Source organism: Tursiops truncatus, chromosome 13, assembly GCF_011762595.2.
Source record: "Tursiops truncatus isolate mTurTru1 chromosome 13, mTurTru1.mat.Y, whole genome shotgun sequence".
Classification (NCBI taxonomy): domain Eukaryota; kingdom Metazoa; phylum Chordata; class Mammalia; order Artiodactyla; family Delphinidae; genus Tursiops; species Tursiops truncatus.
In genome coordinates this window covers 65336590-65438167 of record NC_047046.1, presented here as the reverse complement: position 1 = coordinate 65438167, position 101578 = coordinate 65336590, and the positions used below count along the sequence as shown (strand labels likewise).

The window sequence follows — 101578 nt, the reverse complement described above, 5'->3', positions numbered from 1 at the left end:
GAAGGCATAAATCAATTACTGAAAAATAGCAGCTATCGGCTGGAATGACTGAGAGCAGAGTGTGTGGATTTGGGACCACAGGACAATGGGAATCACAATGTTATTTATAGTTTTCAGATCTTGAACAAATCTCCAACCTTTCCCATTTGCCTTTCTCACTGGTAAGATATGTGTGTGTGACAAGGACTGGTACAAGGAATTATAAGTCCCTTCTTAAGAAAGTCCTGAATAACAGGGTTTATTCCATTGAATGTCTCTGGTTTAAGTGATATTGTCAAATATTCGGTAGAGGCTTGGAGTTGTCAACAGTCCCCTTAACAGGAGTAGCCAATTTAATTTTTTCAATATCTGAAGAAGAAGATGACCATAATTCTTTAGGCACTGGCAATAACAGGTCATTCATTTCTTCTTGGTCTGTTTGAACCACTGATTTTTATAACCATCTATTTTTCAGTAACTAGATTTTGCTCAGCATTAAAATTTCTAAACCTAGAAGCATTTCACCTTTTTGTGAAAAGGCAATATGAGCATTGCTGGCTTCTGAAAGGTCTCTTCCTATCAGATGAATTGGGGCACATTTTACTAGGAGAAACACAAGTTTCCCTGTGATAGTTCCTAACTGAAAGGTTAGCGACTCTGATTTTAAAATTTGCAAAGGTAAATTAGAAACCCCTACGATTTGAATTGACCTTATACTCCAAGGGAGAGGGCAATGAATAAGGGTAGGGTAAAGACCAGAGATTGTAGCCCCAGTATCTACAATGGCCTTTGAAGTTTCCCCTCTGATTGTTGTCTCAATTTCCCCTAAGGTATTGGTGAAGAGCTGGGGGAAGTACCCTCTCATAATTGTCAAGCACTTCTATTTCTTTTTGTTTTGCCATGTTCCAAATTCCATTTAAATGTCTGGCACTCTCATTTGAAGAGACCATGGCTTTTGCACTAAAAACAAGTGCGGGCATTTCGTTTTGGGCCAGGGTTAGAAGAAAAGTGTTTTAATAGGGCCTCTAAGTTGCTGTAGTTGTACATTCATGACTTTAGTGACTCTTTCTTCTTCTTTGGAAGGTTTTAGAGAGATTCTCTGTAATAGTGACAAGCATGTTAGAATGTATTATGGCCCATTCCAATTCATGTCTTTTTTTTTTTTTTTTTTTTTTTTGCGGTATGTGGACCTCTCACTGTTGTGGCCTCTCCCGTTGCAGAGCACAGGCTCCGGACGCACAGGCTCAACGGCCATGGCTCACGGGCCCAGCCGCTCCGCGGCATGTGGGATCTTCCCGGACCGGGGCACGAACCCGTGTCCCCTGCATCGGCAGGCGGACTCTCAACCACTGTGCCACCAGGGAAGCCCAGTGTCTATGTAATTTTATAGCCGGCATTTTCCAATTTTGCACGCAAGTAAACTAATTTTGTTAAGTCGAATGTTCCCCGTTTTGGCTATTTAAGAGTTAAGTTAGAGCCTCCCATTTTACCAAGTTCTTGCAAGTATCAGCTCTATACATACTGTACATGAAGCCAGCCGAAGTTCCAGTGGGTGGCTATCCATCTGGGAACTGGTAGGCTTTAGAAGCACGATTTCCCATTTTCCTTTTGTTTAATTTGTATTATGAGGTCACAATTTCTAAGGGCGCTGCAGGGTCAGAAGTGTGCTGCTTGTGAGCTTAGCTCCTCAAGGTGTCACCCTTGAGTCGGTTCAGATCTTCTGTGTCTCCGTTTCTCCTGTAAGCTGTCTAAAGCCACCATGGGGGCTTGGAGCACCGTAAATTACCTAAAGTGTTAAAAGGGCGTTTCCTATGGGACTGCTACTCATTATAAGGATTAATCCTCAGACACTTCCTCTAGGTTCTCAGTCACCAGAGAAGGCCTGGTGGCTGGAAGGAGCAAATGTCCGTTTTCTTCAGAGATGAATAGGTTCAGTCTCTTGTTCTGCTATCAAACAGTTTGTTCAAACCATTTATACACAATCTTTCCAACTTGAGCCAAATTTAAAAAGGCCAGCCAACCCAGTTCACTCCAGAGTTCCTTCTTGGCTTTCCCCTTCTAGGAACCTCCATCTAGCCCATTGCCTAGGAAATTCCCCCTCTGTCCCTTTTACCTGGAAATGTACCGGTACCCTTTTAAGACTATAAATCCTAAAATTTTAACAGATTGGATAAAATTCAGGATCATCATGCAAAGCAATGAGGTCCAGATATCAGGAGAACTCACCAAAGCAACTGAGGAATACCAAAAAGCCGGTGGGGCTCAAAGGGCCAGTGCTGGTACTGAGCACTGGTTTAGAGTAGACTCCAGGTGTCCTCTGGTGGGTGTCTCTGATATCCTGCTAACTACGCCAAGCAAATATCAACAAAAAAGTAATCAATATCGATCTAAAGTAGAAATAGAGAATTTTATTTGAGCCAACCTGAGGATTATAACCCAGGAGACAGTCTTTCAGAAAACACTGAGGATTGTTCCACCTGTTAGAAGTCGAAGGCACAATTATATAATTTTAAGACAAAGGATCATACATTAAAATGACACACTGACGCTTTATATAAGGTTCACCAAAGATACATAGAGCAGATCTACACATACAAGGCAAGCAGTCACCATGACCCCTAACAGGATTAGGAAAGGAAAAATTAATCTTCTCTGTAGGTGCACTGCTGGTGTCAGAAGAAGGAAAAAATGATCTTTGCAATTGAGCAGACGTTCTTGCCTTTGAGGAACGCTAGTTAATGTATAATACAGATGCACATTGCCCATTAGGGAGGGCCCAACATGGACAGGGAGTATGCTACACTTAAATTTTCTTGTCCTACCTCAAAACATAAATTTTATTCCATCACCTGTTATTCAGGAATTTCTTTTAAAAAGGCCTATAGTTCCCTGTACTAGTCCTTGTAACATGTCTATCCTGCCAGTAAGAAAGCTGAATGGAAAAGACTGGAAATTTGTCCAAGATCTGAGAGCAATAAATAATATTGTAATTCCTCGACATCTTTTGGTCCCAAATCCACACACCTTACTCTCAGTCATTCCAACTAAAAGCTGTTATTTTTCAGTGATAGACTTATGCAGTGTCTTCTTTAGCATCCCAGTAGAGAAGGACAATCATACCTTTTTGCCTTCACATGGGAAAATCATCAATACACCTGGATAGCCATGCCACAGGGCTATAGTGAGAACCCCACTTACTTTTCTCAAATACTTAAAGCTGATTTAGCTGATGTAGACATTCCTGATGGTTCTACTTTAATTCAACATATAGATGATTTGATTTTATGTTCTAAAATTGAACTGGATTCTCAAAAAGATACCATCCATCTGTTACATCAACTAGCTTCTAAGGGACACAAGTTGCCTAAAGATAAACTCCAATTTTGCTTACCTATTGTAAAACATTTGGGCTACTTAATATCTCAAGAAGGACTATTGATTGACACCAAAAGAATTAAAGGGGGCTTCCCTGGTGGCGCAGTGGTTGAGAGTCCGCCTGCCGATGCAGGGGACACGGGTTCGTGTCCCCAGTCCGAGAAGATCCCACATGCCGCGGAGCGGCTAGACCCGTGAGCCATGGCCACTGAGCCTGCATGTCCGGAGCCTGTGCTATGCAAAGGGAGAGGCCACAACAGTAAGAGGCCCACGTACCACAAAAAATAATTAAATAAATAAAAAATAATAAATAAATAAATATATATGCATAAATTTATTTATTTTTAGCTGCATTGGGTCTTCGTTGCTGCACATGGGCTTCCCCTAGCTGCGGCAAGCGGGGGCTACTCTTCGTTGCGGTGTATGGGCTTCTCATTGTGGTGGCTTCTCTTGTTGCAGAGCATGGCTCTAGGCACACGGGCTTCAGTAGTTGTGGCATGTAGGCTCAGTAGTTGTGGCTCGCAGGCTCTAAAGCTCAGGCTCAGTAGTTGTGGTGCATGGGCTTAGTTGCTCCACAGCATGTGGGATCTTCCTGGACCAGAGCTCGAACCAGTATCCCTTGCATCAGCAGGCAGATTCCTAACTACTGCACCACGAGGAAGGTCCCTAACAAATGTCTTGAAGAGAAAAAGACAAGTTGTACCAGCAACTCCCTTATGTCAAATACCATATAGATGGCTCTTGGAAAGCCTGCAAGAGCAGTGACCATGTTTAATACCATGTTAGCAAAATTTCCAATTGATGAGGCTATCAATGAGAGCTCGCTTGGAAGGATCACTTGCACTCTCTCAGGTTCTGTCTTCATATGTGGTATTGGAATTGACCCACCTTCCCAAGAATGGACACATAAATATCTTAATAGCTGGCAGATAGAAAGTTTATGCTTATTGGGATGTTATGTTACCCCATTGTCTATATAAAAGAGACAAATGGACCTCCTTTCTCTCTCCATTACAGAATCAAGAGATCCATGTTATTAGGATACCAAGATACCTGGTAGCAAAGTCTTTTGAGAATCTTGATTCCTAGTGCAAGAGTACATGTAAAGAGAGATATGGTCAGAAATCTATCAGCCACCATTGGTCAAATCATTGGTCAAATACCTGGAGTGACTGCAAAATGCAGCACAACAGACATCCCTCAATTCCTTACCCCAAGTAGTATTGGATAATTAGAATCACCTTTGATTTTCTACTGGCTAGTCAAGGAGTTGTTTGTGCTATTGCTCACACTACTTGTTGAACTTATATCAATACCTCTGCAGAAGTAGAAATGCTCCTGGATAAAATTTCCAAAAGGCAAAATTGTTGTAAGACTGAAAAAAAAAAAACCCTTAAAAAACCTGTTTTGGTCACTCCCTACAGGACTAGGTAATTTTTAATTTTTTTCCCTCTGTTTTACAGATGATTATTATTTTCATTGTATGTATGATTATTCTTTTCACAGCTATCAAGTTACTCATGGCATGTATCATTGCTCACTTAAATTCTATTGCTAAAAGTACATGTACAATGTTTGTGCACAAGTCAATATGATTGATAACATGTATAGCCTATAAAATGTTTCCCTGTTAGCATATATCTCTGTGCTGTTCACTACATTCAATTAACTAATTTCTCCTTTAGTTTGCTTAATTCTGAAGTTTTTATGATGAGGAAATCAGCGTTGCCAAACCAAATGGATCTTGACATTTTAACTGCTTGGCAAGGAAGAATGTGTGCTATAATCCAGACTGAATGTTGTGTTTTCATGCCAGATCTGTCCTCTAGTATAACTCATCTAATGAATCACATTAAAAATTAAATCTCTGCATTAGGGAATCCCCTTCCTAGTCTAGGTTACATCTTGGGTAAATGGTTCAGCTCTGGGGGTTCATGGTTTAAATCTCTGCTTATGACTTTATTATTGTTGTTGGCTATATTGATTGTGTTCTGTATCATTTATAGAGTAATAATCTATTGTGCTTTTTGCTGCATATACAAACCTGCAAGTAAAATAATGATGTCTATAAGACTTGAAACCATTGATCATACGTATAGCTCTATATAAAATACTGGACAGGCACAATGCACGTAGGAGGAAGATTGGACAATAATTGGCACGAGTTCTATTGAACAGCATGAGGTTAGCTATGAGTCCTTGTCTGGTACTTTACTGACACATAAACCCCTGAAAGATAGAAGAAACTGGCCTATTGGGACCTGGTATTGCAGGACCGGATAGATCCAGGGCAGGTAAGACACCACCCTGGTGTCGAGGGACCAAGCATTTCATAACCTAATACTTTCTATCGAAAGATTAATGATCAAAAGTGGGAAACGATGGAATAAAATTTATGTTTTGAGGCAGGACAAGAAAATTTAAGAGTAACATACTCCCTGCCTATATTGGTCCCTCCCTAATGGGCAATGTGCATCTGCATTATATATTAACCAGACCTCCTGAAAGGCAAGAATGTCTGCTCAACCATAAAGATCATTTTTTCCTTCTTCTCATGCCAGAAATGTAACTCCTTAGAAGATTAATCTTTCTTTTCCTAATCCTGTAAGGGGTCATGATGACTTACCAATCTGGGAGCATTTGCAGCTGCACTCTGTGCTGCTAAAAGGAGTACAGGGGCATTTAGCGGGGCCAAAGCTAAAGACAGAATCTGAATACTAAGTGAGAAACACATCCACATAATAGGAACTGGTGTTTTCCCTCCCCCTGGGGTTCTCGTGACCGTCATTCCTCATGGACCATTAACCATCTGTGTCAGCAAACAGACAAACAAACAAACAAACAAACTAAATGACATTCTTTCACTTTTCATATAAGAGGAAGGCAAGGGTAAAAGTTGAACAGGGAACTCATCTGGCTTGGGCACACTCCTTGTGAGTAGGCTAAAGCTCAGTCACACGGAAAGGGGAGGGGATAAGACTGCAGGCCTAAGATGGAGCTGAGAAAAATGGAGTCTGTGTGGTTCAGCCACACATTTCACCCCCAACATCTATATGGCCCACACAATCTTATCTGCCATTCTTCCTTGAATACCCTAGGGCCAGATATTGGGAGGTAACCTGCATGCCTAACCCACAACAGCAATATACACAACAGCAAGCACCAAGAATCCCTGCTAGACAAGGAAGGATGCCTAACAGGGCCATACCCCATATGCCAGGTAAGGAGGTCAACCAACGGATGAAGTCGTCTGCAAAATAAATATTCCCTACATGGTTAATAGCCTTTTTCATACGAGACGATAAATCAGTGATGTTAGATTCATAAGAGGGGCTGTAAGTGCAGCATTGTTGTTGAATTAGGACATGTTTCCCCTTGTGCCTCTGTCAACATGTCCAGAGTCGTATGGTTTTGTAAAACTACTTTCCTCATTTGTGCAGTTTCCTGATTTAGTAGAAAAATGCTTTATCTAGAATTATTTAATACAGAAGCAGTGAACTTGGCTAGGGCTTGTATTTCTAATTCAGCATGAATGCCTACATATTGAGGGAGAAAGATAGAGACCAGCCATTCACAACAGGAGAGACTATGGTTCCACCTAGTTTTGAGAGCCAGCAAGTTTGAGAGTGTCTGGCAATGAGGAATAGATCTTTCTTGACAAAGAGGGAAAAGCAAGGGTATAGTGGCCAGTCCACCCATATGGGAGATAAGGCCAAAGATTGGTGCCACGTATCCAGATGCACCTTTGGGTGATAAGAAAGCCCCTGCCTTGAGAATCTTATTTTCTTGACCTGTCCATTCAGTTTGTAAAACCAGGTGGACAAAAGAACAAGAGGTTGGTGGTAGCCACTCGATATGTTTATGTCTGGCGAACCAGGTGTGATTTTGTCCCTCTTTACAAAAAGGAGCAGTATGTCCCAGTTGACCGTGTATAGCACATAACCTCCCAAGATCATCTCAGACATGATAGGCAGTGTCAAGTTTAGAGGAGTTGGGTTCAAGAACAAGCCAAGGAGAAAATACTTTTTACTATCATTACAGTCAAAGGGGGAAATGTGAGCCATGGTGACATCTAGTGCCCCCAACAGGAGTTTACCTGCCATGCCCACCCATTGTCCCCATGCCATGAGGTTGAAAGGCAGAATGACCCATGCATTCCTTCAGTGTTAGACACTGGCAGCAATCTGTACACGCAACAGTCAGAGCAGTTATGGACTTCAGCATAGGTGGTGGCCCAGGACAGAAACACATTGTTGGAGGTAGGTGGCATGAATCCCAGAAGGAAAAGGCTAAGAATGATAAGCATTTGAAAGGTGCCAAGAAAGGCAAATGCTCATTCAGAAACAACACCATAGAAGTTTGGTCTCCATGTACCAGGATCACCCCAGGCTTTGGCACTTTTCCCAGAGGACAATACCAGACATTTTTTCCCTTTATGTCAGAAGTGGGCAGGGAGATATTACATGTGGGACTTCTGGTAGAGCCCATAAGAGGAGCCCTACTTCAGTCCCCCATCTAATTTCAAGGAGAAGATCACCTTGTTTATGGGTGGGCCTTCTCTTAGAAAGGTTGGGGAAATACTATACCAGGGGCTACCCCTTTCCACAAAGATATAAGGATGCCAAGCCACCTGGGAGGGGGATACCATTTAAGTCTCCAAGGTGGGAGGTCCTGTGACACTCTTAGGACAATATCCGTATCCTGCTAGATGGGTCGCAGTCCTCCTTCCAAGACTTGTATTTTTAAGGCCCTAGCTGATAGAGCAGGTGCAGTCAGTGTCTCATAAATAGGTGTTTAGCCTGCTGTGGGTTGCAGTGTTTAATAGCTGGGTGGCCTCTAACAGTCGTGAAGACCATCCTCTTAAAGACCTGTCCAGAGAAGTCTTCTTCAATGTCTCTTTCAGTAACCCATTAACTCTTTCTACCCACCTTGCTGCTGCTGGGTTATAAAGCAGATGGAAGGTTCATAAAATCTCACAGGCTTCTGCCTATTCTTGTACATCATGTCCAGTGAAATGGGTCCTTTGGTTGCTATCTATGTGAGTGGGGTCTCTTATACACTTTCCAACTTGGTCAAACCCCTTGATCTGTCCATTCAGTTTGTAAAACCAGGTGGACAAAGAACAAGAGGATGGTGGTAGCCACACCATATGTTTATGTCTGGCCAACCAGGTATGATTTTTGTCCCTCTTTACAAAAAGGAGCAGTATGTCCCAGTTGATTATGTTTAGCACAAAACCATCCCAGATTTGCTCCTTTACTAGCAAAGGATTGCATCAGGCCAGAGGTGGTAATGTGTGTTTGTGTCTCTCTGATAAGGGTAGTAGGTCGATATAGTGCACTTTCCATCCGGTCACTGGGTCAGAGGCTCATTCACTGTGACCAGGGGTATGTCTCAGAGGTTATTGCTGCAGGTTTCAGTGGGGGCAGTCCCAATCCCATTTTTGTCCCTTTTTAACTAGAGAGTATAGAGGTTGTATTATTAGTGCCAGATGAGGTATGAACAGATGCCAATAACCTAGTAAGCCCCCCCTCCAAAGATTGTAATTCCTTGACCAACTGTGGAGTGGGCAAGGCTCGGATTTTATCAATAACTTCAGCCAGCATAACTTTTGTCTTACCCAACCAGACAATTCTGAAGAACTTTACTGATTGCTCAGGTCCCTGGATCTTGTCAGCGTTTATTTCCCATCCTTGGTTTTGGTTTGTGTAAATGTGTCTGTAAAGGGGCAGCAGCTTAGGAGAGGAGAGATAAGTCATCACAGGTTAACATAATGTCATCAGTATAAGATAATTCCGACTCAGAGTGGGGCTTTTGCCAGATTTCCAGGTCCTGAGAGACCATACCATGACAAATGGTGGGACTATGTAAACAACCCTGAGGCAAGACCTGAAAGGTCCATTGCCTCCTGTCCCAGGTGAAGGCAAATTGATCTTGAGGGCTAGCATCCAAAGGAATTCTGAAAAACGCATTAGACAGGTCAAGCATACAATAAAACATTTTCATCACAGGGATATTCTAAAATAGTAGCATTATTGGGAACTGCCATATGGATGGGAGGGACCACCTTATTTAATTGGCTATCATCAACAGTCATCCTCCAAGTCCTGTTGGGCTTCTTTAGCAGCCACACTGGGCTATTATAATTGCTATGGGAGTGTCTGATAACTCTCACCCTTTCTAGTTCTTTAACAGTAGCAGTAATCTCTTCATAGCCCCTAGGCAGCCTATACTGTTTGACATTAACAATACAGTGGGGTGTGGGTAAACGGACATGCATGGCCTACCAACATTGGTGTCACCATTCTGGTGTGAAGGCGACACTCTCCAGTGGTGGTGGTCAAATCTAGGTCTTGTAAAACATCAACACCTAGGATATATTCTGGTACCAGGGAAATGTATACGTGGAACAGCCAGGTTGGCAAACAGACAATTTGGAAATATAATCTGATTTGTCTTATTTGAATAGTTTGACCCCCATGTTTGTCTGTAGCCCATATTTCTCCCTGAAATTTAGAGGGTTTGCCATACAGCAATGTACACTCAGCTCTAGTATTTACCAATGCTAAGACTGTTTGTTTATGTGGGACCAATAAACTGTCAATTCTACATGAAGCCTCCAGTCACTCCCACACTGCATGCACTACAGGGAAACGTTGGCCCTACACCTAGTTCCTCAGTGAGAGGACAATCCACCCCTGGCATTCTACTTTTAGCGGGGGACACTGGGATGCATTGCCACATGTTTATTGTCAGTAGAAAGAGGAGTAATTTGTTTGTCTTCTGCTAGGGACTTCTACAAAGATGACAGGACTGAATTAGGTTTTCTGTTCTTTGGTTTTGCTGTTGTTGTCAATGTTTTATCACTGTTTTCCTTTGGAGTCCCTGCTAACATTAAATCCTGCCAAAGTTGTTTATGTGATACCTGGGTTGGTCCTTTCCCTGCTTATTCTCCACCCTTTGTTTGTTTCTCTTTTATCTCTTTATTTTTGTCTACTTTTCTATTTCCTCCATGGAGGACTCTTTCTGTTTCACTGAGATCTGCTATAATGGCAGCTACCAGAGCTATCACTTTACTGAATATAGGTGCCAGAACTGATACTAAGGTGTCATACCAAACTCCAGGAGCAGACAGTAAGATGCAGCCCTTCATACCTGAGATAAATTATTCTTCATCTGGCCCCATAAAGTTGTCTGGATATATAGCATGTCTCATTCCCAGTTCTCTAATGATGTCTTGTAGTTCTTCCATGGAGTTCCAGTGTAATGGAGGAGATGGGACATCTCCTTTGTTAGGCCAGGGCAGCTTTACCCCAGCCCTAATCCAAGTAACCAAGTTAGCCACCATCCTCAGTTCCCTCCCATTCCAGCAGCATATAACCTTTGTCTCAGGGCTGGCTGTGCTGTCACCAAATCTAGTTTAGACATCTCCAGGCCATTTAGCACGATACTATCTGTTCCTCTGTCCCACAGGCAGAGTAACCATGCAGTTACTCCTTTCCTGGTCTTTTGTTTGAACCTGGCTGTCAACTCAATTACTTCTGCAGAAGAATACTCCCTCATAGTTATCTTTTGGCTAGTTGGTATCACTTCTTGTTCATCTTTGGGCTCACGGGTTGCCTGAGTCTTTGTTTGAATGAGGGGGCAAGCCTTTAGGTCATCTTCCCCTTCAACAACTATATTTCCCTTCTCAGAGAAATCATTACACCATAGATCCCATCGTTTGGGATACCAATTTTCCTGTGAGATAATGGTCCTCACCCTGTTGGATGGTGCCACCCTTGCATTTTTGCCACTTTGCATACCATGACCTCTAGGTGTTCCTCTTGTTGTTGTACCTTTTTGGCTAGTAGGTCTGAATTAGAGAAACAAACACTCTTAGATCCTTTTCTAGTGCCAGGGCCTCTTTAGTTTTCCCCTAGTTCCTGCCTGAGTCGGAGTTCTTTTTCTGCACTCAGTCACAGGGCCCAAAGCAGCAGCCACACTACTGCGGCTATAACATGTTCAATTTCCTACCTTAGCTTCTCTTTACCTACTGCTTTGGTTAGAATCTCCAGTAACCCTTATAGCGTTTTGGGGGTGTCCCTGTACTCACACACTAGTCTGAAGCATTCCAAAAACTTGGCTAAGTCTACCCACATGGAAGAGGCTGGCCATCCTGGGATTTCCCCCACTGACAACAGGCTGTCTCCCAACATGGTCCCCTTACCCATGCCTATTTCATTTTTGGTCTCCTGGCTGGCTCGCCAATTCTTTGAAGACAGGGTTATTGAATAAATCCCCTGAACTGAGAAGAAACTTTGAGACTGAAAAACAAAGCAGGCAACTCCATAAAGTACAATTATGAAGTTTATTGTGGGTAGGTTACATACAGGTAGGATCGGGCAGATTTCAATCCGGAATCATTCACAGCTGCACTATACACCTCCAAATGTGGTACAGGATTATATAAAGGGGCCAAAGCTAAGGATAGAATCTGACTACTGTTACCAAGCCAGATTCATTTCCCTGTATGCAGCAAGCCAAACGCTGAGATGCCAAGCTTTGTAGTAGAGAAAAGCTTTACTCACAAGGCAGCCAAACAAGGAGATGAATCTCAAATCCACCTCCCAAAGATAGGTTTTAGGAATATTTATGGGATAAAGAGACAGGATGGTCTGAGGCATGGGGAAAAGTGATTGGAAATAAGAAAAGCGAGGTAATCAGTGATCTGTGCAAGTGTAGTCAAGCTTCATGGTTCTTCATAGGACACATGTTCAAAAACTGGCAGTGTTAGCATGTTCTGAGGGTGGAGTTTTGGGCCTTCTGATGTTAAAAGGTCATCATGCAGGTCCAGTTAGATTGTCAGTAGTCTCAACCGGTCTGAATCGGGCAAGAACTAGCTCCAAGTTCCTGAAAAACAACTTAAGCAACCATTACTACAGTGACCCATATGTCAGGGATGTTATATATAAGGAAGCTAGTGGGAGTTTAGTTTAAAATCAACTAAAAGCAAACTAAAAGCAAGTGAGGCAGGTTAAATTTGGTGGGCCTACTCAGGTTAGCCCTCCATTTCACTACTAAGGGAGAAGCACGTCCATGCCAACGGGAACCAGGGTTTTTTCTCTTCCCAGGGGTCTCAGGACTATTATTCCTCACAAATCATTAACCATCTGCGTCAGCAAAAGGCATTCTTCGAATTTTCATATCAGATGAAGGCAAGGGTAAAAGCTGATAGAGAACTTCTCTGGCGCTCGTGCATTCCTTCTGAGTAGGCTAAAGCTCCTTCACAGAGAAAGGGGAGGAGGGTAGGACTGTGGGCCTATGATGGAACTGAAAAAATGGAGTCAGTGTGGTTCAGCCATACAGCACCTTTGGCTAACTTAATGTAAAGTGTCAGTGCCAGGCTTCCCTGGTGGCGCAGTGGTTGAGAGTCTGCCTGCCGATGCAGGGGACATGGGTTTGTGCCCCGGTCCGGGAAGATCCCACATGCCGCGGAGTGGCTGGGCCCGTGAGCCATGGCCGCTGAGCCTGTGCATCTGGAGCCTGTGCTCCGCAATGGGAGAAGCCACAATAGTGAAAGGCCCGCGTATCACCAAAAAAAAAAAAAAAAAAAAAAGTCAGTGCCATTTTGATGTTTGATCCTTTGTCTCAAAGATGTACATAACTGTGCCTTCCATTTCTAACAGATGGAACAGTCCTCAGAGTTTTCCAAAACACTGTCTTTCAGATTATAATCCTCAAGTTGGCTCAAATAAAATTTTCTATTTCTTCTTTAGATCGACTATTGATTAATTTTTCCTTGACAGGAGGAACGGTAGAGCACAGGCGCGACCAAGGTAACAGGCGCGAGAGGAGTGTTCTGGCACGACCCCAGCCTTCTCCGCTCCTCCCTCCCAGTTACTCCTTGTGGAGATCGCCAACCAAACAGAGACCAGGAACCCCAATCCCCCTCCTCCCCTTAGGTTGGGACTGGAGAGCGCAGGCGAGAACGAGATGGACGGAGGGGCGCGAAGCGAGGTGCGCAGGCGCTGCAAGTCTCCGATGAGGCGCCGGCCTGAGTGGGACGTCGGCGCGCAAGCGCAGCAGGTCCCTTTAAAAGGGGCACGCTCCTCCACCGGACTCAGCACGCAGGCGTGGAGTCTTCCCTGCTAAGGGTTCGCGCAGGCGGGGTATTAGCGCGCAGGCGTCCCGCCAGGGGGCGGAGCCCGAGAGTTGGGCGGCGGATATCCGGTTCCTGGAGCAACGAACGGCGGCGGCTGCGGCGGCGACGGCGACGGCGACGGCGACAGCTACAGCTTCTGAGGAAGCGGTTGCGGAGGAGGAAGAAGAGGAGCTGGGCAAGGCGAGAGCCACAGGCGGGACCCTCGCCATGGGTCAGCGGACCTAGAGCGGTGGAAGGTACCGGCCGGGAGCCGAGCTGGTGAGACAGTCGTGGGGGTGGAAATGGAGACCGCTCAGGCGGAGAATGGGGAAGAATTGAGGCTCAGAACGCTGACGGAGAGCAGTGAAGGGCCCTCAGGCCGATGAGTGGGAGGAATGGCGGCGTCGGAATATTGAAGGGGAGTAATGGGGGAATTTAGGGGAAGGACGGGGAGGAATGGGCTCAGAAGACTGACAGGTGGAAGTGTCGGGGTCTTGGACGAGGACGGAGAGGAATAGGGGAGGATCCGAACGCTGAGGGCAGATATCGGGGCCTCTCAGGTTAAGGAGAGAGAAATGGGGGTCCAGAACGCTCAAGGGGAGAAATGAGGGGCTCTCAGGCTGATGACGGGGAGAAATGCGTTGGAATGCTGAAAGGGAGGCACGGGGGTCTCATATGGAGGACGATGAAAAATAGGGGGTCAGAGCGCTGACAGTTAGGGATGGCATGATCCTGGCCCAAGAGGAGAGGAATGGGGTGGGGGGGGGTTCAAACGCGGAAGGGATGTCTAAAGCTGATGGGAGGATGAGGACGCTGAAGGGAACTTTTTAGCTGCAGAAGAGGGGAATAGGGAGGTTTGGGGGCTTGGGAAGAAATTGTGGCTTAGAGCACCGACAGAGGGAAAATAAGGTGGGCGAGGTTGTCAACGATATGGAGGAGCTGGGGGCTCTGTGGCAGAGGACACAGAGGAAGTCGAGGCAATAATACTGAGGTAGCAGGATAAGAGGACAGCAGACAGGGAAGGAATGGAAGAGTTAAAAGACTGAAAGAGAGAGATTAGTGACTCCTGGGTCAAGGAAGGGAATGAATGGGAGGTTAGGATACTGAGGGAGAGTTTGGGACCTGGGTCTGGGGACGAGTCGTATGGGGGCCTCTTGCGCTGAGGATGGGAGGACTGAGGTCTCTCAAGCTGAGACTGGGGGGGGAATTGGGGATTAGGACGCTGAGAGTGAGGAATGCATTGAGGATGGAGACCCTTAGGTTGAGGATGGGGCTACCCGGTCAAGAAGTGGGGGGAATGACAAGCTCCTGGGCCCAGGACAGGGAAGAATGGAGTGGGGATGGGGGTTTTTCTCTTCCTTACATTGGCCAGTTGCTTGTGGCAGGTCCTAGATCTTAAACAAGCATTAATAGATCCGTGGGTTTGTGCGGCCTGGGGCACAACATGTTCCTCCCTAGAGCCTCAGTTTCTCCCACTGCCCCCTCCATGTTGCAGGCCGCTGCTCCTTCTTGTGGCCCCATGGCTGAGGACTGGCTGGACTGCCCGGCCCTGGGCCCTGGCTGGAAGCGCCGTGAGGTCTTTCGCAAGTCAGGTGCCACCTGTGGACGCTCAGACACCTATTACCAGAGGTACTGGGTGGGTTGTGGACAGAGTCAGGGGTTAGGGCTGAGCCTGGTTAGGCAGGGTGAAATCAGGGGATGGGGTTAAATTATGCATATACAGTTGGTCCTTACTATTTGCAGATTCCATATTTGCAAATTTGCTTACTAAAATTTGTTTGTACCCCCAAAGTCATACTCACTGTGCTTTCATGGTCATTTGTGGATATGCACAGAGCAGTGAAAAATAAGTCACCTGATGCATGTGTTCCCAGCCGAGGTTGCACGAGGCTTTCTTATTTTAGCTCTTGTACTGTAAACAAGTATCCTTTTTGAGGTCTATTTAGTGTTCTGTTTTTTGCATTTTTGTACTTTTTAATGGTGATTTTGCTGTTTGTAGTTGCCCCCAAGTGTAGTGTTGAAGTGCTGTCCAGTGTTCTAAGTGCAAGAAGTCGGGGATGTGCAATATGCAGAAAATACATATTAAATAAGTTTTGTTCAGGCATGAGTTGCAGTGCTGTTGGCTGTGAGTTCAATGTTAATAAATCAAAAAGGCAGTATATCTAGAAAAAGAAGAGGAAATTTGCCAATTAGTACATGAGGCTGCTCCAGAAAGTGCTAAAGTAACATCTATAGTATCTGATGAAGCTAAGGAAAAGGTGTTAAAGTGGCTGAATTCGCGGAACCATGAGATGATGATTAAAGTGTAGTGGACAGCGTTGTGAGGCTGAAAGCAAAGGACATTGACAGTCATGTTACCCAGGGTTATGAAAATGTTAAGCCTGTCTCAACTAGTGCTGGCTGGCTCACACGTTTCAGAAGGTGATACATCGTGAAATGTGTTAAATTTGCAAGTGAGGCAGGTTCTGCAGATAAGAGACTGTGGAAGAATTTAAAAAACACCTGATAAGTGTTATACAGGAAAAGGGTTATGTAGAAGAGTAGGTTTTCAGTGCTGATGAGACTGGCTTGTTTTACATCGACAAAGGAACCTATATAACACAGATGGCTTCCAAAGCTCCTGGCTTTAAATCATTCAAAGACCATGCAGTTAATTATTTGTAAGAGGACTGTATTAAGCAGGGTGTCTTTAAACAGAAACACACGTAAAACAAGGTTACATACTGATCAGCTGACAAAATGTGACCAGAGGCTTACAGGAACCTAACCTGTAGTTCCATTAGGAGCAGTGGTTCTGTACTCACTAATTCAGTGTTCAAGGTGACTTTATAGAACAGATTACTGTGAATAATGAGAATTGACTGTAAATACATGAAAATACATTTTTATAAACCAGTTACATTTAAGGATTTAAGGTCTTTTAGAATATGTTAGTGATACGGTTATTAAATTTCTTAAACTTTTTTTGTATGTAAGTTGTTGTTTCCTTGGAGGAATATAGTAAAATTGTACCTACAATTACACTTATTTATATGTTTATAAATAAACATATGGTGTTTTTTAAATGTTCATATGTTTATTTATATTAGTTGTACGTTTATCCACATATTTACAATTTTTATAAAACTTTCAAAATTTATAAATGTAAGTGCAATGATCAAGAACTGAAAAGGCCAGAGATTTTACCCTAATTAAGGCAAGATAGCAAGTGAATGTGTCGTGGTTCTGTGGATGCTAGTAGGAGATATGAGGCTTCTGGTTCAGAGATGAAAGACAGTTTATTACTCACAGCATTAGCAGTATCCAGTATGTCATCGTTATTGTGCCAGTTCACCAAATGCCAGTTCCCACAGGGTGACATGAAGAGAGTAATTAATTAGCACCTACACACGCACTGGGTTGTGTTGTAGGAGAGGAACCTTGAGCTTAAGGAATCCAGTCTTTTATAATGTTAGGACAGTAAGGATGCCTTCCCTTTGCTCTGGAAGGACACCCTATCTCTTATCTTCCAAGGCTGATGCTGTACACATATCCTTGAAAAGATAGTTCATAACAAAGGATAGTCAATGCTGCTCTTGAAAGACATGTAGAAATGTGAGAGACCTGTGGAATATTGTCTCCCAACATCAGTTACTTATACTTTGTTTTGTATGTAGTTGCATTTATTTGTTTACATATGTATTTGTATGTATATCTATATGTACACTTACTTATATGTGTACAGTTGACCCTTGAACAATGTAGGGATTAGGGGTGCCAATCCCCTGTGCAGTCGAAAATCCACATATAACTTTTGATTCCTTAAAAAGTTAACTACTGGGGACTTCCCTGGTGGTCCAGTGGTTAAGACTGTGCACTTCCACTGCAGGGGCATGGGTTCAATCCCTGGTGGGGGAACTAAGATCCTGAGTGCCATGTGGCGCGGCAAAAAAAAAAACACAAAAAAATTAACTACTAATAGCCTACTGTTGACTGGAAGCCTTACCGATAACATAAATAGTTAACACGTATTTTGTATGTTGTATATATTATATACTGTATTCTTACAGTAAAATAAGCTAGAGAAGAGATTAAGAAAATCATAAGGGAGTTCCCTGGTGGCCTAGTGGTTAGGATTCTGGGCTTCCACTGCTGTGGCCCGGGTTCAATCCCTGGTCGGGGAACTGAGATCCTGCAAGCCGTGTGGTGCAGCCAAAAAAAAAGAAAATCATAAGGAAGAAAAAGTTCATTTACAGTACTGTACTGTATTTATCAATACCATAAGTTTACATCATCTGTTTACAAGATGAATTGCTTGTATGTCAGTACCTACATCAATATTGTCTTATATGATACAAAACATTGTAGATATTATACATATTACTAATACCAGACATCAAAAATGAAAAGATAATTGAAAAATTTATGTTTATTTACAGGTATAACAATTCATGCATTGATAACTAAGAAGGAGCAATATGATTGCTTTATGATAGGGTACTATAATTGATACGATTGCTTCATGGATTGCTTCATGGTAGCCTCACCTGTACACTAATGAATGAATTGTAAAATTTTTATGGCATACAGTATTATAATCATATTCATAATACAGTATTGGGAACATTGTTACATTTTTAAAAACGACTTACCTGTGACGATAGGCAGTTTCCCTGATTGCCAGAGAGAGAGGCATACCATATGGTAATGTAATTCTTTGAAAGCAAAGTTATAAAACAGTAAGAAAACTAACATGTTAAGTTTATATTAAATATCTCTCACCTTATGCCTGTGTAAGTATAGGCAATCCACTTCAAGTCTCGCACAGATGAATACTTGGGTGATGAAACGTCTCATACAGTTCTTGCCGTACAGTTGTTAGGTTTTCACACAAAGATACCCACGCACAAACATGATAGGTAAGTATTAACTGTACAGCCTGATGATTATTTACTGTTCGTTAAGTGGAAGTGGATCATCATAAAGGTCTTCATCTTTGTTGTCTTCACGTTGATTAGGCTGAGGAGGAAGAGAAAGAGGAGGGGTTTGGTCTTGCTGAGGAGGGCGGCAGAGGCAGAAGGAGAGGAGGTGGAAGGGAAGGCAGGAGGGCCAGAACACTCGGTGTAACTTTACAGAAGTACATGGTAATTTCTGTTTGACCTTTTTGCTTTTTCACTTTTCCAAAAATGTTTCTACACAGTACCAATCTTTCTTCCACTGTTTGCTTTAGTTTGTGTCCATATCATAGAATGGTCCGTGTTGTAAAATAAGTCAAAGTATTCTTGAATATCGGAACCCTTCTGCTAGATTGTCTAATGTCAGTTTTTTTCTGGCACTCCTTTTTCTTCGTCTTCTTCCTCATCATCTGGCACTGGTTCGGCAGCGTTCATCTCCATCAAGTTGTCTTGTGTTAATTCCTCTGGTGTGGTGTCTGATAGCTCTTGAATCCAAGATCCATGTCTTGAAACCCTTCATCCCCTCCCCCCTTTTTGCCGTATCCACAATCTCTTTCATGATATCCTTGATTGACTTGGTCGTAAATTCTGGGAATTCATGCACAACATCTGGACACAGTTTTCTCCAGCAGCAGTTATTGTTTTGGGCTTGGTGACTTTCACAGCCTTTTCTATAACGATGGCGTCTTCAGTGGTGTAATTTTTCCAGACTTTCATGATGTTCTGTCTATGAAGGCTCTCTTCCATAGTGTTGACAGTCTTTTCTGTAGAGTACTGTGTGTAATGAGCCTTAAAGGTCCTTATGACCCCCTGATCTAGAGGCTGAATTAGAGACATTGTGTTTGGGGGCAGGTGGACCACTTCGACACCTTTGGTGTTGAATTCATGGGGTTCTGGGTGGGCAGGGGTGTGGTCCAATATCAAAAGAACTTTAAAGGCTGTCCCTTACTGGCAGGGTACTTCCTGACTTCAGGGACAGAGCATCAATGGAACCAATAAAAAAAAGGGTTGTCGCTGTCCAGGTCTTCTTGTACAACCAAAAGACTGGCAGCTGGGGTCTGTCTTTTCCCTTCAGGGCTCTAGGGTTAGCAACTTTATAGATAAGGGCAGTACTGATCATAAACCTGACTGCATTTGCACAAAGCAGTAGGGTTAGCCTGTCCCTTCCAGCTTTAAATCGTGTTGCTCACTTCTCTTTCTTACTAATATATATCGTTTCTGGCATTTTTTTTTTCAGAATAGGGCACTTTGATCTGCATTAAAAACTTGTTCAGGCAGGTATCCTTTCTCCTCAATGATTTTCTTAATGGCGTCTGGGAACTTGTCTGCTGCCCCTTGGTTGGCAGAACCTGCTTCTCCTGTTATCTTGACACGTTCAAAGCCAAACCTCTTTCTACAATTATCAGACCATCCTTTGCTGGCATTAGATTCTCTGGCTTTAGAGACTTCACCTTCCTTTTGCTTTAAGCTGTCATTACAGTGACTTCATTTTTTCTTGAATTATATTGGAATTTATAGGTATGCCTTTCTTATAGCAATCCTGCATCCACATAAGAGCTGCATTTTCAGTGCGAGATAAAAAGGTGTTTTGCAAAAAATACAAGGTTTTCGAGCTGCTGGTGTAGCTGCAGCGATAGATTCATGAATTTCCTTTTTTTTTTTTTTTTTTACAATAGTCCTTACAACTGGATTCATTAATCTTGAATTGGAGGGCACCCACCTGCAGATCTCAGTCTATGGTACATGTCAAGCAATTCTGCTTTTTCTTGTAATGTCATGACTTTTTTCTGCTTCTTGGGAGCACTTCCAGCATCGCTAGTTACACTTTGTTATGGGTCCCATGATGTTATTCAGGGTTTACGGTATTGCGCTAAACGCGATGAAAATGACATGAGAACCACTGCAAGGGGTCACTTTCTACTGTGATGTGCAGTTTACTGGAGAAACAGTCTGCTCACTCGGAGATGATTAGCCTTCCATGGCATTTTAAGCAGATACTCACAACACTTGAGCTCACTGCGGTAGCAACAGGAGGTGGCTGTTAGATGATTATAGTAGTACAATATGTACTATTGTTAATTTTATGCAGTTATGGTATAATACTGCATCTTTATGTTTGTTTACATTTCTCTTGACTGCGAATGGTACCACATACAGTCTTTAAGTGTGTGATAAATAAGTTTTGATGTTTAAACTTTTATAATAGATTTATGTATATTTTACGGTGGTGAAAGATGAAATAGACTAGTACTACATATATTTTATGCATTCATGACACACCTAACTTTTTCTTAATTTTTTCAATATTTCTAGGCTACGTGGTTCATTGAGTTTTTTTAAATAGTCACAAATCTCCAAAAAATTTTCCAGTATATTTCTTGAAAAAAATCTATGCATAAGTGGACCTGCACAGTTTAAACCTGTGTTGTTCAAGGGCCAGCTATATTTAAAACATTTGTTTGTGTCTTATATAAGTTTTCTTTGTCTATGTATTTAGTATGTAATGCTAACACAGTTACATTATTCAATGTATTTGTGCTCCTATTTGTGTTTATTTTCACTTACATAGAATACCACTAGTAGTACACATTATAAATACATGCACATCTGTTTACATTTATATTACTTATTACTGTTTGTATACTTGCTGGTATTTATACACCTTTTATCTTCCTGCTGTTCAGGATTATTTGGGGTAGTTACTTGGTCGGGGCTCGTAGGCTGATCCCAGGCTGCCTCCTGTATCCCACCAGCTCTGCAGGCCTATTCACCAGCCCAGTGGGAGGGTTGTCGGGGTGGAGTGGCAGTGGTTCCACCTAGGTACCAACCCGTCCTGGCCCACCCCCAGCCCCACAGGAGACAGGATCCGAAGCAAAGTTGAGCTGACCCGATACCTGGGCCCTGCGTGCGATCTCACCCTCTTTGACTTCAAACAAGGCATCCTGTGCTATCCAGCCCCTAAGGTACTGTACAGTGTGGGATACCCAGGCAGGAGTGGCTGAGCCACCTAACACCCACCCGCTGACTTACATCTTCCTGCTCTTGCTCTTATCTCCAGGCCCATTCCTTGGCCGTCCCCAGCAGGAAGCGGAAGAAGCCTTCGAAGCCAGCCAAGGCTCAGAAACGTCAGGTTGGACCTTCGAAGAGCGAAGTCAGGAAGGAGGCCCCAAGGGATGAGACCAAGGCTGATGCTGGCACAGTCCCAGCCTCACTTCCTGCGCCTGGGTGAGTGTCAGCCTCAAGTGAGCCAGGTCCACGAGGGCTGTGGTTGGGGGTGCACTCGGCCCCACGCCCATGTTTCCCGTCCCAGGTGCTGTGAGAACTGTGGAATCAGCTTTTCAGGGGATGGAACCCGACGGCAGCGACTCAAGACTCTGTGCAAGGACTGCCGAGGTGAGTGGCCCCTGGGGCACTGGGAGGTAGAGCCGGAGCAGGCTTGGCGTCAGGCTAGGACACAGGTGTCTGGCTGGAGATTGAATGGTAGATGTCAGGATGGAGACAGTCATGAGGTCAGGTATCTGATGCTCCCTTTACATTTCTCTTCTACTCTCTTCCTCCCTGCAGCACAGAGAATTGCTTTCAACCGGGAGCAGAGGATGTTTAAGGTAAGCACGACCTGCTTCCTCCTCACAAGTGTGCGGTGGGAGCAGGATGTGATAGGGGCTGGTGAGAGTTCGAAGGAACAGTGATGGATCCATAGGGTGTCAGAGTCATTTTGTAGGGAGCTAGCTACAGTCAGCTGACAGTAATGGGAGTTAATCAGTAGACACAGTGACGAGGTTCACAGGGGAACAGTAGACATCGTTATGGCCTCAATGATGGTGGCTAATCAGTAGTCATCAGACAGTGAGTGATGAGACAAATGGGGGACGAGCAGACATGATGATGGGGGCCAGTGTGGGGTCAGTAGACACACGAGGGGCAGTGCTCCTGGAGCCACTTTGCCTGGACCTGTGACCTTGCCCCGCCCATTCCTGGCAGCGTGTGGGCTGCGGGGAGTGTGCGGCCTGCCAGGTAACAGAAGACTGTGGGGCCTGCTCCACCTGCCTTCTGCAGTTGCCCCATGATGTGGCCTCGGGGCTGTTCTGCAAGTGTGAGCGAAGACGGTGCCTCCGGATTGTGGAAAGGGTGAGTCGGGCAGGTGGGGTGGGCCCGAGGCTCACCTGCACTCCTGACCCTCATAGCCCTGGCCCCATGCGTCACACCTCCGGCCCCCCACAGAGCCGAGGGTGTGGAGTGTGCCGGGGCTGTCAGACCCGAGAGGACTGTGGCCGTTGTCGAGTCTGCCTTCGCCCTCCCCGCCCTGGTCTCAGGCGCCAGTGGAGGTGCGTCCAGCGGCGTTGCCTGCGGGTGAGTCAGGCTGGAGGGGCCGGTGCTGGTGGGCCGCGGCAGAGCTCACTGTACTGTTACAGCTGCCGCTGCTTCCTCCCAACCTGGCCTTGCCCACCTCATGTCTTCTTTTCTCCTCCGTCCCGTGCTCACCTCCTCGGCCCCGCCTGCCCCTGTCTGCCAGCACCTTGCACACCGCCTCCGCCGCCACCATCAGCGATGTCAACGACGCCCTCCCCTAGCTGTGGCTCCCCCTGCTGTGAGTGCCCCGGCCCACCCTCTGCCTGCCTGTCCCACATGCATGCTTTCTGCACACCTCTGGGGAAGCAGGTGGTCCTGTGTCTACCTGGTACCACCAAGCCTAAACTGTCCTTCTGGCTTTCTCTCAGGGTAAACACGGCCGCCGCAGGGGAGGCTGCGACTCCAAGGTGGCTCCCCGGCGGCGCCCTCCCCGAACCCAGCCACTGCCTGCACTTCCGCCCTCGCAGCCTCCAGAGTCTCCAGAGCTGGTGAGGCCCTGGTGGGCAGGGGGAAGGCACAACCGTAACCTCACCCACTACCTGCCCTGACCCCACCCCATTTGCCTCTGCAGCACCCCAGAGCCCTGGCCCCCTCGCCACCTGCTGAATTCATCTATTACTGTGTAGACGAGGACGAGCTAGTGAGTGGCCTCACCCTACCTGGACAAGCCTAGACTCTCCCAGGGCACTTGGTTAACCCCAAAGAAGCAGATGCTGCCATGGGCCTAATAAGGGAATAGTAAGGCACAGTGATGGGTGCTAGTGTGGGATGAGCAGACAGTGGGGTAGGCACTAATATGGGATCAACAGGTGAATTGACAGTACCTAATGTCGGATGAACCAGCACTCTAGTGGGACTAATAGAGGAACATGGTGACTGAAGTTCACGCAGGTTGAGCAGATGTTGCAGGTGCAGTGATGGGAGCTAAAAGAGTGTCAGCAAAATCCTGCTGGAGATGGGGGTCAAAGACATTGTCTTGGTAGCTAGTGGGGGACTAGCAGACAGAACGATGATACCGTGCTGGAGCAGCCACAGTCCTCGTGGTATCAAGGGCGATCCGGTACAGTGATACTGCCTGGTGCTCGACTAGCAGACACTGAGGTGTGACTAGTGGGGAGTCAGGCTAAGACCAGTGTCCAGCCAGTTCCCTCCAGTGGGGCTAGTGGAGGAGTAACAGGAGCAGCATTGTAACTGTCCTAGTGACAGCGTCCCCCGTCCCTCTGCTCCCCAGCAGCCTTACACGAACCGTCGGCAGAACCGCAAGTGTGGGGCCTGTGCGGCCTGCCTGCGGCGGATGGACTGTGGCCACTGCGACTTCTGCTGTGATAAGCCCAAATTCGGGGGCAGCAACCAGAAGCGCCAGAAGTGTCGTTGGCGCCAGTGCCTGCAGTTTGCTATGGTGGGTGCAGTAGGATGGGTCAGGTGGGTGGGGCGATCAGTGCCAGGCCCCCCGGTGCCTGAGAGGGATGGGCCGGCCTGGTAGGTGGGTGGGGACCGGCCAGATGGGTCCTGCAGCTTCGGAGCGGTGGGTGGGGCAAGGGGTTCCGCCAGCAATTAGCTGACGTTGTGCTGAGATAAATGAAGAATCTGGGTGGCACTGGCATTGCCAACAGGAGACTAGCAGGCTCGGTGACGAGGGGCTCATACCTGAGGAGACTCTGTGCTGGGATTAACGGGGGCGGGGGAAGCGGAGTCACAGGCACATTGATCGGGGCAGGGTAGTGTGGTTGGCCATCGTACCCAGCGGCCATAACACCCCATCTCTCCTCACAGAAGCGGCTGCTGCCAAGTGTCTGGGCAGGTTCCGAGGATGGCGCCGGGCCACCCGCACCTTACCCGCGTCGAAAGAGGCCTGGCTCTGCTCGAAGGCCCCGTCTGGGTCAGACCCCGAAGCCTCCCTTGGCCACGCCCATGGCCCAGCCAGACCGTGCCCAGACTCCAGTGAAGCAGGAAGCAGGCAGTGGCTTTGTGCTGCCCCCGCCTGGCACCGACCTCGTGTTCTTACGGGAGGGTGCAAGCAGTCCCGTGCAGGTGCCTGGCCCAGCTCCAGCCTCCACAGCGGCTCTGTTACAGGTGAGGGTCCCACCTTATCCTGCCCTTCCCGACCCCACCCAGCCTCGTGTGGGGAAGCTGGGACCAAGTCTGCTGCCATCCTCCTTCACGCAGGAGGCCCAGTGCCCTGGCCTGAGTTGGGTCGTGGCCTTACCCCAGGTGAAGCAAGAGAAGGCGGATGCCCAGGAAGACTGGACACCGGGCACAGCCATCCTGACTTCTCCTGTATTGCTGCCTGGCTGCCCCAGCAAGGTGGGGGTCAGTGATGGGTGGTCTGTGAGCAGAGTGATGGTGAGCCATGATGGTGGTTCTTTGAGCAAAGTAATAGTGTGCTGATGACAGCCTCTCACAGAATCATCCCGCCTGTCTGACAGATGCCCCACCCTCCCCAGGCAACTAGTTTTGCCTGCTTTGCTGCCCAGCTAACAGAAGAATGGAAATCTGTGAGGAATGGGAAAGGTTTGTAGGCAGAGAGATGGTTTTTCTGTGCTCAAGTGTGACAGAAGTGGGATTGTCAGCACAGTGACATGTTGGCTGATAGAGACACTTTCCTCAGGCCAGCCCTACCCTTCTGACAACTGCCCGTTTTCCACCTCCCCCAGGCAGTAGACCCAGGCCTGCCACCTGTGAAGCAAGAGCCACCTGACCCTGAGGAGGACAAGGAGGAGGAGAACAAGGATGACCCCACCGCTGACTTGGCCCCAGAGGAGGAGGCAGGAGGGGCTGGCACGCCCGTGGTCAGTGCTGGGGGACACCTCACTCTCCTGACCCTGCTTTAGCCCCACCAGCCATGTTGACCCTGGTGTTAATTCTTCCCCAGATCACGGAGATTTTCAGCCTGGGTGGAACCCGCCTCCGGGACACAGCAGTCTGGTTGCCAAGGTGTGCCCTCCACAGGGAGGGGTGGGGATGGGATTGGGTGGGGTGCCTGTCAGATGTGGGCCCTGAGTCTTAAAAGTACACTCAGCGTTTTGGCATGGTGTTGTGGGAGGTAAAGGCCCCACACCACTGCTCTTGTCACAGTCAGTGACGGGGTTCGTACAGGACCTTAGAGATTTCTCCTGAGGTCCAGGTCAGGGCTGTTCTTGAGGATGGTTACGGGAGGTGATGGGGGGAGAGGATTTGGTGACCTGTGATGAGATTTGAAAGAAAAAGAAAAGGAAAGCCTTGTCCCCATATCCCTAAGAAAATCCACAGAGGTCAGGCTTAATATATAAATTCTTATTCAGAGAATTATCATTCGGGGTCTTGAAGGCCTGTGGAGTCTCCAAAAGATGAATGGGTGGGCTGGGCAGTGGTGGGTGGGCAGGAGACCTGGGTCCTAAGATGGCTTTGTGATCTGGATCCACATACAATTGGAGTATCCTCTGTGGAAGGGATTAGGCTGTGTTTCTTCAGCCTTTCCAGAGCCCGTTGAGGTCATTTACTGTTTTAGCTGCTGCACAGGACTGTCCCCGCAGGCGTGGCAGTAGAAGGCAGGATAGGTGCCTGTAAGGACTGGGACGGTGGGAGGAGGACAGGGGGATGCTGCCTCCTGCAGAACTGCTGACAGCCCTGAACAGAGCCCCAGACACAGGCAACATAAACCTGTTGGCCTAAACTCCTGGATTCCTTTGTTCCTGCAAACTAGTGTCTGCAGGCCAGAGACTTCTCCACCTGCACCTGGGCAAGTACTGAGGTACTGATTGCGGCCCTTCTGGGTACACTGCAGTGTGGCATACAGTGGTGAATCAATGACCCTGGAAGGCTTATCCTTCAGAAGATACAGGATTTCTGCCGTCAGGGAGCTTATAATCCAACCGGGGAGACTTATTTCCCCTATGCATGAAGTCATTACATATTACCGGAGAAGGTAATGATGTGCTTGATGTGCTACATTGTCTGTAATGGAAGATTTTAGAAGAGAGAAGGGAAAATTAAGGGGAAATGGAAGAGTAGGGAATGGTTTGTGATGCTCCATTTTGCACATAGGGAACCTCATTCAACATACAGACCTGCTCCCTCTTCTCTAGGTCCAAGGACCTTAAAAAACCTGGAGCTAGAAAGCAGTAGACTGGAGGCTTCTGCAGACTGTAGGACTCAAGGTGATATTTACAGACCGACTTTATGAGAGACAACACTGATCTGCTCAGAGGCTGGACCATAGATGGATTGCCAGGGCTTGTGTGGGAGTCAGTAGGAACTGGGAAAACCTACCACCAAACCAGAGGAGCAGGCCTGTTCAGTACTTTGAGCTTATAGAGGAAGTAAGCAGAAAAGGAAGGAAAAGAGTAGAAAGTTGGTGCACCTGCTCCAACCGGTGCAAATCCCAAGAGCCTGAGAAGTGTGGATATTAAGGATGGGGGGAGTTGGGATGGGATGTAATTAAAGCCACCTTCAGCCTAAACAAGCCATCATCATAAATAATTTTAAATACATTTGGATGAGACCTGGCCGTGACTCTAAACATTTCCTCAGGGAGACAGCAGTTGGGAATGTAATGTGAATAAATGAGGAAAGGAACTGCTATTTGGTGAGTTCCTCCCATGGACCTAGTTTAGTCCTCAGAAACATCTTTCTAGAAAGGCATTGGTTTTGCCCATTTTTGCAGACAGGAAAACTGAGATGCAGAGAAACTACATAACTTGTCCAGTGTCGAACAGCTAATATTGATAGAGCCTAGAATCAGACCCAGGTTGTAAAAGCCTTGTCCTAAGTTAAGCCACTAAACTGTTAACTATAACCTATATCTAATAGTGTGTAATAATGTTATATTAACGCAAGTTTCCAGTGACCTTGAAAACAAGGTGGATTACTCTAAGCTTTATAACAAATCCCTTAACACTGCTGCCCTTAGGGTGGTTTAGGGAGCACCAAGCCATTGTGGATGGTGCCACCTTATCAGAGCACCCGCAACTCCTGAGACTGGGTTCTTCCCAGGCCTTGGGTGCTGCATAGGATCCCTCAAACCCAAAGGGCATCTTTCCCCATTGGCGCTGCTTGTTACCGTCACTCCCCGTCCTCAGCCAAAGCAGCCTTCAGAAGTAAAGCTCTTGGCCTGGCTCATCATTCCTCACAACTCGAATCCCCTGTCCCTTGGTGACCTTTGTGCTTGGTTTCTGCTCTCAGCCCCTATCTACTAGGAGTCCGAGTTCCTGCTTCACGTCCTGCCTAAGGGCCAGTCTTGGCTCAGCCCTGCCTCACTTTCCAATTCTGCATAAAGTGCCAAGAAAATTAGACCTGTGATTCATCACTTAGTTAGCTTTACAGTGGCAGGACTGAGTGCATGCCTCCCTCCTTAAATTTTGTAGCCTATGTGCTTTGCTTGCCTTACTCAAGTCCCAGCTCTGCAGCTTTAGATAATTCAGATGTAGATTAAACTTTTCTCTAGTTTAACTCATTATATAGCCCTCTGCCACCCTCCTCTTCTCCTTCCGTTGCCTCACCCTGCCTACCTCAGCCAGAGGCAAGACTGGATAATTTTATTGATACTGTTTTGCTCCCCCCCCACAAGGATCCAACCACTCAACCCTAGTATTCTAGTGGTATTTTGACAGTGATGTCCTAAGTGAAATATATTTGAATAGCATTCTGGTTCATGAGATAAGAGTTTGGTTATTGTGTGTATGAGGATACAGTCAGAAAAGCAGCACCACTAATATAAAGATTTTATGTGTATATGTACATATAAATATGTATATTAAAAGATTTATTGTAGGGATTTGACCTTATGCAGTTGTGGGAGCTGGTTGAACAGTCTCTGCAAGGCTGTTGTTTTTACATCTAATGCTGGAGCTTGAAGTCTGCAGGGCAGGCAATCGGGAAGGGAAGATGGATGTAAAGAGTGGGAGACCGAGGAGACACTGGCGCCCACGAGCACGAGCTGCAAACCACGCGGATGGCCCGGAACCCATGTCAGCCTCTCACCACCTCCAACTTCGATGATGTGGGTTTCCTGCAGAAGAAGCTGGTGCCCTTCATCACAGAGTTAAATATGCATCTGGGCCAGGAATTAGAGAAGCTGAAGGAAGATCCTGGGGAAGGTGGAGCAGCTGCAGGCCTGGCTGCAGGCCTGACTGCTGCCCCATACCAACGAGGTGAGCCAGCAGATAAATGACATGTGTGAACTGCAACAGTGCCTGGTGCCCCTGCACCAACCTTCCGAGTGTGCTGCTGCTTCACTTCTGCCCTCCAGATATCACGCAAAATGTCTCTTGTGGCCCATCCTAACCGGAAGCGTACGGGGAAGGGAGTACTGGGAAACGTAGCCTAGTCAAGGTGACACGTTACAAAGCCACCCTGCCATGAATCAGCTCCCAAGGGTCTCACTACTCACCTGAGGATAAAGGATAACGTGATAAAGCTGCGTTGCTGAAAATGCAAAGCTGAAGACCATGGATTTCATGGTGACCCCAGCAAGTACAGAAATTCTGTCAAGCCCACCCAGAAAAAACTTGCTGGTCTCGGCTATTTTTGTGTCATTCGAGTATTGAGAACCTGGCCCATGGTAGGCACTGTACTTAATACTGGGATTCAGGAATGAAAAAGATATAGTCCATGCAGTTTTATTAAATACATCAATATGTATTTACAAATGGTGAATGGATTTCCAACTTTATCGTGGAATTTAATGGTGAAAACACAGAATTCAGGAAACTGTTGGGAGGACAGCCCTTGCGTGAACCTTGTTGGGGCACAATAGGCATTGGAAATAATATAAATAGTTTCTATCTCTATGCTGTTCTATTTTAAAATTATTTTTAAATGATTTTTATTGTCCCGTTTACTGATTTATACACTTAGTGTTTCTTTTGGAGACTCTTGATGGTGCTTAAGTGTTGATTGACTGCCTCTGAGAAAGTGGTATAGTGGGTGGCAAGAGCAAGGTCAGGTTGTGTCCGTGGACCTTGGGTGAATCACTTCTCTTAGGCCTCCCAGGAGGTTGAGACTTGGTTGAAAGCCTCGTCTCACCGGGCTTGGCTCCTGGCCCAGCCCCTCCACCCACTGAATAGGCCCGCCAGGGAGCTCCGGCGCCCGGACCGCGGTCCTCCCACCGGGGCTCGGGAGACGCTGCCCCGCACCCGCCTGCCTGGGCGGCCCTGGGGCGTGGGCGTGGCCTCCGCTGGGTCCAGGCTTCTGTTCCCAAGCCGAGCCGTCACGGTGGGAAGCCGAATCCCCTCTTCACAAAGTGGCTCAACAGGTAAAACCGAAGCGGAATTAAATTACGGGACACGCCCAGGGTGAGGGCGCGGCAAGACGAGCTCAGGACCAACGCTGGGATGTGCAGGGCAGCCGGGTATTGCAAAGGGTCCATTTCCCCTGTCTCGCTGAAAACTCCAGGCTGTAGACCTCGGAGGTTACTTACCGACGGGCGCCCAAGGATCTCAGTGGCTTTTACCAAAACCCGCTCCTAGGCCGAGGGCGTTTTCGTCGCTTCTCTTGCCCAAGGGTGTGGTGTCAGGGTGCTTCCACCCAGACCAGCCGGCGGGCCAGGCACCAGTGGGAATCGAAGATCAAGGAACTGGCCCTCAGGACCGTGTCCAGGGAACGGAGACAACCATCTAATTTCTTTCTTTTTTGTTTGTTTCAGGCTACGTAAACTCTTAGCAGTAAATGAAAATGAGTATTTTTCCGAACTGCAGTTGAAGGAAGAAGCTTTATAGGACATAAAAGACAAAATGAGAGAATTATTAAAAGAAAGTTTGAAAGAGAAGAGAGACACTGTTTTGTGGCTGAAAGCCTGAACCAGCAATTCAGGAAATGGAGTCCAAACCTAGAAACATTACTGCCTACAAAATCCGAAGTGGGCGCATTACAAATGATTAAGCAATGCTAATTTACCGTAAATTGCGGTCTTAAGATGGGATGCACAGTACTATTTGTACTTTGGTTATTACACGTCAGTGACCGACTAGGTGCTGATTTTTTTTTGTGTTGTAGTGATGGTTCTATGTTCACCCCCACTATAGAAAGAGTACCAAAGTGTTATTTGGCTTTTAGGTATTAACTACCACCTTGCTCTTGACCAGAAGTACAGCTGTGGTCTCCACCTGTGCTGAGGGCCCCTTCTAGGTTTCCTGACCTGTGTTGTTTTCCTGCCTGGGATCCGGAATCTCAGAGCCCGATCACCTGCAATTCTAATCCACATCCTACCCCTGGCCCTAGTTTTTATTGTGCCCAGCCAGGTCGTGTCACTGCCGTACCAGCCCATCTGATTGCCCCCCATCCTAGGGTACCTCAAGTCTAAGCCCCGGTTTCCTGATTTTATTAACAAATTTGTCATTACTGGTTGAGTTGGCTGACAAAACAGGCTCTCTCAGCTTTAATTGTTTAGTTGTAAAATGAGGATAATACCCGCTGTTCCATCAATCTTGTAAGATATTTGTGAGGCTCAGAGGTTTTATGTGTGAAAATAACTTGTAAATTCCTGTAAAGAACTACGCGAATAAGGTTGTCTTGTGATGATTTATGTCATGAAGATTAACTTGGAGATGGCCTCAAATTTTAGCCTACCAACAAAATGCCCACTAACCTTTCTCATGCTTTTAGACCGATTACAAGATATAAATAGAAAAGTCAATTGGAATGTAGTTAGATCTTCGACTAAACTTCGGGTTAAGGAGGCTCTTTTTCTGCTATTTGATGAACCCTGGAAGAAGGGAGTGAGGTCGGCGGGAGGCCTGGCGGAGGGCGGGGAGAGGACTGCGCAGACTCAGCTTTTCCACTCCCAGAGGAAGTCGTGAGTGCTGGAGTCTATGGTCACCATGGTGACGGGACCAACTTCCGCCCCCCTCACCTGCCCTGATCCCCGCGAGGCGCACCATGGCAACCGGACCTCTGCGTCGCGGAATCTGGTCCCTCAGGTCGCTGTGGTTGGGGAACCGCGGCGGGCGTCGCCCCGAACCCGAGGGGACTCGAAAATGTACAGCCAGCGATTTGGCATCGTACAGCGGGAGGTTAAGGGCCCCACTCCCAAAGTGGTGATCGTGGTAAGCACGGGATGTGTGTGCGGGACCCCACCGCTTTCTGCGTCTCCCCCAACTCAGCGCAGCCCACCCTGGCCCCCAGCAGGGGCTCTCTCGAGGGAAGCAGGTGCTTGATGCAGCAGCTTGCATTTTGAAAGAGGGAAGGATAAGGTCTCTTGCCTAGCTCTTGTACTCCGTCCCTCCCTACCCCCCAACCCCCCGCGTCATATAATATTTACTTTCTGTATTTGGAGAAACACCACTTTAGGTCTTGAGAGTTTTCAGTCTTCCAAGACTGCTGAAAGAGGTCGTCCCTTTGCAATGCGGAGGGTGTGTCAAGGAAACGGTGCTGGGTCAGGCGGCAGGAAATCTGGGGTCTGGGCTGGCAGTGATGCAGCTGTACGGTCTTGGGCTAGTTCTACACGCCTAGGAAAATCGTGTGTTGAAGGAGTATTGGGCTGTGAGGGGTTGTGAGTGGTTATAGAGCCCTTTCTCTGCTGACTCAACCATAACAGAAGCGTCCCTGCAGGCCTGGGAATAGGAGGTTGGTTGCCTTTAAGGCAGGGGAGGTGGTAGGAGGCCAGGGGAATGCTGCGTGCTGCAGATCCTGCTCAGAACCCCAGAAGCTTGGTCCATGCACCTTTGTTTCTACACACTGGTTTCTACAGGCTAGAAAACCACGTGTAGGCAGGCAATTATAGAGGTATTATTTGAGCCCCTGCTGTGTGCACAGCTCTGGAAAATACAGGGGTGAATACAGTGACCCTGGGAGGTTTACCCTTCTTTAGAAGTCTGATCCCTGCCTTCACGTTGCTTATCATCTAACTGCAGAAACAACTTGCTCATGCACAAAACCATCAAAGGTTAACACAGTATGTAATGATGTGCTATACTGTCTGTGTTGGAACATTGTGGAAGAAATATCAGGGATAATGAAGGGTGCAGTTTTATTATGGTCCATAGTGCGCATAGCAGTTCTCAATGCCCCCTCTTTTTTAGGTCCAGGGACTGTAGGATCTGGGTTTGGAAATCAGTAGAGTGGAGTCTTTTACAGTCTGTACGGTTCAAGGTGATCATTATAGACAGACTTTATGAGGGACAGAAATTGATGTACTTTGGGTTCTGTACGCGAACACTGAGATCAGGGGCTGGGCCATTGGTCAGGTGATATTACTTGTGTTGGGAACCAATAAGGATTTCTGTTCCACCAAATTACCACCAAACCGGAGAAGGAGGCCTATTGAATACTTTAAGCTTATAGAAGAATAAAGAGGAAAAGGAAGAGGTCAGAGCTGGTGTATCTCAGATGTCAGAGTGTGATAAGAAGTGTGGATGTTAGAGGTTGCAGAGTTGTGGTGGGAGAAGAATTAAAGCCACCAGAGATGAGACTTGGATGCTAAACAATTCCTCCAGGAGAAGTTGGTGAAAGATGAAATGTCTGAAGTAATGGAGAAGCAAAAGGAGCAGCTATTTGGTGAGTGCCTCCTAGGAACCCAGTTATTTACTTCTTGAAATAGTTTTTTAGGAGGACATTTATTTTGCTCATTTTGACAGGTGAGAAAACTGAGACTTAAAAAGATTAAGTAACTTGCTCAAGATCACACAATTAGTAATCAGTAGAGGCCAGGATCAAACCTAGGCTGTAAGACATCATTCTTTAAGACATTAAACTGTAAACTGTAATAGTAGAAACTAATTTGAGATGTTGCAGTAACAAAAGCCTTCAGTGACCTTGAAAGTACAGAGTAGTTATTAAACCCTTTGTTCTGAATTTAGCATGGTTTAAGAGTTGCAGTGTCCATTATGGTGGCCACTAGCCACAAATGGCTTTTGAGCACTTGAACTATGCGTAGAGTCACATGTTGAAATGATAATATTTTGGATATATTGGTTAAATAAAAATATATTATTAAAATTAATTTCCCCTGTTTCTTTTTACTTTTTAAAATACAGCTACTAGAAAATGTTATTAAATTATATATCTGGTTTATATTATATTTCTGTTAAACAGGACAGGTTTTGATTACATAATGCTAAGACTCTGCATGGATTGGCACCACCTCATTGTTAGAGAACTCCAGATCATACCTGTTCATCCAGAGATAAGGTCCTTCCTGATCACAAAGTCCTACACAGGATGCCCAAGCCTTAAAGTGCTTCCTAATCCCCAGCTACTGCTCAGGCTGTTTCTCACCACCCTCCACCCCCATCCCCCTCTTCAGTCAAAATGTACCTCAGAACCTGGTTCTTGCCCTGACAATTTGACAATTGATTCCTTATGACCTTGGTGCTTGGTTCCTGTTCTCAGCCCATTTGTCTACTGGGAGCGTGAGTTCCTATGTATATCCTGCCCAGGGTGCAGTCTTGACCCAGCTCTGCTTTGTTGTCACTGAATCCACGTTCATAAAATGTTTTATGTATTAGAGAACAGTAGTTTGTTAACTAAATCTAGGCTCTAAATAATTTGGATATGAATTAGCTACTTCCCATGATGTAACCCTCAACATCATCCTTTGTCTCCAACCTACCTCAGTTTTGTATTATCTTGTTCAACTAATCTAGGGGTGTGTGTGTATATATATATATATACACACATATATATATGTATATATATATATGTATATATATATATATATACATATATATATATACACCCTGAGCCCTGAATCTTTTCATGAAGCTATCTTCACATGTTTATTTTCTTTCCCTAGGAGATTCCCTTACCAAGTCCCAATTCTAAGTGTAAATGATCAGATTGACTCTGCCACATGAGTTAAAAGTTTTGTTACTGGGCTTCCCTGGTGGCGCAGTGGTTGAGAGTCTGCCTGCCGATGCAGGGGACACGGGTTTGTGCCCCGGTCCGGGAAGATCCCACATGCCGCGGAGCGGCTGGGCCCGTGAGCCATGGCCACTGAGCCTGCGTGTCCGGAGCCTGTGCTCCACAGCGGGAGAGGCCACAACAGTGAGAGGCCCGCGTACCGCAAAAAAAAAAAGTTTTGTTACTGTGAATCAGCACACCAGAGTCTCACTACTCACCTAAGGATGATTTGATAAAACTGGCTGAAAATACAAAGCTCAAGACCATGGATTTCATGGTGGCCCAGGAGGAGCAGGAATCACATCAAGCCCACCCATAAACATTGTTTCATTCATTCATCTTTCCCATTCATATTGAGAACCTGATGCTGGTAGGCATGTTCATTGCTAGGAATACAGAAATGAAAAAGATATAGTCCATATGATTTTATTAAATGTGTCAATATGTATTCACAATGATGTATGCATTTCCAACTTTCTGGTGGAAGTTTGTATAAAATGAACATATTTACAGAAATTCAATTTACCCCAAAATGTCAGGAGCACAGCTCTTACATTAAACTTCTGGGCACAATAGAAATAGGAAAAAAGTTATGCCACTAGGGGTTTTTTTTTTTCCCCCTTTTCTTTTCCTTCTTTCCCTCCCTCCCTTTCTATCTTCCTTGCTTCCCTCTTAGTAAAGGGTTTTTCATTGTCACAACTTGTTATATATTGATATATCCTTATACTTAGATAGTAGTCTCTTAATTGAAAGAATTTTTATGTTGGTAACTATGTTGTCCACCCCTGAGAAACAATGTGGGGTAGTTGGTGGCAAGATCAAGGTCAGGAATTAGAAGACCTCTAATTCTTGTTCTATCCAGGCCTGCCCTAACTATTTAAAGCACTTTGAGAAAATAACTTATCTATTGTTAAGTTATAACTTATCTAGATAATCCAGAGATTATCTAGTCAATTATCTATTGACTAGATAATCTCTGGAGCCCTGTTCAAATTTTTAACTTTATAATTCCATGAACTTTTACTCAAATGGCATTTGAGAAATATTTGAGACTGATTTGATGACATCTTAGGTATAGGTTCAAAGAATCAAACAAGTTACATCTTAGGCACCTAAGTTTTTTGCAGTTGTAGCAGGATGTATTAGTTTTATATACCAAGTTTTGATTAATATGAGTATTGGTGGAGGTCATGATTAATTGAAAATATGCAATTGATTTTGGGTCTATCATAAGTGATAGTTGCTATTTGTTTTCAGAGAGCCAAGCCTCCCAAAGGCCAAGGGGCTAAACATCATCTGGAAAGAATCCGACGCAGCCATCAGAAGCATCATGCTATTTTGGCTTCCATTAAGTCAAACGAGCGGGATCGCTTGAAAGTTGAGTGGGACCAGCACAATGACCGCAAGTTTGTGGACAGTCTTGTGAAAGCAAGAGTCAAGGATGCCATGCAAGGGTTTATCATCAATACTGAAGAAAGACGAAATAAGTAAGGCTCGTAAACCAGCTGATCCAGACTCTGAAACATTCCTAAAACCACAGTTTGAGATTGATCAATCAAAAATCAAGTGAATTTTTACAGTAAGGATCATGGCTGAGCTATGCATATTCCTACCAAACCAATAGCTATTGCTTGTTTCTATTTTCACTTGTGATAACCTATGTTTGATAGAAAGCAAAAGAACATATTGTTTCAGATTTCTTTATTTTTAATTAAAATCTGCTCATTTTGCTTTTTTGTTGAAGATATACATTACATATCTCATCTGTATGTGATCAAATAAAACATGGCATAGATTAGTATCTTTATTGCTTTAAATGGCAACTAGTCTTATTTTATGGAATACTGTAACGATCTTTCCTTCTTACAAAATTTATGACTGAACGTGTACTTCTGAAATCAGATTTAACAAAATAAAAATCAGTTAGTGAAATGTGGCATGATAGTTTTAATTTCCTTTTCTCTTGTCATTTTGTTTTGTGAACTTAGATTACGTGAACTTTTAGCATCAGAAGAAAATGAATATTTTATTGAAATGCAATTGAAAGAAGAAACAATTGAGGAGAAAAAAGATAGAATGAGAGATAAAATCAGATTATTAAGAGAGAAGAAAGAAAAAGAGAGACAGGATTTTGTGGCTGAAAAGCTAGACCAGCAATTCAGGTAATGATATCAGAAAAACACACACACAGAATCTGAAGTTGGTATATTAAAAATTATTTAGGAAAGCTAACTACAGTAAAGTGTAGCCTTAAGAGGGTATACACAGTAGTTGTACCTTTAAGTCTTGTTAATTATATATACATCATCGCATAATGCAGATACTGAGGAGTTTTGTTTGTTTTGTGGTGAGAATGCATAAGATTCACTCTCTTAGCATATTTCAAATATATAATACAGTATTATTGCCTGTAGTCACCATACTGTATATTAGATCCCCAAAACTTATTCATTCATCTTATAACTGAAAATTTATATCCTTTGACCAATATGTTCAGATTTCTCCCACCTCATAACCCCTGAGAACCAGCATTCTACTCTCTGTTTCTATATATTCAACTTTTTTTTCTTAGATTCCACATTTAGTGAGATCATACAGTACTTGTCTTTCTCTGTCTGGCTTATTTCACTTAGTATTATATCCTCCAGGTTCATCCATGTTGTCTCAAATGGCAGAATTTTCTTTTTTATGCTGAATAATATTCCATTTCATACTTCCTTTATCCATTCATACATCAATGGACACTTAGTTTGTTTCCATATGGTAGTTCTGGTTTTAATTTTTTGAGGGATCTCCATACTGTTTTTCAGAACGGCGATACCAATTTATATTCCCACCAACAGTGTACAAAGGTGTCGTTTTCTCTACATCCTTGCCGACACTTGTCACCTCTTGTCTTTTTTATAATAGCCATCTGAACAGGTGTGAGGTGATATCTCCTTGTGGTTCTGATTTGCATTTTTCTGGTGATTAGTGATGTTTTCACATACTTGTTGGCTATTTGTATGTCTTCTTGGAAAAATGTCTATTCAGGACTTTTGCTCATTTTTTTAGTCAGATTATTTGGTTGTTTTTTTTTTTTTTTTTTGCTATTGAGTTAAATGAGTTTCTTATGTATTTTAGATATTAACCCTTTAACAGATATATGGTTTGAAAATATTCTCTTCCATTCTGTAGGTTGCCTTTTTATTTTGTTGATTGTTTCCATTGCTGTGCAGAAGCTTTTTAATTGGATATAGTCCTACTGGTTTAGTTTTCATTTTGTTGCCTTTGCTTTTAGTGTCATATCCGAAAAATCATTGTCAAGACCAATGTCAAGGAGCTTTTTCTCTATGTTTTCTTCTATGGGTTTTACAGTTTCAGGTCTTATGTTTAAATTTTTAATCCATTTTGACTTAGTTTTTTTTTTTTTTTTTTTTTTTTTTTGTACGCGAGCCTCTCACTGTTGTGGCCTCTCCCGTTGCAGAGCACAGGCTCCAGACGCGCAGGCTCAGCAGCCATGGCTCATGGGCCTAGCCGCTCTGCGGCATGTGGGATCTTCCTGGACCGGGGCACGAACCCGTGTCCCCTGCATCGGCAGGCGGACTCTCAACCACTGTGCCACCAGGGAAGCCCTTGAGTTAATTTTTTTGAATGGTGTATATAGGGATGCAATTTCATTCTTTTGCATGTAGATATCCAGTTTTACCAAGACTGTTTATTGAAGAGACTATCCTTTCCTCATTGTGTGTTCTTGGTCTCCTTGTAAAAGATTGATTGACCATATATGCCTGGATTTATTTCTGGGCCCTCTATTCTGTTCCACTGGTTTATGCAACTGTATTTATGCAGCTACCATACTGTTTTGATTATGATAGCTTTGTAATATAGATGGAAATCAAGTATGTGATGCTTCCAGCTTTGTTCTTCTTTCTCAAGATTGCTTTGGCTATTCATGGTCTTTTGTAATTCAGTTGGAATTTTGGGATTTTTCTTTTTCTGTTTCTGTGAAAATGCCATTCGAATTTGGATAAGGATTGCATTGAACCGGTAGATCACTTTGCGTAGTATGGACATTTTTTTAAATTAATTAATTAATTTTATTTTGTTTATTTATTTTTGGCTGTGTTGGGTCTTTGTTGCTGCGTGCGGGCTTTCTCTAGTTGCGGCAAGCGGGGGCTACTCTTCATTGTGGTGCACAGGCTTCTCATTGTGGTGGCTTCTCTTGTTGCGGAGCACAGGCTCTAAGGTGGACGGGCTTCAGTAATTGTGGCTCACGGGCTTAATTGCTCCGCGGCATGTGGGATCTTCCCAGACCAGGGCTCGAACCCGTGTCTCCTGCATTGGCAGGTGGATTCTTAACCACTGCACCACCAGGGAAGCCCCAGTATGGACATGTTAAAAATATTAATTCTTCCAACCCAAGGGCAAAGGATATCTTTCCATTTATTTGAGTCTTCAATTTCTTTCATGAGTGTCTCATAATTTTCAGTGTACAGATCTTTAACCTCCTTGGTTAAATTTATTCTTTCGTATTTTATTGCTTTTGAAGCTGTTGCAAAAGGGATTGTTTTCTTAATTTCTCTTTCAGATCGTTCATTATTAGTGTAAAAAATGCAACTGATTTTGTTTATTGATTTCAAATCCTATAGCTTTACTGAATTCATTGATTAGTTCTAACAGTTTTTGATGGAGTCTTTAGGGTTTTCTATATGCAAGATCATGTCATCTGCAAACAGATAATTTTACTTCTTCCTTTTCATTTTGGATGTCTTTCATTTCTTTTTCTTGCCTAATTGCTCTGATTAGGATTTCCAGTACTATGTTGAATACAAGTGGCAAGAGTGGGCACCCTTGTCTTATCCCTGATTTTAGAGGAAAAGCCTTCAGTTTTCTACTTTTGAGCATGATGTTAGCTGTGCACTTGTTATATATGGCCTTTATTGTGTTGAGCTACATTCCTTCTATAAGTAATTTGTTGAGAGTTTTTTTTTTATCATGAATTTGTCAAACCTTTTTCTGTATTAAGATGATCATATAATTTTTATCCTTCATTCTGTTAATGTGGTATATCACATTTATTGATTTGCATATGTTGAACCATCCTTGCATCCCAAGGATAAATTCCACTTGATCATGGTATCTGCTTCTTTTAATGTGCTGTTAAATTTGCCATGCTAGTATTATATTGAGGATTTTTGCATCTGTGTTATTCAGGGATATTGGAAGTGTTTTCTCTTCTTCAATTTTTTTGGAGGATTTGAGAAAGATGGGTATTAATTCTTCTTTAAATATCTGGTAGAACTCACCAGTGAAAGCATCTGGTCCTGGACTGTTCTTTATTGGTAGATTTTTTTTTTTTTTTTTGCAGTACGCGGGCCTCTCACCGCTGTGGCCTCCCCCGCCGCGGAGCACAGGCTCCAGACGTGCAGGCTCAGCGGCCATGGCTCACGGGCCCAGCTGCTCCACAGCAAGTGGGATCCTCCTGGACCGGGGCACGAACCTGCGTCCGCCACATCGGCAGGCGGACTCCCAGCCACTGCGCCACCAGGGAAGCCCTATTGGTAGATTTTTGATTACTGGTTCAATCTCCTTACTCATTATTGGTCTTTTCAGATTTTCTATTTTGTCATGATTCAGCCTTGGTAGTTTATATGTGTCTAGGAATTTATCCATTTTTTAGATTATCTAATTTGTTTGCATATAATTGTTCATAATAGTCTCTCATGATCCCTTGTATTACTGCAGTGTCAGTTGTAATGTTTCCTCTTTCATTTCTGATTTTATTTATTCAAATCTTCTCTCTTTTTTCCTTAGCTAGTCCAGCTAAAGATTGTCAATTTTGTTTATCTTTTCAAAAAACTAGCTTTAGTTTCATTGATATGTTTTATCATTTTTCTAGTCTCTACTTCATTTATTTCTGCCCTGATCTTTGTTATTTTCTTCCTTCTGCTTACTTTGGGCTTAGTTTGTTCTTTTTATAGTTCCTTGAGGTTTAAAGTCAGGTTGTTTATTTGAGATCTTTCTTTTCTCTTAATATAGGTGTTTATTGCTATAAACTTCCCTCTTAAAGCTGCTTTTGTTGCATCCCATAAGTTTGGGTATGTTGTATTTCTGTTTTCATTTAAGATATTTTTTGATTTCCCTTTTCATTTCTTCTTTGACCCATTGGTTATTCAGGAGTATGAGTTTAATTTCCACATATTTGTTAATTTTCCAGCTTTCTTCTGGTGTTTGGTTTCTAGTTTTATGCCATTGTGGTCAGAAAAGATACTTATATGATTTTAATCTTTTTAAAGCTGTTAAGACTTTTTTGTGACCTAGCATGTGATCTATCCTGGAGAATGTTCCATGTGTACCTGAGAAGAATGTGTATTCTGCTGCTATTAGATGGAATGTTCTGTGTATGTCTGTTAGGTGCATTTGATCTAAAGTATGGTTCAATCCAGTGTTTCCTTACTGATTTTCTGTCTGGATGATCTATGCACTGTTGAAAGTGGAGTATTGACGTTCCCTACTATTACTGCACTGCTGTCTGTTTCTACTTTGATATCTGTTAATATTTGCTTAACATATTTGAGTGCTCTCATGTTGGGTACATATATAGCTGACCCCTTGAACAACACAGATATGAACTCTGCAGGTCCACTTAAATGTGGTTTTTTCAATAAATGCAGTACTACATGATCTGGGATTAGTTGAATTCGCAGATGTGGAACCAGGGATGTGGAGGGCTGACTACAGGACTTGAGCATCTGTGGGTTTTGGTATCTGTAGCAGGTCCTCAAACAAATCCCCTGCAGATACCAAGGGATGAATCTATATTTATAATTGTTATATCCTCTTGATGAATTGCTCCTTTTATCATTATATAATGACTTTCTTTCTCTCTTATTACAGCTTTTGAGTTAAAGTGTATTTTATCTAACATAAGTGTAGCTACCTCTGCTCTCTTTTGGTTTCTACTTGCATGAAATATCTTTTTCCATCCCTTCACTTTAAAGATATGTGTATCCTTAAAGCCGAAGCAAGTCTCTTGTAAGCAACATATTGTTGGATATTGTTTTTTATACATTCAGACACGCTGACTAGATGATTTCAAATTACCTGTCTTTGAGTTCTCAGATTTTTTTCCTTTGTTTTGTTTGTTCACGCCTGATGTTGATGCTGTCTCTTGGGTTTTTCATTTCATTCATTGTATTCTTCAGCTCCGGAATTTCTGTTTGGTTCTTTTTGATGATTTCTATCTCTGTTGAATTTCTCATTTTGTTCCTGTGTTGTTTTCCTGATTTTGTTGCATTGTCTATCTGTGTTCTCTGGTAGTTTACCAACCTTCTTTAAAACAATTGTTTGGAATTCTTCATCAGGTAATTTGTAGAGCTTTATTTCTTTAGGATTGGTTATTAGAAAATCATCGTGTTCCTTTGTTGGTGTCTGTTTCCTTGATTTTTTGTAAGCTTCGAAGCCTTGTGTTGCTGTCTTTGCATTTAAAGAAGTATTTACCCCCTCCAGTTTTTACTAGCTGGCCTCAGGAAAGAAATACCATCACCAATCAGCCCAGCGAGGGATTCTGAGACCTTTCTCAGACCTTTTCTATGGATGCACCTGCTCTACACTTCTTGTTCTCTCGAGTGTATGTAAAGCATAGCCTCACATCCTGTCTTTGGCAGGATCTGGATTCTCCCTACTGGCTGCTAGAGGAGAAGATGCTGTAAGGGGCAAAGGGGACACTGGGAAGTGAATTTCAATGAACCATTAATATATTTTCCACTCTCTAGTTTTTTGACACAGTAATAAAAATGAAGTTTCATAAGTGGTTTGTGCTCTTAAAGTACGTATTAATTTGGTAACAATTTTTACAGATTTCATAGAGAGATCTTATATAACTAAGTATACAACTTCAAGTTGTATAACTTGCTAGTTAGATGAATTATTAGAATTTTTGAAGAAACAGTTATATCCTGCAACAATATACAGTAGCCCCCCTTATCCATCCCCAGTAAATGTCTGAAACTGGGGCGAGTACCAAATTCTGTATATACTATGTTTTTTCCAATACATACAGACCTATGATAAAATTTAATTTATAAATTAGGCACAGTCAGGGATTAACAACAATAATGAAATGGAACAGTTCTAACAATATACTGTAATAAAATTCATGAATGTGGTCTATCTCTCTATCTCAAAATATCTTATTGTACTGTACTTACCCTTCTTCTCGTGATGATGTGAGATGATAAAATGTCTATGTGATAAGTAAGATGAAGTGAAGTGAATGATGTAGACGTTGTGATGTAGCATTAGGCTACTGGCCTTCTGACCACACGTCAGAAGCAGGATCACCTGCTTCGGGTGATCCTGGATCATTGATCAATGACGATGTTGATGGTTGATGTCAGGAGCAGAAAATGTTGACGGTTGGAGATCCCAAGTGGGTGCAAAATTTCATTACAGTACTTAGAACAGAGTGCAGTTGAAAAACTTATGAATTGTTTATTTCGGGAGTTTTCCATTTAATGTTTTCAGACCACAGTTGACTGTGGGTAATAGAAACTGTAGAAAATGAAATGGTGGATAAAGGAGACTATCATAATTCATTTGAAATCCAACTGTTTTCAGTGTTTTTAATGTAATACCACCAACTCTTTAATACAGAGCAGCAAATATAGTTTTAATTCATTATAACGGTGAAAGGGCAGTGTTAAATTTTGATCAAGGATGCTAAATCAGGCCCCATTACTGAAAATATAATTGAGGCTTTAATGTATACATAAAGTGAGATGAAATTTTTCCTCTTCCTCTCCTTTCCCTTCCTCTTCCTTTTAGTATTCCATTGTGTGAATATACCACAATTTATTCATCTTCCAGGTTATAGGCATTTCAGTCATTTCCAGTTTATTCTTATAAATAGAGCTGCTGTGGACATTCTTGTACATGTCTTCTGGTAGACAAGCACATTCATTTCTTTTAGGTATATTCAGTGGCATACCTAGAACATTTGACACTCTAGAACGGATCATTTTTATTGCTCCAGGTCTTCCAAACAGCAAAATTATTTTCAGTAATAATAATGAAATGAAATGAATAACAGTGACAAGATAACCAGTGATTTTAAATTTATTTATTTATTAATTTATTTTTTGCGGTACGCGGGCCTCTCACTGTTGTGGCCTCTCCTGTTGCGGAGCACAGGCTCCGGACACGCAGGCTCAGTGGCCATGGCTCATGGGCCTAGCTGCTCCGTGGCATGTGGGATCTTCCTGGACCGGGGCACGAACCCATGTCCGCTGCATCGGCAGGCGGACTCTCAACCACTGCACCACCAGGGAAGCCCAAAATTTTTTTAATTTTTAAATAATTATATATTCACAGAAATTGAAAAGATAGTACAAAAATGTCATGTATTCTTACAGTCCCAGTTTCCTCCAATGGTTATATCTTATGTAACTATAACACAGTATCCTACAAGGAAATTGACATTGGTATAATGTATGTATATAATTCTGTGCCATTTTATCACATGTGTAGATCCATCTAATCCGCCACCACAATCAAGATACAAAACTGTTCCATCATCACAAAAGTCTCCCTTGTGCTCCCCTTTATAGTCACAACCACCACTGTCACCCCCATCATTCCTAACCTCCGGCAACGTCTAATCCCTTTTCCATCTCCATAATTTCATCATTTCAAGAATTTTATATAAATGGAATCATACAATATGTGATCTTTCAAAATTGGCTCTTTTCAGTCAATGAATTGCCTTTGAGTTTCATCCAAATTGCTGCATGTATCAATAGTTTGTCCTTTTTATTGCTGAGTGGTATTCCATTGCATGGATGTACTTAAGTTTCTATAAATCATTCACTTATTGCAGTACATTTTGATTGTTTCTAGTTTTTAACTATTATAAATGAATCTGATATGAACATTTGTGTACAGATAGTTGTGTGAACATAAGTTTTCCTTTCTCTAGGATAATTGCCATATGCTGGGTCTTATATGTATGCTTAATTTTGTAAGAAACTGACAAATTGTTTTCCAGTGTGGCTGTACGATTTTATATTTCTACCAATAATGTGTAAAAGATTAAGTTTTTCCATATCTTTGCCAGCTTTTCATATTGCCACTAGTACAGCAGAGGTGTGTAATGATATCTCATTGCCACCTTTACTGGCATTTCCCTAATGAGTGGTGGTGTTGAACAACTTTTCATATGCTTATTTGCCATGTGTACATTCAATTTGGTGAAGTGTCTCTTCATATCTTTTCCCATTTTCTAATTGGATTAGCTGTTAAGTTTTGAAAAGTCTTTGTATATACCAGATATGAGTCCTTTGTAGGATATGTGGTTTAGAAATAGTTTTTCCTAGTCTGTAGCTTGTTTTTTTTTCCCCTCTTAGGGGTGTCTTTCACAGAGAAAAAGTTGGTACATCATGAAAAAAACTTTTTTAATCTCCTACCCCTGTATTGCCTTTCCCCCCTTCCCTCTCCCCACTGGTAACCACTAAGTTTGTTCTCTATATCTCTGAGTCTGCTTCTTTTTAGTTATAGTCATTAGTTTCTTGTATTTTTTTGGATTCCACATGTAAGTGATATCATATGGTATTTGTATTTCTCTGTTTGACTTATTTCACTTAGCATAATGCTCTCCAAGTCCATCCATGTTGCTGCAAATGGCAAAATTTCATTCTTTTTTATGGCTGAGTAGTATTCCATTGTATATATATGCCATATCTTCTTTATCCATTCATCTGTTAATGGACACTTAGGTTGCTTCCATATCTTGACAATTATAAATACTGCTACTATGAACATTGTGGTGTGTGTGTCTTTCTGAATTAGTGTTTGTTTTTTTATTTTTGGATATGTACCCAGGACTGGAATTGCTGGGTCATATGGTAGTTCTGTTTTTACTTTTTAGAGAAACCTTCATGCTGTTTTCCAAAGTGGCTGCACTAATTTACATTGCTACCAATAGTGCAACATCCTTGCCAACATTGTTATTTATGTTCTTTTTGATGATAGCCATTCTTTTTTTTTTTAACATCTTTATTGGAGTATAATTGCTTTACAATGTTGTGTTAGTTTTTGCTTTATAAGAAACTGAATCAGCTATACGTATACATATATCCCTATATCCCCCCCTCTTGCATCTCCCTCCCACCCTCCCTATCCCACCCCTCTAGGTGGTCACAAAGCACTGAGCTAATCTCCTGTGCTATGCAGCTGCTTCCCACTAACTATCTATTTTACATTTGGTAGTGTATATATGTCCATGCCACTCTCTCATTTCGTCCCAGCTTACCCTTCCCCCTCCCCGTGTCCTCAACTCCATTCTCTACGTCTGCATCTTTATTCTTGTCCTGCCACTAGTTTCTTCGGAACCATTTTCTTTTTTAGATTACATATATATGTGTTAGCATACGGTATTTGTCTTTCTCCTTCTGACTTACTTCACTCTGTATGACAGACTCTACGTCCATCCACCTCACTACAAATATCTCAATTTCGTTTCTTTTTATGGCTGAGTAATATGCCATTGTATATATGTGCCACATTTATCCATTCATCTGTTGATGGACAGTTAGTTTGCTTCCATGTCCTGGCTATTGTAAACAGAGCTGCAATGAACATTTTGGTACATGACTCTTTTTGAATTATGGTTTTCTCAGGGTATACGCCCAGAAGTGGGATGCCTGGGTCGTATGGTAGTTCTATTCTTAGTTTTTTAAGGTCCCTCCATACTGTTCTCCATAGTGGCTGTATCAATTTACATTCCCACCAACAGTGCAAGAGGGTTCCCTTTTCTCCACACCCTATCCAGCATTTACTGTTTGCAGATTTTTTGATGATGGCCATTCTGACCGGTGTGAGGTGATACCTCAATGTAGTTTTGATTTGCATTTCTCTAATGATTAGTGATGTTGAGCATTCTTTCATGTGTTTGTTGGCAATCTGTATATCTTCTTTGGAGAAATGTCTATTTAGGTCTTCTGCCCATTTTTGGATTGGGTTGTTTGTTTTTTTGTTATTGAGCTGCATGAGCTGCTTGTAAATCTTGGAGATTAATCCTTTGTCAGTTGCTTCATTTGCAAATATTTTCTCCCATTCTGAGGGTTGTCTTTTGGTCTTGTTTATGGTTTCCTTTGCTGTGCAAAAGCTTTTATGTTTCATTAGGTCCCATTTGTTTATTTTTGTTTTTATTTCCATTTCTCTAGGAGGTGGGTCAAAATGGATCTTGCTGTGATTTATGTCACAGAGTGTTCTGCCTATGTTTTCCTGTAAGAGTTTGACAGTGTCTGGCCTTACATTTAGGTCTTTAATCCATTTTGAGTTTATTTTTGTGTACAGTTTTAGGGAATGTTCTAATTTCATACTTTTACATGGACCTGCCCAGTTTTGCCAGCACCACTTATTGAAGAGGCTGTCTTTTCTCCACTGTATATTCTTGCCTCCTTTATCAAGATAAGGTGACCATATGTGTGTGGCTTTATCATTGGGTTTCTATCCTCTTCCATTGATCTATATTTCTTTTTTTGTGCCAGTACCATACTTTTGATTACTGTAGCTTTGTAGTATAGTCTGAAGTCAGGGAGCCTGATTCCTCCAGCTCCATTTTTCTTTACAAGATTGCTTTGGCTATTCGGGGTCTTTTGTGTTTCCATACAAATTGTGAAATTTTTGTTCTAGCTCTGTGAAAAATGCCAGTGGTAGTTTGATAGGGATTGCATTGAATCTATAGATTGCTTTGGGTACTAGAGTCATTTTCACAATGTTGATTCTTCCAACCCAAGAACATGGTATATCTCTCCATCTATTTGTATCATCATTAATTTCTTTCATAATTGTCTTATAATTTTCTGCATACAGGTCTTTTGTCTCCTTAGGTAGGTTTATTCCTAGATATTTTATTCTTTTCGTTGCAATGATAAATGGGAATGTTTTCTTAATTTCACTTTCAGATTTTTCATCATTAGTGTATAGGAATGCCAGAGATTTCTGTGCATTAATTTTGTATCCTGCTACTTTACCAAATTCATTGATTAGCTCTAGTAGTTTTCTGGTAGCATCTTTAGGATGTTCTATGTAGAGTATCATGTCATCTGCAAACAGTGACAGCTTTACTTCTTCTTTTCCGATTTGGATTCCTTTTATTTGTTTCTCTTCTCTGATTCCTGTGGCTAAAACTTCCAAAACTATATTGAATAATAGCGGTGAGAGTGGACAAACTTGTCTTGTTTCTGATCTTAGAGTAAATGGTTTCAGTTTTTCACCATTGAGAAGAATGTTGGCTGTGGGTTTGTCATACATGGCCTTTATTATGTTGAGGTAAGTTCCCTCTGTGCCGACTTTCTGGAGGGTTTTTATCATAAATGGGTGTTGAATTTTGTTGAAAGATTTTTCTGCATGTATTGAGAGGATCATATGGTTTTTCTTCTTCAATTTGTTAACAAGGTGTATCACATTGATTGATTTGAGTATGTTGAAGAATCCTTGCATTCCTGGGATAAACCCCACTTGATCATGATGTATGATCCTTTTAATGTGCTTTTGGATTCTGTTTGCTAGTATTTTTTTTAACATCTTTATTGGAGTATAATTGCTTTACAATGGTGTGTTACTTACTGCTTTATAACAAAGTGAATCAGTTATACATATACATATGTTCCCATATCTCTTCCCTCTTGCGTGTCCCTTCCTCCCACCCTCCTTATCCAACCCCTCTAGGTGGTCACAAACCACCTAGCTGATCTCCCTGTGCCATGCGGCCGCTTCCCACTAGCTATCCACCCTACGTTTGGTAGTGTATAGATGTCCATGCCACTCTCTCAATTTGTCCCAGCTTACCGTTCCCCCTCCCCATATCCTCAAGTCCATGCTCTAGTGGGTCTATGTCTTTATTCCCGTCCTACCCCTATGCTCTTCATGACATTATTTTTCCTTAGATTCCACATATATGTGTTAGCATACGGTATTTGTTTTTCTCCTTCTGACTTCCTTCACTCTGTATGACAGACTCTACGTCCATCCACCTCACTACAAATAACTCAATTTCATTTCTTTTTATGGCTGAGTAATATGCCATTGTATATATGTGCCACATTTATCCATTCATCTGTTGATGGACAGTTAGTTTGCTTCCATGTCCTGGCTATTGTAAACAGAGCTGCAATGAACATTTTGGTACATGACTCTTTTTGAATTATGGTTTTCTCAGGGTATATGCCCAGAAGTGGGATGCCTGGGTCGTATGGTAGTTCTATTTATAGTTTTTTATGGAATCTCCATACTGTTCTCCATAGTGGCTGTATCAATTTACATTCCCACCAACAGTGCAAGAGTGTTCCCTTTTCTCCACACCCTCTCCAGCATTTATTGTTTCTAGATTTTTTGATGATGGCCATTCTGACCGGTGTGAGGTGATACCTCAATGTAGTTTTGATTTGCATTTCTCTAATGATTAGTGATGTTGAGCATTCTTTCATGAGTTTGTTGGCAATCTGTATATCTTCTTTGGAGAAATGTCTATTTAGGTCTTCTGCCCATTTTTGGTTTGGGTTGTTTGGTTTTTTTTTGCTATTGAGCTGCATGAGTGCTTGTAAATCTTAGAGATTAATCCTTTGTCAGTTGCTTCATTTACAAATATTTTCTCCCATTCTGAGGGTTGTCTTTTGGTCTTGTTTATGTTTTCCTTTGCTGTGCAAAAGCTTTTATGTTTCATTAGGTCCCATTTGTTTGTTTTTATTTCCATTTCTCTAGGAGGTGGGTCAAAATGGATCTTGCTGTGATTTATGTCACAGAGTGTTCTGCCTATGTTTTCCTGTAAGAGTTTGACAGTGTCTGGCCTTACATTTAGGTCTTTAATCCATTTTGAATTTATTTTTGTGTATGGTGTTCAGGAGTGTTCTAATTTCATACTTTTACATGTATCTGTCCAGTTTTCCCAGCACCACTTATTGAAGAGGCTGTCTTTTCTCCACTCTATATTCTTGCCTCCTTTATCAAAGATAAGGTGACTATATGTGCGTGGGTTTCTCTCTGGGCTTTCTATCCTGTTCCATTGAGCTGTATTTCTGTTTTTGTACCAGTACCATACTGTCTTGTTTACTGTAGGTTTGTAGTATAGTCTGAAGTCAGGGAGCCTGATTCCTTCAGCTCTGTTTTTTGTTTTCAATATTGCTTTGGCTATTCGGGGTCTTTTGTGTTTCCATACAAATTGTGATATTTTTTGTTCTAGTTCTGTGAAAAATGCCAGTGGTAGTTTGATAAGGATTGCATTGAATCTATAGATTGCTTTGGGTAGTAGAGTCATTTTCACAATGTTGATTCTTCCAATCCAAGAACATGGTATATCTCTCCATCTATTTGTATCATCTTTAATTTCTTTCATCAGTGTCTTATAGTTTTCTGCATACAGGTCTTTTGTCTCCTTAGGTAGGTTTATTCATAGATATTTTATTCTTTTTGTTACAATGGTAAATGGAAGTGTTTTCTTGATTTCACTTTCAGATTTTTCATCATTAGTGTATAGGAATGCAAGAGATTTCTGTGCATTAATTTTGTATCCTGCTACTTTACCAAATTCATTGATTAGCTCTAGTAGTTTTCTGGTAGCATCTTTAGGATGTTCTATGTAGAGTATCATGTCACCTGCAAACAGCGACAGCTTTACTTCTTCTTTTCCGATTTAGATTCCTTTAATTTCTTTTTCTTCTCTGATTGCTGTGACTAGAACTTCCAAAACTATGTTGAATAAGAGTGGTGAGAGTGGGCAACCTTGTCTTGTTCCTGATCTTAGTGGAAAAGGTTTCAGTTATTCACCATTGAAGACTGTGGGTTTGTCATATATGGCCTTCATTATGTTGAGGAAAGTTCCCTCTCTGCCTACTTTCTGCAGGGGTTTTATCATAAATGGGTGTTGAATTTTGTCAATAGCTTTCTCTGCATCTATTGAGATGATCATATGGTTCTTCTCCTTCAATTTGTTAATATGATTTATCATGTTGATTGATTTGCGTATATTGAAGAATCCTTGCATTCCTGGAATAAACCCCACTTGATCATGGTGTATGATCCTTTCAATGTGCTGTTGGATTCTGTTTGCTAGTATTTTGTTGAGGATTTTTGCATCTATGTTCATCAGTGATATTGGTCTGTAATTTTCTTTTTTTGTAGTATCTTTGTCTGATTTTGGTATCAGGGTGATTGTGGCGTCATAGAATGAGTTTGGGAGTGTTCCTTCCTCTGCATTTTTTTGGAAGAGTTTGAGAAGGATAGGTGTTAGCTCTTCTCTAAGTGTTGGATAGAATTTGCCTGTGAAGCCATCTAGTCCTCGGCTTTTGTTTTTTGGAAGATTTTTAATCACAGTTTCAATTTCAGTGCTTGTGTTTGGTCTGTTCACATTTTCTATTTATTCCTGGTTCAGTTTCGGAAGGTTGTGCTTTTCTAAGAATTTGTCCATTTCTTCCAGGTTGTCCTTATTATCCGCATATGGTTGCTTGTAGTAATCTCTCATGATCCTTTGTATTTCTGCAGTGTCAGTTGTTACTTCTCCTTTTTCATTTCTAATTCTGTTGATTTGAGTCTTGTCCCTTTTTTTGTTGATGAGTCTGGCTAATATTTTATCAATTTTGTTTATCTTCTCAAAGAACCAGCTTTTAGTTTTATTGATCTTTGAGATCGTCTCCTTCTTTTCTATTTCATTTATTTCTGTTCTGATCTTTATGATTTCTTTCTTTCTGCTGACTTTGGGGTTTTATTGTTCTTCTTTCTCTAACTGCTTTAAGTGTAAAGTTACGTTGTTTATTTGAGGTGTTTCTTGTTTCTTAAGGTAGGATTGTATTGCTATAAACTTCCCTCTTAGAATTGATTTTGCTGCCTCCCCTAGGTTTTGGGTCATCGTGTTTTCATTGTCATTTGTTTCTAGGTATTTTTTGATTTCCTCTTTGATTTCTTCAGTGATCTCTTGGTTATTTAGTAGTGTATTGTTTAGCCTCCGTGTGTTTTTAGTTTTTACAGATTTTTTTCTGTAATTGATATTTAGTCTCATAGCGTTGTGGTCAGAAATGATACTTTATACTATTTGAGTTTTTTAAAATTTACCAAGGGTTGATTTGTGACCCACAATATGATCTATCCTGGAGAATGTTCCATGAGCACTTGAGAAGACAATGTATTCTGTTGTTTTTGGCTGGAATGTCCTATAAAATATCAATTAAGTCCATCTGTTTAATGTATCATTTAAAGCTTGTGTTTCCTTGTTTATTTTCATTTTGGCTGATGTGTCCATTGGTGAAAGTGGGGTGTTAAAATCCCGTATTATGATTGTGTTACTGTCGATTTCCCCTTTTATGGCTGTTAACATTTGCCTTATGTATTGAGGTGCTCCTATGTTGGGTGCACAAATATTTACAATTGTTATATCTTCTTGGATTGATCCCTTAATTATTATGTAGTGTCCTTCTTTGTCTCTTGTAATAGTCTTTATTTTAAAGTCTATTTTGTCTGATATGAGAATTGCTACTCCAGCTTTCTTTTGATTTCCTTTTGCATGGAATATCTTTATCCATCCCCTCACTTTCAGTCTGTATGTGTCGCTAGGTCTTAAGTGAGTCTCTGTAGAAAACCTATATATGGGTGTTCTTTGGTATCCATTCAGCCAGTCTGTGTCTTTTGATTGGAGCATTTAATCCATTTACATTTAAGTTAGTTATCGATATGTATGTTCCTGTTACCATTTTGTTAATTGTTTCGGGTTTGTTATTGTAGATCTTTTCCTTCTTTTGTGTTTCCTGCTTAGAGAAGTTCCTTTAGCATGTGTTGTAAAGCTGGTTTGATGGTGCTGAATTCTCTTGGTGTTTGATTGTCTGTAAAGGTTTTAATTTCTCTGTCAAATCTGAATCATATTCTAGCTGGATAGAGTAATCTTGGTTGTAGGTTTTTCCCTTTCATCACTTTGAATATGTCCTGCCTGTGCCTTCTGGCTTGTAGAGTTTCTGCTGATAGATCAGGTGTTATCCTTATAGGGATTCCTTTGTATGTTATTTGTTGCTTTTCCCTTGCTCTTTTTAATGTTTTTTCTTTTTATTTAATTTTTGATAGTTTGATTAATATGTGTCTTAGCATGTTTCCCCCTGGAATTATCCTGTATGGGACTCTCTGCGCTTCCTGGACTTGATTAACTATTTCCTTTCCCATATAAGGAAGTTTTCAACTATAATCTCTTCAAATATTTTCTCAGTCCCTTTCTTTTTCTCTTCTTCTTCTGGGACCCCTATAATTTGAATGTTGGGGCATTTAATGTTGTCCCAGAGGTCTCTGAGACTGTCCTCAGTTTTTTTCATTTTTTTTTTTATTCTGCTCTGCGTTAGTTATTTCCACTATTTTTATCTTCCAGGTTACTTATCCGTTCTTCTGCCTCAATTATTCTGCTATTGATTCCTTCTAGAGAATTTTTAATTTCATTTATTGTGTTGTTCATCATTGTTTGTTTGATCTTTATTTCTTCTAGGTCCTTCTTAAACGTTTCTTGTATTTACTCCTTGTATTTCCAAGATTTTGGATAATCTTTATTATCATTACTCTGAATTCTTTTTCAGGTAGACTGCCCATTTTCTCTTCATTTTTTTGGTCTGGTGGATTTTTACCTTGCTCCTTTATCTGCTGTGTGTTTCTCTGTCTTCTTATTTTGCTTGACTTACTGTGTTTTTGTGTCTCCTTTACATAGGCTGCAGGTTTGTTGTTCCTGTTGTTTTTGTTGTCTGCCCTCAGTGGCTAAGGTTGGTTCAGTCGGTTGTGTAGGCTTCGTGGTGGAGGGGACTAGTGCCTGTGGTCTGGTGGATGAGCCTGGATCTTGTCTTTCTGGTGGGCAGGACTGCATCTGGTGGTGTGTTTTGGGTCGTCTGTGAACTTAGTATGATTTTAGGCAGCCTGTCTGCTAATGGGTGGGGTTGTGTTCCTGTCTTGCTAGTTGTTTGGCATAAGGTGTCTAGCTCTGTAGCTTGCTGGTCATTTGATGGAGCTGGGTCTTAGCATTGAGATGGAGATCTCTGGGAGAGCTTTTGCTGTTTGATATTACGTGAAGCCAGGAGGTCTGTGGTGGACCAATGTCCTGAACTTGGCTCTCCCACCTCAGAGGCACAGGCCTGACACCTGGCCAGAGCACCAAGACCCTGTGAACCACATGGCTGAGAAGAAAAGGGAGAAAAAACGAAAGAAAGAAAGAAAGAAAGAAAGAAAGAGAGAGAGAGAGAGAGAGAGAGAGAGAGAGGGAGGGAGGGAGGGAGGGAGGGAGGGAGGGAGGGAGGAAGGAAGGAAGGAAGGAAGGAAATAAAGTTATTAAAATAAATTTTTTTTAAATTATTAAAAATTATAAAGTAATTTAAAAAAAGAAAGAAGAGAGCAACCAAACTAAAAAACAAATCCACCAATGATAAAAAGTGCTAAAAACTATACTAAAAGAAAAAAGGGACAGACGGAACCCTAGGACAAATGGTAAAAGCAAAGCTATGCAGACAAAAATCACAGATAGAAGCATACACATACACACTCACAAAAAGAGAAAGGGGAAATATATATGTGCATATATATATATATATATATATATATATATAGAAGGAAGCAAGCAACCAAATCAATAAACAAACCTACCAATAATAATAAACTCTAAATACTAAACTAAGGTAAACATAAAACCAGAAACGAATTACATGCAGGAAGCAAACTGCAAGTCTACAGTTTCTCCCAAAGTCCACCGCCTCAATTTTGGGATGGTTCGTTGTCTATTCAGGTATTCCACAGATGCAGGGTACATCAAGTTGATTGTGGAGGTTTAATCCGCTGCTCCTGAGGCTGCTGGGAGAAATTTCCCTTTCTCTTCTTCATTCGCACAGCTCCTGGGGTTCAGCTTTGGATTTGGCCCCGCCTCTGTGTGTAGGTTGCCTGAGGGCGTCTGTTCTGCACCCAGACAGGACAGGGTTGAAGTAGCAGCTGATTCGGGGGCTCTGGCTCACTGAGGCCGGGGGGAGGGAGGGTTACGGAATGCGGGGCAAGCCTGCAGCGGCAGAGGCTGTCGTGACGTTGCAACAGCCTGAGGTACACCGTGTGTTCTCCCGGGGAAGTTGTCCCTGGATCACGGGACCCTGGCTGTGGTGGGCTGCACAGGCTCCCAGGATGGGAGGTGTGGATAGTGACCTGTGCTTGCACACAGGCTTCTTGGTGGCTGCAGTAGCAGCCTTAGCAATTTATGCCCGTCTCTGGGGTCCGCGCTGATAGCCACAGCTCGCGCCTGTCTCTGGAACTCGTTTAGGCGGTGCTCTGAATCCCCTCTCCTCATGCACCCCGAAACAATGGTCTCTTGCCTCTTAGGCAGTTCCAGACTTTTTCCCGGACTCCCTCTCGGCTAGCTGTGGTGCACTAGCCCCTTCAGGCAGTGTTCACGCAGCCAACCCCAGTCCTCTCACTGGGATCCGACCTCCGAAGCCCAAACCTCAGCTCCCAGCCTGCACCCACCCTGGCGAGTGAGCAGACAAGCCTCTCAGGTGGTGAGTGCTGGTCGGCACTGATCTTCTGTGTGGGAATCTCTCCGCTTTGCCCTCTGCACCCCTGTTGCTGCACTCTCCTCCCTGGCTCTGAAGCTTCCCGCTCTGCCACCTGTATCCACCAGTGAAGGGGCTTCCTAGTGTGTGGAAACTTTTCCCCCTTCACAGCTCCCTCCTAGAGGTGCAGGTCCTCTTCCTATTCTTTTGTCTGTTTTTTCTTCTTTCTTTTGCCCTACCCAGGTACGTGGGGAGTTTCTTGCCTTTGGGGAGGTCTGAGGTCTTCTGCCAGTGTTCAGTACGTGTTCTGTAGGAGTTGTTCCACATGTAGATGTATTTCTGATGTATTTGTGGGGAGGAAGGTGATCTCCACGTCTTAATCCTCTGCCAGCTTGAAGGTCTCCCCCGACGATAGCCATTCTGACAGGTGCAAGGTGATATCTCATTGTGGTTTTGTTTCTTTCATTTTTTTTGGCCATGCCTCGTGCATCATGGGATGTTAGTTCTCCAACCAGGGATTGAGCCTGGGCCCCTAGCAGTGAAAGCATGGAGTGCTAGCCACTGGACCACCAGGGAATCCCCTCATTGTGGTTTTGATTTGCATTTCCCTGATGATTAACCATGCTGAGCATCTTTTCATGTGCTTTTTGGCCATTTGCATATCCTCTTTGGAGAAATGTCTTCAGTTCTTCTGCCCATTTTTTAATCGGGTTTTTTTTTTTCTTTTCTTTTGATGTTAAGTTGTATGAACTGTTTATATATGTTGGATATTAACCCCTTATCAGTCATATCATTTGCAAATATTTTCTCCCATTCAGTAGGTTGTCTTTTCATTTTGTCGATTGTTTATTTTGCTATGCAAAAGCTTTTAAGTTTAATTAGGTCCCATTTGTTTATTTTTGCTTTTATTTCCCTTGTTTAAGGAGGCAGATCCAAAAAAGTATTGCTATGGTTTATGTCAAAGAGTCTTCTGTCTATGTTTTCCTCTAGGAGTTTTATGGTATTCGGTCTTACATTTAGATCTTTAATCCATTTTGAGCTTACTTTTATATATGTTGTTAGAGAATGTTCTGATTTCATTATTCTACATGTAGCTGTCCAGTTTTCCCAACACTTATTGAAGGGACTATATTTTCTCCATTGTATATTCTTGCCTCCTTTATCATAGATTAATTTACCATAAGTTCATGGGTTTATTTCTGGGCTCTCTATTCTGTTCCATTGATCTGTGTGTCTGTTTTTGTGCCAGTACCATACAGTTGTGATTACTGTAGCTTTGTGGTATAGTCTGAAGAAAGGGAGCATGGTTTCTCCAGCTGTATTCTTCTTTCTCAAGATTGCTTTAGCTATTTGGGGTCTTTTGTGTTTCCATACAGGTTTTAAAATTATTTGTTCTATTTCTGTGAAAGATGCCATTGGTATTTTGATAGGGGTTGCATTGCATTTGTAGATTGCCTTGGGTGTGGTATGATCCTTTTTTAACAATATTAATTCTTCCAATCCAAGAACACAGTGTATCTTTCCATTTCATTTTGTCATCTTCAATTCCATTCATTAGAGTCTTTTAGTGTTCCAAGTACAGGTCTTTTACCTCCTTAGGTAGGTTTATTCCTAGGTATTTTATTCTTTTTGATGTGATGGTAAATGAGATTGTCTCCTTAATTTCTCTTTATGATAATTTGCTGTTAGTGTATAGAAATGCAGCATATTTCTGTATATTTATTTTGTATCCTGCAACTTTACCAAATTCACCAATGAGCTCTAGTAGTTTTCTGGTGGTGTCTGTAGGATTTTTCTATGTATAGTATCATGTAGTAAGTAAAGTAAATCATCAAGTAAAGTTTATCATCAAGTAAAACTGTTTGCAGAAGTAAAACTGCAAACAGTTTTACTTCTTTGTTTCCAATTAGAATTCCTTTTATTTCTTTTTCTTCTCTGATTGCTGTGCCTAGGACTTCCAAACTGTTGAATAAAAGTGGTGAGAGTGGGCACTCTTGTCTTATTCCTGAGCTTAGTGGAAATGCTTTCAGTTTTTCACTGTTAAGTATGATGTTAGCTGTGGGTTTGTCATACATGGCCTTTATTATGTTGAGGTATGTTCCCTCTGTGCCCCAGACTTCTTTTTAAATGTCCTATATTTGTACACAGTGATTGGACCCCAGATTAAGGAAGGAATTTTTTGGCTTTTTAGTATTTTGTGGTGTTTTTATTAAATGAATATCCTAGGATGTGTGGTCAGAACACTTGATGATATAATGAAGTACCAAGGAACTCCAGGACCAGACTGCCAGGTCTTCAGTCCCTGCTCTACTACATATTGAATGTATGAAATTACGTAAGATATTTAACAGCTCTGTGCCTTCATTTCCTCATCTGTAAACTGGGGATAAAATAATAAGAATAATTAGCTTACAATAGTGTTTGTTGCAAGACTGGTTGTTATGAAGATCATAAGAGTTCAAATATGTAAAGTGCTTAGAACAGTGCCTGGCAAATAATAAGCACTTAATAACTGTTGCTAATAATATTACTACTCCTGGGTCTGTGGCTTGGAAAGATACTTAGGCTCCCTGAGTTTCTATTTCTTTCTTTCTTTTCTTTTATTATTATTTTTTATTTATTTATTTTTGGCTGCGTTGGGTCTTCGTTGCTGTGCGCAGGCTTTCTCTAGTTGCGGTGAGTGAGGGCTACTCTTCATTGCAGTGCATGTGCTTCTCATTGCGATGGCTTCTCTTGTGGCAGAGCATGGGCTCTAGGTCCACGGGCTTCAGTAGTTATGGCACACGGGCTCAGTAGTTGTGGCTCAAGGCTCTAGAGTGCAGGCTCAATAGTTGTGGCACATAGGCTTAGTTGATCTGCAGCATGTAGGATGTTCCCAGACCAGGGCTCGAACCTGTGTCCCCTGCATTGGCAGGCGGATTCTTAACCACTGCACCACCAGGGAAATCCGTCTTTTTAAAAAAATATTTATTTATTTATTTGGCTGCGCCAGGTCTTAGTTGTGGCATGTGGTATTTTCATTGCCACATGCGGGATCTTTAGTTGCAGCACGTGGGATCTTTTAGTTGCGGCATGCGGGATCTAGTTCCCTGACCAGGGATTGAACCCGGATCCCCTGCATTGGGAGTGTGGAGTCTTAACCCCTGGACCACCAGGTAAGTGCCAGGTTTCGATTTCTTTAACTTTAAAATGGGGATAATACTTGCTGCCCCATCTAAGTTACAAGGCACTTATGAGGATGAAATCAGATTTTATGTGTGAAAGTGCCATGTGAAGCACTGACAAAATGTTTTCCTCTTATTAATGATTATTATCATTAAAATAGATAGATATTCTATTTGATGTTTTTTAGCTCATCTATTTTAATTTTTGCATATAAATAATTTATATGATATAGTTACATATTAATAACCTCATATAATTTATAAACAATGTTGTGGGTGCTTAGAAGTTTTTTTACTGAAAGACATACATAATCAAAAAAGCTTGAAAACCTACTGATCTAAAGAAGTGTTTATGATACGCGCTCATTCATGCAGTGTTAACACATTATTGACTGGGGGATTTTTGCATAAACTAATGCCTGTGGCCAAAGATTTGTTTTATAAGTGAATATTGAAACACCCACGTTTGAGTAAATATCAACAACTTTTTTTGCACTTAATGTATTTATTTGAAACTTTGTACATGTCTTACGAAAGCATTCTAATATTTCGTTAGAGTGTGATAGACCCTAGCAGGCACCTCTGTGTGGGGGAACAGAACATCTATTACAAATATACCATGTTTCACTGCACTTTCCCCTGGAAGAGCAGACTCTACACTTTCTGGTGACATTTTTTTTTTTTTAGTCCTGTGGATATTATTTCCTCTAGAATACGTTATTTTATTTTACTTGATAGTTGACAAGGTGGATCTTTGCGGGGGACTCTTTTAGAAACGCCACAAGAAGGACCAGGTGCGGGACTACCACTACATTCACCAGAATGGTCAGTTACCCATTCTCTAACTATTGCTAACAAAAGTTGCTTGTAAGTCATTTTATTCTGTGCATTAAAGCTACAATTAATTTTAAACACATTGAATAAACCGCAATTACTCAAATAGAAACCCACTTTCTTATACCATTTTTGAGTTTTCCAGAGGATATTGAAGTTTTCCAGGCATTGATCAGATCGATCAACTCCTTCTATATTTATTATACTCTATTAGACAAGTGGGCTTAGTTATCTGATGGCCACTCCTCCTGTCTTCCTTTCCTGTAGATGCTATGGAGGCGTCATGAATAACTGTCACCATGCGGACTAACCTCTTGTCTTTCCATATAAGAAGAATCACTTCTCCCTTTCATAAGAATGTCATTTCTCCCCTCTGTAGATTTTTAGATTTATCCTTTAATTGGTTTGGTAGACCACAATTATCTCTTATGGTCCCACAAACTCTGGTTTTATTTTTCAACAGTATTTCAGATGTGGACACACTGTTGTAATAATTGTCTTGGTAAATATGGTGCCATGAACTAAGATAAGGTTGTAGGACTGAAACCGTTTCTTGAAGTTTCTTTTCTTCACCCATGTAAATCTCAAGGTTGCATATATATCCGGTTTCACTTTTGCTAACCATCCTGACCGAAATTCCATATTTTGTAAGTTTTCCGGGATTATAGGTTTTGAATCTGAGTCGTCCTCTCCACTTTATCATTGCCTCATCAAGTGATAGCTCTTGTTTGAGTATATAGATCAATTGAAATTTTGGTAGAAAATAATCCGAAAGAGCTTTAACTTTTGAAATTCTGTCTGCAGGAAGTGGAATTTCCAAGTTATCGTTAAAGTGAAGAAATGTCATTATTTGTTCGAACCTTCTTCTGGTCATAATCTTTGGAAAAATAGGTTTCAAGTAAGGGATCAACCGACTATTCTTTCCAGTGTGACTTTCTTATTTGTCCCATCAAAATTTTTAATCCAAGAAACTTCTTCATGTCACTATTGGTTACATCAGTCCATTTTAAAGCCTTATCATACTTTTTATATGATTTTTCATTCTGTTGGTGATACAAGTTTGTTTGAGAAGCGACCAACTTGAAAAAGTCATTACCAAAAATTAATTCTGTTATTTTGCTAATACTTTGCGGGTTATTACATTCAATCGTTATACCTGACACACCTCTAAAGTCTTCTAATTTTTGTTATGAAATGTTGTCCTCAGTCCACTCTTCTGTAGAAGCAAAGGAGCATTCTCCAGCACCGTGAGTTTCATTTTCACTTTCTGTATCAGAATCAATCACTAAGGTTTTTTGTCTTTTTGTTGGTCTAATATTCACATCGTCTGAATCAGAACTGTATTCTGAAGAACTACCATCTTCTGAGACACTAGCATATATGTCACTCAGACAATCAGAGTAAGTATCTGCATAAAATTCACTGAAAAATTCTTCTTCACTCAAAATTTCGCAATGCATTATTTTTGAAAATTTTATGATAATAAACTTGCATTTATAATACACACAGGGTTGGAACAAAAACCTAACTGAGCAAAATGTGAATGATAATGACAATCATAAGTTGTGATCAATTTTAAGCTCTAACAACTTCGCATGGTGATGTTAATTGTATCACTCTCTAAAACCATATTGATACGTCTCTGGTCGATAATGTTCGGGTAACAAAAGACGTATTAATACATCTCTGGTCAATAATGTGTTAATTCTGGCATTCTTGGCAGCATGCATCATCAACTGCCTTAAGAATGTCTTTGTACTCTTAGATTTCATATTAAGGAAGGAATTACCTTAAGAAAGTCATTAGCAATAAACAGAAAGAGCTACAGAAACAATGTTCATTGCAACATTGTAATAAAAGTTAGACATAACCTATATGTTCATCAAATAGGGGAATGTTTAAGTAAACTGTGATATATTTATAGGCTGTAACCTCTGTTATGCAGCTTAGTAAACTGTAATAAAGTTCTAAGGTTAGGAATTGTTTTAAAGAATATTTCATGAGGAAGCATTCCCAATATAATGGTAGGTGGAAAAATTAACATACAAGGAGATATAGATATGCAGAATAACTCCAGTTCTAGTAAAAATGCACATACATAAGACTGGAAAGAAATATATTAACATGCTAATAGTGATTATCTCCTGATAGTAGGATTACGTGTTATTTTTAGTGTCTTCATACTTTTCTATATTTTCTAGTTTTTCTGCAATGAACATGTATTAGTTTTATACTTAGGAAGAAAGAGTTGATTTTAAATAAAAATTTAAAAATATAAGCCATACTTACTATCCTTAGGCTTTAGATTTCCATTAATTGAATACCTTTGTTAGAGTATGAATCATAGGATTGGGAAGGACTTTAATAAGTTATCATGGCCAATTCTGAGAATTTCAGTGATGAATTTCAGACAGCTGAATTCGTTTTTTTAAATGTTAAAATGTATTTTGGGGGTTTCATTTTGTGTGAAATTGACCACTCTTGCAATAAGAGCTTAGACCTCATCTTTTCTTTCAGTCTTAACAACTCAAATTTCTTTAAAAGTTCTTTATTGAGCCTATTCTCCAAACTTTAGCTTCTTGGTGTAGAATTTGATTTAGAAACCAGGAAGACTTGATGTTTATAAAAAACATTGCCTTCCATCACAGGTTCTCAAACTTGGCTATATGTCAGAACCATCTGAGGAGCTTTTAAAAAGTACAGATGTGTTAAACATTCTGATTTAACAAGTCTGGTCTGGGAGCGGGTAGGGAGGAAGAGGAGAGTAGGGTTTTGAAAATATTCCTAAATAATTTCACAGCTCTTAAATTAAAAATGGGCTCAGTCAAGAACATTTGAAGAAATTTAAATTACTGAGGCTGAAAGAAAGGATGAGGTCCAAACACTTACTGAGATAGCATTTCTTCTTGAATGGTGACACAATCCTGGTTGTAAAAAGGCAACAAGAGGGCTGTTTTCTCAACTCTAGCAGAAACCCCTTCAGTGGATGTATGCCCTGCCAGGAATCTAGATGCAATGGGGAAACATCACCATGATATGCTAACTCTATCCTTGGGTCTTTTCTTGGATGTACGTGCAGGGTCTCTTTCTACCAAAGCCTTAATCTACTTGTAATGTTGCAGGGACTCATCCCTCTTCTATTTCCTCTATAGTAATAATAGTAGTTGCCATTTACTGAGTTCCTGTTACCTACTAGGTATTTATGTCCATCTAGCTCTGATTCTTACCAGAACCTTGAAAGTCAGTTCTTTCACAGATATAGAAACAGGCTCAGATAGATCGAGTTTTTGATCTAAGGTCACATAGGAAATATCAAAACCAGATTTCAAAGCCTGTTCTGCTTGACTCCAGTGCCTGTGCTTTGTCTGTGGCATCATGGTGCCTGCCTCCTTGCTGCTCCCTCATGGGTTTCCGGTGTTCAGATGGCCTACATCCAGGTCTTTAACTTTCTTACTTCAGTGTCTGACTGTGCAGATTTGTGCCTACAGAGACCAATGTCTTATGAAAGGCTGGGTTTCTTTTTAAAATTGTCCTTTCAGGGAACGCTGTGAGGAGCTCCGTGTTGAGTTGTCCTGTATCCATCAGAAGGCAGTGAGCAAGGATCGGAAAGCACAGATAGCATTTAATGAGGAGCTGAAAAGGCAGAAGCTGGTGGAAGAGCAGATGTTCTCAAAGCTCTGGGAGGAAGACCGACTGGCCAAAGAGAAGCGAGAAGCCAAAGAGGCGAGGAGACAAAGAGAGCTGGTGGAGAACACACGGCTGGGGCTGAATGCCCAGATCACCAGCATCCAGGCGCAAAGGCAGGCAGCGCGGCGGCTGAAGGAGGAGGAGGCGCGCCTTGTGGTGGGTCTTTTGAAATGCTTGTGATAGGACGATGAACTCAGTGGCTAGAATACAGTTTGCCGGCCTGCTACTGTAGTTTGCCTGATGGCCAAGGCTCATTCACAGAGCAACAGACCATGGTCAGAGCCTTGGATTTCAAGGCCCAGCTGACAGTGCCATCTCATTGTATAGGGCAAGTTACTTCACTACTGTGATTCAGTTTCCTCATCTACAAAATGAGGCAAAGGACACTTGTCTTTGTTGTGAGGATGAAATGGGATAACCATCGGCAGTGCCAATGAAGCCTAGTGGCAATTTGGCAACATCCCCCCATTCTTTGATATGGATAATTGATAGTTTCCAAATCCTATATAAAGTGCTTATACAACAGCTACAGTGACCCCCCAGACCACCAGCATCAATAATTTTGTTCCTACAAGATCACTGCCCCTAGTATATACAAATTAGAGTTGTCAATGGAAATGTGTGCAAGCACTCAAAAAGGTAGCAATTTTATACGTATATAAAGCTTTCAACATCTGATACTTTAATACCACTGAATTTAGGAAGATGGTAGTATTTTCTTGGAGAATCCCAAGTATTGAAATTTGAAACCATAAGAAACATCAAAGGTAAGGTATATGCAGAGCCCAGAAATCTTCTCTGGGTTTAAGATTGTTTTATTTTGAAGAGTTTAGTAGATCTCTAAGAAAATCAAAATAGTGGCCCCCAAATGGCCTTATATATACCCCCTCCTCTGATGTAAGATACTTAGTGAGCCAGTTTTACTCACAACACTTCTGACACCAAATGTGTGGTTTTTTTTCTCACATCAGACAATACTCTGATGCTCTGCAGACACTGATTACCATATGTAACCACTACATTTATGTAATCACTACTGAATCAGGATATAGAATTGTTCCATCATTCAAAGAAACTCCTTCCAGCTACTCCTTTACTGTTATAACCTCTGTCAAAGAAAATTCAATTAACAATCAAGTTAAGAAGGAAAAGAGAATTTTATTCAAGCCAAACTAAGGATTATATAATACAAGAGACAGACTCTCAGAAGCTCTAAGAATTGTTCCACCTGTTAGTAGTTGAAGGCACAGTCATATACATTTTCAAGACAGAGGATCATACATCACAATGACACACTGACATTTTACATAAGTTCACCAAAGATACAGTCCGGGTAAGCACATACAAAGCAAGCAGTAAGTCACCATGACCCCTTACAGAGTTGGGAAAGAATATTAATCTTCTATAAAGTTCTATTGCTGGCGTCAGAAGAAAGAAAAAAGAATTGATCTTTGCCGTGAAGTAGGCATTCCCATCTTTGAGGAGGTCTGGTTAATGTATAATGAAGATGCGCATTGCACTGTAAAGGGGGAGGGAGGAGGCCCAGACAGAGAGAGAAAGAATTTTATGTTTACATTTTCATCCTACCTTAAAATATAAATTTTATTTCATCACCACCCTCAACCCTAACCCCTGGCAGCCACTGATGGGTTCTTTATCTCTATTATTTTGTAATTTCAAGAATGTTTTTCCACCCTTTTTAATGTTATAATTATAACATTTGTTATAATTATATCAGTAATGTCATATGAAATAATAATATGCACATTTTCAAATGCACAGAAGTGGAGAGTACAATGATCATACTCATGTACTGATCTCCCAGTTTCAGCAGCTGTTGCATTTTGACATGTTGATTTCCTATATTCTACCCGCTTCTGTTTTTGTTTTAAAATATGTCCCAGGGACTTCCCTGGTGGTCCAGTGGTAAAGAATCCACCTTACAATGCAGGGGACGCAGGTTCAATCCCTGGTCAGGGAACTAAGATCCTACATGCTGCAGGGCAACTAAGCCCATGTGCCACAACTACTGAGCTTGTGTGCCTCATCTAGAGCCCGCGTGCCCCAAACTACAGAGCCCACGTGCTCTGGAACCCAAGCACCACAACTAGAGAAGAGAAAACCCACACGCCACAACTAGAGAGAAGCCCGCATACCACAACAAAGAGCCCACACGCTGCAATGAAAGATCCCGCGTGCCTCAGCAAAGATCCTGTGGGCCACAACTAAGACCCGACGCAGCCAAAAATATATGTGTGTGTGTGTGTGTGTGTGTGTGTATCCCAGACATGTCATTTCTCCCTTAAATACATCTCTAGTATGCATCTCAACAACATGATTAAGGATATTTTCTTATACAATGCCAATATCAAACCTAAAAAAATTAATAATTCATTGCTATCATCTAAAATCAGCATCAAATTTCCATCACTGTCTAAGTTATTCGACATTTAAATCAGGATCCAAACGTTGTTGTCCTCTTATAAGTCTCTTTTAGAATGAATCACTGTTTATTATTCAAATCTGGTCACATTTGAGATTGAAAGGGGTGCATTTAATTCAGTACATAAGCGCAACAGTGTAAAATCAGAACTATCCTGGGGAAACCAAGACATAGTAAACTGCTTTCAGGTCTCTTAATTTTGAGCAGTTCTCCCCCCATACCATCTTTACCTGCTTCATAGTCTGATTTGGCTGATTGCTGCCTCCTGGTATAGTCAACCTTACTTTTTAAAAAGTGTGGCCTGGAACTTCCCTGGTGGTCCAGTGGCTAAGACTCCACACTCCCACTGCAGGGGCCCCAGGTTTGATCCCAGGTCGGGGAACTAGATCCCACATGCCACAAGTAAAAGTTTACATGCCGCAACTGAAGATCCTGCATGCCGCAACGAATGTCCTGCACGCGGCAACTAAGACCCAGTGCAGCCAAATAAATAAATGAATGAAAAATAAATAAATAAATAAAAAGTGTGGCCTGCTATCCCACTGGCTTTCATGTTTGATATCCATTGTTTTCCCTTAAATATTGCAGAGCATTTTTACTTTTATTGTCTCATTTGACCCTCACAATTCAGTGTGGAATTACTCTCATGACATTAATGGAAAAGTCTAGCATATAACTTCCCTCTCACAAGCCAGAAATCGTGACAATCATGGCTGTTGTGAGTCTCAGTTAGATCAAGTCAATTGGGGATTGTATCCCTCCTCACTATAAATGTGTCATCTCCTGTCCCCGCTGGGCAAGGACTTATCCCTCCAGGAGAGTGCAAATGCCTTTGACAGGAGGATAAATGCCTCAGTTTATACCAAACTCACAGCACCCAACAGCAGTGGTACCCCAGTTAAAACTGATTAGTCAGGCAGTTAAGCTAGCCAGGAGGGTCAGATACATAAGAAAATGAGAGGAATGGGGGAGAGCTTTTAAAGAACAAAATGCTTAATTTACTTTTGTATTTAGCTGATGTGGACACCTCCATTTCTGGACTCTTATTGCTGGTTAATAATGTATCCAAATCTAGATGTGCAGATGTGCATAGAAGACTAAAGTCTGGAAGGTCAATACACCAAAACGTTGAGAATGGTAGCGGGTGAATGGGTATTAAGAATAAAAGTGATTTATCCTTATACTTTTCTGCATTTTGAACTCCACAACTATTTATTACTTTATAATCACACACAGACAGCAATTTCACAAAGCCGTATTGCTGATTCAGCAAAGAAAAGGCAAGTTTTATTTCTTATAGTACCTTTTCACCCAGGAGTGTGTGTTTCCAAGAAACCGTTTATTCTCACCTCTTAAATGAAATGCATTAACTTCTTTGTTTTGTCCAACTGTACTGATACAGTATCTTCACTATTGTTCTGCCATAGGAAAATGACAAAGCACAGGTGAAACTTGAGAATGAACAGGATAGGCTAAAGAAACAGAAGACAAAACAGGAAATAAGGGCTGCTTTGCAAAAAGCCCTCCAAGAGAAGATGGAGCATATTCAGCAGGAATACAGAGAAGATCAGGACTTGAACATGAAGCTCATGCAAAGCGCCCTTCAAAACTTACAGGAAGAGGCTGATAAAAAGAAGCAAAAAAGAGTAAGACATTTATTCAGTGCCTACTGTGTGCTGGATGAGGTTCCTTGTTGAGCTCTCAGTCTTACGGGAGCCAGCCATGTGTAGAATAAAGCATAACTGCTACTGTAAGTGTGGTCCACGAACCAACAGCATTAGCATCATCTGGGAGGATGTTAGAAACAGAAATTCATAGGCTTCAGACTCAGAATCTCCAAATTCAGATCTTGGCCGGGACAAGAAACCTGTTTTAACAAGTTCTCCCAGGTGATTCTGATGCTCACTAAAATTTGAGAACTCCTACTCTATAACATGGTGTTAGTACTGTGATAGCAGGATGGGATCGCAGGAAGTGGAGTGACTAAGTATGTCCAGAAGTTGGGGAAGACATCACTGAGAAAGTGGTGTTCAAGTTGTACTTTGAAGGATATGTAGTTTTGACAGGCAAAGAGAGTAGAGAAAATCATTCCAGTGTTTATTTAGCTGTTTCTTTAAAATTTGTATTGAACTCTTTAGGGTGTTGTTCTTTTCCTAAAGGTACTATGATTTGTTTTGTTTTGATAGACTATTTTTTAGAGCAGTTTTAGGTTCACAGCAAAATTGGGCAAAAAGTACAGAAACTTCCCATATACCCCCTGCCCCAACACATGCATAGCCTTCCCCATTCTCAACATCCTCCACCAGAGGGTACATTTGTTACAATCGATGAACCTACATTGACACATTATCACCCAAAGTCCATAGTTTACATTAGGGTCCATTCTTTGGTGGTGTAGATCTATAGGTTTGGACAAACATATGATGACATTTATCCACCATGAGAGTATTATACAGAGTGATTTCACTAGGCTAAAAATCCTCTGTGCTCCACCTGTTCATCCCTTCCTCCACCCCAAACCCCTGGAAACCGCTGATATTTTTACTGTCTCCATAGTTTTGCCTTTTCCAGAATGTCATATCATTGGAATCATATAGTATGTAGCCTTTTCAGATTGGCTTCTCTCACTAACTAATATGCATTTAATTTCCCTCCATATCTTTTCATGGCTTGATAGCTCATTTACTTTTAGCACTGCATCCATTCCATTGTGTGGATGTACCACAGTATATTTATCCAGTCACCTTCTGAAGGACATCCTTGGTTGCTTCCAGGTTTTGGTGATTATGAATAAAGTTATTGTGTACATTCTTAGGCAGATTTTTGTGTGAACATAACCTTTGGGTAAATATCAGCATAACCTTTGGGTAAATATCATTTGGGTAAATATCAAGAAGCGTTATTGCTGGATCATATGGTAAGAGTATGTGTAGTTTTGTAAGAACAGCCAAATTGTCTTCCAAAGTGTCTATACCATTTTGCATTCCCACCAGCAGTGAATGAGAGTTCCTATTGCTCAGCATCCTTGTCAGTATTTCGTGTTTTCAGTGTTCTGGACTTGAGCCATTCTATTAGGTGCGTAGTGACATATCATTGTTGTTTAATTTTAATTTCCCTAATGTCATGTGATATAGAGCATTAAGGATTCTGAACCCAATTCCAATATGTAGCGTGGTATCCAAGCAATGCTCAGGACACGAGCTGGGTGTCCTACAATTCCGTTCAATTCTGACACTATCTACCCAGAGATAGCATCGGATTCCACAGGGAAAGGGCTCAGTTCTATAAGACTTCCCTCTACTTCAGTTGCCAGTCACAAGCCCAGATGGTTACCTGTGCTTCTGACCAACTGGCTACAAACTGGAAGTTCCAATGATTTCCCCCTCAAACTCAGGATGCCAATTGCAAATCCAAGTTGTTACTTGACAGACTGGCTGTAAATCAGAGGTTCCCATGACCCCCTCCTTGAGTTCGATTGATTGGCTAGAGCAGCTCACAGAACTCAGGAAACCAGTTTGCTCACTAGCTTACCAATTTATTACAGAGTATATTAAAGGATACAAATAAATAGCCAGATGAAGAGACATATAGGATGAGGTCCTGAACAAAGGAGCTGCTGTCCTCATGGAGTTTGGGGCCTGGCATGGTGGAAGTGTTCTGGTTCCCCAATTCTGAACCCTCTCCTTTGGGGTTTTTATGTAGGCTTCATTACATAGACATGATTGGTTAAGTCATTGGCCATCAGTGATTGATTTCACCCTCCAAACCTTCTCTCCTCCCCAGAGGTCAGGGAACTGGGACTGAAAGTTCCAACCCTCTAATCACATGGTTGGTTCTCCTGGCAACCAGAGGTGTGGTCCAAAAGTCACCTCATTAACAGAACAAAAGACAACTTTGTTGCTCTCATCACTTAGGAAATTCTAAGGGTTTTAGGAGTTCTGTGCCAGAAATGGGGATGAAGACCAAATATATATTTCTTATTATAAATCATAATATCACAAGCATCTTTTTATATGTTTGCCATCTGTATATTTTTGATGAGGTGCCTGTTAAGATATTTGGCTCATTTTTTGAGTTGTTTGTTTTCTTCTTGTTGAGTTTTAAGAGTTCTTTGTATATTTTATCGCGAAAGCACCTTTCCTACCGTCTTGTTGTAGCTTCTTCTTTGTCTTTGGACGTAGAATATCTCTTCTGGTAGGTCCCAGTCTTTTTTTGTTAATGGTTGTTCAGCAGTTAGTTGTGATTTTTGTGTTTTCATGAGAGGAGGGGAGCTCAAGTCCTTCTGTTCCACCATCTTGTCTCCAATGCTCTCTGTATATTTTAGATAACAGCCCGTTATCAGATAAGTTTTTAGCAAATATTTTCTCCCAGTCTGTGATTTGTCTTTCATTCTCTTGATCAGAGCTTTCATAGAGCAAAATTTTTAATTTTAATGAAGTCTAGCTTATCTATTCTTTCTTTCATGGATTATGCCTTTGCTATTGTATCTAAAAGCTTATCACCAAACCCAAGGTCACCTAGATTTTCTCCTTTGTTATCTTCTAGGAGTTTTTTTTTTTTTTCTTTTACAACTTCTAGGAGTTTTATATTTTATGTTTAGATCTTTGGTCCATTTTGAGTTAATTTTTGTAAAGGTGTAAGGTCTGTTTCTAGATTCTATTTTTTTTTTTTGGCATGTAGATGTCCAGTTGTTCTAGCACAATTTGTTGAAGAGATTCTCTTAACTCCATTGTATAGCCTTTGCTTCCTAGTCAAAGATCAGTTGACTATATTTATATGAGTCTATTTTGGGGCCCTGTGTTCTTTTCTATTGATCTATTGATCTATTCTTTCACCAATTCCATACCATCTTGATTACTATAGTAAGTCTTAAAGTTGGGCAGGGTCAGTCGTCTGACTTTGATCGTGTCCTTAAATACTGAGTTGGCCAATTTGGGTCTTTAGCCTCTTCATATAAATTTTAGAATCAGTTTGTTGATTTCCACAAAATAATTTGCTGGGATTTTTTTTTTAATTACATTGAATCTATAGATCAAGAATGGAAGAACTGGCATTTTGACAATATTGAGTATTCCTATTCATGAACGTGGACTATCTCTCTACTTAGTTCTTTGATTTTTCTCATCAGTTTTGTGCTTTTCCTCATATAGATCTGGTACATATTTTGTTAGATTTGTACCTATGTATTTCATTTTTGGGGTGCTAATGTAAATGGTATTGTGTTTTTAATTTCAAATTCTACTTCATTGCTGGTATATAGGAAGTCAGTTGACTTTTGTATGTTAACCTTGTATCCTGTAACCTTCCTTTAATTGCTTATTAGCTCCAGGAGTTTTTTATAGGTTCCTTCAGATTTTCTACATAGACAACCAAGTTATCTGTGGAAAAAGACCAGCTTTATTTTGTTCTTCCCAATCAATATACCTTTCATTTCCTATTCTTGTTTTATTGTTTCAGCTAGGACTTTCAGTATAATGTGAAAAAGAGTGCTGAGAGGGGGCATCCTTGCCTTGTACCTGATTTTAGTGGGAAAGCTTCTAGTTTTTCGTCATTAAGTATGATGTTAGTTGTAGGTTTTTTGTAGATATTCATTATCAAATTGAGGAATTCCCACCTTTATTCCTGGTTTACTGAGAGGGTTTTTTTTTTATTTTAACATGAGTGGGTGTTGGATTCGGCCAAAACTTTTTTCTGCATTACTTGATATGATCATGTGGTTCTTCTTCTTTAGCCTGTTGATATGATGGATTACATTAATTGATTTTTGCATGGTGAACCAGCCTTGCTACCTAGGATAAACCAATCAGAGAAGAAAATAAATAAATGGAATCCAATTCAGAAAAGGAGAAATAAAGCTGTCACTGTTTGCAGATGACATGATAATATACATAGAGAATCCTAAAGATGCTACCAGAAAACTACTAGAGCTAGTCAATGAATTTGGTAAAGTAGCAGGATACAAAATTAATGCACAGAAATCTCTGGCATTCCTATACTCTAACGATGAAAAATCTGAAAGTGAAATTAAGAAAACACTCCCATTTACCATTGCAACAAAAAGAATAAAATATATAGGAATAAACCTACCTAAGGAGACAAAAGACCTGTATGCAGAAAACTATAAGACACTGATGAAAGAAATTAAAGATGATACAAATAGATGGAGAGATATACCATGTTCTTGGATTGGAAGAATCAACATGGTGAAAATTACTCTACTATCCAAAGCAATCTACAGATTCAATGCAATCCCTATCAAACTACCACTGGCATTTTTCACAGAACTAGAACAAAAAATTTCACAATTTGTATGGAAACACAACAGACCCCAAATAGCCAAAGCAATCTTGAGAATGAAACATGGAGCTGGAGGAATCACGCTCCTTGACTTCAGACTACACTACAAAGCTACAGTAATCAAGACAGTATGGTACTGGCGCAAAAACAGAAATATAGATCAATGGAACTGGATAGAAAGCCCAGAGATAAACCCACGCACATATGGACACCTTATCTTTGATAAAGGAGGCAAGAATATAGAGTGGAGAAAAGACAGCCTCTTCAATAAGTGGTGCTGGGAAAACTGGACAGGTAAATGTAAAAGTATGAAATTAGAACAGTCCCTAACACCATACACAAAAATAAACTCAAAGTGGATTAAAGACCTAAATGTAAGGCCAGACACTATCAAACTCTTAGAGGAAAACATAGGCAGAACACTCTGTGACATAAATCACAGCAAGATCCTTTTTGACCCACCTCCTAGAGAAATGGAAATAGAAGCAAAAATAAACAAATGGGACCTAATGAAACTTAAAAGCTTTTGCACAGCAAAGGAAACCATAAACAAGACCAAAAGACAGCCCTCAGAATGGGAGAAAATATTTGCAAATGAAGCAACTGACAAAGGATTAATCTCCAAAATTTACAAGCAGCTCATTCAGCTTAATAACAAAATAACAAACAACCCAATCCAAAAATGGGCAGAAGACCTAAATAGACATTTCCCCAAAGAAAGAATGCTCAGCATCATTAATCATTAGAGAAATGCAAGTCAAAACCACAATGAGATATCATCTAACACTGGTCAGTATGGCCATTATCAAAAAATCTAGAAACAATAAATGCTGGAGAGGGTGTGGAGAAAAGGGAACACTTTTGCACTGTTTGTGGGAATGTAAATTGATACAGCCACTATGGAGAACAGTATGGAGGTTCCTTAAAAAACTAAAAATAGAATTACCATATGACCCAGCAATCCCACTACTGGGCATATACCCTGAGAAAACCATAATTCAAAAAGAGTCATGTACCAAAATGTTCATTTCAGCTCTGTTTACAATAGCCAGGACATGGAAGCAACCTAAGTTTCCATTAACAGATGAATGGATAAAGAAGATGTGGCACATATATACAATGGAATATTATTCAGCCATAAAAGGAAATGAAATTGAGTTATTTGTTGTGAGGTGGATGGACCTAGAGTCTGTCATACAGAGCGAAGTAAGTCAGAAAGAGAAAAACAAATACCGTTTGCTTACACATATATATGGAATCTAAGAAAGAAAAAAAAAAGATCATGAAGAACCTAGGGGTAAGACGGGAAAAAAGACACAGACCTACTAGAGAATGGACTTGAGGATATGGGGAGGGGGAAGGGTAATCTGTGATCAAGTGAGAGAGTGGCATGGACATATATACACTACCAAATGTAAAATAGATAGCTAGTGGGAAGCAGCCACATAGCACAGGGAGATCAGCTCCATGGTTTGTGACCACCTAGAAGGGTGGGATAGGGAGGGTGGGAGGTAGGGAGACACAAGAGGGAAGAGATATGGGAACATATGTCTATGTATAACTGATTCACTTTGTTATAAAGCAGAAACTAACGATTGTAAAGCAATTATACTCCAATAAAGATGTTAAAAAAAAAAGATCAGCTGTTATCCTTATGGGGATTCCCTTGTGTGTTATTTGTTGTTTTTCCCTTGCTGCTTTTGTTTTTCTTTGTATTTAATTTTTGACAGTTTGATTAATGTCTGTCTTGGTGTGTTTCTCCTCAGATTTATTCTTTATGGGACTCTCTTTGCTTCCTGGACTTGATTAACTATTTCCTTTCCCATATTAAGGAAGTTTTCAACTATAATCTCTTCAAATATTCTCTCAGTCCCTTTCTTTTTCTCTTCCTCTTCTGGGACCCCTATAATTTGAATGTTGGTGCATTTAATGTTGTCCCAGAGGTCTCTGAGACTGTCTTCAATTCTTTTCATTCTTTTTTCTTTATTCTGTTCTGCAGTAGTTATTTCCAGTATTTTATCTTCTAGGTCACTTATCCGTTCTTCTGCCTCAGTTATTGTGCTATTGATCCCTTCTAGAGTATTTTTAATTTCATTTATTGTGTTGTTCATCACTGTTTGTTTGCTCTTTAGCTCTTCTAGTTCCTTGTTAAATGTTTCTTGTATTTTCTCAATTCTGTTTCCACGATTTTGGATCATCTTTACTATCATTATTCTGAATTCTTTTTCTGGTAGACTGCCTGTTTCCTCTTCACTTGTTAGGTCTGGTGGTTTTTTTCCTAGCTCCTTCATCTGCTGTGTGTTTCTCTGTCTTCTCATTTTGCTTAACTTACTGTGTTTCAGGACTTGTTTTCGCAGGCTGTAGTTCCCGTTGTTTTTGGTGCCTGTCTGCAGTGGCTAAGGTTGGTTCACTGTGTTGTGTAGGCTTCCTGGTGGAGGGGACTCGTGCCTGTGTTCTGGTGGATGAGGCTGGATCTTGTCTTTCAGGTCCACGTCTGGTGGTGTGTTTTGGGGTGTCTGTGGCCTTATTATGATTTTAGTCAGCTTCTCTGCTAATGGATGGGGTTGTGTTCCTGTCTTGCTAGTTGTTTGGCATAGGGTGTCCAGCACTGTAGCTTGCTGGTTGTTGAGTGGAACTGGGTCTTGGTGTTGAGATGGAGATCTCTGGGAGATTTTCACCATTTGATATTATGTGGAGCTGGGAGGTCTCTTGTGGACCAGTGTCCTGAAGTTGGCCCTCCCACCTCAGAGGCACAGCACTGACTCCTGGCTGCAGCACCAAGAGCCTGTCATCCACACTGCTCAGAATAAAAGGCAGGGAAAAAAAAAGAATGAAAGAAAGAAGAAAATAAAATAAAATAAAGTTATTAAAATAAAAATAATTATATTAAGAAAAAAAATTTTTTAAGTAAAAAAACAGACAGAACCCTAGGACAAATGGTAAAAGCAAAGCTATAGAGACAAAGTCACACACAGAAGCATGCACATGCACACTCACAAAAAGAGAAAAAGGGGAAAAAATATATGTATCGTTGCTCCCAAAGTCCACCTCCTCAATTTGGGATGACTTGTCGCTTCAGGTATTCCACAGATGCAGGGTACATCAAGTTGATTGTGGAGAATTAATCCGCTGCTCCTGAGGCTGCTGGGAGAAATTTCCCTTTCTCTTCTTTTTCCGCACAGCTCCTGGGGTTCAGCTTTGGATTTGGCCCCGCCTCTGCGTGTAGGTCGCCTGAGGGCGTCCGTTCTTCGCTCAGACAGGACGGGGTTAAAGGAGAAACTGCTTCGGGGGCTCTGGCTCACTCAGGCCGGGGAGAGGGAGGGGTACGGAGGTGGGCAAGCCTGCGGCGGCAGAGGCCAGCGTGACCTTGCACCAGCCTGAGGCGCGCTGTGCGCTCTCCCGGGGAAGTTGTCCCTGGATCACGGGACCCTGGCAGTGAGGGGCTGCACAGGCTCCCGGGAGGGGGTGTGTGGATAGTGACCTGTGCTCGCACACAGGTTTCTTGGTGGCAGCAGCCACAGCCTTTGCATCTCATGCCCGTCTCTGGTGTCTGTGCTGTTAACCGTGGCTCACGCCCGTCTCTGGAGCTCCTTTAAGCAGCTCTCTTAATCCCCTCTCCTCGCACACCAGGAAACAGAGGCAAGAAAAAGTCTCTTGCCTCTTCGGCAGCTCCAGGCTTTTTCCCGGACTCCCTCCCGGCTAGCTGTGGCGCACTAGCCCCCTTCAGGCTGTGTTCACGCCGGCAACCCCAATCCTCTCCCTGGGATCCGACCTCTGAAGCCGGAGCCTCAGCTCCCAGCCCCCGCCCGCCCCAGCGGGTGAGCAGACAAGCCTCTCGGGCTGGTGAGTGCTGGTTGGCACCGGTCCTCTGTGCGGGGATCTCAACGCTTTGCCCTCCACACCCCTGTTGCTGCGCTCTCCTCCATGGCTCTGAAGCTTCCCCCCTTCGCCACCCGCAGTCTTTCCCCGTGAAGGGGCTTCTAGTGTGTGGAAACCTTTGCTCCTTCACAGCTCCCTCCCACTGGTGCAGGTCCCGTCCCTATTCTTTTGTCTCTGTTTATTCTTTTTTCTTTTGCCCTACCCAGGTATGTGGGGAGTTTCTTGCCTTTTGGGAGGTCTGAGGCCCTCTGCCAGCGTTCAGTAGGTGTTCTGTAGGAGTTGTTCCACATGTAGATGTATTTCTGATGTTTTTGTGGGGAGGAAGGTGATCTCCGTGTCTCACTCTTCCGCCATCTTGCAGCTCCTCCATAGATTATTGATTTTAGATCTTTTTCTTTACTTATATTTATGTGTGTGCATATATGTATATACATGTGTGTATATTTATATATATATTCTAGAGGAAGTACATGGCATGCCTTCAGGGACCACAGATAGTAGTCAAAGCAGAGTGCAGACAGAGAGAGGCAGGACCTGAGGCACATGCCTTTGTTAGGATCCATGGGTGGAGTACTTTGTGGTTCCCAGTCTAAGGCTGGATTGGTCAACTCAAAACAAAAGTGTGGGGTTTCAGTAAGCCCCACAGGGGTCTTATCTAAGAGGTATATAAGGGGAAGATGTTGGGAGGTGGGGCACTGTTGATCACAGGGGCTCTTGGGGAAGTCATATTAGGAACTTACATTAGCTTGTGACTCTGTGGACTGCTATCTAGAGCATGCACTTGCATGAGGGCTCGTGTCAATTTGAGATCCCTGCAGGATACTTAGCCAAACAATATGGATTCAGAGGCAGCGATGCAGTAGAGTAGCTTAGCTAAACTCTTTTTTTTTTTTTTTTTTTGGTACGCAGGCCTCTCACTGTTGTGGCCTCTTCCGCTGTGGAGCACAGGCTCCGGACGCACAGGCTCAGCGGCCATGACTCATGGGCCCAGCCGCTCCGCGGCATGTGGGATCTTCCCGGACCGGGGCACGAACCCATGTCCCCTTCATCGGCAGACAGACTCTCAACCACTGTACCACCAGGGAAGCCCTTAGCTAAACTCTTGACAGTCTATCCTGTGATTCCTTGTCATCAGGAATAACAATCACTTGTGTAGTGGGTAAGTTAAAGGACATAGGTATTGTTTTCTTTCTTTAAAAAAAAATTTTTTTTTTGACCATGCCGCATGGCATGTGGGATCCTAGTTCCCATACCAGGGAGCAAGCCTGCACCCCCTGTATTGGAAGCATGGCGTCCCAACAACTGGACCACCAGGGAAGTCCCAGTATTGTTTTCTGAAGCCACCTTAAGGCACATTTAACCAAGGCAATAATGATGAAGCCTATGATAAATAGACTTGCTACTGTTTGGAATCCAGGTCTTAACCATTGCCCTCAGGTGGATGTCGAGAGCCATGAGAACAAATCAGGGACCTCGGAATGTGGGAATTTGTTGAAATACTTTAGTGATATTAAGCATGACCTGTATCTCTTGACATCTGGAGGTTGGCCTGTAACAGTGTTACAATAATAGGGATCATCTCCATGGATAGCTTGCAGACTGGGCAGAGTCAAGTAGACCTGCTCCAGCCCCTTGAGTCAGATCCACAACAGACTATGAATGAGGTGTTATTCATCATTAAGAGGCGATGAGTATACAGGGTGAGGTCCAGCCTTTGTGTCTGAGTATAGTTGGTAGCCCTCAGAAAGTACTGCAGTTACTGTGATGCCTACCCACAGGGTGCCATGTGTAGGGTCTAGATTAGGGTTTGGTCCAGCCTAAATGAGGCTCGAGGTGTTTTGGAGGGAATTAGTACAAGGGTCTGATAACCAGGAAGAGCTATAGGATACGTAGGGACATGGGGCTGTACATCTCGCCCTGAGTGCTCACAGACCCAACATCTTTTTACTTGCAAGTCCTGAGCTGCCACCTTGCAGGTTTGTATGAATATATTTGTCATGTAGGATCTAGGGTTGTGGTGTGGGGCAGGGTCGTGGCATGCAGCAGGAAGGAGTTGTGGTTGAGATGTAGAGAGGTGTGGAGGTAGCTTTTTGGGTATGGAGGATGTGCTGGCAGTGGTGGTGGCGCTGGGAATAATGAGGGGAGTAGGCCTGTTGTGGATACATCAGGTAGAAAGCAAAAGCTGTAATCTAGTACACTGAGCAGGGAACACAGCACAGAGAATTCCCTGACCATGGGGTCTAGGCAGGTCAGTCAGGCTAGAGGTGCCTCATTGTGACTCATATAGTTTAGAATACATTGTTTGGCTTGCCATAAAGGTGAAATGATGTCTAATGCTGCCAGGCAGTCAGCAGGGGACTTACAGATTTTCAAGGGTTTTTATAGAGGCAAGGGTCGTGAGGCAAGCAGTTAGCTATTTCAGGAAAGTAGTACTCTGTAGAGTCTTCTGGGTTGATCCACTGGAGGCGTTTTTGCATCTTGGCCTTGAGGTTAACAGTCACTGTCACCGAACTGCACTTGGGTCGGCTCGCCCAACACGTGCAGCAAAGCCAATCTACTGACACGGGATTGTGGTGAAGGAAAGTACAGTGTTTATTTGTAGGGCACCAATCAAGGATAACAGGTGGCTCATGCTCAAAAGACCTAAATTCCCTGATGGCTTTCAAGGATGAGTTTTTAAAGACAAAGTGAGGGAGAGGATCATGGGTAACATGATCAGCTCGTACACAGTTTTCTGACTGGTGGGTGGTGAGGCAACAGGATAATGTTTTGGGAACCTAAATCATCAGTCTTCTGGCTCCCCACAGTTGGGGGTCTCTCCTATAGTCGGGGTCAGGATCTGGTGGGGTACTGGTGTCTATAAAAACAATTCAAGAGTGTGTATCAGATTGCTATCTGGATCCCTCAGGGAGGAACCACAGTCCTCTGACTCTGTTTTATGGCTGACTTATTGTTTAAGTTACTATTACTTTTCTTGCTTGACTGCTTTTTCTTTGTTTCTGCATTACCCCGATTCTCTAATTATTAACTTATTGAGCCTGGTCTTTAAAACTCAAGAGGACGAGGAAACCAAAGCTTTTCCTACAAAAAAGAAGCAGGGGACACAGAGAGCTCTGTGACCGGGAAGGTCCCATAGGGTCCTGCTTGGTTTCAGCAGCCGTGAGGTTAACAGTCACCACAGTCATCACCCCCTGGTGTGGAGGGGATCTGGGAGACAAAAGTCCCAACGTCCAATGAGGTTGGGGCATGTTGTCTCCCTCTTTGTTCTATTGGGTTGTTGTGTTGTCACCTGAGGTGCAGTTATGTCCAGCAGTGAGCCCTTGGTCTGGGGCTATGTTCTCTGCGGAGCTAGTGTGCTTCGGGGTGGCAGAGGCTAGCTTGCACTAGCCTTACACTAGCCTCTTCCCAGGTGGAGAGTCATGAAGGGTAAGAATGGCTGGTTGGTGTTAAGTTCTGAGTATAAATGCTAGAGGCCTGACTCAGGATGAAACTACAAGTATGCACTCTACTACTAGTTGAGCAGATTCAGTGAACTCCACGGGGTCATCAGGGGCATACCTTGCAAAGGAACACTTGGTGTCCATGACCAAGCTTTGTGGGGACTCTAACCACAATGTGTATAGATTCTGGGCACAATGATAGGCTACTCCTAGGGACATTTTGTGGATGGCAGCTTTGTAATCCAGAGATCACCCCATTAAAACTATACATTAGAGCATGAACTTGCCAGCCAGAGGAGTCTGATTTGGTTACATTGAGATGGCCATTCTGCCTGGGATATAATTTGAGGCATGGTATAAAAGGGAGTGACTCACTTAAGCATCGCTTCTACTGGCACCATTTAATGTAGAGGGAGGTGAACTCTGGGTCAGAATCCATGCCTGCTGGCAAACTGGCAGAAACTCTTCTAACAGGGCCTGCCAGCACCTGGTGCTCTGCTATCCAGTTGTGCCCCTGGCTGGTTTTGTTCCAGCATATCTCCTGAGACATGGTTAGGCCTGAGGGGTCTACTGGTAATCCTATTATCCATGCTGTACACAGTAAGAGTAATAGGCACATCTAAGATCATTTACATTTGACTGACTTGCAGAGGCCTCCTTTGGGGCCAGCAATCTGGATACTGACCAAAGGTGGGGTATAGTTGCTTTGGAGCATGAACTCATTTACCTCTTCATCTAAGGTTAGGTAGGGACCCAGCCCACATCTGCTGATAGAGGCTGCTAGATACCAGGATCCTTTTTGGATTTCATTTCCTAATGTGGTTGACAACCACTAGGTTGAGGGCCACTTTTCCTCTCTCCGAGATCCACACAGTTCAGCTAGTGGGTCCTGGAGCTATAATTTCAATCTCCAGCAAAATTTGTGATGAATTTGTTTTAATTAACCAGCCTTTATAACCCAAATAATGAGTCGTAGCTGGTGGCCCTAGATTCGTGACTGATACTGAGTCATCTTCTGGGTCAATAAAATCTGTATAATCATGATTCTAAGGAATTTGGTAGGGATTTGTCCTCTCAGGCTTTCAATTATAAGAGGATCATATTGCACAATCTGCCCTTGACTGGGTTGCCAGTGTGTGGAAGACAGAGAGACAATGGAATAATCAGAATGGTAAGGGGAGTATTCACCTGGTGAGTGGATGTGAGTGGCATCCTCTCTAATGTCAAAGGATTGGAGGTTCCCTTTTAGTACTAACAGGGGAGTCTTTGGAGGAGACTGGTAGTACGTGTGGTGGTGTTTAGAGACATGAAGCTGGGAATTAAGTAGTATTAGAGCCTGGGGCCAAATTTCTGTCCATTTGGGGGACAACACAGTGTATAAGAGCTTGAGGAGTATATCTATGTGTAGGCCATTGTGTCTTTCTGTAAGTCCAGCTGCTTGAGGCTGGTAAGCTAAGTAGAATTCCACAAGATTCCGTATTCTAGAGCCCATGACGGAACAACTTGGGAGGTGAAATGGGTACCTTGATCTGAATCTACTCTTGGTGGGGCAAAGGGGATGAGCACATACTTGATTAAGAAGGAGGTCACATAATGGGAAGCAGCCAGCAGACATCCAGTGAAGGTATGGATGATGGTGTTTGCATACCTATTAGATTTCATGGAGGGCAACAGCAGCCTGATAAACTCCGTATGCCATCTGAAGTAGAGTCTGTCGCTTGGGGCATGTGTCCCCACCAAGCATCTTTCCAGAGCTTTGTTCGGGAGCAAAGGAAGCAATTATCTACCACCACTTTGGCTAGAGCTGGAGTAAAGGGCATACACCTGTATGCCCAATCAGTAAGTGCTGTCACTCCCCTATGGCCTGATATAATATGGGCCCACTCTGCTAGTGGGTATGGCACTGAGGAATAGTTGTGTCCAGGGTCACTTTTGGTACTCCAGGAGGGGGCTCATACATGTAATTTAGATGAGTCTGTAATGTTACTATATGCTTCTGGTGTTTGCTGTGTGTGTGTGTGTGTGTGTGTGTGCAGAGACGAGTGACCCTAATCGGCATGTGTGAGTTGGCTATTTCTTTCCAAATGGAGGCACCCCAGATGGGCTTTCTCTGAATCATGAAATTATCCTTTTGCCATTGTCCAGACTAGACTGTGAATCCATTGGCTACCTCCCAGGAGTGAGGGAAAAATATGTGCCCTTAGAAATCTCATTTTTATGATCTGTCATAGATCAAGGTACACTGCCTCTAACTCTGCCAGTTGGACCGAGTCAAGAAAGCTGTCCTATACTAGGGATGTGCCATGGCCTATGTGTACAATGGTGGTGCTGCCAATGGTGAAGAATACCAACTCCCTTTCCATGTCAGATTTTGTTTGCAAGGAAGGGCCTCCCCAAACTACTAGATGGGCTGGCATGAGGGTGCCACTAGTTGCACCTCAATGTCAGTGAGCAAGGGGCTGGGCATGGGGAAACCACTTTCCTGTAATTTGGAAAGACCCTTGATATCAGATTTAGCCCTTTTCTGAAGGTGCTATTTCCATTTTAACAGTGAGGCCTCAGTGGCCGTGCCGAGCCTCTGCCAGGTTGAACCCCTCACAAAGTGGAGGAACATGGCCTTGTAATTTGGGGGGGACTCCCTGTAAGAAGAATTATCTGGATTTGGGGCCAATTAGGGCCTCTTCAGGATTGGAGGTGAAATCTAGGTCATCTGGGTTGCTCTGTTCAAAGAAGTGATAGATCCATTGACCCATACCAGTCTTACAGAGAGGGAGTCAGGCCTCATCTAGTGTTTTCCATTGGCTTTGAACCTTTGTGGTAATAACCGCAGTAGAAGGGTGATCTCAGTGCCAAGCGTTAAAAATCCAAGTAAACAGGGGAAGGGATTCTCTTTCTATACCTTTAGGGCTAGTGCCTTTGGGTTTGGACTCTCCCTGGTCATTGGAAGCCTCAATTACGGTGTTTCCCTTTTCCCACACGGAAGGCTAGAGGTTGCCCAGAGTTGGGTATTTCCCTTCCCCCAGGTCAGTGAGGCTCTGATAAAACCCCAGCAGGTTAGGCTCTGGTTAAATACTTTCTCCTGAGGCCAAACCTTATTAAGAAGAATAGAATGCTCTGGTGTATTTCAGAATGGTTCATTTTCCCCTCCCCTTGCCATAAGCATGAGGGGATTTTTCTCTGATATTTACTGTAGAACCTGAGGTAAGGTTTTGTGAGTTTACAGGAGGTAAAACTCACAAAAGTGTGGGGTCCCCCTGGATGATTGGGTCCCCTTAGAGTTTTTAACTCAGAGCAGTCCACACTGAGCCTCCAGCCAATCTCATTGTGTTTTCAATTTGCATTTCCATAATAGCTAATGATGTTGACCAACTTTTTTTTTTTTTTTTTTTTTTTTTTTTTTGCGGTACGCAGGCCTCTCACTGCTGTGGCCTCTCCCGTTGCAGAGCACAGGCTCCAGACGCGCAGGCTCAGCGGCCATGGCTCACGGGCCCAGCCGCTCCGCGGCATGTGGGATCTTCCCAGACCGGGGCACGAACCCACGTCCCCTGCATCAGCAGGCGGACTCTCAACCACTGCGCCACCAGGGAAGCCCTGACCAACTTTTAATGTGCTTATTTGCCATCTGTATATCCTCTTCAACCAAATGTCTTCTGATATCTTTTGCCCATTTTCTGATTGGATTGCTTATTTGATTTTTCTCTTTCTTTCTTTCTCTTTCTTTCTTTCTTACTATTTTTGCTATTGAGCTTTTTCTTCTCAATTGGATTTTTTTTATTAATTTCTTAACAGCTCCATTAAGGTATCATTCATAAAACATACAATTCACCCATTTAAAGTGTACATTTCAATGGATTTTAGTGCAACCATCACCACAGTTGATTTTAGAACATTTTTATTATCCCACTTTCCCTCTTCCCCTCCCTCCACCCCCAATCCTAAGCAACTACTAATAGTCTGTCTCTATTGATTCCCTATTCTGGACTTTCATATGAATGAAATCATATATTATGGGATCTTCTGACTGGCTTCTTTCACTCAGCATAATGTTTTCAAGGCTTATCCATGTTGTAACCTGTATGAGTAGTTTATGCCTTTATACGGCTGAATAGTATGTCAGTGTATGGATATACCACATTTTGTTCATACATTTGTCAGTTGATGGGCATTTGAGTTGTTTCTACTTTTTTGCTATTATGAATAATGCTAATGTGAACATTCATATGTGAATTTTTGTTTGGACATATATTTTTGTTTCTCTTGGGCATATACCTAGGAGTAGAATTACTGACTCTATGTTTAAGCTTGTGAGTGATCACCAAATTGTTTTTCAAAGTGGCTTCACTGTTCTACATTCTCACATACTTAGGAGGGTTCTGATTTTTCCACATGCTTGTTAACATTTGTTATTGTCTGTCTTTTTTATTTTAACCATCCTAGTTTGTCTAAAGTAGTATGTCACTGTGGTTTTCATTTGCATTTCCCTAATGAGTAATAACGTTGAGCCTCTTTTTCTGTGCATATTGGCCACTTATATATCTTCCTTGGAGTAATCTATCTAAAGGCTACTGAAGTCTTAAGAAGTATATTCAAGTTATTTGCCCAGTTTTTAACTGGCTTGTCTTTTTATTATTGAGTTGTAGGAGCTCTTTTTATGTTCTAGACACAAATCCCTTATCACATAAGTGATCTGTAAATATTTTTCTCATTCTGTGGGTTGCCTTTTCACTCTTGATGGAGTCCCTTGAAGTACAAGAGTTTTAAATTTTGATGAAGTAAAATTTATCTATATTTTCTGTTGTTGCTTGTGCTTTTTGGTGTCATATCTAAAACACTCTTATTACCCCAAGGTCATGAAGATGTCCTGTTTTCTTCTTAAAGTTTTATAGTTTTAGCTCTTACATTTAGGCCTTTGATCCATTTTTTTTAAAGATTTTTTTGATGTGGAGCATTTTTAAAGTCTTTATTGAATTTGTTACAATATTATTTCTGTTTTATGTTTTGGTTTTTTGGCCGCGAGGCATGTGGGATCTTAGCTCCCTGACCAGGGATTGAACCCACACCCCCTGCATGGGAAGGTGAAGTCTTAACCACTGGACTGCCAGAGAAGTACCTGCCTTTGATCCATTTTGAGTTAACTTTTGTATATGGTATGAGGTAAAGGCCTAACTTCATTCTTTTGCATGTGGATATCCAGTTGTCCCAGCACCATTTGTTGAAGAGACTATTTTTCCTCTATTGAATTGTCTTGGCACTATGTCAAAAATCAATTGACAGTAAATGTGAGGGTTTATTTTGGACTCTCGGTTCTATTCCATTAATCTATATATCCATTCCTAGGCCAATATCATGTCTTGATCACTATAGATTTGTAGTAAGTTTGAAATCAGGAAATGTGAATTTTCCAACTTTGTTCTTCATTTTCAAATTGTTTTGGCTATTCCAGCTCCCTTGAATTTCCATTTGAATTTAGGATCAGCTTGTCAATTTCTGCAAAGAAACCAACTGGGATTTTGATAGGGATTATTTTGAATTTATAGACCAATTTGGGGATAATTGCCATTTTAACAATATTGTCTTCTGATCCATGAACATCGGATATCTTTCCATTTATTTAGGTCTTCTTTAATTTTTTTCAGTAATGCTTCTTAGTTTTCAGAGTATAAGGTTTGCACTTCTTTTGTTAAATTATTCCCCAAAGTATGAAACTATGTATACAAGCCATTCTGAGGGTGCAGCTACACCGTCAGATCTTGCTAGTTCTACCTCAAATCTGTGATATTCTCAAAAGAGATCACAGATTGGATCGAACAGCACAAATATAATACCATGAAAGACAGAAGGCAACTGAAATTACCTGTGTTATAAAGCCTAGTTCAGAGCCTTAGCTGCACAGTCAAATCACCTGGGGAACTTAAAAGCTATCCATTAGATAGGAATCTCGAGGGGTGAGACTTAGCACTTTTTAAAGCTCCCCAGGTGATTTCAAAGTGTAACTAAGATTGACATTTGCTGTTGTAAATTATCAACTAACTCATCTTCTAGTCAAAGACAGTGCTGTAATAATAGTAGCGACTTATTTTATCAGGTTGATATTTCATCTACCTAAATTAAAATAAGGTTGTATAATTGAAAATTATTTGGGAACTTCTTTGAGAAAGTATTTGAATTACTATTTGAACTGTTCAAAAATGTGTTATAAAACATTTCAAACAGTTGCAAAGAATAGTACAATGAACCCCCATGCATCAATTTCCTAACTTCAACAACCATCAACCAATAGCTATTCTTGTTTCATCTGTCCCTCCCACCCATTTTCCACTGTCACCCGAATTTTTTTTTTAATAAATTTATTTATTTATTTTTGGCTACATTGGGTCTTCGTTGCTGCACGTGGACTTTCTCTAGTTGCAGCAAGCGGGGGCTACTCTTTGTTGTGGCGTGCGAGTTTCTCATTGCAGTGGCTTCTCTTGTTGTGGAGCACAGGCTCGAGGCGCGTGGGCTTCAGTAGTTGTGGCATGTGGGCTCAGTAGTTGTGGCTTGCGGGCTGTAGAGCACAGGCTCCATATCTGTGGCGCATGGGCTTAGTTGCTCCGCGGCATATGGGATCTTCCCGGACCAGGGATCGAACCCATGTCCCGGATTCTTAACCACTGCGCCACCAGGGAAGCCCCACCCCAAACATTTTTAAGTAAACCCTAGAAATAATATTTTACAATATCTGTAAATGTTTCAGTATGTAATTCTGAAATATTGGAATTGTAGCTCTAAAAGATTATTTTAAAACTTATCCTCTATATCATTATTGCACCTAAAAGTTTTAACAACATGAGGTAATTTTTATGTTATGTAGGAAGATATGATAAGAGAACAGAAGATATATCATCAGTACTTGGCACAGCGGCGTGAGGAAGAAAAAGCTCAGGAGAAAGAACTGGACAGAATGTTTGAGAAAGAGAAGGAAAAGAAGATTGCTGAGAAGGACAAGGAGCTGAGACTTAAAAAGGAGGCAAGAAAACAACTTTTGAATGAGGTCATGTGTACAAGAAAACTGCAAGTTCAAGAAAAGTGTAAGGAAATTAATTATAATTATATTATATTTGGGCCTTAATTCAATTTAAGTAGCAACCAAAATATTTATTAAATAAGTATTATGTGTGAAATACTATGAAGAATGTAAAAAGGATTAAGGCAAGATCGCTGCTTTGCAGGGACCTTACCTAATTGAATATTTGAATATCTTTCTGCAGTTGTCTCCATACATCCATACTTGCATGCCTTTGCTTGTGTAGTTTTCTCTCCCTATGATACTTTTGATCTTGAGAAATCCTGGACATCCTTCAAGGCCAGCTCAAATATCTCATTCCTTGAGAGGCCCTCTGTGTTCCTCTATTCATAATAAATCTTCTTTCTGGGGTTCTCACCATTGCTTGTTCACATCTCTTAGCATACCACTGAATTCCCTCAGCTTCAGTGCTTGGTCACAGAAGGAAATATTTGTTGAGAGGATTTCTATACCCAGATGTAAACATTTACTAGTAGGGTACTATGGACTTCACACTAGCTGTCTTTGCAAGAGAAAGCTCATCTTGGTTCCACTGGTTAATTCTCCACTCCAGGAATTATAATGGCAGTTGAAAATTGTTAAGCCAGTATTAGATGGAGTTTTAAGAGATGAGAAGAAAGCTTCTATGATAAAATGATTTCTGTATTGTCCCATGATAAATATTTTAGAATATATTGAGAAAACATGGAAAATTTAAGTATTTGGAACCATTTATAAACAAGGAAATAAAATCAACCATAATGCACCACCCAGGAATAGCTACTGTTCACAACTTCCTGTATTTCCTTCGAGTATTTTTTATTATATATGTCATTTCCCCTCACCAATTAGGATCTTGTTGTATATATTTTTTTTACAGCCTGCATTTCCCACTTATCATTAACATTTTTCCAGGTTATTTTTCTTCAGTTGTAAGATTTGTAATGCTGCCTAGAAATCCATTATAAAAATGGACCATAATTTATTTTACCTAAACACAGCTAATGGCCCTTCAGCTTGTTTTGAATCTTTTTCCTCCTGTGTTAGCATTGGAGGTTACTGTCTCTGTACATAGGTTTTTTGGCTCATATATGATTAAGATAAATTCCTGTAAATGGATTTGGCACCAAAGATATGTACATTTTAGATGTATATTGCCTGGTTTTATTTATTCTTTTGTGAACTCTGTTCTGTCATTTTTTTACCTACTGGGTTGTTTAAGTTTTCCTTATTTAATTTATAAGAGACTTACATACTGTTTTTCCAATACTTATTTTGTAATAAATAAAGTCCCCTATTAATATAAATGGCAATAGAACTGTTTGTCCTCAAGAAGAGAAAGGTGAGAAGTGTTCAAACAGTGGTAATCTGGTATGAAAAAGGCTGATCATAGATTTCAATGACAAATGATTAAGAGAAAATCTCTGTAGATTGCAGCACTTATGAATCTAAACCCTATTCTTTCCTTGAAGGAGATGACTACTTCTACCTTATTAAGCTAAGATCCAGCCCAGTGATTCTAAGCTCTGCCTTTCTAAAGACAATATGGCATTGATGCCCCGAAAGATGTCAGCAAGTCTTTTCTGAAAAAGTCATTCAGCGGGCTTCCCTGGTGGCGCAGTGGTTGAGAGTCCGCCTGCCAATGCAGGGGAGGGGGGTTCATGCCCCGGTCTGGGAAGATCCCACATGCCGCGGAGTGGCTGGTCCCGTGAGCCGTGGCCCGCTGAGCCTGGGCGTCCGGAGCCTGTGCTCCGCAACGCGAGAGGCCACAGCAGTGAGAGGCCCGCGTACCGCAAAAAAAAAAAAAAGTCATTCAGCAAAAATTACTTTTGTCTTTCTTAGTGCAACGAAAAGCAAAAGAACAGGAAGAACGTGCTATGGAACAGGAATGCATAAATGAAGGTCTTAAAGAGCTTAACCGTGAAGAGAGGGAGGATTTTACAAGGTATGATTTTGTTTTCTTTATTATTACTAACTAACCAAAAATAGGAGATTTTTAGCATAGAAGACAATGTGCCATAATTCATGTATTATTGATGTTATTTTACATCAGTCTTACGTTTGTCCTAAAAGCTCAATTCAGTTTATAAAATTTCATATAAAAATAAGCAACAACCATTTTGGTAAAATTAAATTCTGTACATTGTGTAATTCTGATTATACACATTAGGTATTAAACTAGATAAACATCTTAAAAAATAAAACAAATTAGAAACATTTTTTATAAAGTAGGCACCAACCCTAAATCATAATGAAATAAGTTTTTTCCCCCATGAAATAAACCCGGAAATACAGCATGACCTAATTAGTTAGATTAACAGAAATGGCTTATGGGGTTATGATTCCATGCAAATGTCCCAGGAAGATTTTTTGTAGCCTCGCTGAGCTGGAAAACTGAAGTGCTCTGGGTGCTTTGAGATGTACCACTTCCCTCCTCGGGCAAGTGTCCCTCTGATCACCATAATCAGGCTCAGGTAGAGAAAATTGGCTGATGCCTCCTTGCAGCCTTTCACAGATCATAGCAGTCCCTTCCCACTGATGACTATGACACCCAATTCAGGTGACCAGTGTGGTGGAGAAAGAGGACCTGGCTCCTCTAATTGCTGGTCACCCTCCCTGTACCTAGGGCCTGTTCCCCGGCTCACCCATATTTGGTGCATAGAAATAAGCTCTCTTCTTTATAGGAAGAGTATGGTTTATATACCTGAGCCTATTGTTACTTGGGGGGCACTACCAACAATATCTGGCCGACCCTACTGACTTCCTCTACTTGTTCTGCTCTGGAGGTCCTTCCTTCTCACTTTTGAAAAGTCTGTTGTTGGAGATGTGAAGGGAATTTAATGAATAACAACTCTCTTCCCTGCCCAACTTTTATTTTTTTCTTATTTTAACATCTTTATTGGAGTATAATTGCTTTCCAATGGTGTGTTACTTTCTGCTATATCATAAAGTGAATCCGCTCTACATATACATATATCCCCATGTCCCCTCCCTCTTGCGTCTCCCCCCCACCCTCCGTATCCCACCCCTCTAGGTGCTCACAGAGCACCGAGCTGATCTCCCTGTGCTATGCGGCTGCTTCCCACTAACTATCTACCTTACATTTGGTAGTGTATATATGTCCATGCCTATTTCTCGCTTTGTCACAGTTTACCCTTCCCCCTCCCCATATCCCAAGTCCATTCTCTAGTAGGTCTGTGTCTTTATTCCTGTGTTACCCCTAGGTTCTTCATGACATTTTTTTTTCTTAGATTCCATATATATGTGTTAGCATACGGTATTTGTCTTTCTCTTTCTGACTTACTTCACTCTGTATGACAGACTCTATGTCCATACACCTCACTACAAATAACTCAATTTCTTTTCTTTTTATGGCTGAGTAATATTCCATTGTATATATGTGCCACATCTTCTTTATCCATTCATCTGTCGATGGACACTGAGGTTGCGTCCATGTCCTGGCTATTGTAAATAGAGCTGCAGTGAACATTTTGGTACATGACTCTTTTTGAATTATGGTTTTCTCAGGGTATATGCCCAGTAGTAGGATTGCTGGATCATATGGTAGTTCTATTTTTAGTTTTTTAAGGAACCTCCATACTGTTCTCCATAGTGGCTGTATCAATTTACATTCCCACCAACAGTGCAAGAGGGTTCCCTTTTCTCCACACCTTCTCCAGCATTTATTGTTTGTAGATATTTTGATGATGGCCATTCTGACTGGTGTGAGGTGATACCTCATTGTAGTTTTGGTTTGCATGTTTCTAATAATTAGTGATGTTGAGCATCCTTTCATGTGTTTGTTGGCAATCTGTATATCTTCTTTGGAGAAAGGTCTATTTAGGTCTTCTGCCCATTTTTGGATTGGGTTGTTTGTTTCTTTGATATTGAGTTGCATGAGCTGCTTGTAAATTTTAGAGGTTAATCTTTTGTCAGTTACTTCATTTGCAAATATTTTCTCCCATTGTGAGGGCTGTCCTTTCGTCTTGTTTATGTTTTCGTTTGCTGTGCAAAAGCTTTTAAGTTTCATTAGGTCCCATTTGTTTATTTTTGTTTCTATTTCCATTTCTCTAGGAGGTGGGTCAAAAAGGATCTTGCTGTGATTTATGTCATAGAGTGTTCTGCCTATGTTTTCCTCTAAGAGTTTGACAGTGTCTGGCCTTACATTTAGGTCTTTAATCCATTTTGAGTTTATTTTTGTGAATAGTGTTAGGGAGAGTTCTAATTTCATTCTTTTACATGTAGCTGTCTAGATTTCCCAGCACCACTTCTTGAAGAGGCTGTCTTTTCTCCACTGTATATTCTTGCCTCCTTTACCAAAAATAAGGTGACCATATGTGCATGTGTTTATCTCTGGGCTTTCCATCCTGTTCCATTGATCTATATTTCTGGTTTTTTGCCAGTACCATATTGTCTTGATTACTGTAGCTTTGTAGTATAGTCTGAAGTCAGGGAGCCTGATTCCTGCAGCTCCATTTTTCTTTACAAGATTGCTTTGGCTATTTGGGGTCTTTTGTGTTTCCATACAAATTGTGAAATATTTTGTTCTAGTGCTGTGAAAATGTCAGTGGTACTTTAATAGGGATTGCATTGAATCTGTATATTGCTTTGGGTAGTAGAGTCATTTGCACAATATTGATTCTTCCAATCCAAGAACATGGTATATCTCTCCACCTGTTTGTATCATCTTTAATTTCTTTCATCAGTGTCTTATAGTTTTCTGTATACAGGTCTTTTGTCTCCTTAGGTAGGTTTATTCCTAGATATTTTATTCTTTTGTTGCAGTGGTAAATGGGAGTGTTTCCTTAATTTCTCTTTCCGCTTTTTCATCACTAGTGTATAGGATTGCAAGAGATTTCTGTGCATTAATTTTGTATCCTGCTGCTTTACCAAATTCATTGATTAGCGCTAGTAGTTTTCTGGTAGCATCTTTAGGATTCTCTATGTATAGTATCGTGTCATCTGCAAACAGTGACAGCTTTACTTCTTTTCCGATTTGGATTCCTTTTATTTCTTTTTCTTCTCTGATTGCTGTGGCTAAAACTTCCAAAACAATGTTGAATAATAGTGGTGAGAGTGGGCAACCTTGTCTTGTTCCTGATCTTGGAGGAAATGCTTTCAGTTTTTCACCATTGAGAACTGTGTTGGCTGTGGGTTTGTCATATATGACCTTTATTATGTTGAGGTAAGTTCCCTCTATGCCTAGTTTCTGGAGGGTTTTTATCATAAATGGATGTTGGATTTTGTCAAAAGTTTATTCTGCATCTATTGAGAGGATCATATGAATTTTCTCCTTCAGTTTGTTAATATGGTGTATCACATTGATTGATTTGCGTATATTGAAGAATCCTTGCATTCCTGGGATAAGCCCCACTTGATCATGATGTATGATCCTTTTAATGTGCTGTTGGATTTTGTTTACTAGTATTTTATTGAGGATTTTTGCATCTATGTTCATCAGTGATATTGGCCTGTAGTTTTCTTTCGTTGTGACATCTTTGTCTGGTTTTGGTATCAGGGTGATGGTGGCCCTTAGAATAAGTATGGGAATGTTCCTCCCTCTGCTATATTTGGAAGAGTTTGAGAAGGATAAGTGTTAGCTCTTCTCTAAATGTTTGATAGAATTTGCCTGTGAAGCCATCTGGTACTGGACTTTTGTTTGTTGGAAGATTTTTAATCACAGTTTCAATTTCAGTGCTTGTGATTGGTCTGTTTAGATTTTCTATTTCCTCCTGGTTCAGTCTCAGAAGGTTGTGCTTTTCTATGAATGTGTCCATTTCTTCCAGATTGTCCATTTTATTGGCATAGAGTTGCTTGTAGTAATCTCTCATGATCCTTTGTATTTCTGCAGTGTCAGTTGTTACTTCTCCTTTTTCGTTTCTAATTCTGTTGATTTGAGTCTTCTCCCTTTTTATCTTGATGAGTCTGGCTAATGGTTATCAATTTTCTTTATCTTCTCAAAGAACCAGCTTTTAGTTTTATTGATCTTTGCTATCGTTTCCTTCGTTTCTTTTTCATTTATTTCTGATCTGACGTTTATGATTTCTTTCCTTCTGCTACCTTTGGGTTTTTTTGTTCTTTTTTCTCTGATTGTTTTAGGTGTAAGTTTACGTTGTTTATTTGAGATGTTTCTTGTTTCTTGAGGTAGGATTGTATTGCTCTAAACTTCCCTCTTAGAACTGCTTTTGCTGCATCCCATAGGTTTTGGGTCATCGTGTTTTCATTGTCATTTGTCTCTAGGTATTTTTTGATTACCTCTTTGATTTCTTCAGTGATCTCTTGGTTATTAAGTAGTGTATTCTTTGGTCTCCATGTGTTTGTATCTTTTACAGATTTTTTCCTGTAATTGATATCTAGTCTCATAGTGTGTGGTCAGAAAAGATTCTTGACAAGATTTCAAGTTTTTTAATTTACCAAAGCTGATTTGTGTCCCAAGATATGATCTGTCCTAGAGAATGTTCCATGAGCACTTGAGAAGAAAGTGTATTCTGTTGTTTTTGGATGGAGTGTCGTATAAATATCAATTAAGTCCATCTTGTTTAATGTATCATTTCATGCTTGTGTTTCCTTATTTATTTTCATTTTGGATGATCTGTCCTTTAGTGAAAGTGGGGTGTTAAAGTCACCTACTTTGCTTGTGTTACTGTTGATTTCCCCTTTTATGGCTGTTAGTATTTGCCTTATGTATTGAGGTGCTCCTATGTTGGGTACATAAATACTTAAAATTGTTATATCTTCTTCTTGGTTTGATCCCTTAATCATTATGTAGTGTCCTTCTTTGTCTCTTGTAATAGTCTTTATTTTAAAGTCTATATTTTCTGATAATAAGACTTGCTAATCCAGCTTTCTTTTGATTTTCATTTTCATGGAATATCTTTTTCCATCCCCTCACTTTCAGTCTGTATGTGTCCCTAGGTCTGAAGTGGGTCTCTTGTAGACAGCATATATATGGGTCTTGTTTCTGTATCCATTCAGCCAATCTATGTCTTTTGGTTGGAGCATTTAATCCATTTACATTTTAGGTAGTTATTGATATGTATGTTCCTATTACCATTTTGTTAATTGTTTTGGGTTTGTTATTGTAGGTCTTTTCCTTCTCTTGTGTTTTCTGCCTAGGGAAGTTCCTTTAGCATTTGTTGTAAAGCTGGTTTGGTGGTGCTGAATTCTCTTAGGTTTTTCTTGTCTGTAAAGGTTTTATTTTCTCTGTCGAATCTGGATGAGATCCTTGCTGGATAGAGTAATCTTGGTTGTAGGTTTTTCCCTTTCATCACTTTAAATATGTCCTGCCACTCCCTTCTGGCTTGCAGAGTTTCTGCTGAAAGATCAGGTGTTAACCTTATGGGGATTCCCTTGTATGTTATTTGTTACTTTTCCCTTGCTGCTTTTAATATTTTTCCTTTGTATTTAATTTTTGATAGTTTGATTAATATGTGTCTTGGCATGTTTCTCCTTGGAATTATTCTCTATCGGACTCTTTGTGCTTCCTGGACTTGATTGGCTATTTCCTTTCCCATGTTAGGGTAGTTTTCAACTATAATCTCTTCAAATATTCTCTCAGTCCCTTTCTTTTTGTCTTCTTCTTCTGGGACCCCTATAATTCAAATGTTGGTGCATTTAATGTTGTCCCAGAGATCTCTGAGACTGTCCTCAATTCTTTTCATTCTTTTTTCTTCATTCTGCTCTGCAGTAGTTATTTCCAGTATTTCATCTTCCAGGTCACTTATCCGTTCTTCTGCTATTGATTCCTTCTAGAGAATTTTTAATTTCATTTATTGTGTTGTTCATCATTGTTTGTTTGGTCTTTAGTTCTTCTAGGTCCTTCTTAAATGTTTCTTGTATTTTCTCCTTCTATTTCCAAGATTTTGGATCATCTTTATTATCATTACTCTGAATTCTTTTTCAGGTAGACTGCCTATTTTCTGTTCATTGTTTTGGTCGGGTGGGTTTTTTCCTTGCTCCTTCATCTGCTGTGTATTTCTCTGTCTTCTCATTTTGCTTAACTTACTGTGTTTGGGGTCTCCTTTTCACAGGCTGCAGGTTCGTAGTTCCCATTGTTTTTGGTGTCTGTCCGCAGTGGCTAAGGTTGGTTCAGTGGGTTGTAGGCCTCCTGGTGGAGGGGTTGGTGCCTGTGTTCTGGTTGATGAGCCTGCATCTTGTCTTTCTGGTGGGCAGGACTGCATTCGATGGTGTGTTTTGGGGTGTTTGTAACCTTATTATGATTTTAGGCAGCCTCTCTACTAATGGGTGGGGTTGTGTTCCTGTCTTGCTAGTTGTTTGGCATTGGGTGTCCAGCCCTTGAGGTTGCTGGTCATTGAGTGGAGCTGGGTCTTAGCGTTGAGACGGAGATCTCTGGGAGAGCTCTCGCCAATTGATATTACGTGGGGCCAGGAGGTCTCTGCTGGACCAATGTCCTGAACTTGGCTCTCCCACCTCAGAGGTTCAGGCCGAACACCTGGCAGGAGCACCAAGACCCTGTTAGCCACACAGCAGCTGTGCAAACTGGGGCAGCCTATTTTATTTTCCATGCCTCAGTTTCTCCATCTCCAAACTTCTGGACCTCCACACTCCAGAGGCCCTCCTTTCAACGTGCTGCCTCTCCCCTTCTGTGCAGGTCCTAAGCCCCTGCCCAACTTTTGAGTCAACTGAGAAATAAGAAAAGTAGTGTGAGCAGAAGGTATTACAGTTACCTACTGGTGTATAACAACACACCCCCAAATTTGTGGTTTAAAGTGAGTTATGATTATGTCTCATGATTCTGTGGTTGACAAGGCTCAGCTGGGTGGTTCTTGCTTGGGGTCTCTCATGTGGTTCAAGTCAGATGCTGGCTGGGGCTACATTCATGAGAAGGCTCAGCTGGAATGCACACCTAAGATACCTATTCATATAGCTTGTAGCATGTACTGACTGTGCCTGGGGATCTCATCTGGTATTACCAGCCGGAACACCTACACATGGCCTCTCCATGTGGCTTGGGGTTCTTACAGTGTGGTAGCTGGTTTTGAGAGGGATAGTTCCAACAGCAAGCATTCCAAGAGACAGGAAGAGCAAGCTGCCAGGCCAATTAAGGACTACATCTAGGATTGCTATAGCATCATTTCTGTCATATTCTGTTGGCCATAAAAAGCAGCCAGTGGCGCAGTGGTTGGGAGTCCGCCTGCCGATGCAGGGGACACGGGTTCGTGCCCTGGTCTGGGAGGATCCCACATGCCGCGGAGTGGCTGGACCCGTGAGCCATGGCCACTGAGCCTGCGCGTCCGGAGCCTGTGCTCCGTAACGGGAGGCCACGGCAGTGAGAGGCCCACGTACCGCAAAAAAAAAAAAAAAAAAAAAAAAAAAAGCAGCCATGGGGCCCATCTAGATTCAGTGGGATGGAGAAATAAGCTCCACCTCTTGATAGGGGAGTAGAGGTCCACATTGCAGAAGAGCATATGAGAGGGGGCGATATCACTGTGGCAGTCTTTGGAAAATGGAATCTGCCACACAGAGGCGTATGCATGCTGTAATCTCTATTTCTGATAAAGTCTTATATTAATAATGTGGCTTATAGATTGTAAAATGGTAAAACTGCTATGGAAAACAATATGAAGTTTCCTCAAAAAATTAAAAATAGAAATACCATATGATCCAGTAATCCCACTTCTGGGTATAAATCCAAAATAAATGAAAGCAGGACCTTAAAGAGATGTTTGTATACTTGTGTTCATAGCAGCACTATTCACAGTAGCCAAGGTGGAAATAACCCAAATATCCATTAACAGGTGAATGGATAAACAAAGTGTGGTATGTACATACAGTTGAATATTATTCAGCTTTAAAACGGAAGGAAATCCTGTCAGATACTACAGCATGGATGAACCTTGAGGACGTGCTAAGTAAAATAAACCAGTCACAAAAAGACAGATGCTGTATGATCTCACTTACTTGAGGTACCTAGAATAGTCAAATTCATAAAGACAGCAAGTAGAATGGTGGTTACCGAGGGCTGGTGGGAGGGGACAAAAAAGAGTTGTTGTTTAATGGATATAGAGTTTCAGATTTGCAAGACGAAAAGTTCTGGAGATCTGCTTCACAACAATGTGAATATACTTAACACTACTGAACTGTACACTTAAAAATGGTTAAGATGGTAAATTTTACATTATGTGTTTTTTACCACAGTAAAAAAAATCACTATAAATTTTAAAATGTGGCTTATATATTTTTAACTGTGGCTTATATATGGAGGAAATCATCTAGTTAATACTGAACAGAATGAGTCAAACTTACCCACCCGGTCACCAGCAACCCACCCAGTCACCAGCAGTGGCAGACCACTGCAGGCCTCCCATGCAGGGAGAATATGCCCCCTTTGATACAGAAAGCGGACAAGAAATAGGCAGAACAACTTGTTCCATTTTACCTTCTTCCTTGGAGGGGAGTGAGAGGGGATGGAGAGAGGCCAAGGGCTCTCTCCACATAGCAGTCAATATTTTGAATGAAGAAGAGACATTCCCTCGCTAAAATCAATTTGTTCTAAGGTTGTCTTAATTATTATTGGGTAATAAACACATTATTAAATTTTTCATCTGTTTCTTCCCCACTCACCCTGATTTTAATGGGAATTTTAATTTGACTTTAAAAATTACATTTTAAGTGTAATGGTCTACATAAATCCAAATACTTACTTTGACAGTTTTATACTTTGACATTTCTGATACCTTAGACGCTCCAGTTTAGCCCAGGAGTACAGGAAGCAACTTCAGATGCAAATGTGCTCCCAACAGCAGGCCCGTGAAGCGGAGAAGGAGGAGGAACGCCGAGAGTTTGAAGCAGGGATGACCGCAGAGAAGAATTTCCAGGACAAGATCCAGGAGATCCTGTCCACCCATCAAGTGCTGCCCCGAAATATTCATCCCATGCGGAGAGCATGCCCTAATAAACTTCCACCATAGTTTCATAAACATCAACCTAGTTTTTCTCAGTCTTTTTCTATTTTAAACTATAGCATGCCTGTATATCCCTTTTAACTCATGGATAAACTGTTCTTTTATACTGAGTTTGCATAATTATATGCCACGAAAGTTTCTTCTTACAGATTAAACTGTTCCTTTTTGAGATTTCATAGACTGACAAATCTGAATGATATACTTCCTATCACATAGTTATTTTCCTTATTTATCTCCATGCCTCCCTTTCTTGTTCATTTATTAATAGCTTCACTTTCTTCCATCCATCTGCCAATATGCCCATTTCCTCTTGCCTCCTTTCTCTTCTCTCTCACAGACATAATTCACAATATTAGCAGGGCATTTTTGCAGGAAGAGCTGGGACTATCAGCCACTTTCATTAACCTGCTTATTCAGTCATTAAACAAATGTTTACTGAGTGCCTTTCATGTGCCAGCACCATTCTGGATCCTGAGACTTCAGCAAGAACAAAGCAAGCCCCTTGCTCTCATGGAGATTACATCCTAGTGGAGGAAACCAGGTAGGTGTTAAGTGCTATAGGCAAGAAGTGGCAGGAGTGCTATTTTATTTTATATGTGATAGAATAGATCTCCTGGAGCAGCTGATATTTGAATGAACCAGCCATGTGGCTGTCTGGGGGGAAGACATCCCAGGCAGAAGAAAGAGCCAGTGCAAGGGCCTTGGGGCAGAAGTCTGCTTAGTGCATATGAGGCTTTGCATTTGTGCTGGAGTAGAGTGAGGAGAGAGAGGTAGAAGACTAATTGGAAAGGTAGTGGGGGCCAGATGATGTAAGGCCTTGGAACCAGGGTAAAGACTGGCTTTTACTTCTATAGGAAGCTGTTATAGGGTTTTGAGCAGAGGAGCAACGTGATACGATGTAAGAGGGTTGCTGGCTACCATGTAGAGAATAGACTTCAAGGAGACAAGAAACAAGGATTCAGTTAAGAAGTGATCACAATATCCCAGGTTAGGGGTGATGGTAGTGTGGTAGCCAGCCTCCAAGATGACCCCTAATAATTCTCGATGTAGAGAATGTACACACAGAAGTATGTGTTTATGCCCTCGTATAGTCCCCTTCCACCCTGAATCTTGGGCACTATGTAAAATGTGTGCATATACTGGTTAAAAAAGAAAGGTAGAAAGAAATCGACATGTTCATATTCCTAAAGTTCAGTATTATAATTATTTCTACTTCTTTGAAAAGTTCCCTCCAAGGCTTTTTTTATATGGATACTCATTTTTACATTGTAAATACTCTGCCATGTTTCTTCACCTATCACATTTACAAATGGCTACATAATAGTCTACTGTTTTTCCTATAATTTATTAAACATTAGACTTTGAGTTTATTTCAAATTTGTCACTATTACAAATTTTTCTATACAACATTCCTTTGAATTGTTTCCTTAGAGTCATGCGGTTCCCTGGAGTGGGATTTTTGGGTCAAAGGGGATAAACATTTATATACTTTTGCTTTCAAGCACCACATTTGCAAAAGAAGTTTTTAGAGTTGCAGACTCTTTAGGGAAATATTTTCAGGGCCAGTTGGTATTCTCCCTGAAGGTTTAAAATGTATTTAAGCAAATTGTTTGCTAGAATCTCTGAGAGGTTTTTTCTTTAACCTTTCTACCCATTCATCCACTCTTAACCTCAGCTCTGGGAATCTAGCTCCTCCTTTGGATCCTTTCGAGCCTCCCTGTGGCCAACATTAATCTCTAATCCAAAAGTGGGAGTGGGAGTCCTGGCCACAAAAAAAAGAAAAAAAAAGTCTATCATTGAAGTTTTGTTGAAAATCAACTGACCGTTAATATAAGGATTCATTTCCAGACATGCTACTCTGTTCCATTAATTTGTCTGTCCTTACACCAACACAAAACTGTAGTGATGATCACCGTAGCCTTCAATAAGGCTTGAAATTGGTAGTGTAAGGCATCCAATGTTGTTCTCTTTTTTTCCCGCCCAAAATTGTTTTGTCTATTCTAGTTTCTTTAAATTTCCATATAATCGTTAGGATCATCTTGTCAATTTCTACAAAGATGCCTACTGAGATTTTGATAGTGATTGCATTGTATCTATAGATCAATTTGGGGAGAACTGCCATCTTAACAATAATGAGTTTTCCAACCCTTGAAGATCTATCTCCCTATCCACTGAGGTCATGTTTAAATTTTTAAGCAATATTTTATGGTTTTCAGTGTGCAGGACTTGTGCTTCTTCTGTTCAACTTATTCCTAAGTGTTTCTCTTCAGTGCTATTAGAAACAGAATTGTTTTCTCAAATTCATTTTTGGATTTTTCATTGTTAATGTATAGCAATGTGACTGATTTTTGTATATTGAACTCGTATCCTGTGACCTTGCTAAACTCACTTATTAGTTCTTGTAGGGTTTTTTTGTTTTTTCTTTTTTGAGATTGTGTAGGATTTCCTACATTCAGGATCATGTCATTTGCAAATAAAGACAGTTTATTTCTTTCCAATTTGGATGCCTGTTGTTTCTTTTTCTTTCTTTAACTGCACTGGTTAGTGCAATATCAAGTATGATATTGAATAGAATTAGAAAGCATAGACATTCTTGACTTGTCCCCAGTTTTAAGGGAAAACGCTCATTCTTTAACCATTAAGTATGATGTTATCTGTAGGTTTCTCATAGATGCCCTTTACCACGGTGAGGATGTTCCCTTCTCTTCCTGTTTTATTGAGAGTCTGTATATAAAGAGGTGTTGGAGCTTATCAAATGCTTTTTCTGTGCCTGTTGAGTTGAACATGTGATTTTTGTTCTTTTGTTCTATTAATGTGGTGTGTTACATTAATTTATTTTCAGATATTAACTAACCTTGCATATCTGGGATAAATGCCACTTGGTCATGGTTTATGGTTTATTTTTTTTTATTAAGTTGCTGCATTTCATTTGCTAATTTTCTTTTTTTGTCATTGTGTTGATCTTGGTCTGTTGTGTATCTTCCATCTAGGTCTCTTGTGATGTTGTCTGGGTTTGGTATCAAGATATTATCGGCCATATAAAATGAGTTGGAGAGTATTCCCTCTTCCTTTATTTTCTGAAAGATTTGTTAAGGATTGCTATTATTTCTTCCTCAAATGTTTGATAGAATTCACCAGGGATGCCACCTGGGCTTTCTCTGTGGAAAGATTATTTTTTATTGCTAATTTAATATTTTTACTGACTTAGGTCTAATCAGATGTTCTGTTTCTTCTTGAGTCAGTTTTGGTAATTTGTGTTTTTCTACAAATTTGTCCACTTCATCTAAGTTGTCTAATTTAAACACATAAAGTAGCTCATAAAATGTCCTTATAATTATTTTAACTTCTAAAGGGTTTGTAGTAATGTGCCCCTTTCATTCTACTTGGAATTTGGGGTTATTTTGCTACTCTGTGACCAGAAAATAACTAGAAAGTATGACCTCTCCATCCAGTGTCTTTCCCTGCCCCCAACCCAGAATAACTCTCTACCAGAGAGCGTTGCACTTTGATGATTGAAGCAATGTTTAAAAACAAAAGTAAAAATCACTTATTGTTGAATTATGCTGTTTATCTTTTTCTTATTTTTATGTAAAGGAAACTAGCCTTTCATCATATAGATGCAAACATTTTTTTCCAGTTTTTCTGCCCTTTTGATGGCAGAGCAAGGGTCTGGATTCCTGACATTTTATTATCTGGTAGGGCTGATTTCACCACTTTGGTCTCCTTTTACAGTTTTTTTTTCAGAGCTATCATATCGTTTTTTTTTTTTTTTCCCAGATCAATACTAGTATCATTTGATTATCCCAGTAATATTTTCATTCAGATTGCATTGGGTTTATAAATTAGCTCAGGGATGCTGTCAACTTTACAATGTTGCATTTATTCAAGAAAATCCACTAAACCTTGGTGAGAATGGTGGGAGTCTATGGCATTTTGGCCTGGAGCTGCTTCCAGATCCCCCTCAGCTGCAGGGACCAGTGGTTCTGTCAGGGCAGAGTAGGTTGTAAGGACCTACCTGCAGCCTCACTGCCAGAGGGGGTTGATTTGATTGACAGCAAATTTGGAATAATCCATGCTTGGTACATTGTCAAAAGAGCAATCTTGGTGGCAATAAATCAGGGAATGCCAACATCACAGCTAGCTTGAGACTGTGATACTGGTTGGAGCAAGCAACAGACAGACCAGCCAGAAATTTCACAGGACTATCTGGGGAACATGACAGCTATTATGGGCTTTGATAAGCTCCCACATATTCTTGGTGATATGGAAACTGCTTAGACAAAAATCTACATGCATGCTTATGAGAAACCTAGCAGGCCCTCATAGTCTACTGATCCTTGGCCACACATGAGGCCTTGCACATACAAAAAGTAAAAGCTGGGGCGGATTTGCTAATGGCCTAAACTTTGAATGTGTTCCCCACCCCCTCACACATATCCATCAGCAGAAGGTGGAAGCCTTACTAGCTCACTCACTCACTGACCACCCAGGGCAACCCCTGGGAAGCCATGCTTAAAACTAAAAAGAGGAATTTAAGAAAATGAGCAGAGACATCAATGTTATTTTTCCAGGTGATATAAAGGGTCACATGAAGTCAAGTATGTGTAAATGACTTGATTTACCATAAAATGTTATACATACATGGGCATTATTATCGAGTCCATTCACCTAGTGCAGGGAAATCGATAAGAAAAAGATAACCCAGTAGAAAAATGTACGAAAGACTTGTGCAGACACTTTGCAAAGGAGGATAGGAAAATGGCCAATGAA

General features: G+C 41.5%; 2 protein-coding genes across 51 annotated transcripts; both read left to right on the top strand.

The window, feature by feature from the left end:
- The first annotated feature begins 13547 nt into the window (after window positions 1–13547).
- Window positions 13548–36512, top strand: LOC101339409 (methyl-CpG-binding domain protein 1). Of its 50 annotated transcripts, none has more exons than XM_019937047.3 (18): window positions 13549–13756; window positions 14973–15106; window positions 21260–21374; window positions 21470–21636; window positions 21722–21804; window positions 21976–22016; window positions 22393–22539; window positions 22633–22761; window positions 22925–22999; window positions 23130–23249; window positions 23333–23401; window positions 23993–24160; window positions 24535–24834; window positions 24928–25065; window positions 25416–25550; window positions 25634–25695; window positions 30383–33231; window positions 35833–36512. In XM_019937047.3, the coding sequence occupies exons 2-17, from the start codon at window positions 14997–14999 to the stop codon at window positions 30453–30455; spliced, it is 1932 nt and encodes a 643-aa protein (XP_019792606.1). In that variant the 5' UTR covers window positions 13549–13756; window positions 14973–14996; the 3' UTR covers window positions 30456–33231; window positions 35833–36512. The 50 variants fall into 50 exon arrangements, with proteins under 50 accessions (XP_019792602.1, XP_019792605.1, XP_019792604.1 ...); XM_073790712.1 differs by adding an exon at window positions 28595–28889 and having other exon boundaries at window positions 22393–22761; XM_019937043.2 differs by having other exon boundaries at window positions 13548–13756; window positions 22393–22761.
- Window positions 31548–99432, top strand: CFAP53 (cilia and flagella associated protein 53). The gene is made up of 8 exons (XM_019937060.3): window positions 31548–31781; window positions 35833–36062; window positions 36564–36737; window positions 62635–62938; window positions 66653–66871; window positions 85692–85908; window positions 87726–87828; window positions 96586–99432. Exons 1-8 carry the CDS (start codon window positions 31548–31550, stop codon window positions 96812–96814), a joined length of 1710 nt encoding a protein of 569 aa, XP_019792619.2. The 3' UTR covers window positions 96815–99432.
- Window positions 99433–101578: the final 2146 nt, after the last annotated feature.

Coding starts and splice junctions, on each gene's coding strand:
- LOC101339409 (XM_073790712.1), top strand. CDS start 14,997: ATGGCTGAGGACTGGCTGGACTGCCCGGCCCTGGGCCCTGGCTGGAAG. Junction 24,161..24,534: donor AGTGCCTGCAGTTTGCTATG/GTGGGTGCAGTA, acceptor CTCTCCTCACAG/AAGCGGCTGCTGCCAAGTGT. Junction 25,066..25,415: donor TGCCTGGCTGCCCCAGCAAG/GTGGGGGTCAGT, acceptor CACCTCCCCCAG/GCAGTAGACCCAGGCCTGCC.
- CFAP53 (XM_019937060.3), top strand. CDS start 31,548: ATGGTCACCATGGTGACGGGACCAACTTCCGCCCCCCTCACCTGCCCT. Junction 85,909..87,725: donor ACTGCAAGTTCAAGAAAAGT/GTAAGGAAATTA, acceptor TGTCTTTCTTAG/TGCAACGAAAAGCAAAAGAA. Junction 87,829..96,585: donor GAGAGGGAGGATTTTACAAG/GTATGATTTTGT, acceptor CTGATACCTTAG/ACGCTCCAGTTTAGCCCAGG.